Consider the following 138,860-nt stretch of genomic DNA (forward strand, 5'->3'; position numbering starts at 1 on the left):
CAAGGGCAAATTGGAAACCATGAAACAGGATTTCAGAACTCTGCAGATGGTGGTCAAGGATGTGGGAGCCCAGGTAATTTTCTCCTCAATCCTACCAGTAAGGGGGAAGGATGGGAGGAGAAATAGATGGATTTTTCCAAGTTAACTGGCTGCACCACTGGTGTTGGCAACAGGGTTTTGGTTTCTATGACCATGGGACTCTGAAGATTGACAATTGATGGGGAGACATGCGATCCACCTCACTAAGTGGGGCACATGCTTTGCCAACAGGTTGGCCAGCCTAGTAAGGAGAACTTTAAATTAGGACAGATGGGGGAAGGGGAGAGTTACAGAGACAGGGTAGTCAGCCAAACATGGCTCAAATCAAGATGCCTCCAGCAGATGCATGCAGCCAGGGAAGTGTGTATGGGACATGGCTATGGAGGATCCTCTTGCACCCCTCCTGGGAAAGCTGCATGTACTTGATTACCTCTCTGCAATGTCTGTACACCAATGCCTGCAACACAGGGAAAAACAGGCAGAATCAGAGATCTGTGCGCAGTCGCAGGGCCATGATCTCATTGCAATCGCAGAGACATGGTGGGATAGCTCGCATGACTAGAATGTTGTTGCGGATGGCTACATGCTTTTTAGGAAAGACAGGCCAGGAAGGCAAGGTGGTGGAGTTGCTCTTTATGGGAGAGAGCGTCTGGAATGCGTCGAACTCTGCCTAGGGGTGGAGGAAGAGCGAGTTAAGAGCTTATGGGTACAGATTAAAGGGTAGGCTAGCATGGGTGACACTGTTGTGGATGTCTACTACAGGCCACCTGCTCAGGAAGAGGAAGTTGATGTGGCCTTCTACAGACAGCTGGAAGTAGCCTCATGATCACAGGCCCTGGTTCTCATGGGGGACTTCAACCACCCTGACATCTGCTGGAAGGACAACACAGCTAGGTACAAACAGTCCAGGAGGTTCCTGCAGAGCATTGATGATACCTTTTAGATACAGGTGGTAAAGGAGCCAACAAGGAGAGGTGTGCTGCTGGACCTTGGACTAGCAAACAAAGGAGGACTGTTTGGAGATGTGAAGGTTGGGGGCAGCCTTGGCTGCGGGGACCACGAGCTAGTGGAGTTCAGGATCCTGCAAGGAAGACGCAGGGCAATATGTAGGATCACAACCCTAGACTTCAACAGAGAAAATTTTGATCTCTTCATGGACCTCCTTGGAGGAATCTCATGGGTTAGAGACCTAGCAGGAAGGGGGTCTAAGAGAGCTGGTTAATACTCAAGCATCATTTCCCCCAAGCTCAAGACTGGTGCATCCCTGTGAGTAAGAAGTCCAGCAAAAGGGGACAGGAGACCTGCATGGTTGAGCAAGGAGCTCCTGGTAAAAGTCAAACAGAAGAAGAAAGTACACAGAATGTGGAAGAGGGAACTGGCCACTGGGGAGGAATATAAGAATGTTGTCAGAGAATGCAGGGATGCAACAAGAAAGGCCTATTTGGAATTATATCTGGCAAGGGACGTCAAGGACAACAAGAAGGGCTTCTTCAAATACATCAGTAGCAAAAGGAAGACTAGAGAAAATGTGCACCCGCTGCTGAATGGGGCAGGGACTCCGATGATGAAGGATACAGAGAAGGCAGAGTTACTGAATGCCTTCTTTGCTTCACTCTTTACTGCTAAGGGCAGCCCTCAGGAATCCTAGACCCTGGAGACAAGAAAGAAAGTCTGGAGACAGGAAGACGTTCCCTTGGTCAAGGAGGATTGGGTTAGAGATCATGCAGGCAAACCTGACACCCACAAACGCATGGCCACTGAGGGATGCACCTATGAGTGCTGAGGGAGCTGACAGATGTTGTTGCCAGGCCACTCTCCATCATCTTTGAAAGGTCATGGAGAACAGGAGAGGTGCCTTAGGACTTGAAGCAAGCCAATGTCACTCCAGTCTTCAAAAAGGACAAGAAGGTGCCAGGAAACTACAGGCCAGTCAGCCTCACCTCCATCCTTGGATGGTGATGGAACAGCTCATCCTGGATGTCCTCTCTAAGCATGGGGAGGCAAAGAAGGTGATTAGGAGTAGTCAGCATGGATTCACCAAGGGAAAATCATGCTGCACCAATCTAATAGCCTTCTATGATAGAATGACTGGCTGGGTAGATGAAGGAAGAGCAGTAGATATTGTCCCTCTTCACTTCAGCACAGCCTTGGACACTGTCTCCCATAATATCATTATAGGTAAGCTCAGGAAGCGTGGATGAGACGAGTGGACAATGAGATAGACTGAGAAGTGGCTGAATGGCAGAGCTCAGAAGGTTGTGACCAGCAGCACAGAGTCTAGTTGGAGGCCTGTAGCTAGCAGTGTCCTGCAGGGGTAAGGACTGGGTCGGGTCTTGTTCAACTGATTCTTCAGTGACCTGGATGAAGGGACTGAGTGTCTTCTCAGCAAGTTGGCTGATGACACCAAACTTGGAAGAGTGGCTGATCCACCAGAGGGCTGTGCTGCCATTCAGAGAGACCTGGACAGGCTGGAGAGTTGGACAGAGAGGAACCTCATGAAGTTCAACAAGGACAAGTGCAGGGTCCTGCACCTAAGGAGGAATAACCCCATGCACCAGTACAGGCTGGGGGCTGACCTGCTGGAAGGCAGCTCAGTGGAGAAGGACCTGGGAGTGCTGGTGGATGACAAGTTAACCATGAGGCAGCAATGTGCTGTTATGGCCAAGAAGGCCAACGGTGTCCTGGGGTGCATTAGGAAGAGTGTTGCCAGCAGTCAAGGGAGGTGATCCTGCCCCTCTACTCAGCCCTGCTGCAGCCACATCTGGACTAGCATGTCCAATTTTGGGCTCCCCAGTGCAAGAGAGACATGGAACTACTGGAGAGAGTCCAGCATAAGGCTACGAAGATGATTAGGGGATGGAAGCATCTCTCCCATGAGGAAAGGCTGAGAGAACTGGGCCTATTTAACCTGGAGAAGAGAAGACTGTGTCAAATAAATTAAGGGAGGGTGTCAAGAGGATGGGGCTGGACTCTTTTCAGTGGTCCCCAGTGAGAGGACAAGAGGCAACGGGCAAAAACTGAAACTCAGGAAGTTCCACCTGAACATGAGGAAAAACTTCTTTCCTGTGAGGGTGACAGACCCTGGCAGAGGTTGCCCAGACAGGTTGTGTAGTCTCCTTCTCTGGAGATACTCAAAACCCGCCTGGAGGCGATCCTGTGCAAGGTGCTCTAGGTGACCCTGCTTGAGCAGGGGGATTGGACTAGATGATCTCCAGAGATCTATTCTAATCTTACCCATTCTGTGATTCTGTGATGCTGTGAGTATTTTTCCACTCAAATGGTAAAACTTCTACTAGACTGAGGTGGGCTTTCTATTATAACAAGCTCTCTGGTCCTTTTTAATGGTCAACGCGTCCTGTCCAAATGTGTACAGCTAGCTTTCACTCACTGACAGCCACATTTGTTGGCAAACTCCACACTCCATTCATAGCCTGTAGTCATCAGGATGACCTTTCTCCCCAAATAAGGTGGTCCCTTATTAAAGGACCTCAAATAAGGCGGCTTCTCCCTTCCCAAAACGTGCAAAACTACCCTTTTCTGTCTCATCACTTTTGTATTAGCAACAGGCACTCACACACATCTCTGTCGAATGTAAAGGGACTTTTCTATACATATGTGGGCCCTAGACATGCCTGTTTCGAAATATGGTTCATCTGTGCAGTTGCAAAGCACTTTCTATAGAAGCTGATACTGATTTGTCCATGAGTGCAGCTGGGATGACAGCGGCAAGCTCAGTACTTGTCTTGTATTGTACTTCTCATATATTGTACTAATTTGCAAAGTGACTGTGTTTTCCTCATTCAGAAGGTTTGGTGTAGCCTTTACACACATCTACTATAAAATTCTATACTGAAGATGGTCTGTGGCCATTATGTGCGCATAGTCAGAATGCAAGGAAATATGGTATATGGTAAAAAGAATGTATTTCTAAACCCTTTTAAAATGCAGCTTGCAGAACTGCTAATATGTGTGCGTGCTTGTGAAATGTGCGGCTCAGGAACTGAGCTTCTCCTTCTTTTTTCTCTCTTTGCCTCTGATAAGAAAAACAGGCCATGGTTAAAATAAAGTGCAATAATAATAACTGAAATGTGGGCCTGTGCTCACAGACAAACTAGAAAAGGTGTCATATTGTATTTACACTTTCATGAATGCAGGTTTCTGCCTAAAGAATTTAAATATTTTCAACAAAAGCCTGGTTTTCTAGCAAAGAGAAGTTTGCAATACTGTCCTCTCCAAAGCAAAACTTACTTTTCTAAATTTGACCCCACTTAAAAATTTTCCAAACATGCAGCTATTTGCCCTATTTCTGGTTTCAATCAAAAATAAAATCAATGTATCTACATTTCATAATGCTGCAGCCAAGTTGCAGAATTTTCTTCATCTATATTGAGTTGAATACAATCTACTAATCTGAAGCTGCAGGGAGACAAACCAGAATGCAGAGTAGCCAGAGACTGTTGATGCCCATGTAAATCAAAACTGGCAAGGTCTGCATTTGGTTTTTCTCCAGATTTTTTAATGTTGCAAGACAGACTTCTTAGTTAGATAGCTTTCCAGGAACCTTAAAGATGCTCAGAGAATTAAACATTTAGAGAAAGGAAAAGCTGTACAAATATTTACATACAATTATTACTGTGGTACTTTCAAGCCCAGTCCTCCAAACATTTAATATATGCACTTAACTTCAGTGGGAGTACTTCCATTGACTTCAGTAGAAATATTCATTGGCTTAAAGTTAGACACAGATGTGTTTGCAGGACTGAAGCTTTAGATCTTATATGACTGGTATTAAATTCACCTTCCAAATGTAGCTTTAAAGTTCATTTTATAATAGCTCTCCTGGGAAAACAAGCCTAGAAATAATATATGGGCCTGGAAAAATATTTTGAGTTCATAAATAATATGATAGGGGATATTTTCAAACTTTGGAATAACTTTTCCGTTGAGGCAGGTTTAAAGACTATTTTAAAGAAACTTGAAGCTTGATTTAAACACTGGAATATATTGCCTGAGGGAAGAGAGTATACACTTTCTTTTTTATGAATTTAGTTTTGCTGAATTATCTCATTTACTGCCATCCCATCTGCATTTGCAAGGAGCTTACTTTATGAAAAACAAGAAGAGAAAGGACATTTCATGCCTAAGGTGGATCTCATCTTCTGTGAAAATGCATCTTATATATGGCTCCTGATTGACATTTAGGTGTGTCCACATGCTATGTAGGTACGAGAACTCAGTACAGGAGGCCCAATTTATCCTTGCTTTGCCCTTTGCATTGTCAGTAACATCAGTGCTTAGGAAGTTACAGACAGTGCAGTCTAAATTAAACTAAATACTTCTCCAGCCTCTGAGGGCATTGCTAGAAGCAGCAAAGATTGTTTAAAGCTGCCTTGTTTGCTGAGATGCCAAATGCTGTACAGCTCCTGTGCCCTGACCATATTCCTTGGCCACGTATCTGAGACACAAAGGAACTGCACTGTGAATTGACACAGATCTACTGGACATGCTCCAACTGCTCTCCAAGTCACTTCACTGAAGGGATGCAAACTTCCTTGTAAATCTGCTCCAGAACCAGGCATCATTTGCTTGCTCAAACTTCTGCACACTGTGTTCAGGATCTTTCTTACTGGGAGAGGATGGTAATGTTATGACTGAGATTTGTGATATTGAGGTCCAAACCTAGGTTCATATTTAATAATAATGTTCATTCTTTTATCAATAATTTGTGACTTCTGTAACAGAGTTTGTAAGATTTATAGATTTTTCTGTATAGAAGAGATCTATACATAACTGAATTGCAAGTACCTTGTAGTTCCCACTAGTGAATAACTTATTCCCGAAAGATACTTATTTCACCCTCTTGAGATGATATGAAATTAAAGGACTATTGATTTATAGCAGCTTTGCCTGTATTAATGATTTGTTCCAAATTCACTCGTCTTATGATCTCATTGATTAATTACCATTCAAGGTGTAATGCTAGTGAAATCTGTAGAGTTCCATCCTTGATAAAGTCTTTCCCCTATTTTAATATGTTTGTAGCAGCAAAAACTTCTGAATTAGGGACCAAGCATATTTTTGGGTATACATAGTTAGCAAATAGTGTGATGGAATAGGAGTGAATATATAGAGTGAAACACTTAGTACAGAGGACCCAGCATCAACACTGTATGTATTTCAGGAGTTTCACTTCAGACTAGCAGGAATCTGATCCCATGGACTGAATGTTTATTAGCAGTTGGAACACATGAGATGTGCTCTCGGAGAAGCTTCCAGCTAAGTTTCATCTCTAACGATGCTATCTTGCATACTCCATAGCTTCTTCATGAAGCAAACCTAAGTGCAATAAGTGGAGACACAGGTGCGCTCCTGATTTGATCTACAGTGCCAAAGTAGACGGATCTTTGATATCTCAGAGATGCTGAAGACTAGGTTTGACCACTCTTACAGTATGCCTACAGCTTACTCTGAAGCATTGTCTAAGAGGTCCAGGACAGACCTATGTGAGCTAGTATGACCTGAAAGCACAGGGAATCCATCCCAACAGCACTGCAGCGACCCTGAGCTTATTACCCATCTTCTCATTAGTGTTCACTCTTCAATTAGCTTGTTCAGTCTTATCTTAGGAATCTCTGTGCTGTGCTGTATGGTCCAGGACAGAAATGACCTTAAGCAATCTCTGAACAGAGCTATCGCTCTGGCAGAAAAACAGCTCTATTTAATGTGCACACAGCAGAATCAGGTTCTAAGAGAGAGGTCACTGAGTTTTACAGGAGTGTATGATCAGTCAACAGTTGAATCCAGATCATCTGACTCCAACGCATATCTTTAAACACAAAGCCATCTTTGTCTTTAAAGCAAGTATGAATTGTGACTGACCATAGTAATGAGGAATATATTTATTACAGTCTTTAATTCAACTTTCTACTTTCCAGTTGCCATGGGATTCACAACAGATAAAACTGTGGGCAACAAATACCAAATAAACGACTGTCTGATTAACAAATGATTCTTGTCTCACTGAAGTTGGAGACACCAAAGTATTTCGGTGTTTGTTTTCTTTACAATTAGAAAACTTGAAAGGTTACTATGTTGAACAGTACATACAAGCAAAGCTTGCAGGGAGAGGCAATATTTGTGTTAGACCAACTGACACAAACAGGAAAAAAGGACAACCTTTGGGATCAGACTCTCTCCCCCAGGTCACTACAAGTATTGTTTTAAGCCTTACACTTTTCTTTCCATGGCATTGCAAAAACTTCAGAGAGACCAGACAAGAAGTCTTTCAGATTTTATGGCTAAAACTCAGAGTAATAGGTATTTAATTTGAGTTGCCCGAGATATTACTTAACAGTCTTATTTTCTACTGAGGTTTTCATGAGAAAAGATTTAAATCTGTGCAGAGCACAGATTTAGGTACTCCTTTTCACTAAAGAATTCAGAAATTGAGCTATCACTTCAGGGCTGTGAGAATGTAAAAGGTTAATGCACATCTTGTGACTGATGGGCCAATGCATGAATTAAAATAAACTGAGATAATCCTTGGCAGAACAGATTAGTGTCAGGTGATCTGATCTTTCCTAAAGAAAAGCCCTGACTTACACAGAAACATTGTTTGGATCAAGACATGATGTTGTTGATTTGCAGAATGACGTCTGCATGCATGTGGCTTTTTGAAGAAGAAGAAGAGGAAGAGGAAGAAGAAGGAAAGGGAGAAGAGGAACAATAAGAAGAGGAAAAGGACAAAGAAGAAGATGAAGAAAAGGAAAAAGGCAAAGGCAAAGGTAAAGGCAAAGGAGAAGACGGAGTAGCCTGCTCTGGCAGTGTGATCAGATATCAAAGCCATCATATTTCCTGTTTAAGGATTAAAAAAATATTGTAAGTTATAGGCTACAATATGATTCTAATTTGGGAGGAGATACAAATAACAGTGTAGACATCAATAGTACGGGTAGAAAGCAACTGTAAAAGGAACCTTATAAGCTAATATCTTCAGGGAAATGTCATCTGAAACATTGAATTCAACAGGAGGAAATAATGCTGGGAATGGAAAAGGAATATTAGTAGGGAAACAGTACTGATGAAAAGACTCCTGTAATAAAGAAAAGATACATTCTCTGCATCACCAGAAACTTGATATAATTACTTATAAAGGCCAGTGTAGGGGAGAGTAGAGCAAGAGATGAGTGGGGAGAGTTTGATGAAGGTTTACTACCTTTATGAGGTGACTTTATGGAGGAGATCTAGTGATCTGTCTACCAAATAAAAAAGGCATATGAGCAGCCTAAACAAATGAAAGACTAGAAAACTCTAGGGCTAAACTGTCTTTATCTTGTTCATGTGATTAGCTTTTTGCAATCAAGAAGACAAATTTCATGAGCAAGCCAGGCACATTTAGACCTTTAAGAGTACTTATAAATGAAACTTAGAATCATAAGTGAAGCTTAGATTTCTTCAGGCAATATACTTCGCTGACTGAGCCTTTGGACTTCAAATCAGAAATACGGATAATATTTCCAACTTCCTTTCTACAAAATTGTAAACATGCTCATTTTTCTATATACTTCCATCTATTTTCTTATTTGTTTAGTTTGGAAACCCTCTGAGGCAGAAACTCACTCTTGTTGTGCAAACATACATAGCCAAGGACAGTAAGATATGTTTTTGAATGGAACTTCTAGGTACAGTTACCACACATCAATAAATGTCAGATATAATCTTTCAAATATATATTTACAGTATAGGTTACTTACCTTCACATCATTTATCAGATCTGAACTCAGTTCCTGTTACTTTAGCTTTTTTGGTTTTAGTGATATATAAATATTTTTGAGAAAGATTATGCTCAGCTGAAAGGGGAAGTCTTTGGGCTAGCTGTGTTTGAGTAAAACATTGCAATTGCTCTGTGTAGCTACAGTTGTACCTTTCCATTATAATTTTGTCTAATATTCTATTATCATATGACTTTTATAAGATAAACAGTAATGTTGGTACTAGTTCATTACAATCATCCAGAAAACTTAAAAAGTTTAAGACTCCTTTAGAATTTTCTAAAATGTTCTGCTAATGTGTTTCAATTAATATTTCTTAGCAAAGTTATCATGTGGCCTTGGACAGCTGTGGTTAGCACTATGCAGCATAAAATACTGACTCCTGAAGAAAAAGACTGCTTTGTCAGCAGTCATGCACAAAGCATGAATTCCCAAAGAGCCTCAACAATGTACTGGATAACGTGAGATTAATCTTTCAGAACTACAAGTTGACATATGCAGTCAACATGCAGACTAGTGTATGTATGTACTGCACAGGGAAAGGAAAGAATTTCTTCACAAGTCTATATTTTAGCTTTAAAATACCATTTCTTTCACAAAATCTTTTCAAAGCTTTTCTATCAAACGACGTCATGAAACATAATGCAATTGACCTTTGCAATCTAATAAAGTGGCAAATATTTGAAGATGCTTTTATTAAAAGTCTTATGCCACATTTAGGTGGCATTATTTGGGCAATGATATAGAATTAAAAAAGGCAAAATATTTTAGTTATATTTGCAGTTTCAGTGAATTTCTCTGGTAGTTACTTAAGCATCAAGTAAGTGTAGTAGGCCACTTGTCCATACTTGGAGTCATGGTGCGGATCAAACCATACTCCCTTCAGTTTTAGGTCCATTTTCTTCTCCTATCTCCGACTGACTCAATCTGCTCACACAGCTTTATCCTTTCTGCACTAACTTTTCTTCCGACCCAACTCTCTCCATGTAATCCAAAATAAGAGCCTATCTCCAAACCTTGCCTTCTAGCATTTCTCAGTTTCCACTTACACAAAATATTTCTTAAGCTGAAACACTGGGCAGGGATTCTTTATGACATATAAGAAAACTGGAATAGCTATAAGAAAACTAGAACAGCATCAAAGGGCCTTGAAGTATTGTATCTGGTGGGCAATCTATTCCAGTGTTTAATCATCCTTGAAGTTGGGAAGTCTTCCCTAGTGTTTGACCTGAATGTCCCTTGCTGCAAATTAAGCCATTACATTTTGTCTTGATCACCAATAAACATGAAGAACAATTTGCTTCTACCCTTTTCATAGCAGTCTTTATGTACTTAAAGACTGCTCTCATGTCTCTTCTCACTTCTGTCTTCCCTAGACTAAACAAACCTCATCCTTTCATTTTCAGAGGTCAGGTTTTCTTGACTTTTGATCATCTTTGCTGCTTCCCTCTGCTTCAGAGGTTACTTAAAATGGGCTAGCCAAATCTGAGCATGGAGCTTTAGATGAAGTTTTGCCATAGGTAACCAGAAGAACTAGATGTATATGTTGAAGGTTTATCTTACACATTCTTATGCATCCTGCACTATATTCAATTTGTGATCTACTAAATCTTCTTAACCTTTTGCGCAGAAGCATCATCTAGCTATTTATTCCCCTTCTTTGAATTGTGCAAGTAATTATTTCAAAGCATGCTACCTTGCACTTGCCTTACTGAAGCATTATTTCATTTATTATTCTAAAAACAAAATAAATTATTTGTTTTTTTTTCTGTCATCAGAGCCACTAGTGAGAATTCCAAAGATCTTGATCCAGTAGAAGATCTTTTCAAAAATTTGCTTGATACATTCATCTATTTTGACAGAGAAACATCGAAAACTATTCTGTGAGTACATTTCCCACCAATTTTGCATTCACCATACATGATATTTACTTTATCATATATACCCAGGTTGCTTATATCATCTGAGATCAAATTAAGACAGGCCATTTACTATTTCTCCACAAGGCCAAATACCCTGTTACAGAATAAAATTAGATTAGCATGACACATTCTTCATAAGTTTTTCCTGGTATTTACTTATTATCTTGCTGCCTTCTAAAATTACATATACATTGTTTAAATGATTCTTTTGATAATTTTCGAAGAATCTACATTCAGTCAACCTATTCACTTTTTAAAGGAGGCCATTACGTTTCTTTTCCTATCAAACTGTGGAGATCAACATAAGGCTGCCTTTGAAGAATCTCCTCTGCTTCCCTAGTTACAAACCATGGCAAGACCAGAAGGGCACTGGGGAGCTGTCAGATGACTCTGCAATCTGTGTCAAGAACCAGGTGAAGCTGCAATAACGCAGTAACCTCTTTAGCTCTTGGAAGAGCTCACAGCCACCTGACTGGATAAGCAACATGAAGTCCTCACCCCCCACTAGGCTGTACACTCTGTGCTACATCTTACAGTGTTGAATCACAGCCTCCTGCCCTTGTCTTCACAGAAGATACACTTCAAACTCCTGGCATGTCCAGCCACGGCTGAACTTGTATTCATAACCTAGGGGTCCTTCAACTATTCCTCTTTCCGCTCCACTTAGACAATATCCAAACACAAGTCATTCTTGCCTGTGCAACTGCTCAGTCTCATTTTACTGAGATTTCTAACTCCCCAGCCAGCCTCCTGGTACGTGGTTCCCCCTTTTCATTACCTCAAAACACAGGTGCTAAGCTCTTCATGTCTTATCTATCCGCCTTTCCTCATCATTCTGATAACATCATTTTCATTCTTCATATTACCTGCTGGCTCCTCCCTTCTCCACCACATGAAACTATGTCAGTGAAAAACTGCAAAATGGCAGCAGTGAATCAGACCTAGCGGCAATGTTCATAACTCCTTTAAAAAGTAGTTTGGAGAGAGGTTGTGAGTGTGCCTTGACCTGCCTATCTCTTATTGACATGGGTGACTTGTGGACACCTGCAGTCAGCCAGCAGACAGCCTGCCTGGATATGCCTGGTGTTGTGTTAACCCGCTGGCTCTGCTCAGGCACACAGGAACTTGCGTGATCCGTGAGATACCTTCCCATCATATCTGGGGCCATGCTTTCAGGCTCACTCTCTGCATAGACAGTGAATGTGATTTTGGAGACAGTGTCGGTGCTCTGCCCCACAGGCAGTGTGGACAGGGCTAATGGTTTCCTTGTGGAATTTGAAGGTGCTACTGTAACTGCTTTTGATCTGTGTATGCAATGATTCAGATTCAGCTCACTTCAAGTTATTGATGTGAAGGATTGAGTAACCATTGAAACAAAAAGTCCTATAGAATAAGTAAAGAAATAAACCAGCTGTATATTGTTACTTAAAAAGAAACTTTAGCGATCACTTTATTTGGTCTTCTTCCCAAATACTTTCCTGCTTTCATGTTTTCTGAATAATAATCCTATCTTTGATGAAAGAATGTGCTGAATCTCCACAGATCTTTGGAAAGGGAGAGAGAAAGACCAGTTCTTGAATTCTGAATAGGATGCATATATTAAACATCTATGCTGTCATCCCCACAGATTACTGTGTTAGAATGAGTTATGCTGGGCAATCAGGAAGGCAATAACATAAGATCTGATATTGGCAAAAGAAAGAAAATAAAATCCCCTTTACAATACCAAACTAATTTTAGAAATGGTGACAAAAGAAATAAGTTATAGGGAACATTTTGCTTATTTATTAAGTCTCTGAGCACCTTAGAAATTTGAGTGACTAATACAATTTCATTACCTACACACTAAGCCTCTATATGTTTTCAAAGCATCTTTCGGACATGTCAGTGTAACCTAAGAGAACTTGCTTAGAAACAAGATGTAAAGATTTAACATTAGTGTGTTTCACTTTTCTCCAGATGTAATAAAAATTGCTCTACCATGTATTTCCTAATGAACATGCTAGAATTCACCTTTCAATGGTGAGATGCACATCTCAATATAAGTATAACCTAGAGAGTGTATACTAGGGCAGACTGAGACCTCTAAGGCCTCATTCTTTCCTTCACAAATCCTTACAGAGAACAGAGTGTTTGCAGAGTGTTTGTTCTCTGCCTTAACAATGATCTTGCTCTTCAGATTAATATCATATTATAGGGATTTTTTTTTGTCTTCGCTTGCAGGCAAATTGAAGGCTACTGAAGTCTTCAGGAAGAAGCTTAAAATTTTGAATATATGAGAAGTATATTCTTAGTGTGCCTAAGCTCTTTGCTGCAAGTATAATGTGTTCCTACAGGACTTACTCTTTCATTTTTGTGTTGACAGGAAAATGAGCAACTGCATCTCTTCATTTGCAGTCTTGGAACTGCTCAGGTTAATGCCTGTATTGATACTGAGGGTCCAAAAATGCAGACAAGGATTTGATGGATTGCTTGCAAAAGCAAGAGGACCTTTCAGATCCTCCACTGCTCCAGATTAGAAAGTATATTTACCTGCCTAAAGACTGGAGAACAAGATTTATTGTGTACCTGAGTTTGCCTGTTGCCAAAATAACTCAACCTACCACACTATAAATTATATTAGGAAATCTTTAGAATGAGGAAAAAAATTCAAAGCCAATGGAAAGCTTGTTTATAAACCTCTCTCTTAAACTGGAGGAACAGACAAACATAACCCTACCTCTGCCATCCACATCAATACGAAATTGCTCTCGTAAGTAGAGCCTGTGAATGAGCAAGGTTCCGTCAGCAATTCCTCTTCCCATGAGTTTGGGAAGTAGCAAGATTGTGTCTAAAAATCTGTGCCAACATCTGTTTTATAACAGTACTTTTCATTTTTTATCTTTTTAATCACTTCTCTTGCTTCTTTGAGCTCTAGCAATCCAAAGGACCTAGCAGATAACTGAGCTTTCAAAGCTAAAAAACCCCAAATGAGTGCAGGGATCCTTCAGTGGCTTCCTCATCTCAGTTTTTCAATGTGTCGCAGAATGGCTTTTGAACCTACTCGTCTCCTTCACAGAGAATACATCTGTATCAAACAGCAAGCTTTATCACTACAGGTAGTAGAAAAGAGGAATCCTTAAGCCTTGGTTGTTCCTATGCCTCATGATCCTAATCAGCTCTGACACAGTCTATACCACACTGTGGACAGCACATATATGTGAATAGGAAAGGATCTGCAATAACTTTTACAAGAGAAGAATCAATGTGAGGCAAATTGTGGGAAGAGAGATAATACATGTAGCAAAGAGGAAGAGAACAAAGTGAGAGGAAGGAGGAAAAGGGCAAGGAGATCAGATCCAGAAGGGAAAAGGTAGACAAAGTTGGCACCTACGAAGAGATTCCTTTAAGTAAGTGAACTCAAGCTTTGGGATTAAGCACTGCAAAATGATGTCCATATCTTTTATCTTTTCACTAAGCCCATGAAGCTAGCAAGCGATAGATTAACAATCCACTACTGCTGCTTTTTGTATTCCCACAGTAAATGGCTGACCCCCTTTCCTGATAATCCTTCAAAAGGGAAAGATATCAAATATAGATGTATGTAACACTTTTCAAATAGCACTTTTTTCCCCTCCAAATAGAGACTACAGAATTGTTGCAGAATGTGGATTAGTATGAGAATAGACTATTTGCAAGTACACCTGCTCACAGTTCATACTGGTTCTAGACTTGAGGACAAGATGCAAGATGTGGCGATAAGGGAAGTACTATTTCCAAGCAGTTAATTGTCTGTGAGTAATTGCAACTACTGTTTGCCTGTTGGACTTCCACATGAATGAAGCATGATCAGGAGACACTCCTCATCCTCTCGGCTGTCTTTCTGTGAAGTATGAGGATTCTGCTCTTGAGTGCTAATACAGTATTCCCAGAGAGTCAGTTCCTTGCTCAAGCAGGCGGCTCAGAGTCAGGAGATACACTCAAGTGACTTAAGACTACAGAGGCTGAGCTGTCATGAGAAAAGAGCCATATGGTGGACAAAGGAAACACAATGGTGAAAAATAAAAGATGTAGAAAAGGGAAAAAGGAGGGAGCAGTGAGAAGCAAAGTCATGAATTTTCATGAATAAAGCAAATGACTGGGGGTCCAGACTCCTGCGATCTGTTGAAAGTTTTGCTAATGACTGACCTAAACTCTCTCTGCTGGTACTTGTGCAAATGGGATTATACAATTTACCTATGCAGAAGGGCTTTAAATAGTTGGAAAGAAAGTACTGATTTTTGCCAAATATTATCATTATTAGAGGAGACTAGGTATTACAGAGAAAACTTATCCTTCTCCATCAGACAGTGCTCCTGGAAATACTCTGCAGGGGTGTCAAACTCACCAGAAGACTAGCTCCATGATCCATCATTTCAACCAATCTATAGAGGCTTTGTAGTTAAGACACTCCAGAGTTATTTCTTATCTCTCTTCCACTGACTTCTCCTAACAAATCACAAATTTCCCTGTGTCTTAGCTCCTGATATATAGAATGCAAATGTTTCTATTGTGTTCCTATTGTTGCATATTGTGAAGATCAGCCCAAGTGCAATGTGCTCACACAGTCCATGTGAGTAAACAGATCATTAGGTTCTGCATGATCATCCAAGAAATTAGTGGCACTCAATGCATCCAGTTTCACATAGTATACTTGGGGAAAAAAATCCTTTCCAAGCAATATGTTTGTAAGGTAGACAAAATAGATTTTGAACCCTCTGCTCCTGTCCAGCAACTACATTCTCCATTACTGACACAAATGATATCTGTATCTAAAATTTCATGAAAGTGCATTAGAAAAAACTTGGACAAGATTAACACATACCAGAGACTGAAGTAATATGCACAATTATCTTGTTGGAAAAGAAAAAATAAACACAATTATCTGAATAAAACCAGAACCTGCAATACTCAGATAGGAGGCATACCAATTTTCATTTGAATGAGTTACCAATTCAGTGCTTGTATTTCTACTTAAGCTGTCAAAACATTACATGCCGTGGAATATATTATATATAATAGATGGGTCAGATCTAGGCCACTTCCTTCCCACATACGAAATAGGAGATGGCTAAGCAGGGCCAGATTTTAAGCTTGTTCATGGCTTCTCATAATCTTACTCTCAACAAGCCGTGTAGTAGGATCCAAAAGGGGAAGAAAAGAAATCAGAAAGAGTGATTTATATTTTTTGTTATTACTGCCATTCAGCCTGATGTTCTCAATGCTTTCCTCTGACAGAAGTCCTTAAACAGTCAGGTATGAAACTGAGCATGACTTAATCATTTGACCATGTCTCACACACTCCAGATGTTGCCTGAGATTTTCATGCATTTACTACAAGTTGTTGTAGTCTCTCTGCCACTCTGTGACCCCCACACCAGACGCAGTAGATTGACCTGAGCTGCAGTATGCAGACCAGCTAGCTGTTGTACATGAGGCTACAGAACACAGAAGAAACTAGGATGCTGTGAGGCAGATGCAGATCATGTCTTTCAGCAGAGCCCAGTATTGAAAACAAGAATGTAGGACATACCACCGCCCATGTAGACCAGCACTCTGTATCCAAAAGTGGCACTAGGAAATACTGGTCAGGGAGAGCATGCAGGCTTGGCCAGTCTTCCCTTAGTACTCCTCCTACATTCACAGTCATCGAATAGGCAGTTCCTGCCTAGTTTCTTTAGCGTATTATTGGACCTTTTTTCCAGGAATTTCTAATTCCTTTTAGAAACTGAGCTTTCAAATCCTTCTGTCTGCCCCCAAAATGTGTGGCAATGAATTTCAGATCTTGACTGGCTGCTGTGTAAAACAGTATATACCTTTACATGTTTTAAACTCATTTTCTACTATTTGTAATGAATGACATCTAGTTTTACTACTGAAGGATTTGGTGAGTTAACAGCTCTGCACTCACTTCACTGAGTGCCTTCATGATTTTGTACATCCCAACCAGATTCCCACTGAGCCTTCTGCACTCAAAGCTGAAGATTTAGCCATTTAAGTCTCTCTTGTAAGGCAGTTGCTCCATAGCCTTAATCATTTTTATTGCCTTTCTCTGTACTTTTTCTAACTCCTCTATGACCTCCTCGTGATGTGAGGACCAAACTGCACACAGTGCCCAAGATAGGGGTTCAAGATTTTGTACAGCAGCAGAACGATGCTTTCTGTTATGTTCTCAATGTCCTTTCTGATGATGCTTGACTATTTTTTCACTTTTTGACTACTGTTGCACCTTAAGTTGATGACTTCAGAGAACTGCCGGTGATGATTACAAGATCTCTTCCCTGAACTGTAACTGCCAATTTCAAGTTCAGCATCCTGCAAGCATTCTTTAGATTATTTTTCCTAGGATGAATTATCTTATATTTATTTACATGGAAGCTAATTTGCTATGTTTTTGTCTACTCATTCAGTTTTGTGAGAACCTTACAGTCCACTGAAGAGTTCACATACCTCCTCTTTCATTGGCTCCTCTGTGCAGTGAGAGCTGGACTGTCAGCTTCTCTGACAATTTTGTTTGTTTATTCAGTTCTTCAGGAATCCATCTTTCATGTCAGGCTATTTATATAGAAAGAGACTTCAGGAACACCAGCCTCCCACCACGATCATGAGGAACACAGAAAGGTGAAGGAAGAATACTTCACCTCGTATTGTGCATACTAATAATACTGTAGTGCAGTATCGGATAGGAAAATAAATCTCATCTCTAATGACCAACCCAGACTAACCCACTACTTTCAATATTTCCACAATACGAGACAGATTTAGCAAAGAAAAGTAGCAAATAAAGATCTGCAACTGGCCAGGTAAGACCTGAAGTCTGAACATAGAGGGAATGTCAGGAACTGGAGATTTGTGCTGCAGTCTGTAAGAACCGTGTGAAGGGTTGCCATGAGTTAAAGAACTCTTGAATCTAGGAGATAAGAGTAGTAACCAAGCCAGTTACTTTGATGGGCCATGCTTTATGTGCTGCAGGAAACTTGGTTCCTTTTAACTGTGCTCTGTATCCAAAGCTTTTACGTGAAAATTCTTCAGAACAGCAGAATCAGCACTCCAGAAACAGATATATTTTTGCAAACAATCTTTCAGTTTTCAGTAATGTGTTTGAAGGACAATTCAGTTTTCTAGTGCTCCCCTGAATCACCCCAGTAATTCTGACATTATCAGTAAAGAATAAAAACAGACAGCTTTTCCTATCCACTAAAGACTGCGCCTACAATGTGAAAATTGTTGGCTCAGATCTTAATGGTATTTGGCTTTAATTAAAAAAAAAAAAAAAAAAAAAAAAAAAAAAGAATACACCATAAAAGCCAGATCATATATTCTGCCCCGGGTGGCCACACCTAGCATCCTTCTTCCAGGATAATTTAGTCCATATTCTAAATTAGCATTCACTAGGAAAAATGAGCTGGTTCCCCTCAGACCCTGTCTCTGCATGTCAGCAACTTTCACTTAATCCTTTCTCAGCAGGACTACCACCTGCTTCCAGGGTGGGGTCCTCTAGGCAAACACTGCTGGGTTTTTACAAGGTAACAGTAGCCTGATCTCAATTCGTGACAAGGTACAGGGAAAGGCTGAGAGAGCTGAGACTGATCCACCTGGGGAAGGAAAGGCTCAGGGCAGATCTTACCAATATATATAAATATTTGATGGCAGAGAGTAAAGAAGACGGAGGTAGATCTTTTCGGTAGTGCCCAGTGAAAGGGCAAGGGGCAATGGGCACAAAATGAAATATGGGAAAAAGCTCTTTGGTTTGGTTTCGTTTAGTTTTTTAAACACCATCAGGGTAATAGAACATAGTGCCCAGGCAGGTTGTGGAGTCTTCAGCCTTGGAGACATTCAAAACCCAACCGGGAATGGCCCTGAGCAACATGCTGTAGTTGGCTCTGCATTGAGCAGGGGGGTCAGACCACATGATCTCCAGAGGTCCCTTCCAACCCCACCTATTCTGTGTGATTCTGTGTGAATATCCACAGGTTTGAAAACAGTAAACGCATTATTCTGCTTTCTTGCATATTTGCCACAGGATACAAGGGCTTAAACGCAACTTTGAGGCAGGTGTGTTTGAGACAGGAGGCGCTTACTCTGAGCCAACCCAGAAGAAGATGAGCAAGAACAATGAAGGACAGTCAGACATAATTTATGTTTGGACATCTGGTACTGTCACGTGCCCTAAGGGTCACTCTCCACTGAAAACGGAAAGGGAAAACCCACAAGTGAGGCCTCATCTCGAGAACTATGTCCAGTTCTGGGCTCCCCACTACAGGAGAGACATGGAGCTACCGGAGAGAGTCCAGCGTAGGGCTACAAGGATGATCAGAGGGCTGGAGCACCTGCCCTATGAGGAACGGCTGCGAGAGCTGGGCCTCTTCAGCCTGGGGAAGAGAAGCCTGAGGGGGGATCTTGTCAACGTGTACAAGTACCTGAAGGGAGGATGTCAAGGGGACGGGGACAAACTCTTTTCAGCTGTCCCATATGACAGGACAAGAGGCAATGGGCAGAAATCGAAGCACAGGAAGTTCTGCCTGACCGTGAGTGGGAATTTCTTCCCTGTGAGAGTGACGGAGCACTGGCACAGGCTGCCCAGGGAGGTTGTGGAGTCTCCTTCTCTGGAGATCTTCAAGGCCTGCCTCGATGCAACCCTGTCTACCATGCTGTAGGTTACTGTGCTGAGCAGGGAGGTAGGACTAGGTGATCTCCAGAGGTCCCTTCCAACCTTACTGATTCTGTGATTCTATGAATTAAAGACGATAATTCAGAAAAGAACTTGCATATATATTTGCTTACTGATTTTAGTGGAACTTGCCCCAGCACACTGCTGAACCGGAACCAAAATCCACTGATACTACCAAGCACTTCACCTCTGTGGGGTGCCTTCCTTCGTTACACTAATACCTTTTTAAGAGATTTATTCCTCTCCTGAAGTATGCATTTTAACCTGGTGTTTCAGGAAAGTCTATGACAGACATTATGATGTGTTAAGTGAACTGCTAAAGATTCCAAACAGTTCCAGATAACAAAGAACACTTTTTCTTTAATGTGCTTCAGAGGACTAAAGTAAATATATCTGGTAATTTAAGAGCACCAGCTGAAGTGTTTATGAAATTGTACACGAGCTATTTCATTGTAACAGTGTTTAACTGTAATTTGATGGCCTGATTCACAACCTTTTTGTCTTTTTTAAAGACCTGTATTTTATGAGACTAGGCAATTTACTGTGCTGGGCTGCTATGGTTTGGATCATCATGCTGCAAACCGGAATCCACTTTCTGTTGTTTCATAAGGCAGATTAGTTTCTAAGATACTTCCAGGAGTCTTTTCACACTGGTGTGAGCGCAGGCAAGTATCAGCCTTATTTACCCATCTTGCAGTAACACAAAGATTTTAGGCCAAAAGAAGTTTCTCTGAAGACCCTACAATTGCCTAACCATAGCAGTTAGCTCTCTACTTCCAGAATAACGTAGAGATGTAGCCACAGCACAAAGACTGCTAATAAACATACCAGGGCTTGCTCCTCTCCTAGGACAGTGCTGAAAACAGTTGTCTGTTAGCATGATTAAGGTTAGCTGAGTTCAGCACCTGTTGTAGCAAAGTATGGTAACTGCTGAGCATGTTTTTTTTAAGGCAGGTGTTGAACCTGCCTTATTTGAACCTTGACCTTATTTGTATCAGCCAGACAACTGGACAACTGTTTTTCCTCAACAGAAAGCATGTGTGATCTTGACACACAGTAGCTCCTGTGATCTTGAGAAAGCCTAAGGGTAAGCTCTGACATCTGCATTTTAAAATTGGAGAACAATTTCAATAAAGTGGGGATCAGGCCTCAATTCAACCCCTTATTCAGGCTAAACCTGAACTTTTGAAGGTTTGAAATGGACTAATTTAAAGGATGCCTCTTACAGGGGTACCAGCTCTTGTTTTCTCTATTCAGCTACTTTTTTTCCAGCCATCTGGAAACCTATAGGTGACCCCTCACTTAAACGTCTCCAGATGCACTTGTTTTTCAGCATCAACTACTTCTGAATTCTTTGGCACCCTGACCTCTCTAATACCATTTGGCACAGAGCTATTGTTTTCTATAAGATTTGTTTCTTGGACATATATATATGAGGCTTTTCCTATTTTACATCAGTTCCTCTGGGAAGCAGAAGTGAATTTGTGCCATTTTAAGTGTTGGTAGTATTACCTGTGATAATCATGTACTGAATAAGAAGAAATATCTGGGTAGATGGTTTCCTTCTGCTTTAGGTTTTCTTTCCTGCCAAATGATAATCATGTTCCACTTTTCCAGAAAGAAAAAATACCACTCTGTGTAATGTCTCTCAATGGAATTTAGTAGCAGTTTTGTTCATAAAGCTACCTTTTGGGTGATTTTCAGCTACTTGCTTCAATGGACCAAATACTCACCCTTTCCATTTGCAGAGTACCAAATTGTATTGGGAAAAAAACATTGGAAAAATCCACAGCTGGTATGTAATAATGAAACAATCACATTTTAACTTGCTTTCAAATTAGCAGAATGCTTAGCATATATGCACAAGTACGAAATTAGAAGGAATGCAAAGTGTACAGCAGTGTATACTAATGTTCACATACTGGCATAATAAAAAATATAGCTGAGCATAAGTGCTTCTGAGATATTAGAACAGAAATTCTGTTGTCAAAACAAATAATATTTGATTGAATAAAACTAATTAATACTGCTCATATTGAAGGATACAGTGGTGGTTTCCTATTCTCCCTGCTGCTAACTAGACACTTGAGCTACACAAAGACACTAATATTAATTTCTTGGATTAGTTTCCTGAATGCCCACTATAAGCTCTATCTAAATATTGGTTCCTTCAAAAAACGGATTATCATGAGAAGGGAATTATTACAGTATTTTCCAATAAGAAAGGAAGTGAAGTTAGTTCAATATATGAACAGTCTGTTGCCAGGTGAAAAGTTATCATGTGAAAAAAAATGAAGTTATTTCCTACTTGTTGTTCAGAAAAGAAAGCAGAGCAAAATAGCCATTTTTTCTGATAAAAGTCACATTTAGGACTCTTTCTGGGTTTCTCTCTGAGATGAAGTCCAGCCTCTCTCCAAGTCTGAAAATTAATCTTCTGTTTTTTTCTGCCTAAACTATTCTTGCATGTTCTATGTAATTCGTGTCTTTTTTCTCTTCCCCCCCGCCTTTTTTTTCAATTTCAACAGGATGAAATAAAGGCAAAAACTTTCCTCTCTTTTGGAATTTGTGGCTGGAGGCTCGTAAGGGTCAGTTATCTCCACACAGAGATAAGCACTCAAAAAAGAGAGGTTGCTGGTCGCTGGAATTTATTCGCGCTGCATTGTTTATAGGTACATTCACAACTTTCCCTGCAACCTCTCTCTCTGGGGTCTCCAAAAATGCGCAGGATTTATGAACTCTAGAAGAAGTTAGGGCCATAGCATTGCGTCTTTACATAGTATTGCTTCTGGCGAGGGCAGATGAGGGACTAGGGGAGCTATGTGCACTGCTACAGGTGCTGTCCAAGGAAAATCTGTGGTCTGCTGTGCTGAGAGTAGCGTATACACAGTGTGCGTTGAAGAAGTCCAGCTATCGGTGAGTAGCTTCCCTGCTCCGGAAAAAGAGCTCAGTGCCAGGAGGCTGATGTTGCTCCTCGGGGTGCTCTGTTGTTGCCAGAAGTGCAACAACACAGTGGTGTGGAATGATTAAAAGATGTGATGGGGCTCTCCATAGGGACAGCCATCGATACAAGAGGAAATCACTCCTCTGCTTGCCAGCCTCTTTCCAACTCTGCAGCCTGAAAGTACTTAACTTTGCCTATTTGAAGCTTCATTTAACTTTCATCTTGTAATGTAACATGCCATTCTAATCCAGCATTATTACCCCGTCACAGGTTTGGTGTTTGGCTTGCATTAAATATTTCATACAATAGTACACTTAATGAGCAGCACATCATCTGTCTTTGAGCTAAACATTTATGTAAATAATAGGTACAAAAGTACTTTTGAAAATACTGGGAAAATAATTAATTTGAGGGAAACATGTAGAATTCTGTCCAAAAACAAAATAACAGGGAAATTAAATACTTGAAACTGAGTTCTTTTGCAAATATACAATATAAAGTATTTGTTTTATTACTATTACATACAAGGTTTATAAAGTAAGCCTCAGTCAGAACCCCAGCCAGTACAAACGTTGGGCTGCAGCAACTGAATTTCTGGACCAGGAGTATAAGTTCAGGAAAGGCAGAAAACATTTTCCATCTACTAACCTTCTACACAACTCTTGTGACTCTAACAATTTAAACCAACAGAGCACCTGGCCCCTGCTGTGTACTCTTATTAAAAACTCATTGACTCCAATGGCTGCCTGGGAAGCCAAGATCCACATTCATCACTGGGGTATCTTGTCTGACATCAGTGAGATCAGAATTTGGCTTTAATTCTCCAAACCACACACAATTTTTACATAGGAACTAGGTGAAAATTAACCTTGAGTGTTACACTAATTCCACTGTATTCAGAGAAAAACATGGACTGTTTCTTTTTGTTCAAAGCTTCTTTTAACAGTATCCTTAATCAGATGTCTTCAAGTGAAAAGCCTTTTGCCCACTGATATGGAAGGAAGTGTAATTAGTGTTGCTTTTTTTTCAGCCTTGGGATGAAAGTCAGCCCTTGTGGCAATAAATATCCACAAAAGGTGGAACTGCTGAACCAGACAAGAAGCAAGTTATGCAAGGACAAAGTTTCAGGAGATTTGCCTGAGCCCTTTCTCTCCCCAAATATCTGAACAGGACTCTGGAAAGAGTCAGAGTCAGTATTTCCTAGTGACAGCTGAACTCTATTCTGCAGCAGCTGATAGAGCTGGACATCCACACCACGTGCTGCGGAGAGTTTTATAGCCTGGAGAATAGCCTAGCCTCCTCTCACTGAAGAATGGAAAATTGCTATATACTATTCAATTTGTATACTCTGATTTTGGTTTGATTTTTGGCTGCTGAATACAAATAGGAAGAAAGAAAAAGCTTTTTTTTTATTGGGCAGAATGTATATGAAATAAGAGGAGACGATGGAAAAGATAATCGTATAGGTACTGATTGGTTAAAGCTTTCCTATTTTTCTGTAATCCAAAGTTCTTTTGGAGGACCTTTATTACTTTTAAGAATAATTTTAAATTGGGGTCATGATGATGTTAATGATTCCTCCAATTGTTGTCAGCAGACTTTTTACAGTTATATTTTCATTTTAGTTGGATTTCAAATGAGAAATTGTTTTTATAACGGTTTCATAGTATTTTGTTGTTTCGCTATAGTGTATTGCTAACTGCCTCCTACACTGTGGCCTAATTCTTTTCTGTAAGCATCAGAACCTCCAGTTGCAGGCCCTATTTTTAGTATTAGGTTCAGACATATTTTAGGTGTTGGTGCTTTGATAAGGAGACATCAATAAAAAGGAGTCATAGCTAAATTTTCAAAATGGCTTGTGATTCTGGGTGCATCAGTTTCTGAATTGCTTATTTGATCCTCCATGGTTCTGACTGATCTAAAGTAGGAAACTGCACTTCAAAAGTCAAAATCTTAAGTGCCTTCAATTAGGTTGCTATTCTCTTTCAAAAACTTAGCCTAGTTCTCCTGATAAATTAAATTAGAGATGTCCAGCTAAAACACAGAATGAAAACACATATGCTGGACACCTCACTCACTGAGTATGTTTGTGCCTGTGTGTGCATGCATATTTATATTGCCTGTACAAAATTACTACGTAAAGAAAAAAAGAGAAACAGGGCATGTATTACTTTAAAGATCTTCAAGCTCATACAGTTTTCTAGATTGTATTCTTAGTTAGTGCTTTAGTTAGATTTTTGTGTTTTTGCTGGAACTCTTCCAGTTTATCCTTACCAGAAATTAGAAGTTGGAAAACTTGTAGAATTCATAGCCTGTCCTTGAGAGTTAATTCTCTAAACTGACTGGGGTTAGAAGTAAGTTTCACAGCACAGTGGAGGGAGAAAAAGTCATCACATGTATAATCTGGATAGGAATTAGGTTCCCAGCCCAAGTCAGGGCTACCTAAATCCTGTCACATTCCTGCTAGTCAGCCCAGCCCTGCACAGGTACATGTTGGTCGTTGTCTAGTCACACGCTGCATGGAAGTGACATATATATTTCTTAAATTGGCCACAGAGGAGCATCCTTCATAACTGATCCCTATTCGCCCATAGGGCTGCAAGGGCCTGCGCTGCTGCAGAAGCTTGGCCTCTGCGTATCTCTCGCTACTTTAAAACTTCACTGCTGTGATTCTTCTACTCCCTCCTCCATATTCACTCTTCACTCTTTTTATATTTAGTTTTATCTTATTCCTAACCTGATTCTCTTTATCTGTGCTAAATACGCCTCCCCTTTCCTTGCTCTTTATAGCCTTCAAATACATGAGCTCGCTCATCATCTTCCTCTTTAATGGCTGAACGGTGAAGCTATACTTCTTTGGTTTTTTTAACAAAGTTTCCTTACCCCTTAATCATTTTTGTTGTTCCACAGACTGGAAGAGATAATTCCAGAGAGTTCTGAAAAAGTTGACTTTTCCATAATTACCAAAAATCAGATTTCTGGAATATTTCTTGTGTGATAAGCATTGTTTGGAAAGTAGTTTTATATCTTATAAATAATAAGCTTTGAATTAACCTTTCTTTTCACTGGCATTTTTTAAAAGAAAAAAATAAAGAAAACAAGAACATACTGCTAGAAATGATAATGTTATTTATTTTAGAGCTTTTAAAAACATTTTCATAAATGGCTGACTAACAACAAAAAGATTTAGATCCTGCACTCTGACTTCAGCTTATTCTAATGATCTTATCTAAAAATGATTAGCAGGTTTATGAAATAGGAAAAAGTGGATTTTTTTTTCTGGTTTTCAGTACAAATCATGCCCAGAACATGTTCTTTGGCATCCTGGAAACTAAAATAGAACAAGAATGTGCTTCTTAATATGAAACATTAATCTAAGTTAGACTAACCTTTGGGGGTTCTGTTCTGATTTTCAGTGATTGCCAAGTATCTTTAGAGATGACTGATTTGGTGAATGCTCTACCCAGCATTCAGCAGTATAAGCACTGGAAATATGTAATTGTGTAACATCGCAGAGATGGGATATTGCTGATGAGACATGAACATAAATTACAAATAAGAAAAAAGATCTTTTTTCCTTCTCCTCTGAAATAAAGAGCATAACTTGTTACGACTCCTCCCAAAGCATGTGCTATCCTAAACATGGGGAAACTTTACAAACAAGAGGTCTTATCTTGTCTAAATGGTGCACATCTGGAACAACCTCCACTGATGCCTTCTCCAAGGAATTTCTTTAAAATTTCAGAAATGGTAAACCTAAAGATTTAAATCATTGAACAACTGTCCATAAAGCATGGCGCATGGAGCTTATTAAGGCAGTAACACACCGGCCACATTGCACAAGGTGGTCATTGGAAAAAGCCATCAACAGGTACAGAGCCAAAATGTTTTTAAAATAAGCAGAACTAAAGTCAATTTTTCTCTGTCTGGCTCAAAAAAAAAAAAAAAACAAAAAACAAAAAACGTACTATTAAAGAAAGAGGTGTTATATCATACTCAGGTATTAAGATTTTGACTGCTGATGGTATCAACAATTTTAGATTACAGCCAATAAGAATCAGTATAATTTATGTCTGTCTTACAGGTCTACTCTCTGGAATTTATGCAAAATGTTAGATGCCTGTTCACAGATTTGGAGTGATATGCTGTTGGGGGGTTATTAGCAAAGGCCTCCCTTCATGCTTTTGAAACATTAAATGAGATCCTATGTTATGGCACTGAGAAAGGGAACAGTTTACATAGCTTTCAAATACTATTACAAGACATTGTGACACTGCTTTACATATTAAATATTAAAAACAGAGTCTTTCTTAGTTGAGACAAAGTATATGAAAACTGAAGGAAATGTGTATGATAATTACTGCAACTGTAAATGGAAAACAAGGAATCAGAGCCTGCTCTGAAGAAAGTCAGTAGCAGAAGTCTCAGCAGGTGTGAGGCTGTTTTGTCTTAGTAAAATAATGAGCTATATAAATGTTAAGAGGCTAATGTAAAATAAAAGAATACTGAAATTTTAGCATTTTATTAAGCTTTAATTTGAAAAAAATGTTAGAGACTCTCAGTTTATATCTCCCATTCTAGTTGCCCTAAAGTCTGGTGGAAAGGATTTTTCAAAAGTTGGTGCAAAAATGTTACTACTGGTTAGAAATAATAAAATAGTCAATCCTAATAGTGTATGTGTGCAGATGAGAACACAGATGCCTTTATCTTTGTTAAACTGAGTGAAGAAAAGCTCAAATGAAGAGTAGAATAATTCTGGCAATTTCATGAAAGCTTGCATTACACAGATAAATCTCTCAGACAGGCAGTACCTTCATCAGAAATAATACTGGATGGATAATTGATAAGAAATGGATATTCAAGGAAAGCTGAAAAAGACCAGATACTGTCCTACTACAGCAACAAAGAACCAAAAGCCTGCCTTGCCTGCATTTTATCACTTGCTTATTCCTGAATTCAATCATTTTGAGGGAAAAGTCATTGGTTCCACGTGCTGCAGAGGAGCAGAGACTGCTTTATTTGCATGTTATGAGTATATTCCCATTTTAATTTACTGAGAATACCCACCAGGATACCATTTCAATAACTGTACAATAAAGTACTTATGGCAGGACATTATGTTTTGGAGTCCTGCAGTTTACGGGCTCCATTAATTTCTTCATGGGATGACAAATAAGAGTCATATGAAGTAAATTTTAAGAACAGTCTGCCAGACTCCATCCTGCTGCTCTCTTTACCAAGTATTCAGTGTCTTTTATTCCCATTACCTATTTGTTTAATGCCAATTGTGATTTTAATGTTAAACAAAAGCACAAATTGTTGACAGAAGAAAAACTCTTCCCCTTTCTGCTGGCAAGACCTGGGATGGCATTTCATGGTTTTGGTGGGTTTCTCAGCAGTAAAGCAAAACTGCTTAATTTTGAAGCCATAGCCATTGGTGCTATATGATGCCAATTGTATGGAAATGGCCATGAGAAAAGAAGACAAAAATTAACCTGTACCAACAGCTATAAGATTCTCCTTTTGGCAGGTGGTGATTATTTTCAGTTCCTCAGTGAAAGGTCATCTTTTTCTCTTGTCATGCCCTTTTATTACTCTTATTACACTATCCCAAGAGGTTTCAGTTGCCTGATGTACACAGAAAGCTTGCTATAGTGATGCAGTCTAACTAGAATGAACTTCCCCAAGCGAGTGCACTTTCCTGCTCATAGGGCACTAAGTAACGCTGCAGAAAATTTCTACTGAACATGGTCAGGCCTTCACAGATCACATTTTTGTTACTAAAGGTGCTACTCTTTGTGAACTGAGTCTTTTCAACTCACTTTCCTGCAGTTGCTGCATATAAAACACTAGGAATAGAATTTTCTTACTAGGGAAAAAAATCTGGCTGAATTAAAAAAAATGCTAGAGAGGAATTTGCTCCAACTTTCTCCCCTCACAGTACATATACAGAGTATTAATCTTCAGGCAGGTGAAGGATGATAACTGGTGTGAGCAGGCATGGACTATAATCAACTATGATATAATTCCACTCCAGTTCTAAACTTTAACACATTGTCCTTTCCAACTATAATCAGTCACGTCTATAGTTAGATGACGTGATTTTGTTTTTTCTTTTGCTCTTGCTAAAAGGCCATTGATAGAGTTTTATATTTAGGGGAAATATTCCACTGTTCTTCTTTGCTCAGATTTGATTGTTGGCTATTATCTTTTCAAGAAGAATGCTACAAAAGGCTTGTTCAGTACATCTCTCTCTTCAGGCTTGAGACAGAAGGGACCATCTGTAGAACACAAAGTATCCTTGGCATGACTGTGATCTTACAGGCATCTGCTCTGCCATCCATGAGAGAGGGAGCTGTTTCATTGTCTTTGATTTCCTTTTAAATTATTTGAAGTTAATGGGGTTCATCTCAGTGACTGGGGTCAATTTGATATGTAAATAATCTAATTAAGCTTTGATCATTGTCTGGGTAACTCTGTGGTTTACTAAACAGTCCAATGTGAAAAAACAAGCTTTATTTCATATTTAGAAAGAATGAATAACAGCAAGAGATCATTCTCCAAATAGGAACAAATTATTTAAATCTATCTTGCTGAGTAATCTCACTGCCTTCAGTATAGCACTGTAAGGAGAAGAAAGAAAAGATACGAGCCTATTTTTTCTTGTAATCTGATTCTCAGTTTGGATACTCACACCCAATTTAGAATCATTTTATTTCATTTGCCATTTTACAGCTTACTTGTTATACATAATATTACTATGTTTGCATACTGTATGATTTAGGTTCCCTGTGACTTAGCTGCAAATGCTGTGACCTCCTAGACCTTAAGTATCCTATAATGAGTATCACAGGTTTGCACGTTTGAAGGAAGAATGGATTAAACACAGCCAAAGTCTGAGCATGTGTGGTCCTGCATTTGAGTAGCAGAGAACTCTATGAATATTTGAAGAATTGATGAATGAATTGATGAATGAAGGTTAAGATGAATGAAATAGGCATGTGTGGACAGCTAGCTAACTGCTTCGTGAAATGTCTACCACATTCAACTGATATGAAATTGCAAAGATTTCCTCCAATAATGTTTGGCTCATGTCTCAAGCTACAGTTTTTGCTGCCTTATCATAAGCTTGGGAATCTGGTGGTCCAGAGATTACATTTATGTTTTTCTAACTAAATGCTTTACTCAGACTTTACACTTTCAGTCTAGCTCAGCACCTCTTAAAATCAATGGAGAGAGCTTGAAAGACTTGAATATGCAGTGAATATACAAAACCCTTGTATAGTTCTTTACAGAAACACTCTCTCCGATATTAGTCTTATTTAACTCAATTTAAAATTTTCATTTTCTTATCTGGTTCCAGGATCAAGCAACAATTCAGGAAGAATTTGCAGCATTCCTATAAAATATGTCAAAATCAAAATATATTTGCTATGGTGAAATGCTAGGCAACTTTTCTCATCCAGTGAATCCAGTCAGTGGCAAAAACATAATCAGAAGCAGTATAGACATCTGCCTAATCTCTATGATATAATAAAATACTTTTGTCTCCAAATGCCATTTTAAGTTTGCTTAAATCTGTAATACTGACTATTTTGTGCCTTATGTGTCTATTACTTCATGTGAAAGTGTTGGTTAATACTGGTGTGTGTCCACAAAAGTTAGGTGAATGGTTTCTTGGAGGAGTAGTTTACTCTAGAAAGGTTCACAAAGTGTCAGTCAATAGAATTACAGACCTAAAGCTGATTATGATAAATGGAAATTTTCTAATACATTTGGAGACGCATTTAGATTGATGCAATTTCTAAATGCATTTGTGTGCACCAAAGGTCATCTTTGGAGGAATTAGTATGGGCATTAGCTCTGCAGCAGCATGTGTCATGGAAGCAAATGTTACTCCATTATTTCTGCAATTTACTAAATTAATTACTAAATTACAGTAAATAATCTTTTGCAAAAGGGAGATATGAATGAGGCATCCCCTCATCTCTTCTAGCTTGATGGCTAAAGACAAGAAAATCTTTTTCCTATTTATTTCATTTTAGGATCGGAGTTATTTAGTGATTTTTTTTGGCATATGTTTTTCTTCTGCATTAGAATATCCCTTTTTGTTTAATCTTCTCCCCTCTGTCCCAATGACTTCACATCCCTCCTCTTCCTTAGTGTTCCCCAAATCTGTTTTCTTCATTCTCCATTTCTATTTCTTTTTGCTTTCATCAACAGTTAATTCAAGCCTGAAATGAAGAGACTTCTCTACCTATTCCTTGTTTAGTGATATTTGCCACCGTTTGCCTCAATCTCTATTGCTCTAAAAATAATGAATAGTGACTATTCGTCAGTTTCCTGCTCTTGCCTGATGCTGTTTCCATGGCTTTCCTCCCTTTATTTCATGCTTGCCCTTTCCTCTCACCACTTGATCAGATACTAAGTGAAGTTGTTTCTGCTGTTTCCTATCATACCTGTTATTCCCCGCTCTTCCTTCCTCTCTCTTCTAGTTCTGCATACCCTCCTCTTTCAAAAAGCTATGTATCTATCTCACACTTTTCTCTGTGTGGCTGTTGTCTCCTGACAGCTCTGGTTGTTTACTGTCTGCTCTCAAAACTGGCATGTGTGGAGAGTGTGACTTTTTCAAGGAGATCATTGCAATTCAATTCTGGGAACAGGCTCTGCAAAGAGAGAGCACAGCTCCTCTAGTGCATAGGAGATGTGTTCCGGATGTGACAGTTTGATTTAACAACTAACCACATGATTATCTATATGTTAAAGATGTATTTCCCTGTCCTGAACAGTTTTGTTTATATGTCAATATTAAAGAATTTCCTAGGCCACCAACCTTACTCCCATCCTGCAAAGTTTCAAAAACAGAATCTGAACTATATTCAGACTGAAACACTGCAGTAGGTATTTTCACATTTCCTAGCCATGAATTAAACTTTTGATTATTTTCCCTTCAGCATGATAAACTTTTGTACCTGAAGTTGACAGATTTCTCTAATGAGACCAACTATTATACTCTTAATTCAGACAAATAATTTTTTCAACCTTTATGGCAGTCATAAACTAAAGGAATTCAAGGAATAATGACCTCTTGGTGAAGAGAGTCCAATCCTTAAAAGCAACTACAATCTCAAGGCAAAGTATCCTTGTCTTTTATATTAAGGACTACAACATACCAACTCATACACCTAATTCTGCACTTTGATAAACTAGTCTTGGCCTATGTAGTTTCCTGTCTTCTGCCAGAAGTCCTAGACTGCAGAAGTAGATATATTTATATATCTAATTTTGAATTGCTTCAATTAAAGAATCATTCTGTTTGTCTCCTTTGAGGAACATATTTCCCTTGTAACACATCTGGGGAGTTTCCACAAAGAGACATATAAAAGCATGTAAGGATTAAGCTAAAGGTTTCCTTTCATTAATTAATAAGGACAACACATCTTGCCCATCTCTTGCACACCTGGATTTCCTTGCAGAGAGTTGGAAATGCCATGCAAAGACTGGTGAATGCTGTTATCACTGGATGGAATTAGCCTGGTTCTGTAGTAGGTGAAACTATTGTTTGTTTTTCACGTCTTCAAAATATATTTAACACAACCTGCTACTTACCAGAGTGGATTTCAGTTATCCTAACCAGTGAGAGGTTTCTCAGCTGAAGGGTGGTTCAGAAGGTGAAGTATTTTCCTGCTGCTCATGACTGCCAGATCTGTTCTTCCCTGAAGCTGCTCGCTGGCTGAAGTTCCTGTTGTAACAAATCTGTGGACCATATTATGAGACGAAAGGTCAAATAAGCACAAGATGCAATTTTCTAGAGTGCTTGAACATACCAGTAATAACTACAAGATTATAACCTGGTGAGCAAGGCTTTATGTAGTTGCCAGATACAGGAAAGTTCATTCTGTTCAACTTTTGTTTCATTTAATTCTTCTCTCTAGTTTCTAATATAATCAACATTGCTTTTTTTACCGTACTCTTGTTCCACATACTGTTACTGAAGTAGGCTGTTCCAATGAGATGTAAACGAACTTCTGACCTCCGGAAGGGAAAGAAGGAGGTGAAAGGAGGGAGGTAGAAAGTATGTGGCCTGGAGCACTCAGCAAAAGATGTGAAGTCAAAATGTTGCCAAGATGCTGGCTAGAGTTAGCTGGCACATAAAGTAAGTCAAAAGAGTGGACGACATAGCTGCCACAGGATCAAATGCTGACAGGTGTCAAGAAGAATTCTCTATTACAGTATCAATATTTTTGTTTTACTTTGTAAAAGTATTTGCACTCTGCTGCCCTGCAAACAGCATTATTAGAAACACATTTTCAGATGATATGAAGAACCACAGCTGGAGGTGGTTATTTCAATATAATGTATTTCACTTAATTTGGACACAGTTAATTGAGACAGATGCTGTACTGAAACAGCTTCTAGAGAATCAGTTCACAATAGTGAATAGAAGTGTTTGGGACCTAATTAGGACAGTAGTCACATGTTTTCTGTAATGAGGTGTGTTTGGCCACTGCCACAGGCTTACAGGGTGTTTAGCCAGGTGTTAAATATGTGTGAAACTTCAGTCTTTTCATGGAAATGTTGTCAAATAATGATTTATAAAAGAATAAATGAAATTCAAAACCATTATTCTTATTTCCTTGAGCACTTTATTTCATTCTGAGCCTGTTGCTCCCTTTTCTATGGATTTCAGTGTCAGCTCTAGGAAACACTACAGATTTCCATTTGTGTATGTAAATGTCAGTATTATAAAAAAGATAATTTCCTGACAATGCTGAGGACCTGGAGGATAGCAGGTTTCCAAATTCTGGAAGGTCATATGTGTCCTTTTATTCATGTTAATTTAGCTCTAATATCCCAACTCCAAGCCTCAAAGTGCTCTGGAGTTCAGGTGAATGTGCATTATTCAAAATTACTGAAACACAATTTAGATGGCTTTTTCTAGCAGTAGGTGATCTGGAGTGAGGCACAGCTGTGTATGAGGGAAAGTTAGCCAATAAATACCTCCCTTTGTACCCTAAGGATGGGAACATATTTGTTCCCTTCCATGGGACTTCCACCAGAAACCGTAGAGAGTTCTTGTCAACAAAGTTCAAGGCCTTTAGCTATCATCGGTGAAACTTCCCTATACTGTGAGGTTTTAGAAGTAATATATGTTCTTTATCAGTGCTTTATCGGAGGTCCTGTCTAAACAAGAAAGGTATTTTTCCAGTATAGTCTGAGATGTGAATTCAAACTGATATAATGATAACTTACGGTTTCTGAGCAAATAATTTCTTTTTTAAAGTGGTTATTTGATTTGGTTCATGCATTTTGAGAAGAACTAACTGAAAAGTGGTTCCGAAACTTCACGTCCATGAGGCAAGTCCACTGGTGTGAGACTGGGGAAAAATACCCTGTTTTCAGCCTCAAAAGGGATAGTGTGATAAGTTAAAATTGGAGTTCTTGCTCATCCCACAGTGAGAGGGGTCAAGGGTACAGTTAGGAAAGGTCTGAGAAAGTAAAGGATTTTTGACTAGATGATGATTCTTCAGTTTTATGCTAAAGCACATAGAGCTTACATCTTTTTCTCTCTCTTTTCAAGGCATTTGGATACCTATACAAAGGAGGTTGGTTCCTAAGATATTCCTAGCATTGTGAACTCACTCCCAGTCAAATCAGTCCTCAGAAACTATGGGAGATATCTAGACACCTTTTAAAAAACATGCAATACTGCAGGTGTGATCACATTCACTATTTAGAAATGGGCTTCTCCCTTCTTGCTTAGCTTGGGGAGAACAGAGAACTTCAAAGATAACATATTTTTTCTCTTCACCCTGATATTCTCAGTACTGCAGAAGCAGCTGAGCCTGTGGTACTGAGTCAGCAGTGTTGGAAAAAGGAATTCCAGCTCCTTTGCAGTGCAAGGAGACTGAGAATAAACACTTTCCTAATTCGGCTGTGAGCTGAACACAGGCAGCTGGAGGAGAGAGCCTTCAATCATGGGCTGCTTTGATATTCATCCTGCTTTATGTCTGGAAACTCTTTTGCTTGCAATAGGGCAGAGTGAAAGATGGAGCAAGCTTGTATGAATTATTATAGACAGAGTCTGTCTTCACTTGCACTCAGGTATTCCAGGGACTGAAGGAGACATTTCCATTTTTCTGGCCTGCTTTGTCCCGTCTGGAACTGAACTGTTTTTAGAGATAACTAGCGCAATCCCCTGGGGTATCACACTGTGAAAGGAGAAAAGTGGGAAGCAGCTCGAGACATCAGCGGAAGAGAGAGACCTGGTCTCTACTCCTCCTCCAGCTAAAGCCAGCTCTGTCCCTACAGACATCACAGTGTATGCATAGAACAGCTTTCCCTATACAGAATTAGGGGGCATACTCTTGATCCCTGCTGTGTTTTGTATTTTTATAAGCTAGCTCTGCAGCCCTCACCTCAGTTCATGTATCAAAACACGTCTCCTACTGCTTTTTCAAACTAATACACAAAGCAGTTATATTTGGACAGCAGCATAACTGGAGAATTGTCCAACAAAATGTGTCAGAAGATCTTTAGCATATTTCCTATTTTAACAATCTGTAATTTGAGTGTTTGTTCTCTTGAAAGCCTTCAAATTATGCCAATTTCTAGAGATTAGAGTCTAGGCTAAGTACTCTCCACAAAGAGATACACAGTGGATCTCTGTTTTAGTTGGAGTAAGGTATTTATTGGATCTGATTGCTTATTGCCTGAAACAGCTATTCAGCTTGCTATAAAAATTGTGTTTTAGACATGAGAATGTTTCTGTGGCATTGTTTTACATAGCAGTGGTTGAATCTGAAACTTTAGATTCTCTTTGGACACTTCAGCTGTGATGTGGTTTGAACTAGAGTCCCCAAGACTGTCTTTGATTCCATACCAAGGGAGAAGTAAAATATTCTTGCATGTTTTTGATGTCCAGGGATGTCTATGTTACTTACGCTGCAGGATATCCCTGTTACATTGCAGGTACATTACCTTCTTGGAAGGTAATGAAGACTACTCTATCTTTCTCGGTGCAGAAAGCTGAATTAAAGAGGTCAAGCTTACAAAGTTGAACTTGGTTTAAATCATTCACAGGAAAATATTTTACTTTATAGACAGTGCTGTGACTAAGTCTTACTAAAAGTCTTTTATTAGTCCTATTTCATATACTGACTCAAAATGTAATCATGGGCATATCCCAAGACCTCACTCACCTCAGGCAATACAGCTAGAAGTTTAGGTCAAAAAAAATAAGCCATGTGAAATGCTATGTTCCATATTCAGCCTGAATGGTCTTTGAATAAATTAATTTCTTCCAAAATATATTTAAAGTAGTGATGTATTACCAAAACAGTTTCTTGTCTAGGTGGATTACCGCACCCTTACAAGTCAGTACTATCTTTGGACAGAAGAGAGAAATTGGAACAGGCAGCCACTCATATACATGGGCATCAAGAACAAGAAAAAGATTAATGAATCACTTATAACAAAAGACACTAGGTTTTATGGTTTTTTCTTCTGTTCTAGGCTATAAAACCAATTCATGATTTAATTCCTCTGATGCATAGATGTGTTGCTGATTCAGTAAGACTCCTATGGTACTGACTGCTGCTGTGGATTAAGTGCACAAGGCAGTGAGCTGTTTTTCAGACCATCTTCTTCAACATTCAATATTATTACAAATTAGCTTACTTTCAGCTGATAAATTTTCTATTTCCCAGGTTACACCTAACATATAACTGGAACTTAACTATGTATCAAAGGCATTTTTGATGTATATTTTTCAGCTAAGTTTTTACCTTAGCATTACATATGAACTAGCATACAGTTTTCAATCATACATGAGCAGCAGTTGAAAAAAGGATGAGCTAGGATTTTTAAAGTACACTGTTAAAAAACAAAGAACTGCCAAACTCCATTTCTGACTGTTCTTTCATTAATTTAGGCAATGTTTTGGGGGGAATTTTGCTCGAGTCAGTTCTGTAAAACTAACTTTGTCTTCAGCCATAACAACAACATGACTATGGTCGGTTCTTAGCTAGCCACATCACAAATAGCCTCTTTAAACAACGACCTACAATGTCAACTGCAGTACGCCGCATGAGTATTGACTTTAACTTTTCTTAGGCAAGAGCATTACAAAAACAAAACTGCAGCTAGATGGAAAAAAAGCAGAGACTTTAGAATGAAAAGGTTCAGTTGTTTAAAATAGGTTGGGTCCTATGTGACCATTAAAAAAAAATTAAGCTATAACAGTCATATTTAAAAAAAATAAAATAGCTCTACTGTGCAACTTCTGCTTTCTTCCAACAGAATGGTGTTGTGTTAAATTTCAAGGCTGACCCTGGAAAGCATCTTAGGTGGCAAAGCAAAGATCAAGGCCAATGTCAAATTTTTCTAATTTATATTTCTCCAATGCTTTCAGAGTCTGGAGGCAAGATGAAGTATGACTGGATTTAGGGTATTATATTCCCACATATTTTTCGTGAAGAAATTTCTTGGGACTAAGAAAATCATAGAAAGAAAAATCCCTTATTCTTTTCGGCTTAGTGTAAGATATGCATATGTGAAGTGAAGAGAAGGCGAGTCTTTTCAACATCTCTTGTCTCAGACTGATATCCACGACAGTGGCGGGTATGCCACTGATAGAAATTACTATCAGCAATTCACCCTCTTTTCCAGGATCAAATGAGTGTCACCTTGCTGTGCTGAAAGAACAGCAGGTCACATTTCACATAAGGAGAGAACGAAAGCTGGAACCAGCTTCCTATTTTTCCCTGTATTTTCTTTTCTACTCTCTCAGTTATATCTGCATGGCTGATGGCTTACAGGGTGCTTTGCTTCTACTGAGGAAGCATTTGTTATTGCTAGCTCACTATTTTCCATAGCAACATCACGTCTCTGTTTAAGATCTAGCGGAGATGAGCAAACAGAAAAGCCATTAAGAAGTGGTTTGTCAAAGAAGCAAAATTAAACTTAACTCTGTCATATTAATTGTGCAATCAGTATTTATTCTGGTACTGCAAAAAGTCTAGCTAAGGGACAGAATGCCCTCGATCTTTACACACAAGAATGGGCATATTGGGCCAGATCTACTGTCCCTTTAGCACACAAAGCTGTATCTGTCTGTGTTAGGTAGTGAATACATAGAAAAATATACAAAAGCAGCACAGGCATGACAAGTTTGCTCCCCTCCATGACATCCTACCAGCTGCAGCTGAGGAACTTCCTTGGTAGAGGAGGGGTCTGTGGATTTAAATGCAGGTGTTTATGAAAGTGGTTAGACAGCGAAGAATTTTATCTTTTACTTGTTCTACTAAGGGCAAGAGACAACTCATAGACTTTTTATTTGGTCACACACTGCACTCACAGGATCTGCAAGGAAAACCAGACACAAATCTGAGGTGGGAATTGGAGACAACTTGAAACATCCAGATCATTTGCTGAACTCTTTAAACCACAAAATGAGTATGGACATATACAGCATTAAAATACGTACCACAAAGAGCACATTTGGTTTCAAAGCAGTTAGAAGAGCCAGTGAATAGTAAATTAAGACTCAAGTTGGGCTGTGAAGGATGAAGTATCCTAGGGACATGGGAAAGGCTACAAAACGCTGGCGAGAGTATACACAGCAAATGATTTGTGCCCCGACCTGGAAGCTAAAGTACATGCAGGATTTCATGTACAGGTGCTGCTCCAGTAGCAACATTCTGTAGAAGCAGTAGACATTTACAGGCAGCATTTTCTTAGACTTCTCTTTCCCAACATATACTATATTACCTACCTGGTGACAGCAGTAGTAATTAAGGACAACAGAGATAGGTTAAGAGCATTAACTGAATAGTGACAGCACTGCGAATGATTTTGAATTGAACAGACCATCTACTAGCACTACAGACACTCATAATTTTTATTGTAAATCCTTCCACATATGAGGGGGTTTTTAAGCTCTAAGCCCTGGAGTCATTTGATATATCATAATGTCTGCACTTTTACTTTCCTTTCCTGTCCCTCATGATTGCACAGAAAACCTTGAAAATGTGTACTCTAAAGCTTAAGAAACATACCTGAACAAATAGAAAGAACCACCGGTTTTTAACTCTCACAGTTACCAAGCCAACTCCAGGTCACAAGAACCTTGTTCAGATGGGCTTGCCAGCACCTTAGAGTTGTTCAGCTTCCTGCAACAGCCCTCACTCAATATATTTCCCAGAAAGGTTGCATTAGAATGAGTGCAAACAAATATTCTTGAGTAGATCTTGAACTAGGGGGGAAAAAAAGCAAGCAAGAAAAATTTACTTGCTTTAATCAACCTAGCCTTTTTTCTTTAGTACCTATTCAGCAAAGATACTGTCATTATTTTGACAACAGGAAAACATCCTCCAGTTATCGTGTTCTTATTCTTCAATTTAGCCAATGACAAATAGTCAATGCTTTGAAAATGGAGTATAAAACGAATGTTAGCTAATTGCTGCCTGCTCACCAGCTGCTCTTGTGTTTACAATATATGTTTTCTATTTTACAGAGATAAATTTGGATGTAAATTATAATGCCCCAGCATTTCTACTTCAAAACCTGTTAGAAAACATACGGTGCTAGTTTGCAAACGCTACAAAACACGTGCATGCTAGGGTAACAGGAGTCTGCTGAAAGGACACCGAGTACATCAGGAAGCAAGGCAGGGTAAAAACGCAAGCTTGCAAGCAAAAAGCACATCTTTTTTTTGTCGGCCTTGTGTAAACCGGCAGAAGGATGCAATTGCCTCTCATTTGTTTTAGTCAGCTTTATTTGCATGGTTTATTTCACCAGCAGACCCTGAATAGGAGCCGTTCTGCTCATGGCCCAGCGCTGCTGTGCTGCATCGAGGCACTGCTGCAGGACACTGTAATTAGAATTTACCCTCTGCTACCACAAAGTTGCGCTTCATGGACACTTTTTAATATGATTAATTCATCTTAATAAGCTTAGTTAAAGAATTACGAAGCTATCAAGCAACCGTGAATGATACATATATTTCTTATGTCAAAACTATTAAGGGAAGCAACAGACTGACACAAAGTAACAGAGAGAGGGCAAAGTAGGCAGAAAAAAAAATGCCTAGGAATGGAGATCTTTAACTTAACCGTGACGCAGCATGCTGTAGTTTGTGTAAATATTTTCTGTTTTCTCAATCCAATCTGGCAGTCTTTCTGTAATGGCTGTACATGTATTTATATTTATATATACACACCATGGGAAGGTTTGGGGAATCATTGATCAAATGTAGCACTACGCGCTCCTTGCAGTAACCGCCATTTTTTTACCCAGGGTGTCAATGAGCGAGGCCTAAGATTAAAAACAATTGCCTGAAGTCTCACTCAGTTTCTCAAACACCCCCACGAAAACACCACTAAAATCCAGACACACCGACCACGTACCTGGCCCCCAGGGCTGCCAGGGAGTTGCTCGTGAGGGCCGAGCCACGGTGGGGAAGGAAGCCCAACAGCCGCCCGCCGGGCGTCAGCCCGGCCCGGGCTCGCCCTCCATTTTGTGCAGGTCGGGCTCTGGCCGCTGCGCTCGCCTTCGTCTGCCACCCCGCTGCATCCCTGGCGGCTCCCCTTATTTTGAGGCTATCCCTATATTTTTTACCCCTTAATTAAGAGCGCGGCTGCTGCCGAAGGGCCCCTCCGCCCTGCTGTGCCCCTCGGATGGGCGTTTCAGGATGCTGCTGGCACTTCCCTGTGCCAACTCGATTAGCTAAAATGGCAAGAAAGGAAATGCAGTGGCACCCGAACTCGCTCTCTGCCATGTTAGTGAGTTAAATTAGATCACAGGCGGGTCCAAAGAGTGCCAGTCGTGCCCCTTGGCCACTAGCTGCTGCCAGTGGAGAGCTGCCGCCGCCTTTCGCTGCTCGCGAGAGCCATCAAAAATGAGTTATCTCATTTTCTAGGACTTAAAAATTCCTGGGACAGGAGGTACTTGCAGCATGTTTAGGACCTGATTTTACCGCGACGCTGCAAGGCTGCTGAAACGGAGCCACAGGCCCCTTCCGTAATTGAGGGGCAGAACGTGCCCTCGTCCCTCGGCGTGCCTAGCCCAGGCTTTCGCTCACGGAAACATCCTGCTGGGGGCTAACGCTGCCTTCCTCTGTGCAAGTCAAGGCACATTACACAAATGCCTGTAAAGTGGGATGAGAGGGTTTTAATTAAAAAAAAAAAAAAAAAAAAAAAAAAAAGAAATCACAGAGAAATGATGAGATTGTTGCTGTGCAAAAAAAATAAAATAAAAAAATAAAAGCTTTACGATCTGAGTAGAGGATGATCTAATAACATGTTCCTACTGGCACAATCTTGGAAAGGTGTCTTGGGTGTGACAAAATTTGGAAAGTAATGAAACATATCTTTTTATGCCTCTCTTGGATGACTGGAGACAGTCAGTCCACTGCTTTTGAGCCTTACTCGTATCCTTCTTCCTACCAAAAAATACAGAATAATTTTCATCACTGCTGAAGGTAGATTGAAGAGTTTCTAGCATCCAGACACAGGCATAACAAAATGCAGTGGGCTGAAGTTTAAGTCAGCACATTTTAAACAGGAAATAAAACATATTTTTAACAGTGAGGGAAATAACTACTGGAACAGTTAACCACAAGCATCGAAAGCTAGGCGTGTTTTGCACTCCTTAAATTAGAATTTGCTGTCTCTATAAAAAGATACTTTTTAGTGAAGTTTTTGGGGTAACCGTGGAAATTATAGGATAGGACAGCAAGAGGTCAGGTCAGGCCAGACCATAACCATCTCTTTTTTACAGGAAATCATGATTATCATCCTCAGTCCCTATCAGGCCATAGGCTGATAGCATCTCAGACATTTCCTAACAAACCTCAGAGCTGGAGCATGCCTTCCCTGCTTCCACCGAGCAGCAGGTGCCCCAAGCGATCTGCAAAGAGCTATGAATGTGAAGGATGCTCTACAATTAAGTTAAGGTCAAATATCATTAGCTCACCTTACATAACTACTCTTCTCAGAGAAACTAAACAGCTCAGAATAATGCAAGTGGCATATAGTCATGCATCTTTATTTTCCTATTTCGGTTACTATCAGCCACTTACAAAAGAGTATTTGGAAAATCTTTTATGCCAAGATTGGCAATTTCCCCAATGGGAACAGCTAAGCAGTGAAACAGACGTCATAGATTTTAATTACACTAAGAGCATCCATTGTAATCATCTGCTAGCAGAATTGAAAACTAACTTCAGAAAAAACTGACAAGCCTCTAATCCTATTACCAGGTGATTTGAACAGCTGGATTTGACATGGGATATTTCCTTTGTCTAATGTCTCTAATGTTCAGGTAGCATTAAGTGTTCAGAAAGAAAAATTTATAGAAAACAAATAGGAAAAAATAATGAGCTGTAAATACCAATATATAAGGTAAAACCATACAAGATCGCTTAGCAAGACTAATGCAGTTAAATCAATATTGTGGCATCAGTGCTATGCATTTCAGGATGACAAGTTTTGCTGTTTTCCAGACTCACCTTATAGCTGCCCATTAATTACCTTCATTTGTCAGCTGGCAGTACAAACAGGGTACAAATGTTTAGTCTGCTGCTTGTGTTAATATCTAGGAGTTGCAGCAGACAGAAGGTTTCCAGAGCTCTGCTGTATAATCACTCTATGAAATTGATTAGCTCTGAAATTTGCTAGTAGTACCAGCATGTTTTCTTTTTCTTACAAATAATGTAACAGAGGAAAATGTCTTAAGCTAACACTACCTTGTTTGCATTCATAACAAAATCGCTTTATAGCAGTGCAGTAATTCAGCCTCAATATCAGTTTACAATGTGCTTACCCACAAGTTACATTTTAATGCTCAGTTTTACAGCCAAATTGATTTACACAGTGGCATATTTGCATAAGCTGCTTTCTTGCGTCTGTACCTCATGAAGAACATTGTAGAAGAAACACAGGTAAAATAGGGTGCATAAAGCTAGCATATTCTCTAGGTCTTCTCAGACAGAGAAGAAACAGAAGAATGAGACAAGCAGGATAAGTGTTATTACTATGCTCCCACCAAAGGAAACAAACCTGGTCCTAGGTATTGGCTCACTCGGTCATTTGTGGAGGCAAAAAGCAAACCAGTGGATAAACATGCAAATGCACAAGAGCTTTCTGTCAAACCTGGCATTAGACCAAGCTCCCTCACTGCCATGTAAGCCAGCCATTTCACTTGCCATGCATCATCCAAACCCTAACTGGAGATAGCATAATTCATTTTCTGAAGAACCCATTTATTACCCAACTGCAGACAGTTCAACGCTAAGAGAACTCCTACCACAAAGTAACACCTAGGACCCTGTGTCAAAAGCTTCTGCTGCTGCTTTGTAAGGCATATCCTCAGCCAGTTTGGTCGTTCAACCAGGACCATAACCCTGCCAGCATTCCTCAGCCTAAAACCATTTTACAGCTGCTGCAGCAGCAACTGCTCTTAATACCAACTCTTTTGGAGCTATTTTCTTATCAGCTGGGAGGTACCTGAATAGACACAGGCAGGACTGATTCCTTAAAAAGTTTTCCCAGAATGTGAAAGCTTGATTTTGTCTGATTTACACTTGTTCACTCAGGCTCTTTTTGCACTGCTACTGCAGAAAAGCTATAATTGAACAGCATACTATTTTTTTCCACATAAAAGCCTGCAGCAGAAGACTCACACACTTTATATATAGTTCCTTATATTGCAGTAGGCTGATATGACTATAACAGACAGATATAATAAATATCCTGATCTTGCAGTGTTTTACCAATGTGCTTATTTTGACCTAGCATCAATAGATTTCTTCTTTTTTCAAAGTTAAACATAAGTTAATACTTGTAGAACTGGGGTTGAAGTCAAGTTGAAGTCAATTGAATCAAGCTATAGCATCTGCACAAGAGAGAAAATATAAGTGGCCTCTGCTGTCTGTCCATGCACAAATACATGGTTCATCTCATTTGTAAGAATGAGTACTGAAGATTGTAAGATGTACTGAAGACAGCAATAATGCCAGTTTACTTGTCTCTAAATGTTAACAAAATATGTTGAAGATCTCTGTTTTCAGTGTTGTTGCTTCCAATTTCTGCTGATGCAGCCTGCAGGTTTATACAGCTGAATTTTCCTCATTCATTTTATACTGATGCTTTTTGTCAATATAAACACAGATCAAAGCTAACATGTTTTAAAAATGAAGCTAAAGACAAAAGAGAGCAGCTGGTCCCCAGAGGGAGGGCTCCAGCCTCCAGGTCAAAGAGACTGGGAAATCTCCTTCTTGTACTGTCTCTCAAAGACTGTTGCTAGGGAGACCACTTTTGTTTCAGCAAGCCTGTGGGATGGACTAGTTGGCATATATGCAATACTCCTGTCGTTAAGGCAGAAGAGAAACACAAACTGTGGAGTCTTTGTCTGGATGGAGCAGAGAATTCCACCTATGAGGGTCTTTTCAACTAACACACTACAGACAACAATTGGTAACCTCACCTTTTTTTCCTTTCTTTTGCAGTCAGCTTCTTTTCACATGGGAAGAAAAATGACAAGGAGGTGATACCTTCCTAGCAGCAGAAGCACAGGCTCTCCAGCTGGGCATAATCCTTCCATTACAATTTCAGCAGGTAATCATTCTAAATACAGCACCATCTGTGAGTGCTCAAACAGTGACAGTAACAGGAGGTAGTGTACATCAATCTGAGCTTGCTTTACCCAAGACAATGCTATTTGCATTACTGAATAGTTTCAATGGTACTTCCAAGCAACACAAATTCTTGGCTTGTTTTAATGCTTAGATTTACTTTTTTCACATTGAGCCTTCTATCGTTCCCAGCTTTGATAGTTTTGAGTTTCGTCACAGTGACTTCCGTTCCAGTAGGTTTGACATTCACATGAGCTGTGTGACATCAACAGCAGAACTGAGGTCTCAGGCCCTCCATTGTCCAGTCTGTTGTTTCCCTGTGATTATCTTTTTGCAAGATAAATTAACCTTGGAAGACATTTCCTAAAAAGGAAGGGAGAGAAGTTTCCACTGCAAAATTATTAGGAATCAAAAGGTCATTCAAATCTGTTGTACTTTAAAAAAAGATTTTATTACTGTTTTGATTAGAGGTGTAATGTTTTAAGAAAATAGTTACATACATAGCTGTTGGGTGGACACCATGTATAAATGTTTTGCACTGAAATAGCTAATACAGCTTCTAGAATGAGCTGTATTTGTATGAGCATGTTCATCTGCTCTAATGAAATTTTGTAAAACCAGGTAGCAGTAAAACTGTTATGGATAAGGCCTCCTAGTGATCTGTGATTCCTCTAGGAATTAGGAGCAACAAGCCCTTCCCCTGTTCCCTGAACCTAACTTTTCAAAGCTGTTGTACAATCCAGAGGAAAGGCATAACATCAGTGATCTTCATTCTCTTACCATGTGAAGTGAATATGATTTCCTTTTCTAGTGACAATGGTATGTTTCATTTTTTGCTTGGCACCTACTTCTTTAAATTGGGACTTGCTTTTTGATCTTCAGCCTTTAAAATATTCTCCTCATCTATGATGTAAAGTAGCCCACAATCTTTTTTTGCATTTGTTAGAGATCTTTCCAATTTAAGGAATATTTAGATTAAATGTGTTAAGTAGTTACATGACAGAAGAAGATCCAAAAAGTCTTGTTGAGTTCACTTCAGTTCAGTTCATTTATTTCACTGAAGAGACACATTGATACACAATTGTCCTTTAACACTCATTCCACAGGGGAGTGAAACTAAAAAATGGAGTAGAGCAAGACAATATAGAGCCAACATACTTCGTTTCAATCATCATCTATTTATAATTATTTGAAGAGAGATGTAAATAAATTCACACCAATTATTTTATAAAACAAATACATGTATTTACATATAACATACATATATTTACTGTTTTGTAAGAGGAACATGAATATTATTAATTATGGTATAAACAGCATGCGTAACTATTTGATTCCTGGATGGTCTCTTGCTTTGCACTATTGTGCTTTGATGGGGGAAACCCAAAATGTTAAAGGTGGGATAAGAAGAATGCCAAGCTGTGAAAAATATGTCTCCTCATTACCAGCTAATACTTGTACTTATGAGAGGGAGCAGATTCCAAGGCAGCCAGGTGAGTGAGAGCTAGTGACAGCTGAAGAAAATTAAGGTTTATTCAGTGTGGAGGTAGGTGGTTTCCCAGACTCCAAAATTCCTGTAACAGCACCAGGAAAAAACCTTGAAATGACCAAGCATGTGTGAAAATCTGCTTTTTTAATTCCTTTTGTTTTTTGTAAGTTAAGAAGTAATTTTCATCTTTATTATTTGTTGTTACTTTTTATTTTGGGGGGAGGTATAATCATGTCTGCAGTACATTGAAACAATGCTCCATAAAAATACATAAAATCCTCACCTCCTGGATGCTGAGCTAAGAGGAAAGAATGAAATTTCATTGTAATGTAACTTAGAACTATCACCAGTCAGCTCTGGTTTCTTCTCACTTAATTACTCATCTCATCCTAAACTATTTATATCTTAGAAATACTTGGTTTATTTTTCCCACTCAGAAGGAATGCAGCTAGAACAAATTGAAAACAAAACAAAAAAAACAAAGTTGCTTCAAAATGACTGAGCATGGAGTTATTCTTCTGAAAACCCTTGAGCTTCCTGATAAATTATTAACATTTAGAGAAAAAACCAAAACAATCAGAGATTTAACTGCAGACTTTTTGTGCTGAACCTTTTTCCTTTTAAAGGTTTAGAGTGAAAGCACTGTTTTGTTCAAAATTCATTAAATCTTACTGCTTATAGAAATTATTTTTGAAGGTATCATATTTTAATATGAGTTTCCGTTAATTTTTCCACACTGCTTCTTTGCTTGTGGGTCAGTGCTTGCAGCCAATAACATACAACAATGTCTTCATTTAATTCAAACTTGGTATGTTTTACATTCTGAGTATGTTATTGAATTCCTCTAATATAGTCTGGAGAACTTTTGCCACAATACATGAAATAAAAGGCTCCCAGCACACAAAGTGAATCATTGAATTGCTTCCCACAAATTTAAAGTTCTTAACACCTTAGCTATTCCTGTATTTTAAATCTCTCAAGTATATCCTTTGCTGGCATAATGTGATTTCAGCTATGCTGTTACAATTTGCAGCAGCTGAAGATCCCTTGCTCAGTTGTCACATACTGCTGTAACTTACCTCTCTGTAATGTATCTGCATTGCAGCTGGCTATTAAAACCTATTAAAAAATAAACTCTGCAGACTTTTTGGCTTTGCCAAAGAGGATAACAAATGGAAGCTGTGATACTACACCTCAGGGTTAACATCCAGGCTACCTGGGCCCCAGCAGAGTCAATGGGAGTTGTGCCACTTCTTTAAATGTCACCGAGATTTCACCTCAGACTTTGAGACTGGATCAGTTTCAATAAACTCAAGACTGATGTGTTTTCTCATCACAACGACATGAAAAAAAATGAGAAATTTTCTCAGAAAAGTGATATTGGCATGAAAGAACATTTCCAAGCAATACATTCACATAGTCACCATTTCTAGGAAGGATGAGAGCTACCTCTGTTGTATGCAGGTTTAGCTCAGTTGGTTAGTGTGATGCTGCTAATGCTAAGGTCAAGGGTTCAATCCCCATACGGGCTATGCTGAGGGTTGGATTAGATGACCTCCAGAGATCCCTTCCAACCTTACCATTCTATGCTTCCATTTTCTCCAGTCCTGAGGAGGACTCTCAGTAGTGGTTCAGTGGTATCAGATTCCAGCCTTCTCAGATCTGAGGGATAACAGTAGCATAAATTAAATCTATATTATTTCCCAGTGGGCATGAGAAGAATCTGAGAGTTTGGGAAAACTTTGGCAAGGGAAGGAAGCACAGCTGCTGAAGCTGTTGCATCAACCAGTATGTCTAGGCATGGGGCAACCTAGGCGAGGAAGCAGGATCAGGATGTTTCCAGTGGCATGCTTGCTGGCCAACAGATCTTGTGATTCTCTCAGATATATGATGTAGAAGAGCTTTAGTTAAAATAAAAAAAGACAGCGGGAACCAAAGCTTTACTTCAAAAACACAACAGAATCAAATCCACAACACTTTATCAATAGAAAATGAGATGGAAACTGCATGAGAACTCCCTGAGATTTCATGCCACCACAAATGTGCAAGGGTGGTGTACCAGCAGAGAACCAGCTGTTTGACTGCTAGGGTTTGGGTTATGGTGCTGGATGCAATGGTGGGTGGACAGCATCCAGGGCTACAGGTTCTTCCTTTCAGATGCATACAGCACAACCCTGCAGCTTGCTGAGTATTGAAGCAAAATCAGCTGCTGATTTGACAACAGACAACTGGAAGTGAACGGAGACACAAAGATGGCCTTGTAGCAACAGGAAAATACTGTGGAAAAAAACTCTTTTAATGCTATGACAAGGATTTATAGATTTATACAACTGTTCCACAACTTTTAGGTTCTCTCAAGCATTTCAGTGCTATTAGGTATCCAAATAATGTCTTCTTGTACCTGAGTCTGTACTTCCTTTTTACAGCTAGACTTGATCACGGTAATGTGTAATTTCAGGAACTCAGGATTATGCAAAAATTATAATACTGTAACATTTAGATAGAAACAAAAGCATATATTGTAAAGTAGCCTCTAATTGATTCACTGCATGGCAGTTTTTTTATTTAGTGACAAAGGTCAACACTAGCCATCTCACTTTACTGCTTTGCTTTCTATACTAGCTGCCTGCTCCGTGCAGAATTCAGGGAATTACGAATTCTAATCAGCACCCAAGGCAATATCAAGTACAAACTGGGAAGTCCAGGCACTAGAGAAATCACTTTTGGGAAACTGTATAATTGTCCGTGTACAGGAAAGATGCACTTAAACTGGAAATTTTGCAGAAAAGGGTTGGAGAAGATCATTAAGGAAAGAAAGGCCTTTTAAAAGATTTAAGTAGCTCAGCTTGTTTAGTCTAGCAAAATGAAGATGGAGGGAGAATACGACAAATACACTGGAAAGGAAGGGTAAACATTAGGAAGAAGAGCTATTTTGGGTAAAAGATAACACTGGCACAAGGGTATAAATTGACCCTTAATGATTTTAGACCAGAAAAATAAGGAGAAGAGTTCTCTCTGCTGCAAGAATGAAATGCTGGAGTAATGACAGCAGCAGTGGAAACAGAAAGGTTTAAGATGGAGTTTGACATAGCCATGAAAAGGACTATATATAATGCGGGATACTGGTCTTGATAGCCCGTGATATTTCGTGCAGTTTTATCTTTCTAAGGCTTAGTCTACAAACAAACATGTACTGAAATAATTGCCTCCCTTGCCTCTCCAGCTGTGAGCAGGACCCTCACACAGCAGCAGCATTCCACAAGAACAATGAAGGGAGCCCAGGCTCCCCCACGAGCGGGAGAGACATGGACTTGGCTTTCCTACACTTGGAATATGTTACTTGTAGAACTAAGGATGAGCTCCAGATCTCATTGCATTCGTAACTAAATATAAAACTAATTTGCTTGATTTCCTACAGTAAGCTTTATAGGCACACAGACGCATTCATATTCTACTGATATTTTAATTACTTCTGCAACTGGGGGGAGAGAGGGAGAGAGAGGGAGAAAGTACATTTGAGATTTTTGTAAGTGCTAGAAAATGTTCTTTTTTTTTCTTTCTTTTTTCTTTTTTTTTTTTTTTTTTTTTGAGATACATATTCAGGTGTCTAACCATAGTGGAAGATTCTTAATTTCTATAGAGCAGCATCTTCTAGTTGGTGCCCTGTTAGAGACCTATGTAGAATGCCACCAATATGCCAGAGGAGGGACATAGAAAAAACAATTTAAGAGCTATTTTAAGTTTTGCAGTGGCTGCACTAATAAATTACTTGATAAAAGGAGGCTTTGCCTTTACATATAAGCAGGCTTATGACTGTTTCTAGAATTCTTTGTGTTGTACAGCATCCAGAAACTATACATTATTACTCAAACTCTCTTCACAGTTGTGTTTTCATGCTGTTGATGAAATTCTTTCCAATCCTGTAGTCAGAATGGATGAAAAAGGACTCTGAAGACAGTTTGTCTTTTTCCTGTGCTACCACTGAGGAGAGACCCTGAGGTGCCCGCTGAGCTGCAGAGTTTCCATGGAAAGCAGAGAGGCCCTGCCTGGGTGTATGGATTGGCTTGCTTTGTAATGCCTGCCTCCTCTTCACAACTCTTATACAGACATTTAGGAGTAATACATTAAAGCCAAGTCTCTTTATGATCAGGTTTAGATTTGCAGTTTTTTTCCTCTTAATGTATTTTGTCTGATTAGAAGAAATTGTTCATCCACAGCAGTAAGTGCTTGCAGGCAGACTATAAAAGAATTAATTATTCTCTCAATCAGCATATTCAGCTAATGGGTAATCTTACCCAAAGATCTGAACTATTTATTTATAAAACACAATTAAAAAATGATCTCTGGTGGAAAGCAATTACTTCAGGGAGGTTTTGGGCCAGTTGGATCTAGCACCGCAAATCAGAGAAGGAGAAAACAATCCTATAAATGGAGGAGATGGAAAAGATTTATGAGATCATCTTGAAATTCCCCCAAGATAAACATCAGGAATAAGTTATCAGAGAAATGACTGAAGTGGTGATTATCTACAAGTTTAAGAGATACCTTAGTGTTTCTCATGAACACTGAGCCATATTCCAGAGTAGAAGCCTGTCATAGTTACATTTCAGATCCACAGACTAAACTGGGCTGAATGGGAAGTTTTCAAGGCTACCTATGTACTACTGGAAATGTAACTGGTGGTTCTGCAAAAGATTTCCCAACTCAATTTTCATTTTTGCATACTTCTGTTGTACTCCAGAGCGATCAAGGGGTCTCAGAAGAAAGAGGCTGCCAGTGCTTTGCTGGGTAAATGTTAGCAGGGACTGAGAGGAAAAGGAAGGAGGCAAACCGAGAACCACCAGGGCACTCGTACAGCTTCTAGACCCAGCCCTGTTTTCTAATTGTTCTCTGACAGCCACTAGATCTAAGAGATGGCCTCTTTTAAAGTTAAAATTCTTCCTTCATTCCACAGGAACTAATCCTGCTCCAACACAAAAATTACCTGAAGGATATTCTACAAGGAAGATCTCACAGAGCACCATGGACTTCACTTATCTTCAGGTCAGATCTAGAGCTTTCCATTTGTTGAAGAGCTTTGCAGTGTAGAAGTCCTAAATTCATAAAGCCTAGTTGGTATGGTGTGGATCCCTCATATGTGTAAATTGTTACAGCATCATGGATGGATTTGATGTATTTCTTTGTTTCTTTTCTTCCTTTTCTTTATTTAGTCAAAATATTTAACTGAGTTTTATGGTATAAATATAAAACCCAAATTAAAGCAATTACGTTGTGGAAAAAAAAAGGAAAACAATCCAAACTATCACATTTATTTTCCAAGATACTTCTTTTTGCAGCTGAAATGATGAACTCCTGGTTTATTCATTTGGAATATCTAAGGATATTTTCCCAAGGGCATAGTTTTCCAATTGTGAAAAAAACTTCATGTGTTTTTGAACTCTCCAACATCGTATGCACATTTGTTACTAGAAAAGTAACTGGGCTTGAAAACAAGTTCAAAAGAAAGTAGATTTAATCAGGAAATGTGATTGAGTGGATTATTACATGCTTTTTTGAAGGAAAATGTTGAAGTTGAGTATTTCAGGTTAACATGTATCCTCCCCACTTTGAAATCCATCACATGCAGACTTTTTGCATACATAAATGAAAAGATCTGGATGGTGTGAAAAGCAGGTGATAGTTTTAACATAAATTTAATGTTAGTAGAAAGTATAATGAAAGGTAGATAGAAAGTGAAGAAAAAAAGCAGTGTATGTCACCTCCTTTGAATGAAGACTAATAGAAGTTTGCCCTGTCAATAGATTTTCCCCTAAAAGGAAATAGTTTACAGAATCCAAAAAATAGCCATGCACAAGCCCAATTGTACATATCTTTGCCTGACAGTGATGAACTTTTTACGAGACAGTTTAAATTATATCTTTAAGACATTTCCTAAAAAGGAAGAGATAGACTCGTCCGCAGCAGTTAAAAGATGTTTTAAGAAATAATGAACAAACAGTTCAAAATTGAACTGTATAATTTAAATTTATTTGCACTTAGTATCACACATCTGAATCTCAAAACACTGAGTCATATTCGGTATCTATTTTCACTTTGCCTGACTTCATATACTTCAATGTGGAATACAGAATAATACACAGTTAACCTGGCTTTCTAAAGAAATGTCATTTGGAAATCTCAGTATGGGGTTCTATGGGTGGGTGGATAAGTGAGATCCCAAATTACTTGTGAAATTCTTGGTCATTTACAGTTGAAGTCAATAGACAGGTAAATACCTGAGTTATGTTACATTGCAGCAAATTTAATGAAAATTAGCAGGTGGGTAGCAGAGAAAGATTCTTTTAGCATTTCCCTGCCCCTCCAGTGTAGAAAAGGCAGTATCATGAAAAGAGCCTTTATAAGACATGAGAGTATCAATGCAACAGGACTTTCCACTGCTCCCAAAGACATAAAAGCCCATGGAACCACGATGCTTTAGCAGTGATGATTTATTTGTGTAAGTGTGCATGCTTATGTCTCAATATACATACAGTGTTAGAAATCAAGTTTTATTCTCTATCAGAAAAAAGCTGCATTACCGCGTGGCTTAGCCACTGGATAGTTTTTAACTCATGTACTTTTCTCAGATTTGGCCACTCAGTAATTTAGGATGTTGTGTCTCCCAACATGCCAAGGGCTAAACTGTATGATTTAATATGGAAAGGAAGCTTTCAGAATATGTCTTGCAGATGCAAGTTACCAGTGGAGAAATTGAGTCATTAGGACTTTTTTTCAACCCACATCCAGGTTTCAGAAAGGAATGAGGAGCACTACAAATGGAAAAGTGGATAATTTCTATTTTGCTTGCAGGCATGTTACACAAGCATGTAAACAGAAAGCAAAGCAGAGTGGGCCCACTTCCATCTGAATGGTACTTTGCTAGCTGCACAGTGAGGAAGCAAACCCCATGCTCCAGCAGGGGAAAGCTCTAGGGATATGCATAAGCTGGTGTGCTTGGGGCTTCTGGCTGTGGGGGTATGTCCTGGCAACATCTTGCCTGAGATCATAGCAAGGCCCCAAAACACATCAGTTTTTCTCTCATATGCTGAGTTTCCAGGGGGAAGAAAACCTGGAAATATGGGCTAGGAGAAACTGAGCCTTAACTGGGTCCAGAAGCTACTCCACTGAGGGATCTTAGCCTCAGCTTGCACTATGTCCCCGTTGCTCAATGCCAACACAGTCTGAACAAAGGAATTTCTAAGTTAAGCAGAAAAGTCTAGAGGTTTTCTAAGTAGGCATGAAGGCAGTGGACCTTAGTGAGGAAGGGCACAGCCTCCTGCAGATTGCTATGTGTGGGCCTCTGAGTCATTCCTTGTTGTGTGAGGTGCATAGTAATTCTCTTGCTGTGACTCTCTCTCATGAAAGGTGACATGATCTGGTGAAAGGATGCCACTCCATATGCGAATTGCCTACAGTTTCTCTCCTTTCCAAAATAGCAGTAGGAAATGAAATTATCTTGTGATCACTCCCACATCAGGAAGCAATCTGGAATACTGACAAGATAAAATGTTTTTCAAGTTGCAGCAATAATGTAAGGATGTCCATTTCTCTTGCTTGCTTGCTCTAGGAATACTGTTAGATACTCCGTGGCCACAGGACAGTTTAAGATTACAAATACCATGAGGGTAGAGTGTCTTATGCCTCATTTAGCATGGCTTAACCAGATAGTTATTTCATGGTGGTCTGGTAGCACCTGTTCACACTTAACTGAATCTGCCCAAATTTGACCTCTGCCTGACATCTCTGCTAACATGTCATGGCACAGTGAATATCCCTTTGTTGTGGGCCATATGTTTTATTATTTCTTGAACTGTCGTGACAGCCAGGTTATTCTAACTGCTTTCCAGATGTAGGACAAGACAGCCCTTGTTCACCAATGCAGTTCCAAAAAGACAAACAATAATAGGCAAACAAAATAAGTGAGATACCTTTCTGGTAACCCCTGAATACAAGATTTCCTCAAACTATCACTATTGCATCTTGCCCTCTGCTCCAAGTCATGCAATCAGATTGCCTCACAATTTATCATATTTCAAATTGAGAATAAAGCCTTGATCTTTTTTCTTCAAATGATGGTTCCTGGTATGGAAGTTCTACATGGGAAACCTGAAGAAAGTGTGGTTATAAGGCATCTACCACTAAAACCTTCTAGAGTCTATTAAGCATATGTATATATGATCCTATTTTGTTTATAACATGGTAAAACTTGGCAATTCCACACAACAGTACTGCTTAGATACCCCAGCTTATGCTGCTTAAGCTTAGCACTGTCTTCAGAACAATTACCTGCAATTTTTTTTCATCTAATTTGACAGAATGGACAAAAGTTGAGAGTTGAGAGAAGCATAAGGTTGTCTAGAGATGTCAGTCTCAGCTGTGGAGAAGTTTAAGTGATTTGCCAAGTTCAGCAGAAAGTCAGAGCCAAGAGAACCTACAACTTCAGGTTAATACTGTAGTCATGGAGCAATCCTTTTGTTTTTCCTATTAGCTATTTCCTATTATTGTCTGCACTGGCAACGCTATGGAAGACTCCCTTAATTACACCAGTGCAAGCAGAGACACAGGTCTTGGAAAGCATGTAAATTCCAGGTGAGAAATGCATTCCTCAATATACACATCCTTAGCACAGTTAGGATTTCCCCAACCCTGTCACAGGGCTTACTATAGAACATGTAGCATATTTGTAGCTTGAATTCAAAACAAATGTCGTAAGCTGAATATAGAAAAAGCTCTTTCAACCCTGTGGATGCTGAAGGTCAGCATCTACACTGAGCTTGTTAACTTGCTGTCTCCATCTGCATTTTTCTAATGAGAGCAGTTCAGATAAAATAACAAGTGTTATGAAGCTTTTCTGAATTTAGAAAATGCTTGATGATTAAACATAAATATATAAAACATGAAATGCATGTGTGTGACTATCTGCCAGGAGAGGAAATAGAAATAGCATGAGTAAGGCTATTCTCACAATTTTTCCAGCCTACCAGATGTTGTCATATACTGAAAACTAAGGTGCAAGAAAAGAGAATCTGCCCTCAGAAACTTTTCCATCCTGTTTTTGGATGAAACTGGATGACTGCTTTGTCAGGAAGATCTAGGTAAAAGGCCTGAGAGAATCTCCTACAGTATCAATGAGAAACAGAAAGTAATGGCTAGAATTCTGTTTCATATAAAGAGAATAAATATTAGAAAATAAATAAACTATCCAGTTATCATATGATAAAATAGATGATGGTTATAGTTGTTTGGGACTCAGTGTTTTAAATCTTTTCTCATAAATCTGGTACCACCATTAGACACATGTCTAAGGAGCCTGCAGCAAATGTTTCCTGTTTGGTAAGGTATTTTTTTCTTCCTGTTGCCTAAACAAAGGGCAGTCAAGATGTGTTTCTCAAGTACGATTTTTGGTGCTTATTTTTCTTTGCAACTATATATCACACCTGAAGACAACTAATGAAGAACCTAGAGCTCATCCTGTGGTATAAGGCATAATGGATTTCAAATCTGCTAGATCACAACCAGTCACGGATGTAATGGTCGAGACAGCCTTGGCTGCAGTGAGATGGTGCTTGCTCCACGAGATGGTGGAGTTTGGGATTCTGAGAGGGAACAAGGCAAATAGCAGGATCACAACCCTATAATTCAGGAGAGCAAACTTTGACCTGTTCAGGGAACTGCTTGGAAGAACCTCATGGGACATGGTCTCAGAGAAAAGAGGGATGCAGGAGAGCTGGTTGATTTTCAAGGATCTCCTCCTCTAAGCTCCAGAAAAGTCCATTGCACTGAGCAGGACATCAGGCAAAGGTGGTAGGAGACAGGCGTGGATAACAAGGAGTCCTGATAAAACTCAAATATAAAAAGGAAGTGTAAAAGAGGTGGAAGTAAGGCCAGGTGGCCCAGGAGGAACATATAGACACCATCTGAACATGCAGAGATAGGGTTAGGAAATCAAATTCCATCTGGAGTTGAATCTGGTGAAGGATGTGAAGAGCAACAGGAAAGGTTTCTGCAAGTACATCAGCAACAAAAGGCAAACAATGGAAAACACAGACTCTCTGCTGAATAGGGCAAGGGACCTAGCTACAAAGGATGTGGGAAAGGCTGAGGTCCTCAATACCTTCTTCACTGCGGTCTTTACTGGTAGGACTTGTCTTCAGGAATCCCAGGTGCCTGAGACCAGTGGGAAAGCAAGGAAGCTTACGGCAGTGGAGGAGGATGAAGGTAGGGAGTATTTAAACAAATTGGACATGCACAAGTCCATGAGACCTGATGGCATGCACCTGAGTATTGAGGAAGCTAGTCAATGTCATTGCGAGGCCACTCTTGATAACCTTTGAAAGGTCGTGATGATTGAGGGAGCTGTTGGTCAGACTGTAACAAGTAAAACTAGCCAATATCTGGCAAAAGGCACTGTCCACAGAGCCAGAGAGCTAGACTTCCCTTTTGGCAAAGCATCTAGGAGTAGGAAGCATGTCCAGAGAATAAAAAAAACCCAAACTACAACAAAAATCTTCTACAGCTGACAAGCAGTCCACAAAGCAGAATGCCCGACTTGCAGCAGTACTGGCCATGTGAGATTCTGGATCCTGTGCCTTCAAAGCAGATCTGTTCCTGGGCCTTTCTCCTCCTTCCCCTCTACTCTTGCTCCCCAATGGCCTTCTATCTCTCAGCTAAAAGGTCACCCATTGCTCTGGCCTTGCTCCTCCATCCTGGAAGACTGGAACAAAAGCTCATCTCTAATGTGTGCCCATAGATATCCCTTGTATTCGGAGCCTGAATCTGTCAGCCAAGAACACGACTGATAGTAGAAGTATACGGGCTCACACACTGAGGGCAGCTGTTATTCTAGGTGAATTTCTTGTGCATGGCCCTTAAAGGGTTAAACATGACCTGTGTGTTTGGCATGAGAGAGGGGATTATTCTTCACGTTACCAGTGACAGTCCCATTCCTGGGTGTCTTCTCCCAGGAACCCCTGCAAGTTTGCCTGCATCCAGCTGAGACTGCAACAGATTGTTCCTGGGGACCATAACTGCTGAGCACATGATTTCCACTCTGGCTGGTTCTGGCTTGGGAAGGTATCCGGACCAGACTTACTTACTTTCATTAGGTATGAGTGAGCTGACTGACTGTATGTGGAGGAGGCTGGATCTGTGGCAGTCTGGCAGGAAGCAAGGAAATACTCAGATCCAATGAGCCTTCAAAAATGCATGAGACAATATCTTATAGTGAAAAGTGATCACCTTCTGGGAACATCTGGGGACTGTGACCTCAGGGCACTCACACTTGGAAGGAGGTAAGATGGGACTGCCAAAAATCCCACTGGGCTAACTGCTGACATGGGGTTGATGTAGTAAAACATCAGTTTTACTAGGATATGGGTGTCTACGCAAAATGTGTGAACAACGTTTTTCTTGAGAAGTAGTTTTATCAATCAGCACTTCATCCTGTAAAGCGGCAGCATTTTTTTAATGAGGCGATAGGTGCCCTGGAATAGATTCAGCAATTTGGTAAATGGGTAAATCTGGACTGACTTTTCTTTGCATGATGATTCTATACTATGCAGCAAATAGGAAAAAAGACCAATCTTCCTTCCTTTTTATTGAACAAAAATCTAATAGCATGTTAAATGGCTTCAACTATATATGAGTTACTGAAGGCAAAACTGAGCTCCATCACTCTTTCAGGTCAACATTATTACCCACAAAAATCTGTCAGAAGTATTTGGGCCCTGAGTACATCAATAGGTCTCCCCCAGGACCTCCCTCAACTCTTCTCAGGCCCAAGCTCCCCATTTCAGCCCATTTCAGGACTATTGGTCCATACCCTATAACGCTGCAGTGGTGCTGGTCTCCAGCTCCTCTGCAGCCTTGCCCCTGTCTGGCCATGGGCCTCACCCCAGTCCCAACTCTGACCTGCAATCAACTGCCCATCCCTGTCCCTGTGGCAGTGCCCAACACCTGGAGCTGGGGCTGTGCCAGCTGCCCCACTCCCTCGCGAGGTGGTGGAACAGGCTCTGGTGGTTAGGCCTGGCCCTGCCACCACCAGGAGCCCCCCAACACTGGGGAGCCCCAGGGAGTCCCCCAACAAGAGGTTCTAACAGAAGAAAGGTCCCCAAATATATCAGTTCCTTAAAAAGAAAGAAAATATAGCACAGGGTAAGAATCACTCATTCACAAACCTAAAGATCTAGTTTCTCTGAGCACAAGGTAAGAATGAATCGTCTTTTAGACAACTGGGAAGAGAAATGACCTGAACACTTAGGACATCTGCATTGATGTACCTATGAAAAAAAGGGGAAACCTTCTCCCTGGTATAAATCAGAATCCATCATTATTTTGAAGTGATGCTAACTTATACCAGCAGAAAATCAGCCCTTTTATAATTGCTGAGGGAAAAAAAATAAGCTCACAATATTAAAAAAATAAACAGAAAGTATTAAGTACTTCCTTGATTTTCTAGCACTTGTAAAACTGTAACTAGAGAGAAGCCGTGAGTGATAGATCCAGCCTTACCTTTGGACTCAGGAAAACCCCTTAAAAAAACACATAAAATGAAAGTATTTATAGAAAACAGATGTACTGAAGTACTTCATGTTCATATGAAAAGCAAATGGATGCAAGCAGAGCAAAGTTAGGTCACTGCTAATTTAATTAATTTGCTTAGAGCAACTGTTAACTGCTTTCCTTGGAATCAAGTCTAGCGCGTATCTGTCTTAACTTCCCCTTGCGACATCCTGACTTCAGTTGGCCTCGTTATGCAAGGTCCAACAGCTTCCTTGCTAGGCTTGCATCTAGGTTATTTATATTTGACACACCAAACAACCACTTCTAATTCTGGTCATGATTGACAGTCTCAAAAAGGCAGCCATCTCAAGTTTCCTCTCTCTCTAATAAAAATAAAAAAATTTTGAGCTGCTCTACCTTCAAGAAGTCCTCCTACATTTTTTTCTGAACCTTGGCTTCAGACTATTCTTGTCACTTGCTGAGAATTTCCTGCACAAATTAGAAACTATTCTTCCAGCACTGATCTCAACGACGAGACATCTCTGTTAACACCAATAATGCAAAAAGGCAAAAGGACTATGAAGTAAATTCATCCTTAAACAAAGTATTCTTTATAGATCTCTTGAGACGTTTATATTAGATTTGAGGCCCACTTCTCTCAAGTCCATATACTATATTCATACCCATTTGTCAGCAATTCCAAATGGTTCTACCTGTATCCCCTTTGTACTGGTGTGGGTAAACCAGGTGAAATGAAATAAAGGTGAGACCTTCTGTATTTGAAAGTCTGAAGAGCGTGAACTCAAGCACATGTCAATGACAAGTAAATTTAACTAACATAAAATAGCTTCGGCAATGGAGGAAGGGAAGTAAGCTTGCAATGGAAGTCATTTGTTAGCTGATGTACCTATCCATGGGACTTTGAAAAGAGACTGCTTGTTTGGACTACATTAAACCCCTACCTCAGTCTTTGTGCACTAGTGTTTTTTTCCCTAGAACTTCAATTTCCTCTGAAGTACTTGAGTTTGGTCCCTGTGAGAGAGAGAAGGTGAATGGGAGCTTGTGCACCTCCTGGCATTTACCTTGCATTGCTGCCTCCCATTACCATTCTCAGCACAATACTGATCACCCCCGTCAGGTGGCAGGGGAACTGGGACAAGGGTTCAGGGTTTTTTGAATTTGGCAGCTGTTAAGACTTTCAGATATGTCTCCGTATAGTATGGGCCAGAGTCAAGCTCACAGTGTTGTACAGATGTGAAATTTAGCAAATACTCACACAGGGACCAAGCATATGCTTGATGTGTCCTGCTATCTTCCTCTGGCACGTTTAGATTACATATTTTGACCATCATTGTAGCTTTTCAGTTAGTAGGAGAGCTGGGGAAGTATTTTTTTGGCACATCAGAAGAGTTGTGAAGCACCTGCAGACCCTTCTGTGAAGCTGCTTAGTTAGCATACTTTTTCCCTATGATCACATAAAACTGAGGTGATACTCAAGGTAATCCTTTCCACTCCTTTGTTTCAAGGTCAACTTGCAACAGTATTTTGGTTTTAGGAAAATTGCAATAGAACTCTCCCTAGAAAATTCTAGGTTTCCTTCAAAAGTTGATCAAGGCTTTATAAAGTCAGACCCTCCCATAAACCAGAAATCCAAGATCCCAATCTATCAACCTGTACTGTGACAGCTAAGATGCCAGATGAGGCCAGATTAGACAGAACAACGTTTCACAGAAGACCATGTCAAAACTGTAGCTGGGTATGTTTTGAGTTGGTGTGGTCAAAGTCTGTACATACAAGACTTAACAAATCTGCACAATTCTAGGGTCCAGCTTCTGAGGAAAACGATCTTTAAGAAAGATGCAATTTACTTTGCCAGGGTTCTCCTGCACATCATTATGGTTCTTTTTGCCTGTGGTGATGGCTATTATTTTAATTCAGACTATTCATATACAAAGAATAGCAGATTTACAAGTTTCAGAAGAGGACTCACAAAAAATAATATAGACCAAAACCTCCTGAAATAGTGACCCATTTTACAGAAGTAAGACAGGAAATTATAAAAGGTGAAAAAAGCAAAAATAATCTGACTGCAGATTCTACTTTTTAGAAAACACTTACTGTCCTGCAAGATATTGACTTTTCATTTAGCAAATACTTCTGATGTTCTAATCATTATGCTATTTTGGGCTGGTCTGCACAGAAAATGTCTAATTCCCTATTTCACCTAAACTTCCCCTATGCCAATGACTGACAGATTTTTCCCCTGAAAGTTTTGGCACCTAAATTCTCACTGGGTTTTAAATGCTTAGATTCTGCAAGAAATATTTGGCCAGGGAGAGCCTGAACCTATTTTCTAAAATACTAAAAGCACTACAGTCACAGAGCCACATTCTTGCAGCATGAATTCACTGGAAATTTGATCTAAGCTTATACACAGAAAACATGAAGTTAAAGACAATTAAGCATTATCTTAAAAATAAACATAGCTCTTGGCCATCTACATCTCAGCTCCTCATTTACAGGAATAACATGGGAGACAGTATCCACATGTCTCATTAATAATATAACTGCTTGACTGGAAAAAAAAGGGGTAGCAATTGTGATGGGCAGAATTGCTTCCAAATTGCTTCAGACACGAAGTTAGTTGGCACTGACTAGAAATTATTGAGAATAGAGAGAAAAAAAATATTCCAAGTCATCCATGACTTACATGTTCTGATAAGAAGATACAGACATAATGTGGTTTTCTAATGAAGAACTGTTACAAACTGTGTCAGGATTTTCCTAAAGACTTCATCAAAAGCTGCAGGAATTTGTATCAACTTCACCGGGACCAAAATATCACCCTTTTGTCTCCTGTTACTTAAGAAAATCAGCACATGTCCCAGAGGATCCTATCTGCTTGGAGCATATCCTTACTACCTCAGGAAGTAAACTGCATGGGAGAAGTAAAACTAACTGAATTAAGATAGTGGAACTGATCCGCCCTTCTGTCTCATATTTTTGCAACTCTACTGCAGTCTGTCTCATTATAGCAGAAAAAAAAATCAGGATTTTGATGAGGCTATGTACTGAATCACAAAGACATAGCAATTTAAGGGTTTTTTTTATTGTATTGCACAAAGTATCTATGCAATCCATGTAGGTACTGTATTAAATGATCCATAATTCCCAAAACGTTGGCTGTTGTAGCACGCATCAAGCATTGTGAGTAACCAGTGCCTTCTTCAAAAATTAAAATATTCGGTTGCAAGTTTAAGCATGTGTGGCAATAAATGAAGAAAAGCTAGGAGTATCAATACATATTTCTTTTCAAACACACAGTTATACAACTTTCAGAAGAGCACCAATATTGTCAAGCAACTATTTTGATGAGATACTGTATGTGTAGGCTCCGCAGTAAAAAGTCAAGATGCACACAAAAAATATATTTCAACTTTTAAAATAATTTAACCATAATATCTTGCATGTTATCTGTTTACAACATATGATTTCATATACAGTATCAAGCCCAAAGCCTCAATTTGTTTAAATTTGTGCATGCTCATTTAAAGCAGCTGAGACTCTGGACCACACGTTCAAGCAGAAAGAGCCTTCAAATTGTTCACATCTGAACACAGAGCAGTAGAAAACAGAGGAAACAGTTACAGTGAAGGTGTAACAGAAATAGTACTATGAAAAATGAATTAAAACGCTATCAAATTCCAAAACATAAGGTTCTAGAAAGAAGCCTACATGTAAAGTGATGTTGCAATAATTTATAAAGGTGAAGAATTAATATCAGTCTCCTTACTGACCCTTACAGACTCTCAAATATTCTGAAGCTCGTAGAAGTGAACTAACCAAACGTCACAATCAGTATCATCCTCAAACTGTATTTCTTAAGTTTCTGATTGTTAATACTGGTACTTAAAACATTTTATATTTGCTGAAAACTGTCATTAAAATTTATCCTTCTGCTATGAGAATTTGCTGTAATAAAAATCATGAAAAACAATAGATAAAAAAATAGTTTAGAACATTTTTAGAAAACCCGTCAAACAACTGCAAATACAGCTGGTTTTTAAGTGTCTCTACTCTTGAGTTGTATTTTTTTTTTGTTTTACATGAATGACTTATAAAGAAGCAAGAAGTACCAGTTCTAAGATTTATTTTTGTCCATTACATTGAGGACCTCATCTAAAAGTGAAGGTCCCAAGTCAAGTTGTAAAGAAAGAAGAGAGCCTGCAAGATCTGAAAGGGATTCTTCTGACTTTGTCTCCGTCTTGGTTAGTTCACATGAAAGTCGACTGTCATCAAATATATCAACTGTTTGCCAATCAGTGCACCGTTCAGAAAGGCTGGATGAGTGACTGTCTCTACCATTGGTGAAATGCGATGAAGAACCATTTTGCTCCCATATGTCATCTTTGTATATTTCTCCATCTTCCAACTCTTTACTTTTCTCCTGCAATTTTTCTTCTATTACTGGCTCACAGCTAAGCCTAGGATTTCTAGATGGCCTGATGGATTCTTGCTTTGAACTAAATGTCACTGGTGACAATAAGGGCAACATAAGGGCTTGAGAACCCCCAATGGCAGGAAGGGAAATGGCATTTTTGAGCACTGGTGACGGAGTTTCTGTAAACATGGATTCAGAAGTGCTGTTTGCCCTTAGGAATTCACTGTGGCCACCAGACTGGCTAACTCTAGTTTCTCCTTCATTTCCAGGTAACAGTTCATAGTTTCCCTGCAAAAAAGAGATGTCCCCAAAAACATCATGTTGCCCTTCTTTTCCAATGTGTATGGTATGACGAAAATCTCCAAGTGGTGGACTGATCATATCAGGAGACAAGATATCCCTCAGTTTGAATTTCTTCCCTTTCTTATTGTTAGCAGCTTTCAAGTAGATGGGTGTCTTGGCTGGCATCTTGTTTGTAGATTCTGAGAGGTTTGCAGATTGACTTTTTTTAAAAAATCCTCCCCCCCCCCCAAAAAAAAAAACAAACAAACAAAAAGCCTCCTACCAAGTTAGTTATTCTCAGGTTCTCAGAAGAATTTTAGTGTTGGACAACTCTCATACATGAAGTCCCTTTCTTCTGAGACAGAAGACTTTCAGGTACGTGAAGGTGAAATTCTCTCACTGCAGATCTTTCTAAGGTGGAGCACAAGTTCCAAGTCAGTTAGCAGCCAAGTGTCCTACTGCATCCAGAATCTGAGAAAAACCTGTATGGGATACAAAACCAGGTTACCATTAACTTATTTTTCATGGTTCATTCAGTCTTGTTTTTACAAAAAGAAAAATAAAAAGTACTGACATTTCTAACCTGCAGATTAGCTTTATAATGTTGCTTCCCTTCATTAGGCAGGATAAAAGGGTATAGATTAACAAGGGCTAGCTAACCTTTCCCTGACTTCATAGTTTTTTTTTTTTTCTTTTTTTTTGAAGTCAGAGTTTCTTAGACACGGTTGCTGAGCACAGTTTATTTGATAAATATCACTATCTAAATCTTTCCTCTTATTATTCTGGCATTCCAAATGCTAGCCTTCACGAGCACATGCAGACACACATTTATAACATGAGGGCTCAACCACATTAAGCTTTGGATAGACCCAGAAGGCTTCATAGAGTCACAAAGGCAAAGCTTTTTGAAATGGAGAAGACCACTTTGGATTGGAGGAGAAATTCAAATACCCCCAGTTAGTGCTGGGACTCTCATAAGCTGACAACAATGATGCTTCTGAAAAATGCATCCATTTAAAAGGATGATTTTAGGCACTTAAAGTTCTGCTGATCCATATCTCTAAAATTAGTTAGGAAAGTCCAAAAATTTAGAAGAGACTGGTTCTCATGGCTATCATCTTTAGACAATGGGAATTCTTCATAGCAATGATTACACACTGTAGCTCACAAATACCTGTTAGGTCATGAGGCCATGGTGACTCAAAGTTGGTCTGTGCAACCAAATGAAACGGTATTTTCAAACCAACAGTCTCCCTGTCAAAATTTATTTTCTGAAAATACTGATAGACTGTCAGTCCTGTAGACTGTTTTGTTGAGCCAAAAGCTTATGTAAAACACTTTTTTATTAATGAGTTATTGGTGTATTTCTTATAGCACCAATTCTTGACCCTTGAGTAATGCCAGAATAAATGCATTTTTCTTCTGGACATCTTTGTACTTTCCCTCACTCAACCCACAGAGCACCACAATGTGACTGTGTTTCTGCTGAAGGCTTAGTGGTCATTCCTTCTTACCAGAATATTCACCACCAAATCCCTCACCCTCTGCCTTCTTCCATCCTGACCACATAAAAAAAAGCTTGTAGTGTCTGAACAAAAAGGACTACTATGTGGAATAAATAAAGGAATAACAAACTGCTGCTCCTGCTACCTTTTAACAAATTCCCTAGCAGAGCTATTCCTTCACTGAGTTAAGCCCAAAAAGGATCACCGGTTTCAAAAATTTGTACAGAATGGACATACAGCCAGATTGTAAAGGGCACTTAGGCATTTTCACAAATCTATTAACCTTACTGAGCAATCAGTTCCTACAGCAGGGTGCTTAATTGTGCATCACAAGGAGAGCTGGGAATCCAGCCAGGTTAGTATTCTTTTTTGATTCCCACAAGATATCTACTGAACTTCAAATACCATTGAAAATCCCTCCCCTAAACACACCAGCAAAAAGTACAGCAGATATAAACAGATGAGAGCTGTCATACAAAATAAGCTCAATGTTCTATAAATTATGAAGGCATTTATACTTTCAAGCTCCATTTTGATGATAAAATCACTTGCATTAATCAGTTAAAAGCGCGTCAAAGATTGCTCCTTCATAACAAAATGCTAATTCATTAGGATCAACAGAATACTAGGAGATTTGCATTACATACCAAAACCGCATTGACTCAACTCCATCTTAGTACTGTGAGATACTGAGGGAGGTTCCGAGTGAAACCTCTACTTGTGCCACAGATCATGGGAATAAAACTAACTAGTCAGTTTAGTTACCTTTCAGATTCAAAACTGAAAAATTCACTGCATTGTTTTAACTTCCTCCTCCCCCCCCTTCCACAGCTTATCATTTTAACCTTGTAACCCATTTAGCTAAACAAAATGTTCTCAATTCTAAAGAGAATTCTATTCTTAGTGAACAAAGCTGAATGGTGAGGTCGTTTTATGTTTATCTAGTGAATTCAGCTCCATCTCATTTCCCAGGAATAAAAGACAGAATTCCCTCTGGTTCTAATTCTTCATTCTTTCAGATTTTTTGATCTGTGGAATGAATGGCAAATGCAGTGCCAGTGTGGTCCGAAGGCAAGCCTATTGGCTACTAGTTTAAAAATAAAAGACAAATCCTAGTTCATTCAAACTTCCATGGGTCCCACCAGTTTCGATCTACAAAGGCCATTATCACCAAGCTGCACAAGGAGATTTCAAAGAAACACAAGGTACACAATGAAACACATCTGAACATCAAGAAATATTAACATTAACTGTCAATCTACTTTCGTTACAAATAACACATTTTGACACACAGAAGAGGACTGTATTTTATTAAACTCATTGATTGAGGGGGAAAAAAAAAAGAAAAAAAAATAGAACAACAAGCTTCGGGGCATCCAGAGCTCCTTCAGGTCTTGCACTATGAGAGAGCCCCAGTAAGGGGCAGTGTAAAACCACACTACCTCTGAAACTGCTGCAGGAGACTGCTGCCCTATACAATCCCTTCCTGCCCTATATAGCAAGCACTGCAGTTGTGCAAGAGCAGGCCTTGCCTTCTGCTTGGCCAGTTCAGAAAAGGCTTTACATCTCAAAGGGAGAACATTCAAAGTTATGTGTACTGCAAGCATTGCTTGCTCAGCTAAGGATTTCATTAATCATTCCAAAATTCCCAAATTACACCTTGTAAGTAAAAGATAAGGATTCCCTCTTCAACAGGCAGACTTTTAATGCACAGCATAACATAGACTTCAGAGCAACTATACTTCATTTCTGCATACCTGTCCTCTTTGGCAACTATTACCCAAAGGAGTACAAATTTTAAACCATTCTGAACAGCTGAAATGTAGTATTGATCTGGAAATACTAACTTATTCTAAAATACTGTTATTACCTTTAATTGATAATTAAATGAGGACAAACCTATGCCAATATATAAAGTAATTAAAAAAAAAAAAGACTTTGGTAAATGAAACAAGGCCTAGTAACACCATATCTCCCATATGACTCCTCCAAATCTCCCCTAAAATTAGTCCAGAAGTTCTCACAATATCCTTACACACTGCCTGCATTCAGTAATACGTGATGAATGACCAAAACACCCTGGTTAAGAGATTACCCTCCAATCTTGATACCGTGCTCCACAGTAGTGTTCACTTAGTCTGAAAATCAGACCTTTTTCTGATCTTACCATTGAAGGAATCTCTGTTTTGACCATATTCAACTCAGTTCTATAACTAAGAGAATGCACTGAAAAGCTGAATGAGAAATCATTAGAAAAATCAAATGCACAGCCAAAAAATCCACAGTCTGACACTGCCAACCTGCAATGGAAGACCTCCATTTAAGAGAAAACTGATTTGAAAGATTTTCCTTCCAGTTTGCGAGATAACCGTCTCCTAACAAGATCTGAGTAGATGCCAATCTAGAGAAACTTGAGCATAGTGAAGTTTAAGGATTTAGTTTGCCTGTAACTTTTGCTCATTTTTATTCCTATCACTTCACACTCTTTATATAAACGTTCTGCTTGGTAACCTAGACTAATATTTTTAGAGGCACTTTTCAATCTGACTTGTGAACTTCTGTCCACTTAGCAGCCACTCCCTTCCACGCAGCTCCAAATTTTCAGTGGGTGCCTCAGTTTATTCCAGTCAGTTTTAAAAAGACAGACAGCAAGTATCTCAACAGCTAAGCTTACAAGGCCAGAGACAAGTAAAGGTCAGGGTGCAAAACTGTAATTGTGTACAACTCCCAAAAGGCTTAGATTAATCAGTGTCTTAGGCAAACATATGAAAGGAATAAAATGCCATTTCCAATAGAGCAGAAAGCAGAAGCAAATTGCGCACTCTGGGAAGCCTACGGGCTTTCTACAGGACAATCTCTTGCTATGGTTCAGCTTAGATGTCATTGGCTAAAGACGCTGAAACTTTACAGAAAACCTTCCCAAAGCATCATAAAAAAAACAAAAACAAAAAAAACAAAACAAAAACAGTGAATTACCTTGTACAGCAGGTCACTAGAAGATGACCAAGTTTATATACCACTTAGGCACCCAAAGCAGAAGAGAATACCCACTAAAAGGCAGAAGCAGACTACTCAATAAGCTTATACAACTTTTTTACCGATGAAACGTCTGCAAGCATAGAGAAGTTAGGTTTTGGGGGCTCATTTTGTTTTTTAGATGCCAGTAGCTTTCACCAGCCGTAACAGTTAAGAATGTCTCTGTCAAAACTGATATTCATACTACGTCTGAAACAACACCAGTGCAAACTATGGCTTATTCTTTTCAGACCAAGGGCTAAGATAAGACAAACTCTCAGTATATCTAAGTCTTCAGATACAAGATAAGCAACAGAGTCTGTGCCATCAAGCTTACCTCTCACGCTCCTATGGAGTTGATGTCCCTATCAGCTGGCAGCTCCTGAAATGAGAAGCCACGGGTCCATCCTCTTCTCAACTAGGTCACCAGTGAGCCTCTACTTATATGACCACCATCCTCCGAGTAGTTTTAACCAAATCAGGTGGCAATACTTCTCTTTCCAACTTGTTCAGCTAAACTTACCTTGTTTATAAAAGGCCCAGCCTTTTAATTAACCTGTATTAAATTAAGTCTTCTTGATTGAATTAAAATCCTCTGCCCCTTTGTTTCCCCCTCCTCCAAAGAATTTGCACCTTTCTGATTAAAGCTACAGATTTAACTACTTCATAAAATAATCAGGCTAATTCACACCCAAGTTCAACTGATTTTCTCAAACTGCACTCAACCTAGCTTGCTAGATCTAATCTTTTTACCCCATTGTCCCTTACATATATAGAAAATGAAGGGAGAGAAAAAAAAACACAGTATTTTTCAGAGCTATAGAAACAGGCTGAAAGGGGACCCCAAGATGCAGTTCATTCATTGCTCCCTCTTCCTGCAAAGGCCTTCTGCTAGTTCTGGCAGAAGTCTGTCCACCATCCTTTTAAAATCCCCTACAAGTGCAGACCATCCAGGTTAATCTACTCCACATAGGCTAGTCATCAGGGAAAACATAGCCAAATTCTCCCTTACTCCAATTTGCGCCCTAATGAATGCAGTTTATTCTTTGCTTTTATACATTTTGCATCTGCTTTCACCCTTCTTTTCTCTAGACTAAACAACCCAGATACTTCAGTCTTTCAATACAGGTCATTCTTTCTCGAACATAGATCCCTTCCCCCAGTCCCCTTTTCTGGTCTCTCTCTTCTTGGCTCACATCTTTCTTTAAGTGTGCCCAAAAGCAGACATAGTACTCAAGCAGAGATTTCAACTTAACAGTGTATCTGCATTTTTCTCCTGGCAGCACAGCATTGTGCTGGCTTATGTTTACTTTGTGGTCTGCTAAAAAACCCAACTGTTTTTCAGAAGAACTGCCGTCTAGCCAGTTATTCTGCATCTTGTTCTTGACTCCTGCCACTTCAAGAAGCCTTGGCACTCGCTGTGCTGTGTATGAATTTAGCATTCTCTTCAGATGTAAGGGCATACATTCAAATAATTCATGAAAATATTGCATAACAACAGAGATGGAAGATAGCCCTGCAAAATTCCATTTGATCCATCTTTCCAGACTGATGGTGATTAAATACTTCAAGCTGCTACTCGAGGTAGTTTGAATTCTTGAGAACGACTGCTCATGGGTAAGGAATCAGGAGAAGAAAGGAACATGAATATGCTCCGTAATACAAGCGTATTAATGAATGACAAGGAAGGCTTAGAAGACTTCAGCTTTAAGAACACTAGCTGGGGAGAGAAAAACAAACAAAAGAACTGATCCATTATCAGGCATATTTCCCTTTCACTTTCCCTTCCAAGCATATGAGAAATTTTTTAAGGCACATTTTCATTTCTCATGCTAAAGAACACTTTTCCCCACATAAATAAATAAATAAATAAATAAAACCCATCAGCTACGAACAGTCCCTCTGAAGAAGTGTTAATTGTCATTAAATGTGAGCATAGATAGGGTCAGGCTGTATTTAGTGGTTTTTCCTCCAGGTATCTTCCATTTCTCCAACATCTTCCTCTTTTTCCCTCATAAATCTTAAGTTTATGGATGAGAAAAACTCAAGTTGCCAAAATGATTTAGTTACTGACTGCTTTAAATCTTGCAACCTTTCCTTCCCCCTGTCCTTTCAAATGGATCAAAGCAGAGTAAACCATGTTAACCAGATAACACCTTCAACATTACAACATTAAACTACTTACACATTTAATTCAAATGAGTGAGGCATTTCACACATTTAGGAGCTTTTATTTTAGCCTCCAGGAAGAAGAAATAATGGAAAACTAATCTGATTTGAAACAACTATTTTGACAGTTCACTGTGCCCTGCAAACTGGTGCACCAGCACAGCTGGAATGGGCTGCTGAAGGTATGACTGTCAAATTTGAGTAACTGGTACCAACCTCCAGTTCATTTTTTTTTCCATGTCTGTCTGTGAGATTAAAAATGCCCTTTATAACCCAGTAACCTTCATCGCTATCAAAGTACTTGAATATTAACCACATCATTTCTCAGGCTTCTTTTTTTGACCAGTCTGAACAGAAAAGATTCCTCAGTTCAGAAGATAGGCTGGTTTTAAACCTTCAAATATCTCTCTCGCTCTCTCTTCTTTGCTCTCCAATTTTCCAACATCCTTTTCAGAGCAGATTAGAACTAGTGGCAACATTCTGATATTGTTCTCCTGAACAGCATATACAAATATAAAAATCACTTCTTTCTTCCCATCTTTGCTACCTTGTTTATGAAGAAGACTGTTTCAATGCTTTTTCCCCCACCATCTCACAGTAAGAATTCTCCTGTACTTACAGGGCTTGCTCACAGTGTTATATCACAAACCCTTTAAGAGTGCTTGTTAGGTGAAATATAAAGGAGTTCACCAAGTAGAATAAGTCATATTGGCAAAATTAGAAATTTATTAGCACAGCCACTCATTGGTCCAGAATGGTCGTTCCCATCTCTCTCTCTAGGATGGGGCCACACAATATACCCATCGCATCAAGAACACTGCCAGTGGTAGTGTTCATATTACACTGTTTTGTCCAGTAAGATGCTTTTCCATAGAAAACACCATGGCTTTCCAAGCTACCATTATTCAGTACATGAGTATGGTTTACCTTCTTTATAACAAAATGCAGGGCTATACCTCACAAAGAAGAAACATTTTCTTTGAACGTGTTTGCACTATCAGTCTGTCAAATATTTGAGATTTCTCCATCCTCTTCCTCAACAGACTACCTCAGCAGTCTCCATCACCTGAAAATTCGTACTGCAGTAATATCACACTTACATGCAGGTTGCTCATCAAAATACTATGCAGCACTGGGCTGACAAAAAGATCCCTGCATTATTTCACTGAAATTCACCCCTCTTTGATGCTGACTTCCCTCTGACGTTTTCTTTGAGATTCTTAATCTGTTTAATGTGTGCCTTGTTGATGCTGCAAAGGAGTAATGTTTTAAAAATTTGGCTGTCAGCCAGTATCAAGTCAAATGCCTTATAGAGTCATTTTTTACAGTTGTGCTTTTGACTGTTAATTGGAATATCTTAATTGCCTAGTTTTTCATTAGGCATTTTTTTCCCCCACCTTTCAATAGGTTTTGGTCACAGCTTGTTTTCAGCTTTGAGAAGTTAGCATCTTTTCTAGAAAAATACCCCTCCCCCTTTTTTTTTCTTCCCTAGAGATAAGCACTTAATGAATTCACTGCATTCAGTTCAACTCCATGATCAGACACAGGCCCCTCTTATTGCCTTCTTCTTAGCTTTGTTGGCTTGTTCATTCATACACACGGATATAATACCTCATAGTTCAGTTCTATCATTGGCTTAAAAAAAAAAAATGGGTGAGTGCAAGACAACGCAGATGCAGGCAGAGGTATGAATGCTTCCACCACGTCAGTGCAAAGCTTAGCACCTTAATGCACACAGCCCGTGAAGGTGAGGTCACGCTAAGCCAGCCAGATTGTGCACTGAAGCACAGGCACACACTTCCTCCTAAAAAGCCATCAGACCAGAGAAGCAAACAGCTGGGGACTATAAACACATGAGCCACATGTCAGAGAGGCTTAAAAACTTGCCCATCAGTTCTCTTGGGCCAATGAAAACCCCTGTGAAACTAGACTAAAAAAAACTACAACCCAAGTCCATGTGCTACCTAAAGGATTGGGTAACTGCTCTGGCTGAAACCTCACCTAGGAGGAGAAAGGATTAGTTTCAGCCAGAGCAGCACCCTGATGCAACTCAAGACTTGTCTGCTTAAGTGCTGGTACTGGCATACAGAAGAATTTGGAAACCTGTGGACTGAGGCAGGCAGCACTGCCCCTTTTGATGTCAGCCAGCACAGATAGGTGGTTAAGTGGATTATGAATCCACACCCTTTGCAATTCTGAGCAGCTTAGCATAGATGGCTTCTTCTTTTGAGACACAGGGTTTACGTAGCTCCTCTACCAGGCTCTCTTAAAGCTGGTTTAAGAGTTCCCACCCCAGATGGCGGGGTTCCCACCCAGGAGCCTGGTGCTCCTGGCTCCTCACTGCCATTCCCTGTACCCTCTGCGTGCCAGCACACCTGCAAACCACGCTGCAAGCTGGGCATGGCAGCAACTCTCCCTCTGACTCTGTTTACAGTAAAAGCTTCCAAATTGTTGCAGTGTGGACTGGAGGTAAAGTTTCAAGGGAGAGTTAAAGCCTACCTAACTGCTGCTACCAGAAGGGCTTTCTCTTCTTCCCTCCCTCCCTACTATGTTGCCACCTTTGACCCCTTATAAGCCAGCTGAACTCACTAAACTGGACGAGAACTAACTAGGAGAGGGGTGCAGAGTCACATAGCTAAGAGTGGGGCTGCTCCTTTTGGCTGCAACAAGTCATTTGAACAGCTCAGCTGTCTTGTGAAACACTGCGCTTAGAGAGCAAGGAGTTCTGGCAGAGGGATGGGCAGTTCTTAAACCAACTCTTCTGCAAGATAAAATGTCCATGGAATTACACCCACATTTCATTTGCTTCTGATTCAAAACTGGCTTGGTAACTCCATCAGCTTCTGCCTAAGGGTTCTAAAGGCTACTATCATGTCAAAATGAAGTTTTTCCAGCTATAGTTAAAAGTTTATTAAGATCCTTAGTTTAACTTTTCCTTAATTGGTAGCTTCTGATAAAAGATAATCTGAAATAAAAGCATCTTGCAAGATTTCACACCCCCATCTCTACCCTCCTCCAATTCTCAAATACCCTTCATCTCTAAGTTAAATATTTTTTATCTTCTCCTTGAAACACACAAGTGACACAGACATATTGTAACCACCAATGCTGCTATTATTCAATTCTCAAAGTGCTTCACTTCAAATAAGTATTTACCATCTTGAAATGCCTGATAAAATGGTTCAAACTAAACTTGAAGGCCAGAGAGCCCTCTATGTGCAAATGCTAACAGTAAAGTAGAGGTATAAAGCTACAGAAAAAAAATGAATTTGCATAAGACTTATTTGATTTGTTACATAGGAAAGGATGAATCCCCTGCTCTGCTGCAGTTGTTCTGCTTCATTCCAAGAGCTGACTGGTCATCAAGATGAGATCAAAGAGCATGGGGTCGAGGTAGCTGGAAGGCAGGAAAGCCTGCAACAGATAAACTCTTCACTGAATTTCTTTTTTGGCCCAACTCATGCTGTTAAAGAATAAGGATGAAATCATGGGGTAGAAAAGACTTTTAAAAATTGGTTATTTATGTATAAGTCTATGTGTGCTGTTAATACAATTAAAGTAGTTGTTTCTGTTTTATCGCCTTGATATGAAGTACAAAGGAATCAAATCGAAGTTACATCTTCACAGTGAGTTTACCCCATACCCCTAACAAAATAGCTCCACTGCGTGAGGATCGCATCCGATCAGAGGGAAGAATCTGGAGGAACAAGTGACGCCTGGAAGACACGTCATATTCCGTCTCCGCTCTGCAGCACGTCAGCGGCACCTGGGCCTCGCCTCTGGCCCACGGGAACGCAGCGTGCTGGACAGCAGCTCAGCAGCAGCTCAGCGCTCGCCACTTCCTCCTGGCACCTTTTTGCGACAGAAGCTCAGTTCTATTAACTCAAATTGCCTCTACTGAACTAATTTTTTTTTTCCCTTTTCCACTTCTTCCTTGGAACATATCAAATACCATCGCAGTGCCTGCATTCTGTAAGCAAACAGTTCTATTTCACATATGGCTCTTAAAACCAGGCAGAGTTGATCAGTCTAATTTGTAAGGAATATGCTCAGCACTTGTATCTTCTATGTTTGGAAGCGCTGCAGAGGTGTGCTGTCTGAATATTCAGAGTGGCACAATGACAGTTAAGTACTAAAACCAGTTTAGTGATTAGCAGCTTCTTTCAAACTCTAATAGCCAAATATTTAAACTGTCTGAAATACTATCTCAGATCCCACTGAAGCTACCTTTTCTCTGTACTCAGGGTTTTACCTCAGCCAGTACTTAGCACCATTTTCCCCTTACTGCAGTCGCATTTCAGAAGAGAAGTACAGATCTACAATACAGCTTATGCCAAATAGCATACAAGACGACAACATCTGTGTATAGAGAGGACTGGACTCCTAGCTTGCACGTGCAGGCAGTATGATAGAAAAATTAAATAGGCCAGGGAAATATGCTGCATCCAATGAACTCAAGCAGACCTAATGTACTGCAAGTCAAGTCCTGCCCTTTCCAGCTTTCTGGAAAAGCATTTTGCACACGTTTCTTGTTCTCTCTGCACTCTGCAGGGGCTCCTGCTCAGGATTTGGCTTTGAGACTGCAAGAGAACATAAATCCCTGTGTTTAAAGGTCAATATTTCAAAGTGTTCCAAAATGCACATTTTGTTTTTAGAAGTAACGTCCAGGGAATGAGTATTGGCGGCAAAAAGAAAACTTCTAGTAGGCAGTCACATTAGGGTAATGTAATCATGACTCATGCTCCTCACCCATTTCCTGACCAGGGCTGTGCATGATCAAAAGAAAACCAGCCACAGTAATGCTGCTGCTCGTTAATGTTAGCGAGCCTGAGAGGATTACAGGCTACCAGAAAACAAACTCATTGCACAGTATCCTATTTAAAGGCTGGCATAAACTGACAGGGACAAATGCAGCGTTGTAATGCCACACTCAGCAAAACAGCGACTTGCCTTTGTTGAAAGCAGCAAATTACAGCTTTTTACAATGAGTTCTCCTATCTAAAAAAGCCGGAGGATTCATACCTCTCGCACACCTTAAAGCATGGTAAATCCTTGGTTAGTCTCTAAGGAAATACAAGCTGCATGGCCCTTTTGGAAGGATCACAGCAAACAGACTGCTAGAAGACAACCACCACCTCCCCAGAAAGGCTGTAAATGAATATAAACACGCACACAGCACTGCAAGAAGCGTTTCCTGTCAACTCACAATCCTGTTGAGCGGCATGAAAGTGAAGCATGCATTTAATGATGCAAATTGGAGTCGCATAAAGAGCTCTTCAGTGAAAAACAGATGTCAGATCCTTGGGACCTTGGTCACATTTAATTTGTTCCCAAACACACATTAATGAAAAACCAAAAATTAACCAGATATTTCTAGAGAAACAAGGCTAGACTTTAGGTAACACAGAAGACAATATGTAGCTGCACCTCTCTGCAGCCCTCCTAGGTCAAATAGGGATGAATTGACTCTCCTCCCTTCCTCTCTCCTCCTGCAGAAGCGGGGTCCTGCATTTGCTGCTGCCTTTCATTCCCCTTCACAAATGCCAGTTGCTAAACATACTTCCCAGCACCAGTCACTGTGTTCCGTATGTCACTTCAGAGATGGGATATCAAAGGGGAGAAAAAGCCTCAAGTTGAGCATTACAGATGCAATCCATGGCCAAAAACATCGCTCAAACTTCAGATATATCAGCAATGGCACTCCACTTCCAGGATGCTGAAAAGACCTTTAACAGCTTTTTGACAGGCAAATCCCATTTGAATTACACAACAATATGGCTTTTTAGTAATGCTTCAGCTTGCCTATTACAAGTATCAGACAAGTATCAGCCTCCGCAAATATTTCGCAAATATCAGAATCCTACAAATATCAAACTCCACATGATGTAAAGTATTGTGGGGAGAGGTAGGAGAAGCAATCAAGACAAGTTATTTTAGGTCTGAATAGCAGTTGAATACATTAAGCTTACACTTTTTCTAGGGTGCACTTACTACCTCAGAGTTGAGACAAGCTAATTCTGTAACGCAGCATACATAGCAAGGCCTCGCAGTGCATTTCGACACTTGCTGCTTGACTGCTATAACTCTGCTTGGTCATCATATGCCTTATTTATACAACTACAAAACACAGAAACAAGGTGCAGCAATCCCTTTGGGCACAGTGCACCACTCTCCTGATGCAAACAGGAGCTGTTACCACATGCTGCAAGTAATCCATGTACCAATCCATATACCTGGCATGGAAGGCAGTGGTATGTAGACCCACAACGTAGTTCTCAAACTTACTTTACACAGTAAAGTTTAAGTATTTAGGCATTCAAGTAAAGTTTATTTACATGTTTAGTTACTTAATCCTGTAAAAAGGAGGAAAGATGAACTTTTGCCCTTACTGAAGGCTATTTAAAGGCATATTTTTAATTGTTATTAAAAAGCCCTTGCCATTAGAAAGTCAGAATTAGGAGTCAAAATTCAATTTGTGGGAAAGGAGTTAATTGTCTACTCCCCATCAGAAATGTAAGAAAGTGTGACACATTGTAGGGCGCAGGACATCCACCACCAGCACTGACAAAAATCTGTTCAAACACTGCAGAAAAAAAGCCCTCAGAAAACAAAACTAATGGTAAAGATGGTCAATCTAAGCTATAAAAGTAAATCTTCAGATAGTCCTGATCTCTTCAGTGTGGACAAATCATTTTCAGTAGAAGTTGAGGTCACTTTCTTTGCCCTGAGTGCAAACTGAAACCATTTCCAGGCAAAATATCTTCCATATAATACAGTAACAATGCAACAGGATCACATTAATTTAAGGCGCAATGTAGCACACTCTTCTTCGTTCCAGAAGTCCGTACTGCTCCCTCAATTACAAAAGAGCAGATGGTTCACACAGACAGCTTGCTGAAGAAGCTCAAGAAGAGGGAACATGCATCGGAGAGGGGCATCAACATCTCAGTAGCGCTGCTTCAGTACTGCCAGGAAGAAATTTATGAACACAGTAGGGACCATTCCACAGAGTCATGAGGAGGAACAGAAGTATCATCAAAATACTGTGCATGTCTTTTGCCAGGTCTGTCTTTCAAAGTAACTTCAAGAAGGAGGGTGATGTTACAAAGCTTCCTTCTCCTCTGTACTTGGCTACTACCTGAATCTGCCACAAATACTTTCCTTTTGGCTACAGAGGCAGTGGGGCAGCATACTTTAGGCTCTGATCTGTACTGGAGGAAACTGTTAAATTATTCACCAACAGCTCCATAGATCCATGATAGAAACAGTTCAACTATTACCAAAGTCCTGTGCTTCTTAAATTATACCACACTTGTGATTATTATTCTTTTGTTGGTCTAAGGAACAATATTCACCTAAAGAAAGAAAGAAGAAAAATACATACACATATCCACTTATCCTCCAACACGAAGCTTTTACTCGAAGGAAGGATTTGAATCCAAAAGAGAGAGGACGATGGCAGATCAGTATGCGCTCTTTGCTGTTCATGTTCTTTTTGTTTCTTTCCTAATGACTCCTCTACCATCGCTGTACCTTTGTTTCTTCTCTGTACAGGTGAACTTGGCAAAACACTCTGTAGGCAGTGTTTATTTTTAAAGGTAGCTATAAAGATCATTAATTTCTTCATATTACGAGAAAGTATACTTTTGCAAGTTAAGTCACTGTATAGCCTCACAGTTATTTAGAGCCTATCTAACTGCATACATGATGAGTTCAGAGTTACACAACTCTCCATATTCGGAATCCTCTGAAGCCTTGGGGAAAATGGATTTTTTTTTTTTTTTTTTTTGCTTAAATTCTCTCAGAACAAACCAAATACAGGTTGACCTACAATAATTCAAGTTGAGTAGACCTGTTTCCTTGAAACAAAACCCTGCCACTGACATTGCTGTTGAATCCTCACCATCCATGAAAATCCATTCACTTTAGAGAAACAGAAGTGGGAAGGCAGATACCGTTTAGCATGGGAAGAGAATCTCTGCTGCAAAGACCTAAACAACAATGAAGGGAAAAATCCCAGCTGTACCCAATCAGTAAATCAAAACTCTCTACATTCAATATATTAGCAGTTTGCAGTAAAAAGATTAACTTTGAGTAGTCCCCAGGTTGCAGGGTCAGCCACCACTGACAGGATTAGGGAAGTTCACACCTGCTGAAGCTTTGGTTTCAGGCAGTCTGGAACAAGGTGGGCAGCATCACCCAGGCTGTCAACCCGGGCCGAAAGAGCCCAGCGTCTTAAAGTGAAATCTTAATTTTAAAAACAAAAATACTGTGAATACCTGAAAATCCAGAGAGGCTCTTAATCTGCCTGACATTCTGGCTATTATATTCTCAGTGGTCTGACCTTTTATGCAATGGTATGAATTAGGTGCTGTTTTAGCATTTGATAAAACCTAATTAATAGTGAAACTCCCTTCATACCTCTTGCTATTTACCTCTCTAAGGTTGGAGAAAACATGGAAAACTTTCTCCTATCTTTTTCCACACACTGAAATATTTTGTTGGACTTCCTGTTGAAATCCTGTTATTTGCTAGACACTTGGAAATGGCTGTTTGTTCCTTGGGCAAACTTAGTGTTCATGTCCTCCACCAAGCGCAAGTAAGAGTTTACCAAGGTAGTAAATGTCTTAATGCGCATGCTGCATTGGGAAAGGAACAACCTCAATCCCAGGAAGTGCAATGAACTCCTAAGTTCATCTGTTTGCTATTACCTTTTCCTAATTAAATAGAATAAAAAGAATGAAATACTGTTGATGTTTTGAAATACTGAAGCTGTAGTACTTCTGCTAATGACACTTTTTTTTGATACAACTAAGATTAACTTTGAGCCACTTGGTCCAGTTCTTATCTCCCTTGGTTAGCAGTAATTAAAGAACTATAATTACTGGATGGTATAACGGCTGTAAGTCAAATCAGAATCAGGATTTTTATTTTTCTAAATAGGCGAGAAAGCAAACTGATACAACTGCAAAGGAAGAACTACAGGTTTCTGTAATGTCCAATACACACAGATCCTCTTTGGCCCAGTGCATCTATGCAAAGACAAAAGAACGTTTTTGTCACAGGATCTAAGACTAGATCAGTTATGACTTATTACCCCCAGCTTATTACACTCGATTTCACAGCAGTTGAATCTCCTCATTTGTACACAGTAAACATTACTCCAAGTTCAGACTAACTGAAGACGTTACAAACAGAAGTTCTGGCATTTGCTTCTACTATGGATGTTATGGTTCACTTGGGCTCACCAAAGGATCCTTCAACCTGCACTCACTGTGCATGCTCCTACACTCCTTGCCTTCAAGTCATCCATTTTAGTTGGGGAATCACTCTACAAGGACCTACACTGGAGGCCTGGAGGTCAGGGGCAGGAGAAGAAAAATTGACTGGTAGGTAATGGAAACAAGAGAAAGAGTGATCTTGATTAGCTGACATCTGAACATCACCAAGCCACTTATATTTTAATAGTAGTCAAATTCATGCATTAAAGATTAAAATTTAAGACTAAATCATCCAGGCCACATTTTCAAGATCAAAGATTGTGCTTAGGAATAGTATCAGTAGTTGTCCAAGTCCGAAAAGATAACCAGTTGAACCTGATCTTGTGCTTTATCTAAAGGGGCTAAAGTGATTCTCCAGTGCCTGAGACAGCATTGCTAAGGAAAAGGGAAGTTCCAGGAATTCTGCGTTTGGCTCTCATCATATTCAGTCCTGGTAGCCACAATTCAAGGAGGATGCTACTAAAGAGGGTTTCAGGAAGAGCCGTGAGACTGATTAATGTGCTAGATAATTTACAGCAGCAGGCTCACAGAGAGTTCAGTCTGCTCAGTTACTTAGAAGATGACATGATGAGTTGATCAGAGGCTGCAAGTACCTCACATGGAGCAAAAATTTAATAATAGAGGGCATTCAGCTTCCAGCCACTGCATCTGGTACAGCTTGCTAGAATGAAGCTTGACAAAGCAAGGCAGGAAAGAAAATGTACCTTTTTAACAGCTAGAACAATTTACCAAGTATTGCAGTGGACTCTTTACTATTGGGATTGTTTTTTTAAGACAGTTTTTCTTTTCTGAAAAACACCCATGGTCTAATTCAAACTATTCAGGCAGATCTAGGAGCCATACTGACACAGAACTGAGTAACAATTCAGCAAAAGTCTTATAACTAGACAGGTTCCCAATGGACCATTTTGGCTTTTAAAATTCAAGATATGAAAAGTATTTTCCCCTGACTGAACACATGACATTTTCTTTTTCTTAAGGAACAAATATTTTGAAAAGCATTTGTATCCAGGGAAAGCCATATTAAACTTTTAAAATCCTTTTGTCCATGGGTTATATTTTCTTGGCCATCATAGTTATCATGAAGTCTGAAAGGGTAGATCTGAAATTATCAAAATAGAGCTATTATCCAAACTGTTGTGTCTGTAGAAAGTTCTAGTCTTTCAACACAAAATAGAAAAAATAATAGGTAACTATGTTTGATGCTACTTCAAATCCTGCGTGCACAACCAAGTAAATACTTTTCTGTCAGATTACCACGAATAGTTTGAGATCTGCAAAATCTAAAAGCTTGTTCTCTGATACTGTGCCAGCAGAAGGAGTACACATTTCACAACCAATTTAGGCTATTCAAAATGAACAAGGAAAACAAAACCTTTTAAGATACAACTTTGAAATTGGCATCTCAAATCCCTGACCAAATAGAATTCAATGTCCAACTTTAGATACCCAGTTTTGGAGAAAAGAATGAAAATTGAGTTGTGGCTTTGCTTCCTTTCTAGTCAAGAGAAATTCAGATAGCTCTTGCATTTCAACGACACTCTACAACTATCATTTATTTTCAAGCCAGATCTCCTGTACATTAGGGGAACTTAGATTTGGGACCATATTTGTACTTTCAGAATATTAACGCAAGAACTGCAACCTTTGAAATGAAAAAAAATCTAGTAACTACTGGCACTATCTCGTCAAAAGGACTGAAATAACACACTGAATCAAAGCATCTGAAGAACTATCTGGTGCCATTTCAGACAAGGATCTTTAACCTACACCTCCACCCACCTCCACCCACACAAAAAACCCTGATGCATTGCTCTTCCCCTACCCCAGCTTAATCTCTTTATTCCTATACATACACCTCCCACCAAAATCCACAGCCCTGCAGAGGTGCTGTTAAGAAGTTCTCACATGTCCTGTGCTTTTAAACATAGTCCTGAAATTCAAATTTATGTCCTGAATGTGTCTTTCCCTGTTCCTGTGAACTGAATTACCAGGATGGCCAATTTTAAAGCGTTTCAGATGCATTGTTTTTGCAAGAATCAGGAGCTGTCTGCTAGCGTTTGCCAGCTAAAGTCTTTCAAGATTCCTCCTCTGTTAAAAATACCACCTCTTCTCGAAGCTCTCCATGCTCCATCTCCGCAAGCAGCTTTGCAGGAAGGAAGCACCATGAGCCCAAATTTGGAAAGGGCAGAATCTGTGCGTAAGGACTAAGGGACTGGAAGCAGGAGATGGAGGAAAGTGGGAAGGGATCAACCCACAGCATGCAGAATGATGTGGGAGCTCTAAGAAAAACCTACGCATCTATGTGCGGGTACAAGGGAGAAAGACAAGCAAGCAGGCTTGATTTAGGTACTTCCTAATACTTCAGCGACTGACTTTGCTGCCCGTGACATCCATTAACAACTTGCCTGTGTATTTTACGCACTCATAAACACAAAGACAACGCCGCTACCAGGCCATTCCAGCTATCAGGACATGAATTTTTGTCCTTACACCGATACATGTTTCCACAGTTTTTCACCTTCCCTCAGAAGTAGAACATACTGTGTCCATTAGCAAAGGGGACATTTTAGGACCCAAGTCTACTTACATATAGAAATTAACTGGAATTTAGCAATAGGAGTTAATTCCTTGTTTAGATTGCACTTCTGGGTGTTGAAACCTGTTTCCTACCTTACTTTTTTTTTCTTCTCGTTTTTATGCATACTATCTCTTCTTATTTTCATTGATTGCTCGAAATCACTTAAAGATTCGCACTTTAATGGTTATACTGTTCTTCACAAAGGCACTGTCAAAAAATTTCCGCTTCTGTGTTGTTGCTTCATTCAGTGCTACTCCTGTTTCTTCCTCCTATGAAGTGATCAGATTACATCCCAGCGGTTCAGCTGTCATACCACCCCACAAAATACTTTATAAACAACATATATTCTTCTGCCAAAGTAGGAGCGCTAGTAGTAGTTTCAAGGTAAAATAACTACTGCATCTAAGAGTGAAGTTAATTCTCAAAGAAAAATATGAAAGCTGTCTGCAGTATAAACCACTTGATAGTTCATCCCTTTCTTTTGGAGAGGTGGGTTTTTTTTTTTTTTTGTCCTTCTCATAGATTCCTTCAGGAACTCCTACAGATTCCTAACCTACTTGGGCTCTTGCTATAATAACTAACTTAAAAAAAAAAAAGTGAACTGCACAGTACGGTCTGCCTGAAATGGATAGATGCCTTTGTTGTCATTGCTGTTGACTTTAGTGGATATTATCTAAAAGATTCTGGAAACTGAGACGAGTATTCATCATGCCTGAGAGTGCACTGTTACAAGCTGTAGATAAAAAAAAGAAAAGACCACCAAAAAAACCCCAAAAGAAATACAGCTTTCCTCTGCCACTATAATCATACAGTGCAAGTGGGGAAAGGGCACACAGGAACACAGCAGCTACCATACAAATAACTGTCCTGTTCAGTCCATTAGCTTGTTTCTAACAATGTATTTCTATTCAGTCTGTACAACTTCTCCATATCACTAATTATTTTGCCTATCATTAACCCAGAAACCAGTAGGAGCAGATATGGTAACATTAACAATCCAATCTCTTCATTTAAGATTTTCTCTTCAAACTGACTAGATGTCTGAACCCTCTTTCTTTCTACCATTAACTTCTAGGCAAGATGACCCAACCAACCAATGCATTCCTTGATGCTTGTATTATTGCAGAATCAGGAGCCCTAATCACAAGATCGGGATCTAGTATATTAAGCTCTGCACAGACACAAAATGACACCAGCAGAATCTCATAGAGCACAGTTCCTCAGTTGTGGCATCTTTTGGGGCAGGGAATACTGTTAGCTTTATAACAGAATTATTGTGACTAACACCTCACCCATCCTATTCGAGCTTTCTACTCCAAGTGCTCAGACTGAATTAAATATAATTCCACATGCCATACAAACAGCCTGAGCGTGGACACCCTGCTCTATTCTTTACCTGCATATTCTCATCCAGTTTTTAAATATGCAAGCAGAAAATATTGTCTGCAGAAAACCCCCAGACACACTTACACTTTATAAGCTGTGCTCATTTTTCCAAGATCATCTGCTAGAGAGCCACGAGCAAGCAAAGGAAGGAGCAGCTTAAAGTAAGGAAGAGCAGTAATCTGCAGCATCTGGAGCAGGGGCACGTGAGTTGCACCTGCCATTCAGACTGATCAGCAGCACTTAGTCTTCCCTTACCTTGGTTTCACTGGCCAGGTAGCTCTCCCACGGTCTGAATCTTCCCCTCAGCTGAGCTAACTCCTGATGTTCTTCCTAGAAGCCAAGCACTCTAAAAGAATGGGAGAAACCAAAGTCTACCTAGCCACATGCTATCCTCCAAATGAATACAGAAAAGTCAGGCAGAAAGTAAAGTACTTTTGCAAGGACCATAGCATTTGGGAGATATGTTATGGCTGGCCTTCGGAGCAAACTACATCCTCAACAGACCTACCGCAAACCAAAGGCAGAGCCTGCATTTTCTTCTTCCTCCACCCTCACTGCGACAGATGCAGCTTTTGACTTCGTAGACACTTTAGGTTTTATTCTTTGTGATTACAGTTAACAGGAACTCTCAGAGAGCCAATCTGAGTCATATTAGTGCTTCCAACGACAGGGAGTTTGTAAAACTAAAATTGATCAAGCTATAAACTGAAATCTGAACTAGGAGAAGCTTAGCCTAACCACTCCCTATGGATAAATTATAAAGTAAATTCAAACTAAGTTTTAGTTTCCAAAAGACAGCTTATTGAATGAAACTGAAAATAAAGACAGAAAAGTAATACTGGTGACCATTTCCCAACAGAATTAATTACTAAAAGCAGTGGCAAGAATACCTGAGCAAGATATTGCTCCTTAATACCAGTACATCACACTTATATTTATGGGGTACATCTTGAGCACAGAAAAAGGAGAGGAAAAAAAGCAAAACAGAACATTCACCTCCAGCCATACCACATCCTGGACATCCTTTGCCTGAGTTTCAGATCTAATTTATTTAATCTCATGAAAGAACAGAATTCAAGTCAAACTAAATCAAAGCATACATTGGATCTCATTAACTGAAAAAAAAAAGATAAAGTTAGAGGTTTCTAGAAAATATTTAGATATTTATGAAAGCTTTTTAAAAGATATATATATATATATATATATACACACACATATATATGGTTTAGGCATTACTTTAATACTGGAGATGCACAAAATGGAACTAGTTTCTGATCACAACAGATTCATGAATACAATTTAAAGGGTTAGACTTAGTAAGTATAATAATCAAGAGTAATAGTTAAATTTTTTTTTTGGTACATGTATTTCACAAGAATTTTTAAGGTCCTAATTTACTGAGGTATTGACTTTGGTAAAATTTAAAATCTTTCTAAATGAGAAGAATCCAATAATGCTGGCATACATTTTGTGCAAATATAACTGAGATAAGGGAAAATTAAACAAAAAAGCAAGAATGTAAAGTGTGTGGGGGAGGTACCAGCAACATTGGCATTATGTTCCTATGTATCACTTGGTACTACTAGAGTACCACTTGAGCATTAAGAAAACCCGATCAACTAACTATAGAGGAGCTGGCCCATCATATGAACTGAGAGAATTGCGTTCTTAAAAGTCAATGAGGAGCTTTACTAGGACTGGAGAAACAGTGTTTACCAAATCAACCAGACCTCTTCTTCACTGAAGAGTCTTATGCCTAAAGCCTTGTCTAGCCTTTCCTTCCTGCCTTTTCCTTCTCCCACCCTTGCTTCCTACTGAAGATTGAAAACAGTATTACTCATATCCTTACAGGTATCAGAGTTCCTCCCTGAGAAGAAATCATGACTGAAAGCTCTGCTGGCAAGGAAGCTAGTTTCACAACCTCTTTGGAAAAACACTTCATAGGTGAAGGTGGTAGCAGCAAAGCACCTTTGATCCTCCTTACAGAGTATCTCTGAGAATCCTGTACCCCATAATTAGAAATATCATGTGTGGAACACTAAGGTTGCAAAGTCGAAGAATGCAAAGTTAAGAAATCCCAAGATTAAACTACTTGTGCAACCATTATTTGGTTCCTTCATGCATCTGCATTAAAATGTTGCACAACACCACCCAAAAGGACTATGACAGAGCAGGACCAGGACCTTCAGCCTTAGCCTAGCACTTCAAACAGAGCCCTCTTTTTGTAGTCTTTCTCCTCATTCACCCCACAGCCCTCTTGGGGAAGAGGGCTATGAGAAATAACATGCACTTAATCTGTGTCTCCATTTTCCAACTTCCGGATACTTGCTTTTGCCAGGCTTTTCACACAGGTTTCTTTGACTTTAGTATTATACTATACAGACTTCTTAAAAAGTTGACTGGAAAAAAAAGATTTTTAATTTACAGACTAACCTCTTGGTTTTATTTACTATTTTATGCCAGTGTCTAATAATTTTATAGGAAAAAAAGCATTTGGAATGAAGATTCAACACCTGTTTCCTTTGTTGAAGGCACAATTGAAATATTCAGATACACAAAAAAATTCTACAGCCAAACAGTGAGAGTCAGACTTGAAACACCTGGTATTTCAAAGGGAGAGAATTAAAACAAAACAAAACAAAAAACAAAAAAATCCCAGCAAGTCCTACTCTTTGGATCTTCCTGGCAAAGACATGAAGAAGTATTTCTTTTCAGAAAGTTCTCTGCAAGTTACTTAAAAGAACTAATTGCCATTCGAATACATCTCGACAACTTTGCAGAGACCTGATTAAGCAAGTCGAACCTGGTTTCAGTGGCCAGGGCTTGTCATCAACAATTGTATCTCCACAGCAGGCCAGCTGCTATCTTGCACCAACCGCGCACACGTCGCCTCGGATCACTCAGAATGACCCAGAGCACAACGACTGACTGTATCATTTCATCTCGCTGCTTCTCGGACTTGTTCTGTGCTGGCCTATGTGGCAGAAATCAAAGCAGTGTATCAGCCTTGGTGAGCTTTCTTCTACTATTCAGGGCAAGTAAACAACATTAATGCAACATTTACATAGTTGAGTTGTATCTTGCTGACCCACAGACAGTGAAGGCCGAAACCCTTGATTCAGCTCCTTGGCATTCACGAGATACCAGTCATCAAGTTTTATGAATGTTGTGCAACCGCATAATTTCAAAGATAAGTATAACAGTATTTTAAACTACTTTAGCTAAACATACCATCAATAAATTGTCTCACATAAAAAGCTATTATGATCATGAAGAAATGACTTAGTTTGAGCATTCAACTACCACTTCCCTATTTTCAGGGCTTTAGGTATGAAAATATGCTACTCTGATGTAGGCTCAGCCTATAAATGGCTTACCTCCCCACTTCAAGAAAAAACAAGAAGGAGCAAAACACACTCAACCCTCCTCTGGTCCCTCAGAAGAAAAATGTAACAAATGCTTATAAAAATGATTAATTAACTGCATTCCTATGAACTTATGTCAGAACTGTAAGACAAACATTTGTTTCTACACCTGACTTACTTATTCCATAAATGGCAAGGAAATGCAAGCAAAGGCATAAACGTATGTTGTCACACTGGCCAGCTCTGCCCATTTGTTGTCTTCTCAATTTATTCTGGCCACGTGTTTTCTGAAGTTTGTGTGTCTTGATTTGCCTCTCAACCTATGAGGAGATTTACCACGCAGACTAGCCTTGTCGCTAGCCGCTTCCAAAGCGGCTTCTGTTACACCCATTTCCCTGGAGATACCACGTGGGATTAATAGCTTTGCTCAACAACATTATGAATGTAAATTCAGAACATTGTAAAATACTGCAAGTAATGATTATTGCCAAGAATGTCATCCACAACTATCTCTTATTTAACACAGCACTAGAAAGAGATCTTTTCTGAGGTCAGCAAACCAGTTCATTCCAAGCTTTCTTCAACACAGGCTTTACCTGAGCTTGCACGCAGTAGCTGTACCCGATTCTGCCCTCCTGTTTCACAGCAAATCCTCCCCTGAGGAGGTGGTGCTTCAAACCCACCTGGCTGGCCTACCCAGGCATGTCCAGCAACACCAGATGACTGCTGTCACAGGCTAGTAACCAATCTACTCTGCAGTGAGGACACAGAATAAATCACATGAAAACTGACAGCTCCTGGCCCAACACCTGCCTACAATTCTCCCCACATCCCTGGAGAACTTTATGTCAGAGATTTTGGGGTAATTCACCTTGTTGTTGGATGAAAAACCATAGGATATGCCTTCAGCCTTTTGCCACCCATGTCCAGTGGTGGCACCGTGGTACCAGTGGTGATACCGTGACTGTTGCAGCTTTGCAGCGGGGCTGCTCCTAGCAGGCACCGACCACCCAATTAGCTCAGTTGTATTGCTGCGGAGACCAGCTCTCCCTGAGAGGGCTCGGATCTTGAGAAAAGATAACTACTGTGCTTTGACTGTGATAAGAAAAGAAGGGGGGGAAGAGTAGAAAAGTGATGCTTTCCCCCCCCCCCCCAAAAAAAGTTACATTTGGATGCAGTGAGGTGAAAGCCTGTGGCCTTTTACACAATTAGAAAAGCCCCAAGTGAGCCAAATACACAGCAAATCTATCAACGATGGGCTCGGAGCAGGAAGAATAACTAGCCAGAGCGTATTGCTGCACCTCGGGGATACAACTCCACAGAAAAGCGAGGCAAAAAGAGAACCTGATGGCAAGGTACATGGAGAAAGAAATTCATCTTCAAAGGCCTGCACAGCTCCCTACCCTACCCCGTGCACTTTCTCAAGACTTGGGCAGAGAACCAGAACTTCTGCAAGAAGTCATCTAGCTTAGAAGACTATACACCAAAGCAGCATAACTAATTACAAAAAGCAGAGAACAAAACAAGGTTTGCCAAGGACTACGGCTTTCCTTGGTTAATGCAAGGCTGATATAAGTGGTTTGGAACAGTTTTAAAACACCTCTTTGAAGTCAGTATGACATTTAGCCACAGCAGTCAAATAGCGATGGTGCAGAGCCATGCCGCCCCAGGGAAAAAGTGGCTACAGGCTGCCTGCTGGGCGAGATCCAGCTCTTCCCTTTCCAAAATTCACCCCGGCTGCCTCCTGGTAACTCTCCTTGCTGGTCCCTAAAACTCGCCAGAGGCAAAACCATGGAGGGAGTTTCTGCAGCCCAATTTTCACTTCTGTGAGGGCAAGCAGGTATCACCATGCTCCTAAGAGAAGAGTAATTGTGAATAATCTAAGCAAGAGACAGGCCCCATCGTTTCCTTCACAGATACCATTTCCTTCTGCTGGGGCTGGGAAAATTTGTTTCCTTCAACACTATCCCACCGACGGAAGAACCTGTTCAGTTCCTCTCTTCTTGCACGCTCTAATAAAAAACAAATGTTCAGAGCAAGGAATGTTTTGAACACAGGAATTTGCTGTTACTTTTCCGAATGCTTCTGCTGAAAACCTATTTTTAACATGCCATGGAGCTGAAGTAAATCTTAACGCTAACCCTAAAAAAAGCTGGACCTTTTCAGTATGAAATGCTTTAAAAATAAATCCTTGTGACAGTAATCACCTGCCACTACATGCTTTTATGTTTAGCCAGTTGCTAAGATGCCACATCTGTCACTTCTTGCTTCCAATAATGTGCTTTCCTTTTCCGTAGGGAAGGGGAAAATTCTGCTCCTGGAATTAAACCGAACATCGCGATGCCTTTTTTGGTATCTCTATCATTCTCCTAAACATCTGAACAAGAGCACATGGATTTTAAGGTTTCTGGCAATGTGTCTCTTGAGAATTGTTCCGTTTCAGATTTTTGTACCTTAAAGCCTCTTTTTTTTTTTTCAGTGCTTTGCTGAACAATGTTACATATTTATAACCGACATTTAACCAAGAAGAACAGTCTGCATACGAATATTTTCACTGCCAGGCCCTCTTCTTGCCCCCCTCCCCCGAATATTTTTTCAAAATAAAATAATAATTTTAAAAAAAGTCAGGATTGTATTTGTTACAATAAAAAAAATCGTAATAAGCCCTCTTCCTATTTTAAAAACATAACAACAACCTACAGTGACACAAGCCTTGCATTAATTACTTCCTCTATCTTGGCCTCTTTTTAATTTCAAGGGAAAACGAATCAAGTCCCTCCTGCGAATCCACCGCCCGCGTTTCTCCATCAGCGGCCCGCACACAAGCGCTCCCCGGGCTGCCCGACCCGAGCGCTCTTTGTCTGGCGAGCAGCAGCACACCCAGGAAGCCGAGTTTCTTCCCCGCACCGCATTTCGCTCCGCTGCGGCTCGGCCGCAGCCGCGCAGCGCGTTCGGCTCCGGACCGCTGCGCGGCGGCGCCCCGCGCGCAGACAAGCGCGCTGGCGTTGCGCGCTGCGCTTACGCCTCCGAGACCCGGCAGAAAAATCAGGTGTGTCCACGCACCCAGGCAGCGAAATTTCAGCCGGGGAACGGGGGCAGCCCGCCCGCCCCGGCCCCGCTCCGCGCCTCCCGCTCCCGCTCCCCACTCACGGCGCGGAGCCGGGCGGAGGCCGCGGCCGCCCCTCGGTGCCCCGGGGCCGAGCGCGGCACCTGCGACCGCCGGTCACTGCCCGGGCGGCGGCGGCGCCGCATGTGCCGGGGCGCGGCGGCGCGGGGGCGCGCAGCGCGGCGCGGCGGGGGCGCGCAGCGGCGGGGAAGGCGGCTGCAGGGAAATCCCGGCGCCGCGGAGCACTGCCTGGAAGGCGGGCGGGGAAGGAGGAATAACAGCAGCGCCAGTAAAAATAAAAGTAATGGCTTTTTTCTTTTTGTTTTTTTTTTTTTTGCCGTCTGCGACGGATCCCCCCCCCCGCGCAGAGCCCGCTCAAGCCCCGGGGCGGAGACCCCCCCCCGCGCCCTCCCGAGCGGCGGCAGGTCGGTGGGGCGCTTACAATTTAGCGGGTTACGGTATTTTCCACCCAAAACTCCCGTCACCTACCTCCCGGCTTCCCCGCTCCTGCAAAGGCGGCTGTTTTCAAGCTCGTCTCCGCAGCGGCGACTGCCCGGTTCCTCCTTTCTGCCTTTCCCTCATTATTTATGCGGTTCGAAGGAGCGCTGATGTTTTCCTGGCTCCGCAGCCTGCGCTTTCCAGGCAGACCGCGGATCCTGCGAGCGCAGCGCAGCGCAGCGCAAGGGCCGGGCGCGGCGCGGCGCCGCGCAGATGCGGCGCTTCCCAGAGCCAGGAGCGCTTTTAATGACAGCTTTAAGGGAAGCTGCCCATCTGCTTTATAAACGCGCAAATGCTTTGCACAGAACGTGAAAGGGCTCAAAAGAGTTGCTGGCAGCCCAGCAGATTACTGAATAGGAAGCCCGTAAATACTGAGCTGATGCTAAAATTTTTACAAGTTCCTTGGTTAATCCGAATAGAGACCCTGGTATTGTTTCACTGCTTCCAGTGACACCCTCCCAGAAATTTCTGTTGGCAGGTACCTGAACTTAGCACTATGCTTCTGACAGTTTTACCCAAGGTTCATTTTTTTCAAAATGTTGTACTTGGCACTGCCATACAAGCACTGCATGTGCATTTATCGAGATATTAAATATGCTTCATACCTTACTCAGGTGTTTTTCTAAATATTTGCATAGCTTTCATTATGCATGGTGTTTTTTAATAAGTGTAAGCAGTGAATGCACTGTATATAAATGTGTACTTAAATAAAAGTGCTAACATACACACATCTGCGTGAGAGGATTTTTCCCTTTGCTCTTTTTGCATTGTTACCATCGGAGCACTTTACAGCTAGAGAATTTTGCCACAGGACAATTGTGTTTTGTTCAAATTCCAAGAACATTTTCATTGCGAGGTGTCGAGTCTGTAATATTCCATATGCCCACAGACAGTTGCACCCTAACAGATCCACGCTGCTGCCTCTGGATGGGCACCATCATGGGCTACACAGCGGTTTACACCTTTCTGAAATACCCAGACAAAAGCTGCCCATTCAGACAAAATCTCCAAAATCTCTCATTGCTGAAGGATCTGAAGTTCTGCTAAAATCCCTTCAGTCGTTCACTTTTACTGGCTATATGATCTTTTCCCCCAAACCCTCTGTCTGTCAGTGCAGTAGGTGACTGCTCTGCTCAGCTGGGGCTGCAGCGTCCCAAGGGCTTTGAGCTGACAGTGGTGGTCGGGGCACGGGGCCTCCCGGCTCGCGGCGGGTGGCTGCAGGGGGGCGGCCGGCGGCCGCGCGAGGGGCAGCACGGCTCCGGGCCTTGGCCTCCGGCCGGGCTGAGAGCGTGGCCAAGGCACGCGTACGTCCAGCGGTGGCGACTGCAAAAGCTAAAGGAAATCTGAGAGCAGCCCAAGGGCTGCTCCCTGTTTTTGCAAAGGGGTACTCCGAGAAAACAGCTACTAGAAAGTCAGCGTAAGCAAAAGAAAAAAAGAATTCTGTAATAAACACTGTCTCCTTTGGACTCTTTTCCAACTTTGCAATTATTCAATTATTTATTCTGCGTGAATGGACTCACATGCTACCTTTAATCTACCAACTCTGTTTTTGAGACTGCTTTTTCATTTAAGAATCCAACTGAAGTGGTTTATAACTTTTAAAGGGGACACTTGAGGGATGACATTGCTCATATTTCGCTTCAGCTCAGAAAGGCGATGTGTGCGGGCATGCATGCATGCATGCGGCTTCATGTGCTGAAATCGAAGAAAATCCACACGACCATTTCTGAGGACAAAACAGACGCCTGGATGTGTTTGCTATCATAGCGTGCTGCCAGCATTTAACGGCGACACGTGCAAAAACTCGCTCCAGTCAGGTCTCACATCCCTGCCTCTTCTGAGGACTTCCATTGGTTTCTCATTTTCAGAGCAAGGTTGCAAACCGCTGCCTGCCATGGTGCTGAGCCACAGTTCACTTAGCTCAAGTTTCTTTCTTCTGGGCCCTTTCATGGAGCAGTCTCCTGCGCCTCTCACCTGCCACACTGCTTCCAGCTTTTCCTCTTCCTTTTCCATTGCTTTCCCTGTTCTGAGATTCCTAACTGGTTTCTCCTTCTCTGGAGATCTTCAAGGCCCACCTGGATGCAACCCTGTCTAACATGCTCTAGGTGACCCTGCTGAGCAGGGAGGTTGGACTAGATGATCTCCAGAGGTCCCTTCCAACCTTACTGATCCTATGATTCTGTGATTCACCCCGATGAGAAGACAACCAATTTCTCAACCCTGTGAGGAGCCGCAACCATCCCATTTCTGTTGTATGATCATTACTTGTACCTTTTCCAAAGGCGAAAGTATCTCTTTTCTAAAGAAAATCGCTTTTCTAAGGTTATAGGAGGGAGGCTGTAACACCCCAGTACAAGGAAGCCTTTCTTTATCCTGTGTTGTACCCTGGATATATAGCCATAGGGTCATTACCATATTATTTTGCTCTTTTATGAAGAAGCAAAGGATGTATTAATAGAAAAGTGTTCCTTATACACATAAATACAGTTATTGTTTTGCAATGGAAACAGCTTAGAGAGAGGACGCAGTTTCTCTGTGGAAAAAATGCTGATCCATTGCCCAGCTTAGCGTGTGATGGGGAAACCCTGTGGGATGGAACTGGACGTGCCAGAGGTGGAGTTGAGGTTACTAAAAGAACCTGAATTCTGAATTTCTCCAGGTTCTTAGCAGCTAAAAAAAAAAAAAAAAAAAAAAAAAAGAAAGCATTCAGCACGTATTCACATTGTTAATAACACACAGATTTTAAACTGATTGCCAAAAAAAAGTGATGGAAGTCTTTAAATGTTTGGTCCCTTTCCACCACAGATTTATGCTGGCTCATTTCAAACCTCTCTCGTTAGAAACTAAATGGAGTTTAAAGCATAGTCTTAAGATCCCTAAATGACAGGCAAGCTCAGACACTTACCCACTTGAATGCTTAAGTTCCAGTGATACCTAGAAAATTCAAGTGTTTAACTATCTAGGTACCTTGCTGAATCACCACAACTCCTATTGACAATAGTATTGTTTTTATTTATATATGCCCAACTCAAATCCATGATGTGTTTGCATTTCATTCAGCTGGAGCAGGATCATGCATTTTATGAAGATTGTAAGCAGATTTTGCTATGCTTTGAAACTGTCTGTTTAAAAGTCATATTTTGACAATGATTCTAGGGTTCCTAAAGTATACACAATTAGCATAAGATCTGGAAGCTAAAAGGTTAAGCTGTTTAATGTAAATACTCTTCATACTGCAATCACAAACAAGAAATTATTGCTAAAGTCTTTTCCAAAAGCTGTGTAATACTATTTTCCAGTGCTCCAGCAGATTGCACCCTGAAATACTGTTGCTAAATAGTGTTTAGCAATGGTGTAAAGGAATAGTCTAAATTTTTGTACTTTTTTATTAATCCATATGGATTACCGAAGCACATATCTCCAAACATCCAACATTTCCAGTAACTTGCTTTATAGAGCCCTAAGACTGTAGGGTTGAAGGGACTTCAGAGTCATCTCCACTGCGTCGTGCTCAGATGCAGAACCGAACACATTTACCTTTCAAAACCTTTCAAAATCTGTGGACATCTCCGTTCTCTCCTCCAGAGATGGTGCAGACCCCTTACAACTCCCTGAAACAGGCCGCTGCCTAGTGTGTAAGAACTGGTCTCCTCTGCCCCTTTTCACAATTCCCTTGTAAGTGGCCCGTAGATCCCTGTGGCGCTGTGGACAAGCTGGAAACCACCTGCTTAGACTGTTCCTACATGTATTCGTTTAGCCTCTGTTCCTAAGAGCAACAAGGATGGATATTCCACAGCCTTCCTAGATAGCTCCATGGCTTCACCTCCTCACTACCCTTATAGTTTTTTTTTTCTATTTTTCCAACTGATACACAGCTTGCATCTTTCTTTGCTGCTAATTTGTCCACTTTCTTCTCTCATTGAGCCCACAGAACAGTGAGACTGCCTTCTTTATACCCGCCTCAATATCTAGAGGTTGCTGTTTTCCCTAACCGCATAGTCTTTCCTTACTGCTGAGGAAAGACTCTTTGGCTCTTACCGCGTCAAAACAATGATCAGGGCTACATAATGCAGCTTCTTTCACGGAAATTATTATGCAGTGCTGGAAAGAAATAATATGATCTGACTGAGGGAAAAATCTCCTGCAACTTGTTTGCCACAGATTATTTCTATAACTGTCACTTTGGGAATTTCTATAAATAAAATCACTATCACTCTTCTGAGAAGTGAACACTTTCTACCATTTTTTTTAAACAATGAAAAAATACAGATCTGTTTTTCATCTAAATTCTTTATATATTTGAAATCACTCAGAGAAGAAAGTCCAAAGAAATGTGGTTAGCTTTGACGAAAAGAAGCCTCCCACTGGGATATTTAACAGAATACCTAGAAAACGGTGTTGAAAGACTTACAATATTTGGAACTCATTTTTTAGACTCTTGTTCTGCGACCTCTGATCTCCAGAGGACCTTACTTAGCTTCGACTCATTAGCCTCTGTGGCGATAACACTTTGGACGCAGGGGAGAAAGACGGACTAATTGACTCTCAGTTTGAGCAAAGCTTTCATGTAACCTTCCACGTACTAATGACAGACGTTTGACTTGCAAAGCATTTTGGGTATTCAAACGCTGCACCAGGGTTGGTTTTCTTAGCCTGCCGTTTCCCTCCGCATTCGGGGAGCCCCAAACAGAAGCACGCGAGCGCTACGCAACCCCTCCAAAGCCTTCATCAACTGCCTGGTACCACCGGCATGAGCGTGCAGGGTGAAGTGGTGACTCACGGTGACTCAGGTGGTCAAAGGCGGTGGTTGCTCTCATACTGCCCGAAGCAGCTTTTTCTTTTCCTTTCTTTTCTTTTTTTTTGGTCATTTTTGTCATTTGCTCTCCCTGGGTCCCCTAAGTTCAGACCACTTTTCTTTGCAGAACTCCCCGGGGAGGGGAGCGTGTCCTTCCACAGCGTGCAGAGGGAGGGGATGCAAACCAGGCTCCAGCACTAGGTGAACTCCCTCATCTACAACCACCCAGCAGCTTCAAAAAACTGATGAATTAATTTTTAATAAAAGGCAGTTTGAGGCTGCTTTAAGCTTAGAAAAGTAAAATAAAAGTCACTTGAAAGGATATTGCAGTTATTCATATAATAATTGGATAAGGCATAGACTGAGTATTGTTTTAATTTTTAATAATAATTCCTCATTTTACAAACCAAAAGAAGACTCAAAGAACAGCGAGAACACTGCAAAATGTTGTCCCACTTAATATAAAAATTTGCACTTTGCTGTCAGCATCTAGGGGCTAATTTGAAGCTGCTGAGTCCTCTTGCCTTCCATTAACTGCTGTGGGAGTTGAGAGCACCTGCCCTTGTGAGGAATCAGGCTCTTTGTTTTCTTTTAATTTAGAGTCTGACAATAGCGCCGAATAAAAATATTTCTGGGGATAGCCCGCAATTACATCGCATGAGCTCATTTCTTCATTACAAAATGCGAGCTGAAAGCTTTCACAACTGCCAGCCGATATTACAGCAGGCAATTCCAGCTCCTCGCCACACGGGAAAGGCGCCTAGGCAAGCTTTAATGGGTTTCAAAAATAGCTGGCACATCGCAAAATCCTAACTGTGCTTGTTTCGCTAGCGGGGATACCTGTTCAGCAGACGTCGCTTAAGCAAGGGACTCCGAAGGGACCGGGGCGCGCAGAGCGGCGATGTTTCTTCGCCCGTTGTTTGCGGCCCGAGCCGGCGGAGCAGCTTCAGCTGTACATTCCTGGGCAGTGAATAATATCGGCTGAGATTATGCTGCAGTACCACATCTACTACAAGCAGATTATAACGATTGAATATAACCTAATTAGGAAATGCTGAAGGCTGCTGGGTGCGGAAGGGGGCTGGTGGAGCGTCGCTTTGTGTGACCTTCGCTGCCCGAAGAATGAGAGCTCACGGGGGATAAAATAAAGGTAGCGATGCCGACCTCAGCCCCGAATCCCCGTGTCGCAAATGCAGCTCACATCCCTCCTGCCGTGGCCGCTGAACTGGACAAGTGCTCTCCAGCTCGCGCTTCTACGAAACGCTGCTGCAAACACCTTGGGGATCCAGCAGGACAAGCCACATTTGGTCACATCCTTCTTTTTGATCCAGGTAAGAATTAGGAGGCGTCTTCTTGCTCTTAGTGCCCCCCTCCACCCACCACCGAAAGCTGTGCTTCCCCAGCACGGCCCCCTGACCAGCCCCTTCCTCCAGCCGCCCAAGCACCGCTGCTGGCACCGCTCGGCCCTCTCGCCCGGCACCTCCCACGCTTCCTTATCTTAACCACGCTTTAACACAGCAGCGAAAGACAGCAAATCCCTGCGGACCACAATGTTCTGCCTAGGTGACGGGACAACTCCAGCTGTAATCTGGCCTCGGTTTTTCTTCATCTTTCTTTGGGCTTAGGTGGCGTGCATGAAGAGGACTGGGAGATCTGCTTTCGTTACAGCATCCCTGAGGGCTTGTCTTTACCGGACAAGTGACAGGGCAAGCTCTCCCGCTAGCTTTGTGGGACCTGCCTCTTCACGGAGGTCTGGCCCTCCTGACACCCCTTCTGGCCTGCAAAGACATCCCTGCTTGCAGCCTTGCCACAGAATCGCTGATCAGCATTATGGGATTTCCCAGCTATAAAAAGCGCTATCAGCTGCCTCCATGTCTGCATGTCGCCGTTAGCCAGACACGCTGCTGGATAAACACCGAGTCACTGACAAAATGCCTGCAAACCTGTCTCATGTCTTGCGTTTACCTCCTGGTTCCAAAATGAAAGTTGCATTAATGCCAATAGCTGGAACAGATCAGTGCTCCGAGCTGGATTCGGGCCTTACCGGGGACTGAAATAGAGGTTGCAGAGAGAAAATTTGAGTGTGCCAGGCTGAAAGCCATTTATTATGTTTATGGGACAAAGTCACATCTGTGCAGGTACTCACAAAGGACAGACCTGTTTTCCCACAGCACACCACAGAGCGCTGCAACTGGGCATGCAGTTAAACCCAACAAATATAACCTCAGACATCATGGTATGTCACATAACTGAACACAGAGCCAGAAAAGAGACACTTGGGTATAGCTTTGCAGCTCATGTGCTTAGTCCTGAGCTAAAAATTGACAATTATTTATTTTCTCTGCCACGAAAGATTTTGGAGACCCTATTTCCACTGAAAGCGAAGGAAAGAGTCGTCTCCTCTGTGCTGGCCTTCACACGTTGTTTAAGCACTGCAGAACCGAGTCTTATCCAATTCCCTTGCAAGTCAAGAACAACTGCTAAGATGCCGCTGGGAAGTCAGGCAGGCCCTGGCATCACTTGCAGAAGCCACGTACGTGCCACGGCGTGCCCTCCGGTAGCTCCCGGCGCTAGCACAGCCGCGCAGCTCATGGACCTTGCAGCAGGTCAATGGGGAGTTCTCCCTTCTCCCAGGTGTCCTGGGCTGTGCGTGTCCTCCTCAGCAGCATCGGCCCAGCCTGCGTTCAAAACGCAATGTCTGTAACGTGACAAATACTCTCCGGCTTGCAGCTTACCCAAGCTGCAAACCAAGCTTGAAGCCACCAAAAGAGACAGATGCCGGAGGTCTGGATCTTTTCTGTTACACGGTGTGTCCAGAGCAACCAAGACAAGTTAGCTGCTGCCTCACTTTCGAAGCACTGGTTTCCAACCTGCACTTTGCAAGCCTCCTGTGCCTGCTTCTGAGGGGTGTAAGAAAGGTAAATAAGAAAAGCAGGACCCTTGCCAGTAGCTTTGCATTTGCTAAATGAAGCCCCATCATTCCAGGAAAAGGTTTAGGAATCTGCAAATTGAGAAAAGTTAAAATCCACTGATTTAGGGAAGGCAGACTTACACCTTTTTGTTACACCTGGTAAAGATTTTCTTTAGATTCCAGAGGGACAAAATATAGGGAGAGGGAAAGCTTAAAAATGTTTGGACTGATCAAATCTGAAATGTATCACTGAAAGATATCTCCATTTTGTAAGATAGCGAGTGCATTTGGGAAAAAATGTTTGGAAATCTAATAACAAATATTTAGTTTTATATGTTTTAATTTTCATAATGCATCAATTACTGTAATATTTTTACTACTATTCCTGTTATATAATTAGATGACCTAACATCTGGCTAAACAAACAACATTTTGTATGCAATTAAAATGCTGATTAAATTGCATAGGATTATAATAGGCCAGTGCTGGAAAAATCCATTTGCGTCTGATAAATAGCTCTTTGTCCCAAACGAAACCACTGTCATGCAGAAAGGCTAACTTTCGCTAGCTGCTTCCCTCCCTTCTTGCCCTTCCCATACATGTGTGAGGGCATTTGCATCCTAGAAGAACCATTGGGAAGCAGCTGGACTAACCACCTCAAACGTGGCAATGGCCTACAAAGCAGCAGTTGACTTCAGCTAAAAAGCGCTCTACAAGTGTAAATAAATCCTAGAATAAGAAAACTCCCACTGAAGTAGCAGGAATTTGGTCTGTATTTGATTAGTCCAGAACCGGGCCTTTACGGTTTCTATGATTTTTGACACTCCCATCTTGTTTTAGTTAAATCATCCTTTCTGAGTATCCTCTTGAGCAAACTGATATGACTGGAGTACATATTTTGGGGAAGAAAGATTTGTACCAAACCTTAATCATCCATCTTTCTTCTAAATTAAATAATTTGCTTTTCATAAGTAACCACAATACTTGCAGTCTTTTATTTGGAGTCTGGTGTGTTTAATGTTGGCTTTTTTTTCTTTTTTTTTTCAATGTAGTTTACTACAGGTCTATTACTCTTACACTTATGTTGTCAGTAAAGGCTGCTGGAGTGGAATAAGCACAGTTAGTTGGTAATATCTGCCAGTTTACTAGAAACACAAGAAGTCTTTCTGTTGCAAAAGTTTTGTTACTTCCAGCATCAAATGCTCAGCAACTTCTAAGAACAGCTCCTTTCTACTTGGTTCATGTTTTCAGATTGCTAAAGAGAAGTATGTGCTAATCAAAACCAGATTATACCTTTGGGTTGATACCATTTGATGAGGGAATTAAAAAAAAAAAAGAAAAGAAAAGAAGCCCCAAAGTTTGTCAAAAGCCCTCCTGTAAGTGCAAACATTATAGGATTAAATAAACCTTGCTGGAGCTGAGCTAGCAGTGCACAGAGTGATGCAGGTATTTGGTGCATTGATTTTCTCCCGTGTCCACAATATAAAGTAATACAGTTATACAAACTTATACAGTTATACCAACTCATACAAGTCACGCAAACAAATATTTCAGGTAGACTCATCAATGAGGTTCTTCAGCTTGAAGCTTGAGCATGAGGGCTCAGCCTGAGAGGTCCAGTTGTGTGTCTGGTGATCTTGCATTCCCATGCTTGAAGAGATGATTTCTTTTTTACTCGGTCAGTTCCATTTTTAACTGGCATCCTAAGCGATGTGCAATTTTCCCTTGTCTATTTGAGGCAGTACAGGCACATCATCTGAAAAAAAGCTTGGCATCATGGAATGACGTCAAGTGATGACTCTCTCATGACATGTCCCAACTATGAAAAACTGAATTGAAAAAATGCATCCTTAGAAAAAATGCCAGAGCAAATTCCAATAAATTCCCTAGTGCATTCTGTGAGAAATGGAAAGAGTCTTACTCAGAGTTTACTTGCAATGGACCAATTCCTGAGGTCCTGAACAAAGATTCATCCTGGCTTTGATTAGCTGGGACACATATGCAAAGATGCAAAAATAATCCTTCTCAAAGAGATTTCATCGCTCTGAAATTTCCAGTGGTTTGGAGAAGGGATGAGGGTATCAAGTAGGAAGAGAGAGAGGAAGGGATCCTATTTCTGCATGTCAGTGTTTTCATATTTACTTTAGTCTGGCCTTGCTTGCCATTGTGTCGTGTTTGTTTTAAGAGTGAGTCAGGATTTATGGAGTCTTCCAGGAGGATGTCCAGTAACCTGTGATTCATGACATCCTGCAGAAGCTGCGTGCTGGTTAATAATACCCTCTCTGTGCAGCGCCGCAGTCCTAACTCGTGAAATGCCACCAGTGCTGACAAATCACTCTACCTTACCCCTGCTGAAAATCTGTTTTGCGACGTACAGCCTCCCCTGGTATATACGCCCAGCCTGGGGGAAAAAAAATAAAAAGCCTCCAGAGAAGATAATCCTATTGGAAGAGCTTGCCCACATCTACGCTAGGTTTTCTGCAGAACTGTTGGCCTTTTCAAAGGCAGACTGCCACGTTACCGGCTGGGGCTGCGAACCCCTCCTCCGGGCTGAGCGGCCCCCGCCGTGGAGCAGCCCCAGGGCTTCACGGCGACTTCGGAGCGGCATTACTGTGCCTTGTGCCCCTTTCCCCCTCCTCAACGGGAACTACGCGGAAGAAAAACGTTGACCTGGAAGATAGAGACCTATCTGAATTGAATTACCTTACAGATAAATAAGCACTTCCATGGTAAGGTGGTGGTGGTGGGGGGGAACAAAGTCTAGAGGAGGATCAGGAAGCCCTGAGCTTCTACAACACTTCTCGTTTTGGAGTAGTATTGCTGTTTTCTGTAAATAGCCGTCGCTTCAGCCGGGCCGTACAGGATACTGTAAATCGAAACACTTCCTCACGAACACAATGCCTGCGCAGGTGCGCCCAGCGAGCAGGACGGTACGGACAGCCGCTCTCTGACGCTCAGCCTCACAAATAGCCGGGTCGCTTGGGCCGTCCGGCCGCAAGAAACCTTCCAAACCACCCTTGCGCTTGTCGCCGAACGCTGCAGCATGCAAAGAACGTTTTCAGGCAGGATGACGAGGCCGCATCCTGCACGGATTTGAACAGGATCGATTGCAAAGGGCGAGCGATCGGCCGCAACGCCCTTCCTGCTCCGCGGACCCTGCCACCGCTGCTGAGCTCAACGCGGGGAAGTCCCGAGTGAAGAGGTGCTTTAGCCCCCCGAGCTGCATTACGTGCCTCTCCGGTGCGTAACCCCCTGCTCTTTGCTCCGCAGCGGGGAGACGTGCGGCGCGTTGAGCAGCTCACGCTGCGAGTACGTGAAATTGCAGCCCCATTAGATCACTGGAGGCTGCTAAAAATGGACTTTACCCTATTGTTTTTCAAGGTTTTTTTCCCCCGTCGCCCTGGAATCAGATGTCCCTGGTCCCTGGTGCATGCCAGGGCAGGTGCGTGTGGGTCTCAAAAAGAAAAGAGCCTCATCGAGCCGCATGGCATGTTGTGTTGCTTAGTTAACGGAAGGGAAGGCCTAAGGGAATTTACCACTTCACCATCCTCTAAATTCAAAGTCCGATGCTCGCGGCCTGTAGCCAGATCTCCTATTTGCTGCTGTTAGGGGCTCATTCGGCTCTCCTTATGTGGGCGAGCTGTAACGCTGAAATGCCAGTGGTAACACCGGAACCGTAGATGTTTGTAAGAGAAGATGTACTGTTAGGGTCTGCTGGCAGTTTAGGCTGAAGAAGAAGGTGCAACCCAAGAGCTTAACCGGATGGGGATTACTTACTTCCTGTTTTCTTTTCCGAAATATATGCCTGGGTTTTCTCCTAACTCATTTTGGCATAAATTTGACTGCGTTCAGATCTAAAGGGATCGGCACTAAGCAGATAACGCAGCTCTTTTCATTTCAAGCATTTCCCTAGCATAACATGCCAAATAAAGCACTGACATGAAAATCAACTTTTAAGTGAAAAAAAAATCTATTTTTTGTAGTGTGTCCCCAAGAAACTACCTGGATCTGCATGCATAACATAGTGCACTTCACTCTTTTTTAGTGCTGCTCACGTGGCTCTAGCTAAAAGGCTTAAAAGCAGCCTTTGAAGGCACAAACGTTTCCATTAGCTGGAGAGAGGAGCTGGTTGAGGCTCGCTGTGCTGTTGCACAAGCGTGCTGCGGTGCTGAGCCTGCTGCCGTTGGGGATTCGCAGGTGCACGTTGCTTGGCCCAGATACTCAGAGGTAATAGGGAGGCACCCAACGTTCAGCAGATCCTCGTGAGATTTGAGCAGGCTTCCTCCTTGGGAGAAGGGCACAGTAGCCAAACCCCTCGCGGCAGCATACGGTACAAACTGCTGGTGGGGACACCGTCCTTCCTGAGAGCTAAGTCCTAAGAGCTGTCTTGAACGTTTTCCTGCATTTTTTTGCCATTTTTGCCTCTAGCCTACACTGAAAGAGAAAGTCAATGTCCTGAGGCTGGCAGCTAGCCAAGCCCATGACAACTTCTCAACTACCAGCTTCATGTGCAACGCTGTAGAGAGCATATGCAAAAGACAGGAGCTACTGTTACTAATTTTTTAATATGGAAAAGTTTCAAGTCAGATCTGCTCTGCTCTGCAAAATCCAAATTACACATGCACTGGAGACACATTACACTTTTCCTAGTCAAGACTATTGAAAATTATGTTCCTTTTTAAGTGCAATGCATTTTAAAACATTTACTATTTTTTATTGTACACCTTGTGAGGTGTATGGTTTTTGTTATGAATTATTACTAAGAGAATTTCCCGGCAGGTCTTATCCTTTCACTGCTATAGTTTTCTTTAAAATTAAATGCCAGTATTATTAGAACAATGCTAACACTAGTGTTGTTAGTGCAATACTAAATGGTACCAGAGAGACATATCGCTGCATACCTTTAGCATGACTTTTGTAATGTGACCAGCAAAAAAAGGTGAACTGTAATCGTGGAAAATTGTGAAATGTGAATTTGAATCAAATTTGATCCAGTTCTAGTCATTAGCACGTAATACAGGTATATTATATAATACAGGCTTTTGATTACCTGATTTGCTTAGTCAGTAGGAAGGCACGCTCCCGCGGAAGGACTTTTTATGAAGAACGCTTTTTCATGTCCTTCACAAAAGGACATTTACCTGCTCCTCAGCACCACCAGGCTGCCCCGACAGCTGCGGGCGACGCATCAGCACTGCCTCTCCCGGCACGGCTTCCGCTTTGTCGTTTGCTTTCTGCTTCCCAGCATGTGCCCCCTTTTCTGCCTGGAAACCTTGCCTGGGCCAGTTGGGATCTCCTTCCGCATTTGTCCGGCCTTTTCAGCCGTCCTGCAGACCGGCGCTCGGTGAGAGGTCCGGCGCTGCTTCGCTTGTGCCGTGCACCGACACGCAAGCTAAGCTAAGTTTGGACCTGGTTTAGCTCCAGGCGTCCTGGACGGCCAGCGAGCTCGAAGACCCGCTGCAGCTTTAGACCTCGCTCGCTCGCTCGCTGCCGGCGCTGTCGGGAAGCACAGCATTTACCCTGCGGGCACAACGCCGGCGCCTGCAGCTGCGCCACGCGCTTGCACGGGCTAGCGCTGCGCCGTCACCCCGCGGAGGCAAAGCACCTGCGGCAGAGCGCAGCTTTCCCTGGGCCCGCTGCGTTAGGATAGCTATTTAATCAGCCTGAATTCTGTACTTTCACTTAATTAGCCTCGGCTTTCTTGTGTGCTCTCCCAGGCAAGCTCTCAGAGGAAAATTTAATCATATTTGGGATTTCGAAGAGCTCTTGATAGTCTCCGGTGACAAGAGTGCTCTCTCCGCAGCCCCCTCAGCGCGTGACTGTGTGACCCTCGCAAGCGCAGCTGAGGCGGTGAGCTGTAGTTCCCTTTTCAGCTGGCTCATTTTAAGTGGAATTTAGGATAATAAGACACTATATTTTGTTAGATTTATGTAATTATATAAGCGCTGCTAAGACTACAAATAAAGCCTTAGATCATTGTGAAATAGCAATAGCAGTCCAAGAAAAACCCCAAGTTACCAGAAGAATGTTCACTTATGGAAAGAAAGATAAATATTTCTAGGACTCACATCATAATTTTAGCCCTATCTGAAGGAATATTTTTTTTCCAGTTTATCTTTTTACCTTTGGTAATGAGAAGTTACGGTTCTTGCCCTGAGGAACTCCAGTTTCCATTTAGCTTTCACACAACTGCATGACGGGAATGCAGCCCTCCGTGCCGCCGCGTGGCTTTCCCGTGGCTGAAGATGGGCTTGTCTGGCCCTTGGTGAGCCCCAGTTAACACAAAAGCAGAGCAAAGAAAAAAAAATACATTTTGGGTTGCATAGTGAACTTCCCTATGCATTCTTCACCAGAAATAATATAGCATCGGATCAAAGATTAACATTGAAAAAGGCAAATCTTTTGCCAAGATTGTTAGTGTCAAGGAATTTAGTCAGCTTGTTTGACATCCAAAAAAAAGGCATCCAAAAATCATGAGCCAATTTCCCCCCAAATAACAGGATTTTAAGGAATAAAAATATTGGTGCTATTTTTATTCCTTGATGTTAGGTACACTTTGTGTGACCTTCTACCTCGTCTGTGGCATATCTTGCTCTAAGAACAGCGTATGATATTGTATTTCATTCTCCTTAAAGACCTGAGGTGTCCCAGGAAAATCAGCAGAACTCCCTGACATTTAACCACTTTCCATGCAGTTTTACTCAAACCCCAAATATTCATAAATAACAATCGTTCTGTATGTATATTATATTAATCAGTGTAAGTTTTCGCATGAATATGGTGGTGTCTGTTTACATATATGCATATTAGCATTAGCTAAAATGGAGATTTATTGCTGTTTAAACATAAGCTAGATACTGTACTTCTTTATTTAGCCTTGCCAGTCCAAACAAGTCCCAAAACGGGAATCAAGCTTTAAGGTCAGCCGACCACGGTATTAAAAAATAAATAAATGCTGTATGCTGTTTTTCTGACTTTCATTTTTTGTTTTTTTTTTCACATCATGTTTTCAAGCTTTTTGCAGCACAGAATTACAGGAATTTGTTTTTTAATGAAACATAGCAAATATCATAGGAGTTACAGTAAAAAGGTATGTTGGCAGCTGTATTTCAGCCGTGACATTGTTTTAAACTTTCCCACTTTCCCCCTCTTGCAGCTACATATAAGGACATTAAAAGTGACATAAGGGAAAAGATGTAGCAGTTAGGCTATAAAGTGCTTGACAAGCTGTCACAGAATCAGTGTCTACTTTGCGAAGGAAAGTTTGCCATTTTAAGTATAGATTCCACATTATTGCATGTACTTGAAAATACAGTGAAGAAATCTGAATGAGGAATGAATAGTGCAATGAAAAGACATCAAAGCAGTATTTTATTTCTTATATTTCCAGCTCATTGTATCTAGAATGAAGAATAAAATATGCTTAGCATGGAAATTGGTGTGTGTGGGGGGGTAAGCTAGGACTTCTAATACTATGTATAACCCGTAAACACAAGTGTTGTGGTGTTTTATGTTACACACAAACACTGGTCACCTACCTGTTTGAAAAAGATCATGCAGTCACTCAAAAGTAGATGTGAAAACTATTGCCCAGTCTGTTATTTTCCAATCAACTCTATATCTGAAACCATTTCAATATGGAACATGAGTGGTACACATTTCAGGCATATTTTGTGTGAATCGTGAACAAATCCATGGGGAAACAAATTGCTGCGGTCTCTCCTTCTGGGAGACAAAAATCAGTGAGTTTCCACATTTGCAGAGACTATAATTAGTCCTTTCTATCCCCCTCAAAATTCAGGAGCTGATTCAAGGCTGCCTGGAGCCATTAGAAAGATTTCTGTACTGCAGTAAGCATTGCATTAAGTTGGCAGTACATAAACAAATCATTTATATCATCCTTAAACATTTCTCTCTCCCTTGTGATGATATAGATTTATGGAATAATGATCATATTGAAAAATTCCTTCTCCTTGCAGTTGGTTTCTTCTTTTCTTAATCTTGACCCTCTATTGTTAAAATCCTATTATCATATATTATAACTTGATTTTACACACACACACACACACACACACACACACACACACACACACACACACATTTATGTGTATTTCAAGGGTCCTTAAACAGCAGTAATATACAATTTGTTAGTCCTCATATGGTCCAGACAGGATATTGTTAGCCCCTGCCATGTACTGAAATTGCAGTTCCTGATTCAGGCATATCCGGCATCTGCAAAGCTCCCAGGCCAAACTTTGCCCCGCTGGCACAAGGTATGTTTATTCTCTACTTCCAAACAAAGTGAAGAGGTTCATGTTTTTCTACCTGAAGCTGTCTAATAATGTCTCTCTGCTGGAAAAATGACTTTCAAAGAGCCCTGTGATATTGCTGAGCTGCTTCCCATACTCAACCTAGATCTTTTCACCTCTAGGTGGACAAATGTTTTACTCCGATGCTGTTGGTTTGCCCTCTGCCCACCCCAGATTCATGTCCCACCATTGAAGGGCCCTTCTTTTATGCCAGCATAATCATTTTTCAGGCAGATCAGTTCTCCAGCTCACCCTGTGGCTGCCCAGGCACTTACACAGGCACGGCGAAGGGGGATGCGCAGGCATGGGCAGCTCGGACCAGGACCAGGCTGCCCCTTGCAGCAGTAGCTGATAGCAGCTTCTGCTGGTTTGAAGTGTTTGGCAGACTACAGCCCTGGACAGCAGCACAGAGTCACCTGCTGTCTCACAGTCCTTCATACCTGTCTCAAACCACAAGTCCACAAATAGCAAAAGTACCGAGAAAAACCCAGTCCTCAGCTGAACCCCAACGAATGACACCAAATTCACCCAGATGAAGAGCCACCACCCTAGAGAGGAGCCTGACCTTGGCCACAGCAGTTCAACTTAACTCACGTACAATTGTCAGGATCAAACATTTCCTATGAGAAAATGTCAAGAACTGCTGGGCCTTCTCCAGTCTCTCTTACCTGGACAGAAAACAGCAGTAACGTTACCAAAAGCACTGGAGCTACTACAGAGTTGCACCATCTTAAATGACATGAGAAGCTGCCTTACCGCATAACAGTGCCTCAGTTGCTGCACAAAGATACACTTTTACATCACATACAATCCTCTTTGATTTTCAGAATAAGGTAAGAATTAATCTGTCTTGCATTTACGGTGGAAAAACGATACAAATATTACAATGAGAAGAGCTTTTTCAATCTCTGAAGGTTGAAAAAGCCGGAATCTGCTAGATTATGCATTCTTGTAGTTAGATAAAGCTTGTCCACTAGAGGGATGTTTCAATTTTGTCCTAACATAAATTCAGAATGAAAAATGTATTAAAATTATATTAAAAGCAAATCATATAATTAAGTGAACTATTAGTAATTGAAGGCTGAGTCATATCCTACTGAAATGGCTAATTATAAGTAACTATAATACTTACTTTTTTTGGTTCAAAGCACACTGCATTATCAACGGATTAATCCTCATAACACCTATCTATCTGACATCGCAGTCACTTCCCTTTTAGGGATGGAGGAATCTGGTGGATCTGGTTTACCTGACACCAGATAATGATTCAGTGATGGAGTGAAGATCAGAGTTCAAACTCTGAGCACACCGTCTTCCCACTGGCAATTAATGATTTAATAAATGTATACAGCTGATGTGAAGTGATGTAAAATATAAATAATGTGAAGAAAGCTGCATTATAAAGCAAAACTTTGAATTAATCAGTTACTGGTTAAAATTGGTCTATCTGACCCTGAAAAGTCGGGATCTCCACTGCCTTGCAGTTTATATGGTTGCTTTCACCCAGACAAAGTGAAGACAAATTGCTTCCGGTTCGGTTGTACAGCATTTTACATTCACTTTGCACTCACTGACAAGTGGCAGTGATTCCACTAGTGAGGTGGGCCTTTGGACATGAACGCTTTACACCCTAACCTCAGCCTGCCGTGCCGTCACGTGCCTCTCACAGTGCGGAGGGTGGAGCGCGCTGCGTTGCTCCGAACATAAACCTCTGGAAAACAGAGAATGTGCAAGCTAGACAGACATCATCTCCACAGTATAATCATATTTCTGCCTTTCTTAAATGGTGGCACCCCATGCCAGCAATGCAACTGCTTTCCAGATGCTATGGGACCCTTTGGGAACGAAGGGCAAGGCGCCGCGCTGGATGCCAAACCCTGGCTCCTTCTCTTTGTTAAGACAAATCTCCAGCTCTGGTTGAGCACATTGAGCAGGAGCTTCTTACTTCTCACAAGCCATCTCAGGGTTTGTAAATGTGATTTCTCTCCTTTCTTCTGCTCTGAACATTATTCTGGGGCACTGCTTTCCTCTGACCCTCACTAAACCTTGGAGTCATTTGTGCAGGATACGTTCAGCTTCCTGATAATTTCTATGGTGACAGGAGAGCTTTGTACACCTCTGCAGGCACAACCCACAGAATTAGGTGTTGACAAGGGCCCTGTTTGATGTACATGTTTACCTCTCCTGCCTCAGTCGCAGCTCTGGGGAAGTGCCATTGGCCACGCAGCGCAGCTGCAGGGAGCCCAGTGAGTAGAGCAGGCCCAAAGAGGCGTATCACAGCTTAAACCCGCAGAACACATCCCCAGTGAGACCAAGTCATTTCAGCCCTTTTACTCTTCACTTTCCAGATTTTGAACACCCCACAGCTTAAGCGCGGCTGAAGCATTTCTCTCAGTGCTGCCCAGCTGGGCTGGAGAAGGCATCTCCCATATCCTGCCCGTGGCAGGGGCGCTGGTAGAGAAAAGCAGGGGAGGAAGGAGGACTGGCAGCAGATGAACATCACGAACGTGGGGCCGATCGCGCCGCTTGGCTCTGCCTGCTCCGTCTTTTCACTGCATTTGGCCCTGGGCTGCAAGGCAGGAATCTCTGACCTAATCACTCAGCAGCTTGATTTGACCGCACTCAGTCTCCCTCTCCAGAAAACACGATTACTGTGTCCTAAATGCTTCCTAGAGTCTTTCATCTTTCCTCTATTTAATTAATGCTAATTTCCTTGATGGCACTCTTAACATACAGTTGGAGCCTGGGTGTAGATTATAGAGCACTTTACCGTGTCAGCATTAAATCAGGCAGGGACTGCGAAGCACATGTAATACGCATTTCCTGAGACTGGTGAAGGGTGGGATTTTATCTTGCAGTGCATTAGTGCCCCCAAGACTGTGTAACACTATAAGTCACTGAGTTATCATGACACTCAGTCGCCTGGAAATCCTCTTCCTTTACACCATACGCCTATGTCATTTTTGTAGGCAGATCAGTTTGACACATGTTAACCTCTAACAATAACTTCTACCTTTCAGAGTTTTCAAAAGTGTTTTTTCCAAAAGTGCAAAAAGTATCACCAATTTGCTGAGAGACATGAAAAGGGACTAAAATCATCTTGGGGAGAATCACCCCCATAATTTGAGCCCAGAAGTGTACATGGGACATAAAAAAAGACTACATGTTAAAACTAAAAGTATGCTCAGCTTGCACTATAATAAGACACCACTGAATCAATGAAAATAAAATTATCCTCCATTTTAGCAATACTTCCCTTCTGTAGGAAAGGTCAATGGAAATTTTTGAATGTAATGATGGGCCACTTGGCTATGTCAGGCCAAACCACGCAGCAAGTATCATTGGGCAGATTACTGAGAAGTCTCTTGTACAGGAATATATAACTGCTTACACAAGTGCTTTTCTAATTTATGCAGGTTTACAGGGGGGTGGGGGGAGGGTTACATTTATAAAGGCAGATGCAGTTTGGAGATTCAGTTCTAAAAATGTGGCCTAAATGACCTAAAAGCCAGGCCTATCTGGTGCTATAACCATTGCTGTTGCACTGCATCGTATGGTCACTTCCAGTGATGGAGAGACGAAATTTGACTCTTCAGGTCTGGATTCCCAAGGATCCCTTGGCTCTGCTATTCTAAACAGTATCTGCTCGAAGCAATACACACAACCCAGTATAGTTTATAACTGGATTCAGAATTCATTTGACAGGAACAATAGCTGTCGGGAAAGTGAGCCAATATAAAGAGAGACAGAAATCAGAATTTTGATTCATCAGAAGAGCTCTCAGTACATCTTCCTAGCTGGAGAACAGCTTCTTCTATAATCTGTTCACGGAAGGAAAAAATAAGTATATCCTTTTCCTTCTTAATAATACCTAAACTCCCCATGTTTTTACCTAAATTTTTATATAGAAAATGAGAATGTGATCAGAACACACTTATATAAATTCAGGACTAATGATACCAAGCTGCTTCTAGAGACAACTTTTTTCTGACCCCACTATAAATTACAATCAGTTCATTTTTCTCACAACAGCTTAGCTTCACTGACTGCAGGGACCCAAGCCTAAATTATTTTCATTGTAAATTATGACATGTACATTTTACAAAGCCTATGTGTTATTTAGCTTAAAATCCTCCTTCTTTTTAATGAAATACAGTAGCTGGCACTTCTACTGAAAAAATCATTAAATATTCCCAGATTGGATTCCAGCTTCTCTGGTGTTTTTGCCTTGCAGAGTACAGAACATCTTTGTGCTTTCTTAACGGGCTGAGCTTCTGGACAAGACCATGCTTTTTGCCACTCCAGAATTTTCTTACAAACGGTGCACTATAAGGTGGACAGAAACAAAAACTTTCATACATCCAGAGGGCTACTTTCAATAGACAAAGTTAAGTCACTTGCATTATACAAAGGCTGAAATAGAGACCTCCTCTCCTCAAAACATAAATAATTAAAAAAGAATCCTAGGCATTTTAGTAGTTGAAAAACTGGGAGGGATGTAGGAGGCTATTAGCCTGCAGGTCTGGTCTCTGACCTGTACGAATCCTCCTCCTTCTGGCTTTATGGTGGAGGAAAGCACTATGAATAAGGCAGATGCAGAACTGCATGGTAGAGCAGGCAAATCACTGTCATGTATTAGTGGAGCCTTTCCTGGGGGGCTGCCGGCTCTGGGATGGGAAACGTGCCATTCCCAACAGCTCTCGAAGCCATGCGCTGTCGACACCGACGCTGTGTTTGGCGGTGGGCTCAGGGCAGCTGGAGGAGCTGGAGAGCAGTGGTGGGTAGCCCTGTGCCTGGCCGGCAGAAGCACGGGGGAGCTGGCTTGTCCCTTGAGGAGGAGATAACCGAGAGGTTTCCTAGGGCCTCTGTTGACCCCTTAGGCCCTGCTCCTGCAGCTCATGTGTCCTCTGAAATGAAGGCAGTGCAGCAAACTGCTCAGCCCTTTGAAGTCTTTATACTGCAAAGACGACTTTTGGTGGATCTGACAGATGTTGTCACCCCTGGAGCAGAAAGAAACATGTGCCTTGGTCTCAGCTGCAGGATTTCGTAAGCCGGGGTAATGTGTTAAACCACTGATGAAGACAGAGTAATGCCACTAAGCCAGCCTGCGAGCTGCTGTTGAGCTAATGCCATACTTTCCCCTGTGCCATCCTCTGGTGAGGGGGCTGGCTTGGGTGCACAGGCATGCAGGAATTTTCTGAAATTAGCTGATCTCAATTTGCCCAGTGAGATCATTCCCTAAAGGGCAACACAGAAGTCTCATGGATCTGAATATTTTACTGGCAGTATTTCTGGTTTCCTTCATTTCATAATGATCATAACCCGCAGGGAAGAGCAATAGAAGATGCAGGCAGATAAATTGGTCTCCTGAATCTCATATATATTAAATTTAATATAGTAAATGATGAGGCAAGAGTCACTCAAACTGCTCCAACTTGATTCACCAATATTATGTATTTAATCATCACAAGCGTGTGTTATTTCAAGTGTGCTACTTTCCTCCTTTCCATTCACCTCCATCTAAAATCCATCCTCCTACCTCAAGGCTTCTAGGTTTTGAACACTGAAAATTCATTTTCTCTGCTCTTCAGCAAAAATTGAGGGTCTTCTTCACCTCAGTACAGGAAGAAAACTTCAGTGTGGTCCTGGCTTTGATCAGATCACAAAGTAGAAGTCATACAAATATGGGAGACCATGTCCAAGGAGCTTCAGTATTAATTTAGTAGGGAATGTGCATTTGTTTTTAGTAAAATGTCTTTTATTGGTTCCTTTGTAATGTTACAGAGGGGGCCAACATGGACTTGTATTTCCTGACTGCTTGACAGAAGTAAATCTCTCAAAACGATTTGGCGCACACTGGCAACCCCATGCTCAGCAGTTAGCCTGGAATGAGACATAAAGAAATGAAGGAAATAGGAGCGGTTGCATAGAGAACACAACAGGATAGGAAAATGTGGGTTTTTTTAATGCAGGGGGAGTTTGGCGAAGGTCAACATGAGCTTTGCAGTGAAGGGAACAGCATGTTTTTGACAACAAAATTGTTCTCCCCTTTTTCTGAAAGCTCCTCGTTAGAAGTGACATTATTTTTAATCTGCTCTAGCAAGATAAAGATCCAGATTTTTTCCTTTACCTGTGCGTGTCCTGTACACCAGCAGCCACTCGCTGAATGACACCAAAACTCGGCAACAAGCTTCATGTTCTTCAGCACCATCTACTGGCACTTTCCCTATTTGCCACTTGGGCATGCCATTACCTGGGGCCCCTGGGACACAGCGAGGCCAAAAGAACACGCAGGTATGATCTTCCATGCTGCTGTCCATATATTAAATCTACAGAAGAGCCTGGCTGGAAAAGCTGTTTAATTAGATCTTGATTCTCATATGAAGCGTAGTACAAATCAGGCAACTTATCAGCTGCACAGGTTGAGCTAAGGAGAATACAAGTCCCTTAACAAAAGTGTAATGGAGGCAGGAGGCAAAAAGAAAACTCAAAGCAAAACAAAACTCATGAGGTGATGACAACACAAGATGAAGTTTATCTGGGCAGGAAAAATTGTACAGGAAATGTAAGAAAATATTATCCTGGAAATGAGCCTTTGGAAGCAAAGGAATGGGGACAGTATGTATTTCCTGAGATCTAAGAACCACATTCTTGAACAGGCTTGTGCTGTTAATCTCAAATTTTGCAATACCCCTGTTTAAACATAAAACTGATGAGGAGAGAGGGATGACTGTGTTTCTTAAGAAGAGTTGAGAGAACTGAACTCTGATTCCAAACTGGAGCAGCTCTACATAGTCTAGTGGGACAGATCTGGTGCTGGGTTTATTGACAGTCTCTGCCATCTTCAGAAACAATGACATGAAAGTGAGATGTGGAAGCACATCTGTAGCTGCTGTAAATCAGTGCAACTCACTGACATCAAAAGCACTTACTGACTTGCTGCTGTGGGGAACTTTTTCCTGTGTTTGATGCTTCTTCTGCCAGCGGAGTAAATCCAAATTGAAGCAGAGCCACTGGGTGAGCATATGCAAGAAGTTTAGCAGTGTTTAGTGCCAATTTTTAGTATTCAGTTTAGTATTCATTTCATTGACAAAAGGCATTCAGGATAGCCATAAATGAGCTGTTCCTGTTGTTTATGAACAGGAAATAAGAAAAACAAAGAAAATGGCATAACAGAATGTGCTACTGAACACACTGGGACAAATCCTTTTTTTTGTTTACATACAACTCTAGCTTCACAGATTTACAGCAGTTCAGTGAAGCTCTACAGATAGGAAGATGTGTTCCCTCAGCACGAAAGAGGGCATTTCTAAGTCACCTGGTCCAGTAAAAATCTATTGATTAAAAAGCTTCTATATATACCTCATAACCTTCTCTCCTTAAAATCTTTCTAATTAACATTACATTTAATTGTGGCATCAACACAATTGTGGCAATCTTCTGGAAGATTATCTATCCTCACAGAGACCTAAGATATCTTCCAAAGTTAATGATTCCAACTCTTCTGGAAATGGCAGTATGTGTGGGTGACAATTTCATTTAGATGAAGTCAGTGGAAGAACAGATCAAAGGTAAAGCAAGACTGGATGACAAGTGAGGTTAAAGAGACAGTGCTAGAAATGATAATGTCAGCGATGCTTTTAGAAAATACAATTGATAAAGAAGGGACATAGACAGATTCAGAAAAAGTCAAAACCATAGAAAAATTGCACCAAGAAAGTATTGATGAAGATCAAACAATTTATACACTTCTTCAAAATGACTAAAAGAAGATACTGGAATATGCTTATAAATCATGCAATAGGCCCCCCCGCTTTCATTGCAGTTTTATAATATTTCTAAATTTAGTCATTTTAGCAACTCTGATTCTCAGCAAGTTGCTACTGTATTTAACAGAAGATCAGAAGTTGGCAGCATGTTATTCCAGATGGCTTTCAGACAGATCTGGGATGCCCACACAGAACTGATGGAGCGTCTGTTGAGCATACGGGTGAGTGAGCTGCTTGTAGATTTTGCAAGCTGTTGATAGCATTGCACTCCTGACAAAACACAAACTACTTGTTCCCACATATATATAAAAAAAAACTTAGGCGAGGGTTTGCAGTGGAGGACAGATAGCAGAAGAGGCCCCACAGAGTTTCCTAGTAGCAGCCATACCTGAGGCAGAACAAATCCTACAGCTTAAGGATAAAAGCGCAGGGCGACGAGACCCCACAGCTGGTGTACTGCAGTTGGAATTTGGCCAGGATCTGCACAGTTTAATGATAATCGTATATCTTTCTAAGGGCCGCAACTTCGTACTTCTGTCGCTGTTACTGCTTGGTCTTTGCGTGCAATACAAGGTGCTGCCTGATTCAAAACCGCTCTGTCCTGCATCCTTCAGGGGCCAACCAGAACTTGGCATTAAAGGAAAGGTGCCATTCCTTGGGCTGAGGGTAATCAAAGATAGAGCCTGAGGACTCTGAGATTTACTACCTGAGTAGAAGGACTGTGTGCAACAGATATAACTTTTTTTCTTTAGAGTATTCAGGGCTTTAAACAAGGCATACATCTTTTTTTCTGGTGCTAGCACAATACGTTATGAAATGCAAGTGAAGAGTAGCAAAGCCCAGAATAAAATTAAGGAAGAGTAACATGTGCCTCCCACATGTGAGCAACAGGATTTTTCCGTACGTATCAACAAACTTGTCCAAGAACTACAATGAAAGGAATGTAACTTCTTGTTAATAAGCCCCAAAACTTTTGACAGGGAGGCATTATAAATATTGCTGTGCAGAGACTCCTACCTTCGGTTTGTGGGGGTACATCCGCGTAGCAGGCGCACGCAGAAGGAAATGGACTCCCAGTCAGTCCTCCCCATGCTGGGGCCCTGCCAGCCCGGGGGACCCTGCAGCTCCCCAGCTGGCCCCGGGCCCAGGGCAGCACCCAGGCAGCAGGGAGCCACCGTCCGCAACCATCTGGGTGCAGGGGCTCACCCCAGACCTGCTCCAGGGCCGCCTTCGTGCACCCCTTCGGGGCGACTCACGAACCGTCCCCAGGAATGCTATTTCCCTCGGGAAAGCTATTTCCATCACTGAAACAACCACTGAAGTGACAGATCAGGAAGCCAGAGAGATGGAGATCTGTTTGCTGTCGGGCAGGCTCCTACAGTTCAGTAAATAAAACTGCATTACTGTACTGAAGAGCAGCAGTGTAACCGTGCTAACCGCTGTACCCCGCATCCTCTCAGTTCGGTTAGAAATGGGAAACAGCAGGCGACTCTCCAGGGGAAACAAGAAGACCCAATGCCCAGCTGCATGTCTGCAGAAGCCCAGCAAAGTTCAAATTTCTGGATAACTCAGCCAAGCTGTCTTGCTGCTTAATGATGCAGGGTAATTACAGCCGTGTCCCAGTGACAGACACATTTTGCCGTAGACGGACAAGATATAGGAAGAACTGGAACAGTTTTCTTATAAACAGCATTAATGCAAGAGTGGTAAAGGAGATCTTTTGGGGAGCATAAAAAACACTGCCTCTGTGAAGAAAGTGTAGCTGGAAATTTGTCTTTTGAATGGTGGATAAAAGACTAAGTCTGGACTATTTATAGAGTGCATGCATTCTGTTCTATAATCTTCACTAGCTGGCTTTCAATAAGCTAATATTCACCGAGTTTTAACTAGCAATTCAGCTGTTCAACACAGCGATGCATCAGCCTGCTCCTCTGCAAATCTGCCCCTCAGTTTCCAACGGGCTCACGCGCTCTCCTGTGCCGAGGTGGGGGAGCCCGCTGCAACGCCCTTGGGGAGGCTGCAAGGGAAATGGAAGTGATTAAAAAGCGGGGCAGTTCTCCCTTTACTCAACAGTGCTATCAAGTGTGATTTTATGAAGCTGAAGAACATTTAGTGACATTGCCCATTTATATTTTAACCTACAGATCATTGCACCCCAGAGGACAGTTCACGTAGCACAAAGAAAATTGAGTTTCTTATAGTTGCTGCGATGATGCTGTAATACATATTTTAGTCACACTATATAATGATGGAAACTATCTTGATCTCTCCTGCATAAGGCATATAAAATAGAACTATAAAATGAGTTACCTAATGGAAGTTCTGTCTCACCTGCAATTGTTTCACCTATTTAAAACAATATTTGTGGGAATAGAGTCGTTCAGAAAGAATAGTCCATTGTTGGAAATGAAGTGTACAGACTATTCAATTCATATAAAAATTACCTGTAGCAATAACAATAGCATAGAGGACACCAGTGCTCAGTATAAAATTGCCTGTAACTCCTAGACCAGATGTTTGAGCCTATTTCAGGCTGATGATGCCTGAGAGCTGCAGGAGACCTGTATAAAATAAGCTTGTAGGCTTAGCTGAAGCATTTAAATCTATATTTAAAAGCCACCATCTCAGGTGAAACCTTTACTTAACCCTCCAAGCACTCCATCCAAGGTACAGCTAGGGCAAACTGATGCGTTAGTGTATCATAGCAGCTGGTCAGGATAATTTCAAAGAATTTGGTATTCAGAGATATGTTAGGTTTTGTTTTTATTTCCTAGCTAACTATAAAGACTGGGATTTTTGTCTTGCTTTTGCCTATTGTTCATTAACTGTGAAAGAGGAGCTTTAAGTCTCAAAGGGATGACAAGTGAGCATTTATCAACCACTAAAATCAATGTAAAATATTCCCCTAGAAAAAATAGTAAAACTGGCACTGCATTGTTTCACAACATTACTGCAAAGTCAGAAAGCACTTATTCCAAAAAAGCACTATATAATCGAACTGTTAGATCAACAGCATTTCTTATTACTTATGTGGTTCTACTGGGCATTATCAAGAGTACACTTTTTTAGTTTGTTATATTTCTAGAGAACTGGAAATAAAGTGCGTAATAGCCAGAGCTATCCTGCCGGGATAGGTAAGCAAACAAATTTTAGAAGAATGTTTCTTCTTATTATTAATATAGTTAAGTAATGAGAATTCCTACTAAAGGTGAAGCATGAAAGACTTTTAGAAGCGTTTAGTAGATTTTAATACCACAGAAGGAAGATATGAGTAAGTTTTAATGGTGAGTAAGTTTTAATGGCGTTGGATGGATTCAACTTCAAAGTGTGACCATACTGAGGTCATTTAATTAAAAACTTACTGAATACATGGCTAGAATATGCTCTTGACTATTAGTCAAGGGAACATGTAGGTGCTTGGCCTGCAAGCCTGCAAGACTCTTTCTTAAAACAAAGAGGTAACAAAAGTGCTAATGGTCAAAAATTCAGTCGGGAAGAAACCACACCTTATTGGAAAGAGGAGAGAGTCATGAGGTGACTCCTGGCTCCTTCTTGCATGTGCATCATCTGCAGAAACAACTTTTGATATGGACTACGTATCTCTTATACAGGCTGAAGAGCTAAAAGCCAGTTAACAGGCTGCCTTCGAAGAGAAAGGAAACTTAATGGGAAACTTCACCAATTGCAGTTTGACGAGGGATGTTATTGATGATATAGGTAAGTTTTTCAGCTGTAACTGATGTAACCCTCATCCTACTATTTGGGGAAGGAAAGAGACACTAGTACACTATTAGATTCAAGATGACTTCTTATTTTACCTAAAAGCACTCTCTGAGCTAAAGTAGCCATCCACTAGGTTCTACACAACAGATGCTCTGACTCCGAATTCTTCTAAATGTTTTGCTTTAAAAAAATGCTTTTGGATGGAGGTTTTTATGGGCACAACCATGATGGAGTTTCCAAACAGCCAATTTCTGATGCTTCCTGAACAGCAGAGTGAAGTCAGCCCCATGGGCTCCTGGTAAGAGCTGGGATAGGCTGTTCTCTTAACTGAAGGCAACTGGAAAAAGAGACATAGCACAATGCTTTAAAGACAGCCCTGGGATTACAGGGTGCTGCACGCAGCAGTAACTAAAGGAAACGGATTTCTATTAAGGAAAAGGAAAATTTGGGGCTTGGGTTAATGGTAAAAACAATGTAGTGCTTCACAGAGAGGAGACCTCAACACGACGAAAGTGTTGAAATCTCTGGCGTCTGCAGCTGCAGTTAATACCGAAGTTCACCCAGATGCTTGTTGGCAGGTTGGGAGAATGAGATGCTGTGGGAGATTAGTGCTTATGGCAAGACCTCACCCCTGTTCTACATGGTTAGTTTCATTGAATGGGTGCTATAGAAGCAGTGGTAGAGGAGATGTAGGGGTAACGTAGAAGTAAAGGTAATCCTGCAGGATACAGTGACTCATGGTTTCAAGTATGCAAGCAAGACGGAAGATATGAGTATAACATCATCTGCTTCAAAACTAATGCAGTTCCTCCTGCTGAGCAGCTCTTTAGTTCACTTAGCGAATTCTCTGCTCCCCCTTCTCCTGCTTTTGTGGCAGTTGGGAGAAGAGCGCAGCGCTGGGCTGACCCTGGGTCAACGCATGAGTACTTGGAATAGTTAAAAGTTGAGCTTGAGCAGATGGTGGCTTGATGTCACACAGAGTCTTGGAAGAGGTAAAAACTATGGAATAATAAAACCAGAATATATCTATGAAATGTTCGGCAACAAACATGTTAAACCAGACCACGATTACACAGAGAAGGACTGGTAGAACAAGCAGCAGTTTGGCTTTGTGAGGAGCGCTGCTTGCTGAGCATGGGGTCGTTGGCAGTCTTCTTTGTGGGAGACAACAAAAATTGCCCAGAAGAAAATACAGTGAACTGCTCCTTTCAAATAGCTCAGTGACTCCACAGAAACCATTTGCGGCTGTGATTTCTCTCATATTATTTTACTGCATTTTTCTCTTTCAACAAAAATCTACATTGTGTGTATGCATGTGGTGAACTGCAGATGTGGTGGAGAGGAGAAGTTCACTTCCAGCTCGCCTGTTGAAAAGTTTCATGCAGTGTTAACTTATTTTCTCTTTAAACTAAACATGTATTTGTGTACATTTAAAAAGTGCTGATTTTAATCGTTTTTGTTTCTGATCTGGGAACTCAAAGGGCAGTTATCTGAGCAAACTGTTGGTATTACTGAGATATTATTACACTTTAGAGACCTGAATGGTTCCAATGTATGAATCTGAAGGTAATTTGACAAGACATGAGGAATCTAAGGTAGCAGAAGTGTAGATAGAGGTTCATTCTCTTGAGGGAAAAAATTTTTCAGAGTATAACCTAACCTGAAATGCCAACTCAGCAACAAGGTGCCTCAAAAATTTCTTTCCAAACATTGTGGCATCTGTTAATGCCAAGACATCTCACAGAAGCTCAAGAATGTTATTGAGACATTCAAAGTAAGATCCTGAATTCTACTTCAGGCTCTGGTGATGACAGTTTTTGGTGTGTCTCCAGAGTAAAGTATGACTCTAATACGGGTAGGCCTACTTTACAAGCAAAATCCAGCTAGCACGAACGACAGCAACAGTGAAGACCCCAGAAGTCTGAAGTATTCACGTATGCCAGCATCTGCACCAAAAATTTCCCAAGGATCCTGGTCATGTATTTTTTTTTCTTGCGTATCCTAAAGCCCAAGCCACTGATCCTTCTTTGCTCTCTTTGTCTGTCCCTGTCCACTGATGCTGGCCCAGGTGTGCCAGTGCCTCCTGCAATCAGATTCCCCTCATTTTGCTCTGATGCTTGTGTTGCACTGAGAATATTTACATATGTAGATGTATGTATCTAAGACAGGAAAATGGATTTGCATTTCATTTTTATGGTGATCTGAAATACTGCCATGTTCTGGCTGATTAATCATGGATGCTCAGTTTGGCTTTGGATAGCTGCGCACCCTGGCTCTCCTGCACTTTTTCTGAGAACGTGCTTTCTGTAAGCGCTGGGTGGCCAAAGACGTTGATAAATGAAAGAAGTATTTCAGAGTGTGTATATAGAGATGAGAAGAAGTGATGCAAATGGGTGACTTAGAAATAAAAACTAGGTAGTTGTTCGAAAGTAATAGTTATGATTTATCTTCTGTAAAATTCTTTCACCTCATCTAAACCAAGGATTTCTTTGGAACACCTGCACTTTGTTGTTGGAAGTTCATTTGAGTTGGAAAATTCTTCCTCCGGAGGCAATTTATTACCCATGTAGTGGATGCTATTCTGTTCAATGTGTAATGTACTGAGGTTTGGCTGCCAGCTCAATTCTTTCAACACAAAGTGAAAGTACAGAGTTTGTGGGTTTGGAAGAATTTCTCTTATTGATATGGAAAACTGAGACTATAACTTGGAAGTTCTTTGATTAACTCCTGAGTCTGTTTATGCAGGGAAAAGGCTGTTAATGTTGGAAATTAAGTTCAAACACATTTCAATAACAAACTTCCTTCTTCAGGGGCAGATCTTATTCTTTCTTTTGATGGGATATCATTCCCTGAGCAAAAAGTCTATCTGGCAATAGGCTGATATCATTATCTATTTTATATATTTTGAAATTTTACCAATATATGTATTTTACAGATGGAAACAGTGAAGGTCTGGGAGGCAAAAAAGGAAAAAATTCCTTTGTCTTACTAAGGCTAACTAAATGTCTTACTAAATGGCTAACAATTAAAAACTTAGCAGCTCTGAGAAAAGGTATATTGAACTATGTACCCTGAATCAGATTATTTAAGTCATTTGATTTTTCTAGGCATGATGTGCAGCATATTTCCACATTTTTAGAACACAGTTCTCCTCAGTGTGTGCCCCTGGTCTGAGTGGTGTAGAAGATTAGAGAACCTCTAAAACTAGAAACAAATGACTTATCTTTGTCTTCTCTTCTTAAATCTTCTTTATCTGTAAAGATATTTTTATTTTATTTTTTATTTTATTTTCAGTAGGCTTCAAAGCATGGGTAGACAGTTAGGGAATACTGTCCTTTCGAATGCAATATTCCTACAGAATTACCATACTTGACTGCTCGTGACACCATTATAGAATTTCTTGCATGTATTTCTGAACCATCAGGTACCAGAAAGAGTTGATCAGTGTTGTGAGTCAAGTATGGGAAGTGAAATACACTCCTTTAAAACACAGTGAAATACAGTCCCGTAAAACACGGTTGTGGAGCTATCACTAGTCTTTGAATTTCAAATGTTTCAAAGTGATCAAAGCTTTATATTCCTTGTTCTAGTTAACCTCAAAATGATGACAGCAAGGGTCCTTCTCTTACAGCCTCCACAGGGTTCGATCATATTATTGTAGCAGTTTTGATACTGTTCTTAGTTTTGAACAGGATTAGAGTACGATTGTGAATCTTAATCTTTTTTTTAGTATAAAACTTATGCCCAGTTCAAGTGCTTGTGTCTGTCACAGCAAGTCCTTTCAGGTTGGACCAAATGTCTGGGCTGCTGCAACACTGACTCCGGATTTGAACGGAGAGCCTTTGGCCTCTCTTTTTTATTTTTGTTAAAACTCAAAATCTTGAAGAGAATAAATAGCAGCCTATAGCAAATATTTGGATTCAGTGAAAAATCTTTATGCTAAAACATACAGAAATGAAAAATATGGTTTTCAAAAGTTCTAATTAGGTAAAGAGGATAAATATATTGATAACTAATGCTATTGATTGCACTTAATGTAAAATTTGCTTTGTTTTAACTGTGAATTAATAGCAGTTAGTAAACAAAACCATAGCTGAAGTAAACCAGTTTGATATTTTCCTGGTGTGGGTGGTGCAGCTCAGACAGGTTTTCATCTTGAGGCCAATCCTGTATCAGTCCTAAAAGAAGGACTGCATCTGTGTGTTTTGCTTCCTACATACTCCTTCCTATGTATGTATTTAGGTTAGCGACTTTGAGAGTGTTCTAGGGAAGTGTCAAATCTCCAAAGACAAAGAACAGGTATTGCTATTTTTACTGTGAAGCGTTAAGTTTATATATTGGAGAATGACAGGCTGCTTGTGCGAGTGCAGCGGTACGAGTAAGCAAAGCAGAAGACTATCTCAAAAGCCCACACCAGGCCTTTCAGCAGATCAGTTTATCCATAAAAGGTCTGGAGAAGAAGTCAAGGGCTTTTGTGATGGGAGGCTGAATTGGGCATTGGTGTATTCATAGAGTTTGTTGCTCTTAGAAGAAAAAGAATAATAATAGTTCACTATCCTCATCTAATCCATTCTGAGAAGGTTGTTGCTAAGGCCAGTACTGAAACACTAACAGCCTGAAGGCGAGCCACATTATACGTGGAAGTGGTTTATCAAAATCGGCTCATTCTGTAAACAAAGTTGCATATCTATCTTGGATGCCATGAAAGCTTCAGAAGCCTCCTTTGAACTATGGGAGATCATAAAGGGCAAATCCTGTTAGTACGGAAGAGACAAGTTGCACTTTGAGAATTGTTTATCAAACAAATATGAAGTGCCACAGCTATAGGAGGTTTTTGTTTTGTTTTGCTTTTCTTTTTTGCTTGTTTTACATTGTATTTATAATCTGAATTTCATGTTGACTATCTGGATGCTCCATCATTCAGATATGGATTATTCCGGGTCCATTTCCAGTGCTTGCTATCAAAGTAACTTCAAAAGATACATTTGTTCCCATCTAATGTGACTGCCCCATTCCAGTCACTGCAGCTCTCTAATCATTGGCTTCCAAAAACATCAAGCTACAGATAACAGAGAGGGAGACCGTGATATAAACAGCAGGGTTTCCCCTGCCATACAAACCTCCGTCTGCTTCCTGATTTAGACAGGAGTGGGGAGAACTGTGTCTGTCTGGATTTTTCTTTTTTTCCTCCTCCTCCATTTCTTATTTTAGCTTCTCTTTCATCAGCTGCACAATTGAGAACACTCTTCTCTCAGGCACTCAGCACGGACACTGGGAGGTACGAGAGTCCTGAGCATATGACAATACCAAGTAAATGCTCTATGCGCTACCATCAACTTGTTCATCTTTACGTTGCTCTTTCCTTCCTGGCTGCAGGTTTAAAAGATATTGTCGTGCCACAGGGACTTGCTGGCAGGAAGCAGCCCTGAGGCCAGTTCAGGCTGGGACTGCTGCCCTGCTCTGGGGAGTGACCAGAGCCACCCTGCCAGGGGGACACCCTCTCCTGCCTGTGGTGGAGAGCAGGTGCTGGTGCTAGAGACCCAAACTGGGTATTTTTACACTAAAAATTTCTCTTTGTGTCATCCCTCTGCTCTGCTCTCCTGCTTCCCTGACTAGGAATGCTTTTGCTCTTTCTCTTTTGGGTGTGGAGGTGGCCTTACCCAGGCCTCCACTGCTTGCCGTCACCAGTGCAGAGCACTTATCCAGGCACCAGCAATTCCCCCACCATTTGAGCACACAGCATATACTTTTGGGATGAGTCAGGCTTACTGCCTATATGCAGTGGAGCCAGTGTGCACTCGACATCTTTCTGGGGCAAATTTAGTAAATTAGGGGCATTCTCATGCTGTTGACCTCATGGGTTGTAGGGGGATGCGTCCACATTTTTTATCTGAGCTTCCCCAAATGGAAGGGAGCACTTCCTGCATGTCCTCCACATGGATGAGAGCTGTGCCTGCCCCTACATGAGATACTCACATTCTCCTGCCCTCTCCGCATTGGGGATTTAGCATTTCTCAACCTTCAACATAGCTATTGTCATAAAAACCCATATGAAATGTTGTTACCCTTTTTCATAGAGTGGTAACAAACATGTAGAATGGTTAAATGATTTTACTAATGTCACCAAAGAAGCTGGTGACACAGTTGGAGACTTAAACAGCTGATTCTCAAATCTTAGGCTACTTCTATAGCCTACTCTGTGGTCCTCCTCTGGTGTGTTCACATTAATACTTGGAAGGAGGTATTGCTGCAACTGCACTTTGCCTTCTCTCCCTGTGGGAGAGATGGGTGCTCTCTTTCTAAAACCTCACCTTTACCTCAGGTACTCCCATGCAAAGCAGAGCCTTACCTTATTTAAACTTCATGGCATTTAGTAAGTAAATCTCTGTGTTCATCTTACAGTGCTCTTGTGCAATGACATAAAAGTGGGTACACATTTTTTCTCTTACTAGTTTACCTTCAGGAAGACATGAAACCACAAGGAATCTAACTGCTTTGAACATGGGCTTGACTTCGAATTCCTATGCTCTCCCCCTGTAAATCTTTAGAAACAAAGTTATTTTCAGATGTTCCTAAAGAATCTTTTCATCAGATAGCTGAGTTTGTGAATAATAGCTTTATTGATGAGAAATGTTGCTGATTGCATGGTTCAGCAGCAAGGAAAAATATGGTGGTAGGATTGTTTTGGCCGTATCTTTCAGACATTTTTTTCCTCACCATGAAACCTTCAGGCTTGCCTCTGGCACACTTGAAAGAATTAACTGTGCAGCCTTTTGCCACTGCCAAGATTCTTCTTATCCTGCTCTGTAGATGAAAGAATGAGAAATCTATGGATCTGCTTTGCATCGCTCACTGCAGGCAAATGTCCCCTTTATCACCAAGAAACACACTAAGACTCAGTTAAGATTTAAGGTACAGACTTGCTGTGTTCAAGCTCAGGTCAAAGCTCAGCAGGCAGTCAGCAGCTGGATCTAAACCTTATGACCACTTGAGGCAGACCGGCAGTATTTTAGACTTGAGCATGCTAAAATGCTGCAACCCTGGCATGTATGCCTATTTTTGGTGTCACTGTTACCAAGCTAGTAAATACAGTTGCAAGTCTTATGTCTTGATCTAGTTTATAGATTCCACAGCCCTCCACCACATTTACAAAAGCTGTTACTTTGTGTATTGACCTAGCTTCCTTACAGTGGCTGGAAGATTTGCTTTTTCAGCAGGTTCTGTAAATCATGTTATCTGAAGTACATTCGATATGGAAGTATCTGTACTTACGAGACAATTTTCAAAATCTGGGATAGGGTCTTATTCTGAGGAACTAAGATTTGATCCACTGTAGAGCTAGTAGCACTTGTAAGGTTTGGATGCAGACCAGGGCTGGGTTGGAGACTTCAAGGACTTGTAATTTGTGCCCAGAGGAGACAAGGGAGGGGGCCATCTGCACCCCGATTCCTATGTCAGTCAGCTATTTGGTTGCAGCAGGAGTGCTTTGGTCCGCAAACTCTGCTCAGCATGAATAAGGACAACAAAATCTAACCCACTAATGGTGATGTGTTAACAATGATTTATTCTTAAGAGTATAAACTTTCAAAAGTAATTTGGGTGTGATTATTATCCGTGCAGCACCAATATGTTTGGTCTTGTACATTACATATGAGAGACCATCATGGTGGGCTTACTGAGCTTAAGTCTAACATGACCAATGATGAGAAAAGTGCTTTTCTAAAGTTTTGGAAACTTCTCCACTTTTATGTGGATTTCACTTTAGAGCTACTGTTCTATTGCAAACCCATAGCTTTCCTCTTCCACAGTTTGCTTTTAGTGCAAAGGTCAATGCAGAAGAAGGAAAGAAGGCAGCTGCTTTTAGAACATACAGCATCTGAAATTGGGAACAAATAGCATACATGGCAGCACTAGCACTACAGCCCCTACAAAGAGATGACATAAAGCTCTTACAGTAGTCAAATTCTGAAGAAAAAACAAAATTCTTATTTAACTATGGATTTTTGGGGTGACTGACACCTCACTGTTTCCTTTCAGTCAGCTTCCCATTGATTCTTTACCTGTCTCAGGTATGTTCAAGTAGTTCTATGCACAAATTTGATGAAGAATGTATCACAGATTTTTAATTTTTTTAAAAAATCATTTCTAAGTAGTCGTATGAAGCTGGAATAAACTTGACTGTCTTTTAAGTAAGTGTCCAGATAGCTTAGTTTCACTATAATGATTTAAAATAGTATCTGTATTTAAACTACTCTGACTGAAAGCATTTGGCTGTTCTGCTGTGAGGCTTGTTCTTTGCTACACAAGCACTGTTAAACACAGCAGAGCTGGTTCTGCTATTACTCAACCAGTGGGCTTCAAGAGCCCCAAACCTATCTATTTCACAGCAGATTTGATTCTTACTTAGTGTCTTGAAAAACATTTATTCTCAGAGCAGCAAAAAGGGGTGTATTTTAAAGAAAAGGCTTGGAAAGTCACGAAGAGTTTTTGAATGCCTCGTTTTCTTTCCCATTTTTTAACTCTGACTCTGCATGCAACTGTGGTGGGTACAAACTTGAGCCTTAGCAGCCAAGCTGCATTTCCTTATTGCTGAAGAATCTGGCCCTACCGGCGCTCTAGTGCTTTGAGCAGGAAAGAAAATATCCTGAAAGGTGCCCCAGGATAAGGGAACGGGAGAGTAAGTGTAAATAAAGCAGGAGGCTGGGCAGCCCAGCGAGAAATGTTTAACATTCCACACTCTCTGCAAAGGGCAGGTCAAGGAAAGGGAATGAGTGGTTGGGACGAAGCACATGCCACAGATATTTTTCAAGTACTGTTCACCAGAGTATATCTGGTCACGTAAACATCCACAACAAACGGAATGGGCTTGTTCTTGAACGTGGCGAATCTCCTGAGGTCCTGCTATATACGCAGGAGATGAGTCTCACTAATCAAGGAAGCCACAGCCGCCGAATTCAAAGTTTGAACTCGTAGGCACAAACGGCACTGAAAGCTGTGCCCCAAGTGCCAGATGTTTTCAGATGAGAGCAGTTTAACCCTTTCTTTCACATATCCCAAACAAATCCATATGCTGTCAAGTTACATGTGCGCTACATCACCTTTGGCAGGGAGGAGGTGGAAGAGGTGAACTTGTCAAAAGTCATAACCTGGGTTTGGGGAAAACAAATGAAAGTCTCGGATTCGGATACAGTAGGAAAGATTCTGATCTTTCTTATCCTCGGGTGCAATCCAAAGTAATTGTATGAAGGTCAGAGTTATTAAATCCACCTTTTAATTTATATAAAGCAAAAGCAACAGGTTTGATTTCATCTAAGGCTCAAGTCACTCACAGCCTTGAATTAATGAGGCTGTAATGATGTAGAAGTGATATGTGATCAAAATTGGGTTTATTTTTGGCTTTTTGTATTGGTCAACAGTTCATATTAGCAGTGATTTTGCCTCCTGTGCAGTTTGAAACCACTTACTGGGTAGTTTGCGTGGTGATCCAAAGAGATGGGAGCCTCCTGGAGTTTGAGCATATTGCAGACATTGTGTTTTTCTGTTTAGCTTTTTCTTTTTTTAAGATGGTAGGGTTCAGAAATCTAGCTGGAGTTCATGAACCTATTCTTCCTGTAACTGAAACCTATGTTTTAGTCAAGGTTGATTCAATTTTTAAAATAAATGTTTTTCTAGTTAAAGGAAAAGCCAGCGCTATGTATAAGGGGCAGAATAACACCCTTCCAAAATCCTTGTGTCATAGGTGGGTGGCCTGTACAGGATATGTACACATGCAAAATCAAACATAGAGTAAGAGATTTTTCCTCCCTTTGCATCTGTTTTCTCCCTCCCACTCCCCTGCCATAATTCCTGTCATCTTTTTGCCTTCTTTCTGAGCTATTTGCATACCAATTGCCATCTTTTTAAAAATAAGTTTGTGATCATTATTTTCAGTTTCTCTAAATGGAAATTGAGCTCAGTGCCATTAGATTTCAGGATAAATTTCCCAAATATAGTTTTTGTGTAACTTCAGCTTAAGTAGAGTTTACTTTCCCTTAACAAAATCGCATGTCTGAACTTGGATTACTGACCTAAACACAATGATAAGAGCTTTGTTTCTGGGGGGCATGAATCACCTCTCCAGCCTGAGTTAGCAATGAATGGCACCTACTGTCTTGAAGCATCTGGAGTACCAGATTTCTCTGCAGAGACCCTTTTGTGCAGCATGGGGTGCCCCATCCAGATGTCTACGGCATGACCTGTGTGGGAGAGGAAGGACCAGAGCCTCCATGGCACAGCCTGCCCTCTACTCTTCTCACCGGACTCCTGCAGCCCTTTTGCCAAGGCAGTATCACTGGTTTCCCATTGCTCCCTAGGAAAAGCTCTCTGAGGACAGCAGGATTTTTCTGCTCCATGACTCTGACCATACACATCGTATGAAATTCTCACTCGTGCTGGGGGAAATTCCATGTGCAGATCAAGGGCAGTACGAACTCAGGCATGCAATTATCTGCCAAGAACAGATGCATCAGTTTCATTTCATAAAACCACAGAATTATCCATTGCAAAAAGGAGATAAATCATTAAAAATGTTAGGATATTAAACAGCAAAATGTAAATAACCACATATAACAGCATCTGTTCCTGATCAGGTTCTTTTCCTTGATCTTTAGAAAGATGGTTATTAATTAGTAGGGTCAGCTCTAAGCCTTTTCTCAGTAACAACGCTCTTCTGAACCACTGAAATAATAGCTAGTTCCTAGTAATTTTACTATTCTAAGTTTCTCTGGGAAGGAGTCTTCAGATAAATGGGACAACAAAATTACTTTAAGATAAATAGTTTGGAACGTAGGCCACATCCGTAATGGAGAGGGGAACTATTCTACAGATGACCTTGAGGACTAAATCCTTTGAAACCCTAAATGAAATGGATTCAGATTGTACTGAGACTGCTGAGTACAGCTGATTGAGAAGTGGTTATCTATCTGCTGTGCCAAGTTCCATCTATACCAGAAAATCCACCATTTCACAGGTGCCAGATTGCTGAAACACTGTGCTGTTAAACTGCATTTCTATCTTGTGCTACTGGATCAGCTGCAGAGACCTGCTGTGGTCCATGTGACTGATGGAGCACAGGATCAGATCCTTGGCCAGGCTCAAATCCGGAGCAGGTTAAAACCTAAAGCTCAGCATCAAACCAGCTGGCAAGAGTAAAATCCCGGACTCATGGTATATTCCCTAGGTGTGTCTCAGTAGTTTCCAGCACTTCATCTCTAACTCTACTTCTTTGGAATTTAGCTGCAAACTGGAGCAACCTACCCCTGTATTTTAAATATAGGCCGCAACATTTAGAGGCAACGTCTTTCTGTTAACACGATATAACTATACACTATTTTGCAAATTAAAGTTATAGCAACCTATATAGAGGGACTACTGAAAGAATGGGATTGATTTCCATCTTTATTTCTTCTAGTTTCTACACAGTAAAAAGCACCAGACGTTCAAAGTCTGTGACTATGTCTGTCTCTGACACAAGACAGTAGCGAAGCAGACTTCTATGTTCATTTACACACATTAGGGATAGGCACAGCATGGCCCAAAGAAGTTAGGATCAGAATTGCTCTTTCACTGTTTTCTGAGCTGACTGTTCAGAAAGTCACGGACAAGCCACGTTGCCCACCTGCTAATGTGGTTTAACAACAAAGTAGCTGAGATGGATGTGTAGTCAAATACACAGACACTTCCTCCTTGCTTATGCTTGATGCAACATGAATGACTCTGGCCCTCTGTGGGTGCAAACGTGTGCAGCAAGTTGGGCTTTTTATCACTTCCTCTGTGGCTGCTTTGACAGAAATGAGAGTGGGGAAAGCATCATTGCCACTTGCTTCACGTGAAAAGATTGCAGGCAGTGACAAAATGGCTGGCTAAATATTGAGAGAAGAGCCAAAGCAACACACACAATTGCTGAATACATTTAGAAAGTGTAGACACCTGTGGTTTTGGTATAGGCTTACTCACAACAGTTGTAGAAACTTAGGTCACTTGTAATCTATGTTGATATGTCATTATTTATACAACTGCAGTATCTTATGCAAGAGCATATATGAAATGCAGTTGTACATTCAATCCTTATGCAAAATGCTGCAATGAAAGCTTGGATAAATCTGACTGGAAGAGCAGAAAAAATATAAACCCCTTCATCGGTGTGTTGTTAAAGTCACAGCTGTTGTTTAGCTGAGAACTGCTGTATGGAGGTTGTGCAGAGAAAGATGTGATATTTTAAAGAATGCCCTGCAAAGGGTTGCAGCCAGCTCCTCACTCCCTGCTCCGCTATCTCTTTCCTTTTGAAACCACAGTTACTCACACACTCCTTCTGGGCATGGCTCAACTCTTTACCTCGCTTGGTAAGAACTTCCTAGCAAGCTCCGGCACACTGTATTGCACAACACTTGTAACTGTTTCTCCATACTGAAATACTTGTTTAATCTGCTTAATTTAGTGAAGAAGTGAGATGCATAACTACCTTAAAAATCTGATCTGTACTTACTTGTTCAAGGAACCTAGCTAGAAAACAGAGAAAGGTGGTAGGAGTTTTTTTAATCTGATTTTTTGCAATTCGTAACTATTACAAACAGACTTGAGCTTTAGGAAATTATTAGATGCAATGTCACAGCTATATCTTACTTTTGAGTCCTTTGGGTATTACATCAAATTACTGACCTTAAGAAGGGCTGAGATGCGTCCCTTTCTCATATTATTGTTACTTTTTTCCATCCCTCTGTCTTCTGTGCAGCCCCGTAAACTACTCTTTTAAGAGTTTGCTAAAATTTCAGAAATCAAGTAGCAAAATGCAGTCAGATCAGAGCCCTTGTGCTGCCCTGCCTGCACTGACACACTAAGTGTATTAAAAGTGAGAAGGGAGAGGAAACTTCTAAGAAACAAACTTAAGTCTTTCCATTAAGTTTATTTCCTTGGTGGAGGGCAGAGGTTTCTTCTTTCTGTGGATAAGAGTGCTTAGTTTACAATAAGTGCCTGTGCAGGGGTATAACATACAAGTACTCTATCTTCTTACACCTTTGCTGTTCCCCATACGCCTTGCCTGACTGTGCACCCCCACGGAGCACCGCCTGACCCTCCGCTGCAATTCCCAGCTCCCTGTCTCCAGAAGGCTTTACTACTGCCTAGGAAAAAGGAGGCTGACAGGTTACAGTTTGAGCATGAACTTGCAAGAGTGATCCCTGTAGTCCTCCTGGCTCCAGTTTTGCACACTACTACCGACTAGTCCTCAGCAAACAACTAACAACCAGGACTCTTCTGTATCCCCTTCTGTCTGAACGTTAGGTACTAAAAACAGATGCTAATTGTATGGTTCCATAGACAAAGTGAGCTGGGGTGACTCAAGACACACTCTCTCTGTTGTGCAAAGAAAAATGATATTTAGATATGTGCAGATAGGTCTGTGGTTAACTTGGCTTGTTGGGGGCAGGATATGGGTATGTGTATATATGCAAAAACTGACAAGCACCACCCTGGACTATTTTAAGTCTTGGAGATGAAACTGGTGATTATCTGCTGTCTAAGTTGTTAGCAAATGACTACTCACTGCCATAGTGGGACAAGCTGAACTCAGGGACAAATAAAGAATGGGATTATAAGGAGAATATTATGCATGTCTTTTGAAAGTATAAAAATCACTACAAATGACATATCATTAAACAAAGGCATAAAAACTTATTGAAAAACAGAGGGTAGCAACACTTTGACAGAAATGTAAATGTGACTCTGGTGCATATATTTTTACCTGAGGGAAATCAATGCCTGTGAAAACGCTCAAGACAAGCATGCCTATGAAAATGAGAACACTCAGCACAAGAATTTATTACCCTACAATTAGATTTTTTTATTCTATTCCCTAACATCAAATCAAGCTATAGGAATGCAGTGCTCTGGAACACACTCCCAGTTCTCTCCGTGACTGACTGTAAGCATTGCCAAGGACCTGGGAACACCATTCTGGAACTTCCACATCTCAGGCTAGATGCTTCAGTTTGTAGTTAGGCACCTAAATAGTTAGCATCATTATCTTAGCTACTAAGCACATGAATGGAGAACTTATTTAGAAATGCTAGCTGCACTCACCTATTTATGTGACTTTCAAGCACCAAAGCTTGACAATGTTGTCTAAACCTTCCCATATCTTTCCATTACTTTAGCTGAGGGACTGTAAAACTTGACTTGTTACATGACATTGCACATCACATCCATGGTTTTTGTCACCGTTAAGCTCCAGATGCTAGATTCAGGGTATGAATTATGAAATAGATGTTTGACTTGCTGCTCTGACTTAAGTCCGTACTCTGCAGCAAACAATGTTTCCAAGCAGTTCATTTCTCCAAGGTATCTTTTAAATATTTCCTTGATAACTTGAATAATAAAAATCATCATGGAATGGCAAATCTGTTTTCCTTGGTATGGTCCTTCTTTGTCTAATACGACATAAGTTCTTCCGTTAGGGCATATCCTGCACCTTTTGGACAGACATGATTCCTTCTCATCTTATTAATGCTCCAACTTGCTAATAAGATCAATTTTGTAGACTGTAAGTGGCTAGCAAGGAAAGCTACTTTTACAGGCACCAAAAATGAGAATTGTGGCCCTTGACACCCCTTTAAACCATAAGCCTTCTCGTTATGAGGTCTCATTTGTTGCATTGAACTTTCAGGTTCATCATTAAATGTTGCAGTCCTGTCCAGTCCTAGCCTCTAGGCTACAAAAGCCTCTGGTCATCCCTTGAGAAGATATAGGAGTGTTCTGGGTCAAGAAGCAGCAGCAGGAGCAGCACATTGGAAGCAGCTCCCAGATCTCAGCAGCAATGGAAATAACCTGTGGTGGCTGGGTCTGTGGAGCAGGAGCTAGCAGCTAATTGCCAGCAGTCACCGAAGAGCTTCAGATGAGACTGCGGCCGTCAGGCCACAGCTTGCTGGTTGATAGCTCTGCAGATGCTGGGTGCAGTGGTCTGGGGATGGAAGGAATAGCCCTCACACTAGGCATGAAAGAACGCATTTGTTTTCCTTTAACTCCACTGTCCTGTTGGGGCTGGGTGTGAAGGTGTAATCTGTATGTTTACAATAATTCTTGAAGCAACCGTGCTTCAAACATTTGAATGCAAAGTCTCTAGCAGATCTAATGAATGCCTCCAGTTTTTTCCCATGTGTACATCTAGGGGATGCTGATGCAGCTAGTGAATGTAGAGCCTGATGTACGAAGAAACCAGGACCATTTGCTTCCAAACTTCTGCAAACTCCGGGTACTTGCAGGCATCGAGACAGCAGTGGTATCTCCTTGTAGTGAAGGCAGACAGACAAGTAGGTGCCTGCTAGTATGGTTCTCATGGTACTGGGGCCTGGGGCCTGGGGCCAAGACCTCTATTGTCTTGTCCTTTTAAAGCTCCAGATGCTGTTGTCAGGATGTTACCTGTGAATATGAGCTTTCAATAAAAAGGAGAATACTAATTTAAAAACAATTGTCTTCAATATGGTAAATGAAAGCCTGAAACTGTAAAACTTAAATGTCTCCAACCCACAAGCAAGAAAAAAGCAATACTTTTTATTTTTTTCAGGCAGATTTTGGATTTTTAATCCAGCTTTCAGAGGATTAAAAATCTGCCAGCAATGGGCTCAGTTTCACGAAGTTGTTTGGCTTTCCTTACACATGTCCTGTCACTGGAGAGCGGCTTCCAACTTCGTCTCTCAGACCCATGTTGCTGGAGTGAGATGGTTTGCCTTTGTGACGCTTATGTTTACGCTGGCTGCCTTGTGGCCCCCTTTTGTGTTCTTTTCCTCCTTCTTGCCAAGTACTTAGTTTCCAGAGCCAGAAAAGAGAAGAAAGGGTGAATGAAGGCTTTTGGGGGAAGGAAAACTACCACATGTGATGGCAAAGTGAGCAGAACTGGGAAGGGGGACAAGAGAAAATCGATAGAAGAAAGAAGTTAAAGAGATCTGGAAGGACCATAAGGTTCAAATGCTTGCTTCACTGAGCCTCTAGCATTTCATTAATACAAACCTCTCTAAGTTCTAAACAATATTATTTTTGTCTAGTTATTATAAACTGATAAACAGGAAATGTGTTAAAAGTAATAAACAAAGAACAGGAAAAAGGAAACACCACTAATCAAACAGGAACAAGGCTTGTTAACGCAAAAAGGAACAAACAATAGTTATGTGTTGTCCCATTATCTCTCAGGATTGAAAATGATAGCAATTACACTTACAGGATTACTGTGACATAACACAGGACAAAAAAGCCAGTTGTACTGCGACAGAAACAAAGATCAATATATTCAGAGACATTTGGGGGCCTTGTTGTTGCTTGGAAAAAGGATGAGGGCTTTTGGCCTTGTGCAAATTCTAGCTGTTGTTCTACTTCTTACACTGCAGAGTTTTAAGAGCTTGGCTCTGTATGAAACTGTAGCCACCCCACCTTACATTTGTCTCTCATTTTTGCAGATAGGTTTGCATCAACAGAACGTACCTGTATTTGCATTAGAATTGTGTACAATACTCATCTATTGCCAAAGCAAAGCTTTGCTTGTGGTGAACGGAGAGCTAAAATATAACTTCCCTCATTTATATAGGTACATGTGTGCATGTATATGTGTGTGTATATATATATATATATGTATACACATACATAAATGTTTTCTGGTTTTGTACAGGAACATACTATTTCCAGTGTTTGTAGTGGGCTAGGGAGTATCCTTTCATGTACACTTTGTTCTTTTCTAGTATATATGCTCTGTGTTTTAGCCACAAAATCCGTTTCAGAAAACTGTTTTCTGAATAGAATCCCTAGTCAAAAATAAATCTGTGTTCCTTTAATTGTTGTTCTGTGAGGTTCATTCTGAAAGCAGTATCACTTTCCTGGAAATTCTCTGTTACAAATTTTATTGGATTAACACCCATTTAATAATTGCATGGTTTTATGTTGCACCTAAAGGACAAAGGTGAACAATGGAGAATTCTTTGGATATCACAAATAGAATATTCATGAATAGGATATTCATTAAAAAAGAAATTCAGATGCTCAAAGGAGCTTCTAGTGGATGAAGACTAGCAAAATTTGAAACATTTGATTGTATTTCAGCTGAGCTAAGTAATATCTTCATTAATGACTTTGATGATGGGACAGAGTGCATCCTCAGCAAGTTTGCAAATAGTACAAAACTAGGAGGAGCAGCTGATTCACCAGAGGGCTCTGCTGCCATTCAGAGGAACCTTGACAGGTTGGAGAGATGGGCAGAGAGGAACCTCATGAACCTCAGTACAGAGAAATACGTAGACCTGCCCCCAGGGAGGAATTACCCTAGGCACCAGTACAGGCTGGGAGATGACCAGCCGTAGATCAGCTTTGCAGAGAAGGACCTGGGGTCCTAATGAACAAAAAGTTGAACGTGGGCCAGCAATGTGTCCTTGGCAAAGAAGCTACTAGTATCCTGAGCTGCACTAAGCAGCATTGACAGCAGGTCAAGGGAAGTGATCCCTCTCCTTTGCTCAGCACTGGCGAGGCCACACCTGGAGTGCTGGGTTCAGTTCTGGGCTCCCCAGTAGAAGAAAGGCATGGACCTCCTGGAGTGAGTTCAGTGCACAGCCACAAAGGTGATGAAGGGACTGGAGTATCTCTCTTATAAGGAGAGGCTGAGAGAGCTGGGACTGTGCTGATGGGAGAGAGTAAAGACAGAGAGAGCCTCCTCTCCGCAGTACCCAGTGAGCAGACAAGAGGCAAAGGGCACAAACTGAAAGACAAAAAAAAATCCATTTAAGCATAAGAAAAAACTTTTTTTTTTTTTTTTTTTTTTTTTTTTTTTTTAATGGTGAGGGTGGCAAAGCACTGGGATAAGTTGCCTGGAGAGGTTGTGACATCTCCATCCTTGGAGATATTCAAAACCTGACTGGACATGGTCCTGGGCAACCTGCTCTTTGAGTAGCAGGGGTGGACCAGATCTCCAGAGGTCCATGCCAATCTCAACTATTCTGTGATTTTCTGATTTAGTGATTCTGTAAAACAAAAAAACAAAGAGAGCAAGGATGAAGATTAAACGATGAACAAGTCACAGAGAAGGTCAAGGACAGGAAATATTCTGCAGAACACTTCTGAATATGCCATCTGAAGGCAGAGAAAGTAGATGCTGCTGAAAGCTACTCTGAAGGTACCTGGATTGTTGTTATTAGTAGGGACCTAGAAGTCAAAGGAGCACTAGTTTTCCTCCTCCAAACACTACAGATGGCTCTGCTGGCAGAAGCAAGAGGTAGTTAATGAGGAAATTCATAGGTGCTGGGTTGAGAGAAAAAAAGTGCAGGTGGAGTCTCAGCAGGATATTTGGAGAGGGGCTTCACACTGGCATAGGTGTAGATAGGGATGTGACTGGCTCCACTTCAAAAGAGAGAGTGGGCTCAGGCTCTCAGTGCTCACAACCAAGCATGGAGTTGTGTCCAGCCCAGATGGATGCTGAGCTTGGGCTTGACAGCAGGCATGGGTCTATCACGAATGCTTTGTTATTCAACTCCGCTTGTTACCTACTTCTCTCACTTTCCCCCCCTGCTGACTTTAGCTGATGATCCAGTTCCTACCAATCATGACAAAATGATTTTGATGACTCCTTAAGGAGTCCAGCAAGCATAACTTTGGAAGGAAGTACTACCCAACATAAGGATAGCAGAAGGATAAGCTGAAGCAAAACCATTTCCCTTGTCTCTTCTAGGTTCTTGTGCATGAAAATAAACCCATAGACAGCTGGAGAAAAGAGACTAGACAAGGTTAACAGGCATCACTTGCATGACCTTCACAATAGCTTGAAGGCATGAGATACTGCTCAGCCAGAGCCCAGGGCATCTGCAGCTTCCAGCCCAATCAGCAGAAGACGATGCCTGTAGCTGAGAGCTATATTCCTCTGTCAGTGAAGCTTGTGTGTGCCTGCTTCGCTTACAGCCAGCATGGAGGAGACACTTTGTTGCTCTGCCAAGAGCCTGAATGACAGGCTGTGAGTCCATTTTCTAGACCTGCATCTTGCCTGCAAATGCCCTGACTTCACTCAACAGACATGCCTGTAACTGGAGTTAGATAAATGACTTCAGGTGTTGACTGGCTTTACTATATTTAAGTTGTCAATAAAAAACCTTGTTCATGAGTTTCTCTCACCATTGCACACCCTGATGGTAATCCTATTTTGTATTCCCAGCACAAACAAAAGCTTTGGCATAGCAGCAGGTGTGGAGAAATAACAGGTTCAGAGAGTATAGCTCTTCCTATGTGACAGACCATTTTGTCAAAGGGCCGAATCAGACTAGGCAAATATGATGTAATGAAGCTGATTTAAGTGATCTCTATCACAAACAGTGTCCTTGGTTGCAGAAAAGGACCCATGATTGTATACTGATCCATCCCTACTAAAACGGAAGCAGGAATGGCAGCCACAGGGCAAAGCTCAAGTCTTGTCCATATGAAAGAATGTCGAGGTCACGAGATGAATATCAAGTGTGCTGAGAAGGACAGATCTCTGACTCTGGGCACAGAAAATAATAAACACAGTTCATCTTAATAACACAGTTCATCAACATGTATTGCCTTTTTAAAATGCTGATAATCATCTGTGATTCTCTGACACTTGAGCCAGTTCTACAGCTGAAGCAAAATGGTACATTTTCCTTGAGGCCATAGTTTGAACATGTCTTCTCTGCTAAGACTTCTTCTGATACTTTATTCTTTGCACATAGTAAGGCTGAACACAAGTATGAATAATTTTGATAATAATGCTATACTATTCACACTAGTCAAGCACACAGCAAGCAGATTCTTTATGCAGTCCATTTCTTCTCAATATTTTGAGTAAAAATATTTAAAATTTAATCTGTCTTTTCAGGTTTTGGCTAGGCTGAATTAAAATAAAGTGAAAAAACTCTAATGAAAAATTGAGTTCCCTAAAGAAGTTTGCTGCCACTAAGCTGATACAGGTGCAACACACCAGTTTGCTAAAGCAAATTATTTCAGCTTTGAAAACCTGAGACATTTATTCTAGAATCCAAATTAAAAAATCTTTAAAAATCAGATGTTAGAGGTAGAACCTGGGAGTAAAGCAAACTAAAGTCTGCAGAAATAAGTTTTGGCAAAACTAGTAAAGGAAACAGAACAAAATAAAATATGATCAAGGGAAGGGGAAATCCACAAACATAAAGGCCCTCACAGTGTTATTTTTTTCAAAGTGCAATTTTCACCAAAATCTTTACATAAACTGAAAACTTGATTAAAACATACAGCTTGAAAGGATTTAGTGGACAGAGCTCTTGTTTATTATGTGAGACTGTGATGTCAGGCCAGGTGGCAGCTGTAATGAAAATACTTACATGATTTCAGTCCAGTTTCTTTTAAGGTTAACCCAACATCACAGAGCCATCATGTAATACAACACTTGTTGGCAAGACCAAGGTTGCTTCCATCTCTAAAGTCCTAAGACTGCATGGAGGGTATGTAAACTGAACTACAAATCACTTGTTGGAGAGGAGCTATGTAAGTTAAAATCTTTTGATGCTTATTATGGCCCATTTGGAAAATATGAAAGACCAGGTTTCCAGCAACACACGTGTCTGTCTTGAGCATGAAAAATATTCCTCAGGTGTGAATGGGTCCAGTGTTTGCACAAACAAATACCTGGGTGCACCTGACTTGTAGGCTAGTCCTAAGCACTATGCATGGTCATGTCACACATGATGCAGACCTTTTATACAGTAAAATAAACATCATTTTCTTTAGGAAATATGTTTTAACAGCAGAATATAGAAGGGGAATTCTGCTGAGATAGGAAATAAGCCCATGTACCCTCTCAGCTTGACAAGTTTTTATTAGAAGCTGATGAGAACCTCTGAAAATCCTCTCAGCAGGTACAACAGGCCTGCAGCAGCCTCTGGGGTCCAAATGACTCAAAAGCTTCTTGGCATGAGCTTGTTCCTAAAGAAGATAAAGGAAGGGGAAAGAAAGTCCTGACTTTGGCTTTAAGAAGAGAGTAAAGAAAGAGTATTTCCTTTTATGATAGAAGAGTTGTGATATGCTGCCTCTGTCTGCCACTGCTTGGAAAACAAGTGTGGGCAGATTCTCTGTTAATGTTGGCTCTTACAGCTTCACCAAGATCAAGCGAATTGTAGCAATGGACCTTGACTGAAGATCTGCCACTACATGCTTAAATAAATATCACATTCACATACGCAAAAGCTGCATTTCCTAATTATAGCGTATGCACCGTGGCCTTAAAAAACTACTTGATTAAAAGCAATGCTTTCCTAAAGAAGTCTTTATTCTCATACTGTCTGGAAGGAAAGTTGTCTTCTGCAAAGCATGTCTTTCAGATTTCTAACTGAAACAGTCAGGTAGGATGGGGTGCGTTCTCTGTGCTCCTCCAGCTTTCCCCATCCAGATTTCCTCTCATGTCTTACATTAAGGGCTAAGAGCACAAAGGGGATTTATGTTGAGTACTATTCTTTGGCCCTTTGCTGCCTGGGCATCAGTTGCTCCCAGTTAGCACCTGCATATCTCTCCAGACAAGGCATAAGGAGTGCTGGGAGTCGAAAAGCTGAGTTTGAAGCTGGTGGCAAGTGCTGAGAGGAAAGGCAAAGCTCAGGAGCAGGTCGGGGTCTGACTCTGGGCTGGAGGCAACTATTTACTTCTCAATATTCACCA

The 138,860-nt window shown here is 40.9% G+C and overlaps 1 protein-coding gene and 2 long non-coding RNA genes across 10 annotated transcripts; 2 read left to right on the top strand and 1 right to left on the bottom strand.

Annotated features, from left to right (window-relative positions):
• Window positions 1–22,083: 22,083 nt before the first annotated feature.
• LOC134138428 (uncharacterized) lies at window positions 22,084–50,772 on the top strand. The gene is made up of 3 exons (XR_009957892.1): window positions 22,084–22,334; window positions 43,871–43,979; window positions 50,440–50,772. It is a non-coding gene; the product is annotated as an uncharacterized LOC134138428 (long non-coding RNA).
• A 10,342-nt stretch (window positions 50,773–61,114) lies between these two features.
• Window positions 61,115–102,887, bottom strand: CDC42EP3 (CDC42 effector protein 3). Of its 8 annotated transcripts, XM_062572057.1 has the most exons (3): window positions 102,502–102,832; window positions 95,290–95,409; window positions 61,115–63,230 (listed from the first exon to the last, which is right to left on the bottom strand). In XM_062572057.1, exon 3 carries the CDS (start codon window positions 62,932–62,934, stop codon window positions 62,167–62,169), a length of 768 nt encoding a protein of 255 aa, XP_062428041.1. In that variant the 5' UTR covers window positions 62,935–63,230; window positions 95,290–95,409; window positions 102,502–102,832; the 3' UTR covers window positions 61,115–62,166. The 8 variants fall into 8 exon arrangements, 4 of the variants coding, with proteins under 4 accessions (XP_062428041.1, XP_062428039.1, XP_062428040.1 ...); XM_062572055.1 differs by lacking the exons at window positions 95,290–95,409; window positions 102,502–102,832 and adding an exon at window positions 89,646–89,902; XM_062572056.1 differs by lacking the exons at window positions 95,290–95,409; window positions 102,502–102,832 and adding an exon at window positions 89,201–89,284.
• On the top strand, window positions 95,322–104,334 carry LOC134138429 (uncharacterized). Its single transcript, XR_009957893.1, has 2 exons — window positions 95,322–95,780; window positions 103,078–104,334. It is a non-coding gene; the product is annotated as an uncharacterized LOC134138429 (long non-coding RNA).
• Window positions 104,335–138,860: the final 34,526 nt, after the last annotated feature.

The sequence above is a fragment of the Rhea pennata genome, chromosome 3 (genome assembly GCF_028389875.1).
Source record: "Rhea pennata isolate bPtePen1 chromosome 3, bPtePen1.pri, whole genome shotgun sequence".
Lineage (NCBI taxonomy): Eukaryota > Metazoa > Chordata > Aves > Rheiformes > Rheidae > Rhea > Rhea pennata.

Bases quoted from the DNA above. Each gene is read 5' to 3' on its own strand.
- CDC42EP3 (XM_062572057.1), bottom strand. From the start codon at position 62,934: ATGCCAGCCAAGACACCCATCTACTTGAAAGCTGCTAACAATAAGAAA.